Here is a 112,667-nt window from a genome sequence, read left to right on the forward strand (position 1 = left end):
TCAGAACCCCAAAGAGGGCGGTACCCAGAGGAATCTGGAAAATACCCCGCAGGGGCGGGGAGTGGGGCGTGTCCGTATCAGGCCGCTGCAGGCGAACAGACGGGCGCATTGCGGGCAGACAACCGTGCACGGTTCCAGAGGCCGAAGCGCGCCCCCGCCCGGGCCGAGCTGCGGGCCCCCACCCACCCTACGCACACCCCCGCGTACACCCCCGCGTCTCGGGGCCTCGGTGTCCCGGCGGGGGCGGGGCGTCAGCGGCTGGGGGCGGGGCCGGGCGGGGGTGCACGGCTGCGGCGGCGGGAGGTGCGAGCCCTTCCGTCCCCTGGTTGGATCTGGGCTGAACAAGGGGCGGTGTCTTGCGGCGGTTCTGCGGGCCGGCATTGGGCGCTGGACATGGAGGGCGTGGTTTTGTGAAGTCAGTTCCGGTCGGTGTAAAACCCCCGGGGCGGCGGCGAACTGGCTTCAGATGCTTCTGGGTCGCGGTCGGGAGAGCTTCGGAGTCTGAGTGTGTGAGCTTGAGCGCCGAGCGCTAGAGCGACCCGGCGAGGGATGGCGGCCACCGGGACCGCGGCCGCCGCGGCCACGGGCAAACTCCTGGTCCTGCTGCTGCTCGGGCTCACGGCGCCCGCCGCGGCTCTGGCCGGCTACATTGAGGTGGGCACCGGGCGAGCGCTCGAGCCCTTTTTCCTGCGCCCGCGAGGGAGCGCGGCCTGCTGGCGGGCGGGCCGTGGGGTCCGGGCCGGGCGGGGAGCGCGTCGCGTGAGGGTGGTGGGGGTGGTCCGGCTCTGCAGTGGGTCTGGCGTGCCTCCCCCGCCCGCCCCTGCTTGGCGCAGCGCTTAGCGCTGGAGGTCGGGCTGCCTCCGGCGCCGCAGAGGCCAAATGAAAGGCATCGGGGTTGCGGGGGGCGGCGGGCCGCCTCGGCCGCCCCAGCCCCCATCCCGCCCGCGGCGGCGCCACATCCTCTGGGGACCCCGCGCGGCCCAGACGCCCACCCCGTCCTCCCCCGGGACCATGCGAGCCTCTGCCGTGCGCCCCGGGGCGGCCCGCAGCCCGAGACCCGGTGCAGCTGGGCTCGCTCCGGGGGCAGCTGTGCAGACCCTGGCCCCGGGCTGGGGCGGGCAGCGCGCTCCCCGCGGGGGGCCGGGGCTTCCCACCGTGGAGCGGCGGATGCGGCCTTTGTTGGCGAGGTGGGCCGAGCCGCGGGGATGCGGGCGTCCCGGCTCGGCGCCGGGGGGAGTGCCGCGGTGCGGGGCGAGCACCTCTTGGGCTGCACCGGAGAAGCTCCGCACCCCGCAGCGGGTGTGCCCTCTCCTTCCTGTGTGCCTCCCGCTCCAGATCCTGCGTGCTGGCATCGGGCCTTCGGGAGGAATTGTTAAATATAGCCGTTTGCCTGAGTCCAATAAACCAGGGGAAACCCCTCTCTGCTTCTGGTGTTGCTCCCTTTTGTGGTGGGTTTCAGCGAGCAGGGACGCGGTACCCGTGAATACGTTGTAAAAACTCTTGTCTAATCGTACTTTTTTGGTGTAAGTAGTTTTTCTGCACCTGATAACCCCGTGGCATCTCTGTGCCGGGAGGATGTTCGAGCGCCTGGGCTCCTGGGTGATTCGCTGGGGTCGGGCCGTGGGGACAGGCGGGGTTGCTGAGGTCCGTGGGTCCTGCAGGGTGGCCTGGACGTGGCCGCTTCACAGAAACCTTTCTGTTCCTAAGGGAGACGTGGGACTTTAATTTTACTTGCCTTCTCGAAATAGTGCTTGAACTGTCGGACTGGAATGTTTCGGGTGTGTAGTTTATTTCCCCTCTTCTCTATTTTGAAAATTACAATGGATTTCTGCGTGGTTGGCTAATTTCAGAGAGAAATGAGACTGGATTTGATTACCTAGGCATTGACTGAGAAGTTTCTAATAAAAACCCACAGTTAGAACGTGTTCTTCTGCAGAATGTGTAAATATTTCCACGATTAGAATAAATCTAATCAAGAACAAACTTCCGATGGAACGGTTTAAAACGTTTGTATTCATCCTGCTTAAAGCTTTGGTTCTTGGGGGGCCGGGGGGGGGAGAAGTTTTAAGTAGAAGTAGTTAATGTTTATATACGCATGCTTTTAGATTAGGATTATTTTCGTTTCCACACAGTGGTTAGTTGGATTTATATCTGTGGTCCGCAATATGGTGTCGCAGGGAAGCAAGCTAGATCATTGGGATGGGAGGGGAAGGAAGAAGATTTTGTATGGAACATAGAATTTAACTCTTAGGTCAGGATGTCAAAAGCCATTGTTCACATTCTTTTACCTCACTTCCCAAAGGTATGAGTAACTTCAGGCACTAGTGAATTCACAAAAAAGGGTCCATCAAAAAAGGGTCCATCAGTTTTAAAGTACATCTTCCTTTCAGGTTTAAATGGAATATTAATACTTGATGCCTGCAGAGAAAGAGAAATGAACAATATCAGAATTAGCTGTTGTGGATTAAATTTGATTATTACCCACATCATTGTTCAATCGGAAAGTCTGGCTAGACAGAAAGTAGGAATTAGACATTTCCCTAAAATGGTTTTTGAATGCTGTGTTATGAAACTTCTCTTCTTTGGAACTGTATTTTTGCCCATACTTGCTAAATTATCTTTCAAATGATTTTTCCTTTTGTCCAAGAGGCAGAATTTCCTTCATAAGTATATAATTTGATTTAGTTTATTTGCTTTCAGGCAAAGGACTGCCTAAGCCTTGATTTAGATGAGAATGGCCTAAATCAGGATTCGCTTTGGGATGGTCCTTATTGAGATTAGCCAGAAGGATTCTAGCCAAATCCCTGATCAAATTGCTTGGCACAGAATTATTGATTGGCAAATCTTGAGTGTTGCTTGGTGTTGACTGAATTAATCTCTTACACCTGTTTAAGAGAAAAAAAGTCTCTGTACTCAGGGTCACTTCCTCTGTTAAATCTGAGACAAGTTCAGTCGTGGGCCTGCTCCCATGTGGGATTCTCAGACGGTATTTGTGCTGAAATTCTGCACTCTGTACAGTGGACATTGAGGCTTCTGAGAGCCAGTTCATTCCACCACATTTTAAAATGAGTGGGCCCTTTGATAGTCAATTTTCAGGAAACTCAACGTATGACATCTGAGGCAGAGGATCAAGAAGCTTTGTGCTGATATTTCTGATTGGTGGTGGAGGGGATGTCACATTATGACCTGGACAGATACCAATGCCTCTGATAGGAACATCAGCCTGTTAACCTCATAATCATGTTAAAATCGTTTGATAAATGTGATGAGCTGAGTTTTGGCAAATCAGGTCCTCCTTTCGCGGGCGTTTGTTTCATCCTCTAAAGCTGGGCTGTCCCACAGTGTAGCCACTTGCAGTGTGGCTGTTGTGATTGAGGAGTGAACTTTCCATTTTATTTAATTTTAGCTAATTTATATTTAAAAACAAATACTCTATTCGGTGATTGGAAAACATTTAACTGTGTTTGAAAGAACTTGGTATGAGTCTGTTTTTTAAACTATTTGATACATTTTATGAAATCTAAACGCAGATCCAGTATTTCTTGTGAAAATTCAGCATCTGAATTGAGGTGTACTGTAGGTGTAAAACGCACACCAAATTTTGAAGACTTAGTATGAAAAAACTTGTAAAATAACTCATTTATAATTTTCATATTGCTTGTATTGAAATGCTAATATTTTACACATTGGCTAAGTAAAACATATTAAAATTAGTTTCACCTGTTTCTTCTAATTTTAATGTGTCTTCTAGAAAATACAACATATGTAACTCATATCTACTGGACAATACTAATTTAATTTCTTGCTTAAGGTTGGTGCTGTGTGAGTGTTTTTATGAGCACAATTTTTAAATGCATTGCTATTTTTTCCCCCGATAAAGTCTTGCTTAAAGTTGGTCCAGTATGACCTTAAGAACAATTTTGAATATTTTTCTTTTACTTTTTTCAATTAGAATTTTTATTTAGAAATAATTTCAAGGTTACAAAAAATTATAAAAATTGTACGAACAGCTCTTATACCCTTTACCCAGATTCATCAATTTAACATTCCTCCTATTCAGCATTTGCTTTTTCATTCATTTTGTTATTACGTAGTTTTTGCTGAACCGTTTTGAGAGCAGGTTGCATACATCATGTCCCCCTACCCCTGAAAACTTCAGTGAGTATTTCCTAAGAACCAAGGAAGTTGTCTTACATAAGCTTAGTACAGTTATCAGCTTAAAGAAATTTAACTTTGATACAATACTTTGATCAAGTCTGCTGTCTGTATTCCATTTTGCCAGTTGAACCAATAATGTCCCTCATAGCATTTGAAAACATGTTTTTTTTGTTTGTTAAAGAGCTTTAGAATTCTTGGCAATAATATGTGAAGGGTTAATTTTTTTCCAAATATAAAAATCATATTTTTAACTTATCTGATATTGTTTCAACTCTGGAAAATCAAAACTTAAAAACCTTTCAGGATTCCTTAATTATATTTCTCTTACTGAATTCTTGGGCTTTTGCATTTTTTTAAAAAATAAGAAAAATTATATAGGGAGTGCATATTCATTGTAAAAATTTTAAATGCATTTGAACAATAAGAAATGAAAAATAATCTGAGATTGTGTTGTCCAGGGAACTCTCACTGTAAACGTTTTGGTGTGGTGTGTATCCTCCTAGAGCTCTCAGGTACATACATTTTATCAAAGTGACACACAAATTGCGTATTGAAGCTGGTACCTAACAATTAGTATTTTGAATTGTTCTAAAATGAACTACTGAAAGAAAATAGTTTTCTGTGTGATAAAAAGTAGGGATAAATTTTTGTACAGTAACTGTAAAGTCTGTGGAGGGTGGCCATTTGAGAATTCGAAATCACCCCTAATCCAATTTTCATGAGTTGTTTTTTTAGTGAGATAAACTAGATTACCTTGACTCTTAATTAAATTTCGTATAGTGTACCTTGATTTATGTCCTAGGATGGAAAGTGAACCATGTAGGCGCATTCAAATACAAACAAGTTCCAGTTCTTTGTATCAGGGACAACTAATAACTACTTTATTGCTGAGAGAAATTTTCTTACATAAGCATCATGAAGGCTTTTTTTAATGAAACTTTTTGAAACATAACTATAATCTATTTTTAAAATACAACTTTTCATTTGTTATTCATCCCACTAGTGTTTATTGAACACTGCTACCAGGTTCTGTGTTAGATGCTAAACAGTGCAGTAATAAAAGCAACTATGCGTAGGGCCTTTTCCTCTGCAGTGCACTTGCATGATGTGGTTTCCAGGCCCTACCCCCAGAGATTCTCATTGAGGATGTCTGGGATTCTCATTGTCACAGGCTCCCCAGGGGATTTTTATGTGCAGGTAGAGAGAAACAAACTCCAGCAAACAAAAAGCCAACAGAACTCATTGGGGGACATTATCTTATGTAAGCCCCCCAAAGTCTGGTGAAGTAGGTATTCGTATCCATACCTAAAACGGGAGTCAGGTGAGGCGGAGGGTTCAAGGCAGTGCAGCAGGGCCAGGGTGAAAATTGGTCTGTCGTATTCTGAGTCTGTTGCTTGCTCTTTCTTCTATATCAGGGTGTTTTGGTTGCAGATTTCTTTTTACTCCGGTCTGCCTGTTTTCTCCACTATCAAAAAACCTGATGTGAATATTTTCTTTAAAAGAAACTAATTTCATAGATGTTGTAATATTATCATGAATCAATATATGCCAAACTGTTAACAGTGGTTATCTTTGAAGGATGTAATTACAGGGGACTTTGCCTTTTTATATTTTCCATAGGTTTTTAAAAACGTCTAATGCTTTTTAATATAATATGCAAGTTCTCTCTTTTCTTTTTTTGGCTGCGTTGGGTCTTTGTTGCTGCGCCCGGGCTTTCTCTAGTTGCGGCGAGCAGGGGGCTACTCTTTGCGGTGCGCCGGCATCTCATTGCGGTGGCTTCTCTTGTTGCGGAGCATGGGCTCTAGGCGCGCGGGCTTCAGTAGTTGCGGCACGTGGGCTCAGTAATTGTGGCTCGCGGGCTCTAGGCGCAGGCTCAGTAGTTGTGGCGCACGGGACTTAGTGGCTCCGCGGCATGTGGGGTCTTCCCGCATCAGGGCTCGAACCCGTGTCCCCTGCATTGGTAGGCGGATTCTTAACCACTGCGCCACCAGGGAAGTCCCTATCTTTGTATCTGATAACAAATTTTAAGGAAAGAAACGGTGACCACTTGTGGGGAATCTTACCAAAATCAGTGTATGGGATTATTGGAAGAGAAAAGGTTACTGGCACCAGATTTATGATCATTGGCCTAGTTGGTAGACAAACTATTAGGAAGAGGCTGACACAGTAACCAATTTGACTGGAATAAGGTTGTGGTCCAGAAAAAAGTCAATCAGCATTTAGAGTGGGGCACCTGTGGTGTGGGTTAATGGAACAGCTCAGCACAACCTTTCTACTCTGCCTTCCTCAGCCTCACGCCTCCTGTGGCTGCAGAATGGCTGTTGCAGTTTCAGAGCACGTACTTTGATTTGATAACATCCAGAGGATTGTGGGGCTTTCTCAGAGCGCATCAGCACAAGACCCCTCAAGTCTTACTGTACAGAATTATATCAGGTGCTTCCAGCCACACCAGTCATGGGTGGGGAGGGGATGGTCGCGCTGTGATAGGCTTAGACTGCACACTGGGTTCTGTTGGAAAAGAGGGCTGTGGACGTTGGGTAGATAGCAACCCAACGTCTGCTACCAGGGCATTATCTGTTCGGGAGGTTATATAGCTAGGCTGGCTGGAAAGAAAAAGAATGAATGTATTCTTACCTAAATGATCTGTGAGTTAAAAGTTTGCCGGTGAAATTGAGACCTCCAAGGAACCTCTCAGGTGATGTATCGGGATCTCGGCACGTCCTTTTGAGGGATATTGCCATCCAGAACAGAAAGGCAGGAATGGAGGAGTATGTGAACATTTGTAAGGGAGGTAATCAGCCTAGAGAAGAAGAACACATGGGATTTAGTGTTGGTGAAGAATGTGAGCATTGTCAAATTTTTATATATTGGCTCTGGAAGGCTAAATAGATGACTTACCTAGGCTGAAGCAGAATTTTTACCTGGAGAAATGAGCCAGTAAGAGTGTGAAGAGTATAGGACACTTTAATTATGAATATGACCAACATAGTATAGTAAATATATACAAGATACTCATATCCACCACCCAGTTTTGTGAAATTTTAGCACTTTCTGTTTTTGCTTTAGCCTGTTTTTTTTTTTTTTTTAAAGAACTAAAACATCATCAGTAGAGAAATAAAACATTGTTAGGCCTCCTTTGAACTTTCCCCCATCCCATTAACCTTCCTTTCCAGAAGTAACGCTTACCTTGAGTTGGGAATTCAGCATTCCCACTCGTGTTTTCGTGTTGAGAGAGACCCCTTTCATCTCTCTGGATTCCGAAGAAACTTACCCAGGCTCTTAGAGTTGTAATAAATATTTATCAGTGCAGAGTGCTAATTGTTCGAGCATATTAGGATGATTTTAGAAGGTAACGATGCTAAGATATTTGAACTGAAAGTAAGGGTAGCCCTGTGCTCATGAAGGTGCCAAGCACTCAAGGCAACATTGCAGCCCTCTCCACCCACATCTCAAGCCTGGAATCTTTTTGAGCTTTTAAAAATTTAAATACACAAAGGAAAAAAAGTTATAGCTCAGTGTATTTTCGTAAAACATACTTGTGTGACCACTGCCAAGGTCAAGAAATAGAACATTCCCATCCCTCACTTCCCCCTCCCCCTTCCTCTCCCCCAACTACTATGGTGATTATGTCTTGCTTTTCTTTTTTATAGTTTTACCACCCAAGCGTTCATCCCTAAACGCTGTAGGTTAGTTTTTCCTGTTTTCTCGCTTTATATATATATATATATATATATATATATATATATATATATATATATATATATATATATATATATATATCTGGCTTCTTTCACTGAACATGTTTTTGAGGGTCATTTGGATTGATGAGCATAGCCGTGGTTCACTTGTTTACACAGCTGTATAGTATTCCAATGTATGAAGAAACCACAATTCGTTCCACTGTTGATGGACATTTGGAATGTTTCTGGTTTGAGGTTATTGAGATAATACTGTCCTCTCTGCTGCTTGCCTTTTTACGCTATTCTTAATGATGTCTTTAGAGGAAGTTCTTAAGTTTAATGTCTAATTTATCAGTTTTATTTTTTTTTAATTATGGTAGGTGCTTTTTGTGTCCCATGTGAGAAGTTTTCCCCGCCCTGAGGACATAGTTATTCGCCTGTTGCCTACTAGGGGCCTTTTGTTTTGCCTGTCACATTTGGAGCTACAGTTTACCTGGAACTGATTCTTGTGTAGATATGAAGTATTGGTCTTTTTATTATTATTATTTTTTCCGTATGGCTATCCAACTTGCACCATTTATTGTCAAGGTCTCCTTTCCCTTCTGTTCTCCCATGCCACCTTTGTTGTTAATTAATATCTCTGTATGGATGAGTCTATTTCTGGGCTCTCCTAATCCATTGATCTTTTCTGTATCCCTGTACCAAGTCCACACTGTCTTAATGACTGTGCTTTATAATAAGGTTTTTTTGTTTTTAAAATAATTTTATTTATTTATTTATTTATTTATATTTTTTGGCTGCGTTGGGTCCTCGTTGTTGCGTGCGGGCTTTCTCTAGTTGTGGCAAGCGGGGGCTACTCTTCGTTGAGGTGCACAGGCTTCTCATTGCAGTGGCTTCTCTTGTTGCAGAGCACAGGCTCTAACAGCGTGGGCTTCAGTAGTTATGGCACACGGGCTCAGTAGTTGTGGCTCTCAGGCTCTAGAGTGCAGGCTCAGTAGTTGTGGCACACGGGGTTAGTTGCTCCGTGGCATGTGGGATCTTCCCGGACCAGGGCTTGAACCCGTGTCCTGGAATTGGCAGGCGGATTCTTAACCACTGTGCCATCAGGGAGGTCCCTATAATAAGGTTTTATAAGTACTAGAGCAAGCCCTTCTGCCTTGGTTGTCTTCAGTAATGTCTTGGCTATTCTTTAACCCTTTTCTTTCCATTTACATTTGCCACATTTAGCCAAAAACACTTGTTGGAATTTAGATTCGATTGTATTGAGTCTGTAGTTGAATTGGGAAAAATAGACATTTTTCCAATACTGAGTCTTCCAACCCAGAAACATGGCATATACCTTTATTTAGGTCCTCTCTAATTACCCTCAGTGTTTTATAGCTTTTTGCATAGAGATCTTGTACATTTTATATTGGATTTATTTATATAGATATTTGATTTTTTAAAATGCTATTGTAAATGGCATCTTAAAGTTGTCATTTTGTTGTGGTTGTTGAAGTTGATATTTTCAAATTGATCATGTATTCAGCGGTCTTGCTAAGCTTGTGTACTAATTCTAATAATTTATCTGTAATTTTGAAAATTTCTGAGTATATTCTGTGAATTGTGACAGTTTTATTTCTTTCCTTTTATTTTAAAAAACGAGATATAATTGAATATAACATTATGTAAGTTTACGGTGTACAGTGTTCTGATTTGATACATTTTTATATTGCAGTATGTTTATCATTGTACCATTGCTGCTAATACCTCTATCAAACATAATTATAATTTCTTTTTGGTGGTGAGAGCTATTAAGATCTAGTCCTTTAGCAACTTTGAAGTTTATAAAACAGAATTGTTGACTGTAATCACTGTGCTGAATGTTAGATCTCCAGAGTTAATCTGCTGTTTACAAATTTGTACCATTAAACAACATGAAAGTTTTGATATATAATATTTGCATTATCATTCAAGTAAAAAAATAGATTTTTCCATTGTGGTTTAATTTTTTTACCCACAGGTAATTTAGAAGTACACTTCTTAATTTCCAAAGATATGGAGATTATCTGGTTGTCTTTTTGCTGTTTATTTCTAAGTTAACTGCATTGTGGTCAGAGAATTAGTCTGTATGGTTTCGGTTTTTTGAAATTTGTTGAGACTTGCTTCATGACCTAGTTTATGATAGAATTTTTGTTGTGTGCATAGAGAAAATGTTTATTCTGTAGTTGTTACTTCCAGTGTTTTATATGTATTCTGATCATGCTGTTTTCATGTTCAGATCTTTATTCTTATGATCTTTTAAATCTTCTTTTTTTCTTTTATTGAGAAAGGTATGTTAAAAATCTCCGACTGTGATTTTGGGAATGTTGTTTTTCTCCTTGTCATTCTGACAATTTTTGCTTTGCTTATTTTGAGGCTGTTATTAGGTGCATACAGATTTTAAATTGCTATCTATTCCTGAAGAACTGGACTTCTCAGAGTTATAGTTTCCCTTGTTATCTCCAGTAAGGTTTTTGCCTTTATCAATACTTTGTCTACTATTTACATCTTTGTGTTTTAGATGTGTTTATGGTTCTTTTTTCTTTTGTTAACTTAGGAGACAGTGTTTGTCTTTTACTGGAATATTTAGTCCATTTACATTTAATGTGATTGCTAAAGTATTTGGGTTTTCATCTTATTTAGTGTTTTTTGTTTGCTCTGCTGGTTCTTATGTTTCTTTTTTTTCTTTTTTTTAAATTGAAGTGTAATTGGCACATAACATTATATTAGTTTCAGGTGCACAACATAATGATTTGATATTTGTATGTGTTGTGAAATGATCACCACAGTAAGAGTAGTTAATATCCATCACCACAGATGGTTACTTATTTTCATGTGTGTGTGATGAGAACTTTTTTTTTTTTCTGTATGCGGGCCTCTCACTGTTGTGGCCTCTCCTGTTGCAGAGCACGGGCTCTGGACGCACAGGCTCAAAGGCCATGGCTCACGGGCCCAGCTGCTCCGCGGCATGTGGGATCTTCCCAGATCGGGGCACGAACCCGCATCCCCTGCATTGGCAGGCGGACTCTCGACCACTGCGCCACCAGGGAAGCCCGAGAACTTTTAAGGTTAACTCTCTTAGCAACTTTAAAATATACAATACAGTGTTATTAATTATAGTCACCATGCTGTACATTACATCCCCAGGACTTATTTATATTATAACTAGAAGTTTGTACCTTCTGACCACCTTCACATATTTTGCCCGCCCTCCACCCCTCAACCCCCACTTCCTACCTCTGACAATGAGTGATGTTTTCTCTATATCTACGAGTTCAGTGTTTTTAGAGTCCACATATAAGTGAGATTATACAGTATTTATCTTCCTCCGTCTGACTTATTTCACTTAGTGTAATCCCCTCAAGGGGATTATGTTGTTGTTGCAAATGCTAGGATATCCTTTTTCATAGCTAAATAATATTCGTGTGTGTGTGTGTCTGTTGTGTGTGTGTGTACACCATATTTTTTTTATTCATTCACTTATTAATGGACATTTAGGTTGCTCTGTTTATTCCCTTATTTAACTCCTTTGGAGGTGGTTATTATTTTACTTCTCTCTCCTATTACTTTGGAACATATTTGTATAATCTTTTGTTTTCCCTTTAGTGGTTACTTTAGACATTTCAATATCTTTCACTTAATCAGTGTCTTATATTAATTGATATTTTTGCCCTCCTCCTGCTCAGTAGAAGGTTATTAGAATACTTTAACTCTATTTAACCCCTCTCAACATTTTTGCCATTGTTGTTATGTATGTTAATTTCATTTAAACCCCAGAAGACCTCATACAAACCATGTTTTATAAAGTCAAATGAATTTAGATCAGTGATTATGAACTTTGGAGGCACACTGGTATCATCTGGGGGAACATTTACAAAACACAGATTGTCTGCGCTCCAATTCAGACAGATTTCATCAGGGTCTCTTGAGGGAGGGTGTCAAATTAGTGTTTCTTAAAAACTCCTCCGGTGATTCAAAGATGCAGTGAGTTTGAAAGCCTCTGATTTAGATTTACATGTTCTCTTTGTTATTCTTCCTGCCTTTTGTATCTCCGACCTTCGTTTTGGGATAATTTTTTGTCTTCCAAGACACACTTTAGAATTTTCTTAAGGTTGGCTGGTGACATATATTCTTTCACCAAATACCTGTCTTAGTGTCTTTCTTGCAAGATAGGTTCATTGGGAATAGAATTTCTTTCATTGTTTTAAAGATCTTATTCTTTATTCTATTCCTGGTCAATATCTTGGTGTTCAATATTATCAATAGCTTATTGGAATTAACTGTCAGATTGTTGTTCCTTTGAAGATAATGTGTCCCTTATCTCTGACTACTTAGTAGATTTTCTCTTTGAATCTGATTTTCAGCAATTTTACTATGTACCTAGGTTTGGATTTTTAAAAAATGTATAGTCCCTTGGCATCCTTGGGGGATTGGTTCCAAGACACCCCTACCCCAAGTACCAAAATCTGTGATGCTCAAGTCTGTTATGTAAAATGGTTCTAGTATTTGCATGTAACCGTCAAATATCCTCCTGTATACTTGCAGTCATCTCTAGATTACTTAAAATACCTAATGCAATGTAAATGCTATGTAAATAGTTATAAATATAATGTAAATGCTATGTAAATAGTTGTAAATATAATGTAAATGCTATGTAAATAGTTGGCCCATGGCAAATTTGAGTTTTGCTATTATGAATTTTCTGAAATTTTTTTCCCCTGAGTAGTTTCAATACATGGATACACAGTCTGAGGATATGGAAGGCTGACTGTCTTCGGCTTGTAGAGCTCCTTGAATCTGTGATTTGATGTCTTTCATCAGTTTTAGACAATTATCAGCCATTATCTAAGGATTTAAGTATTTAAATATTGCTTCTGCCTATTTCTCTTTTCTCTGGGACTCCAAAAACAAACATCGTAGACACTGTTACTCTGTCCTGTGTTTTTCCATGCCTCATTTGATAGCTTTTCTTTTGACCCATCTTTCGGCTTACTAATGATTTCTCCAGCTATATTTAGTCTACCATGAAGTCCCATCCATTGAGTTCTTAATTTTAGTTGTTGTGATTTTCAGTTTTATAATTTAAAAAATTTTTTTTTAATTGTTCCTAGATCAGAGATGAAATTCTCAATTTTTGTCTTTTGTGTCTTTGAACATGAAAAGTATACTTGGAGTCTCTATCTGGTAATTCCTGTGTTTGGGGTCCCTGTGGATCTTTTCCTGTTGTCTGTTTCTGCTGGTTATTTATTCATGTTATCTTGTTTCCTTGTTTGTCAAGTTATTTTTGATTATGAGCCATACGTTTTATTTACACAAATGCTTATAGATTAATTTAAGGCCTAGGCTAATGTTATGCTCCAGAGAATGTTTGATTTGCTTCTACCTGGAGTTTGATGAACTAGAGATCCAGGATCTCTCATTTCACGGATTGAGAGGATTGGAAGTTGAGCTGCAGTCTCTGTGAAGTCCTGTCAATTCTGGATTACCCTTCTAGGTTCAGCCTGCATTGGGGTATCAACTCCAAACCACTAGTGTATTTCCAAGTATGTTTCCTTTCTCCTCTCCCTCCTGCCCTGGACTCCAGTCCCTTTCCCGTTGGTCCTTACAGGCTGTTAAAAGCACTGCTCAGCTATTCCCTTTAGGATCTTTCATCATCCCCCGAGGAAAAAAGCCCTGTGAGCTATATTCATCTCCTTGGACTTTCATCCTCCTCTGGTTACCGACCTAGGAAATCTTCACTGTCTTTTTAGGTCCCTACTGCCTTTAACTAAATGCTTTTTAAAAAATATTTACTTATGTGGCTGCGCTGAGTCTTGGTTGCCGCACGTGGGATCTTTGTTGCCGAGTGTGGGATCTTCATTGTGACATGTGGGATCTTTAGTTGCAGCACGCGGGATCTCGTTCCCTGACCAGGGATCGAACTCAGGCCCCCTGCATTGGGAGCTCAGAGTCTTAACCACTGGACCACTAGGGAAGTCTCTAACTAAGTGCTTCTGAAAAATATTGTATGTTGCTTTTCTAGCTGTCCTCATCAGGAGGGTTGGTCTGAATTACCTAGTTGACCATAGTTGGAAATTAATTCCCTTGAAATTAGATATCTACTGGGAGTTTATAGAGAGAACCTGTGTTACTTTAGGTATTGGGGAAGAAGAATAGACAAGCAGGAATAGAGTGGCAGATTCTGGTGGTGGTGGGAGTGATAATAACAGTGATAGTTATATTGATGGTGCATGTACTCACTGAAACCTTTGAACTACCTTCTGGGACACATACTGTGGTTATCCCTGTTTTACAGACATAGGAACCAAGGTGTGAACAGATAAAGTAACTTGACCAAGGTCACAGTCAGTAAGTGATGAACTGGCTCTCAAGTTTGTGCTAACTGGTAGAACAGATGGCCTGGTCAGAGGCCTGGAGAAGGGATATCTCAGGTCAGCATGGGGCCACCAAAGGTTTATGGAAAGTTACCAAACAGTCAACATTTGGGCAAAAATTTGCAATAGGTGATTCTTAGTAATCAGAAAGTAAAGAGAAAACTCTTCTGAGGTTATTTCTCCATCTTCCTCCACTACCAAACCAGTATCAGGTCATGGAATTTAGATTTACAGTCATTGTACGTTATGACTTGAGTGTGTATCATCTCAGGAACCTATTTGCTACTTCTTACAGCCTTTCATTAAAGACTGAGATTCTAAATTGATTTTTTACAGATGATTATTATGGTGACTCTTAGTGTGTATCCTGTGTTAAAAAATATATATATATATATGGTCATTGTGAAAAATCTGGAAAACACAGGTAAAGCTAAAAAAACAAACAAAACAAAACAAAAAAAAAACCAGAAAGAAATTAACTGTAATTTACCATCCAGGTAAGTAACTTTAAAATTTTCCTGGTCTGTGTTCTGGACATCTTTGTTTTTTGAAAGGATGGATTCCCCCTTACATGTTTATAAGCTGTTTTTCTGCCTTTGGACATATTGAAAAACTTTCCAAGCCATTAAAATATTTTACAGCATCACTTTTAATTGAATCACCGTTCATGGTTTGGGGCATTTGAACTCCCTGCATTTTTAAATATGCAATATCCACCACTTTTAGTTGCCTTCCACACTCTGAGTTTGGAGTACTTAAGCTGATGCACAAATATTTTGAGTTATTGCATGAGAATGCTGCCTGCCAGCCAGTGGTTGGATGTTTGCAGCAGTATTGGAACCATAATTTGAATATTTTATTGCGTTTTGCCTTTATTTTATTGTTGAGTAGCACATGGTTTGATGGAGTTGGTGCTTATTTGGTGCTTTTGAGATCTAGAGTCTTTGAACTTAGATGAACACACAATGGGCTCAGTTATGTAGAAAGAACTAAGGAATATTTATAAAATGATAGAGTTAAGTTTTTTTTCCATTTTCCCAAGATTAAATGATTATTTAAAAAGTGTGCCACACTATATAGAAATCAACATTCTCTCCCATAATTTTGAGCATCTGGGACTATAGAAATGTCACTGTCCCTGCCCCACATCTTCAAATTAACATTCTTAGGTCACAACAATAAGTGTTCTCATAGGGGACCTTCCGGGAAAGCAAGCTATTTCCTCCGCTCATATTTCCCTCTTTTTGTAGCATGCACCAGTAATCTATCCAAGAAGAATATATTGGGGAGTAGGGAGGGCATCCACCAGCAAGCCCACGGTTGTTGACAGCCATAAGATTAGAGACAAGCACAAAGGGGTACGTCAACATACTGGCAAAAAATCCTGTGGCAGCTTGGGAATAACTCTTCATTTTCATTCATGGTGGAAACCCCACCTTCCAGTGCATAAGTGTTGACAAGGTAGGCCAGTGAGTTACAGAGCCACAAAGAAATGCTGTCACCTAGGAGGTGAGGAAAAAGACCCGCAAAAAATCCTAGGATGGCTTCTTCCTGATAGATAGTTGCTAGGAAGCCACAAAGTCCACAGTACTTGGATTCTCTGCCAATGAATTGTACCATAGATCTCAGAGTGATCACATGGAAGGGATGTGTGATGAGAGTAGCAGCAGAACGAGCCATCACCTCTCGAGTTGTCTCCTTGATAACTCGATCAAAGGAAGACGAAACTTCTTTCTGTACATTTCCAGATCCTGACTCCTCAGTATTGTCACACTCCTGGTAATGCTGTAAAACTTTATCACGGACCACAGTTCCAAGGACCCCTGAACACAGTCTTGGAGTTAAGCCTGTGAACAACCCACGCTTCCCACTGATGCTCGCAATGTGCTGAGCATAATGAGAGGCCAGGAAGCTGACAAAATTGCTGCCCCAAAATATTTCATTCTGTTGTTGGTGGAAGAGGCTCATATCCCACCTGGATGAACACCTTCATGTACATGAGCGGCTGGGACAGGATGGTGAGACTGGAGCCCGGGAGCACCTGACTGGCTGCGTCCTTCACGATGGCATCCATGGACGGACAGATGGAGCCACCAAGTGACGAAGCTGGTCCCGGATCACGTGCCAGGACCGCTGGCTTCACTGGCCCGCCCGCCCGCGGTGCGCCTAGAATTAAGTTTTTAAGGATAATTTTTTCCTAAAACACTGGAAGTAGTTGAGATTTGTATAAATTATTAGCTTTCTAGTGACAGAACCGCCCCCCCCCAATAACATGCATATCTTTGAACTTGCCCATCTTTTCAGGATTTTATGTAAAAACAAGAGTCTTCTAATTCTGTCATTTATTTGTTTCTTTATAATTTACATTTCTAATTTTTCTTTAATGCAAACAGTATGCAGTAGATACCTCTTTTTATCCTTTTAGCTGTATCTCAGATTGACATTTAAAAGAACCTTTGGATGTAACTTGTTACAGAGTTGAAGACTTTCCCTGGTAACTGGTTCATTTGAAGTTCTTCATGGTCATCACTCTTGGCAGACATTTATTAAATTACTGTCTGCAGGCCACTGCATAGGACACGTAGCACACAGCTGAGGGCGACATATATTGGGTTGTGGCCAAAACGTTCATTTGGATGTTTCTGTAAGATGGTTCTGGCAGTGCTTGGTTGTCTTTAACTTCATGTGAAACAGTTCTGTTAGATTGTATTGTGACAGCTGTCGTGTGAGTAGGCTTTTTTTTTTTTTTCTGCGGTACGCGGGCCTCTCACTGCTGTGGCCTCTCCCGTTGCGGAGCACAGGCTCCGGACGCGCAGGCCCAGCGGCCATGGCTCATGGGCCCAGCCGCTCCGCGGCATGTGGGATCCTCCCGGACCGGGGCACGAACCCGCGTCCCCTGCCTCGGCAGGCGGACTCTCAACCACTGCGCCACCAGGGAGGCCCTGATAATTTTTTTAAAAATGCATCCTCATGGGCTTCCCTGATAATTTTTTAAAAAATGCATCCTCATGGGCTTCCCTGATAATTTTTTTAAAAATGCATCCTCATGGGCTTCCCTGGTGACGCAGTGGTTGAGAGTCCCCGTGCCAATGCAGGGGACGCAGGTTCGTGCTCTGGTCCGGGAAGATCCCACATGCCGCGGAGCGGCTGGGCCCGTGAGCCATGGCCGCTGGGCCTGCGCGTCCGGAGCCTGTGCTCCGCAACGGGAGAGGCCACAACAGTGAGAGGCCCGCGTACCGCAAAAAAAAAAAAAAAAAAAAAAAAAGAAAAAACATTTTCAGCATATTATGCTTTATTATTTCAAGAAAACTAAAAACAACTGAACTGCACAAAAGGATTTGTGCAGTGTATGGAGAAAGTGCTTTGACTGATGGAACGTGTCAAAAGCGGTTTGCGAAGTTTCGTGCTGGAGATTTCTCGCTGGACGTTACTCCACGGTCAGGTAGCCCAGTTGAAGTTGATAGCGATCAAACAGAGACATTAATTGAGAACAATCAGTGTTATACCACTCAGGATATAGCCGACATACTCAAAATATCCAAATCGAGCATTGAAAATCATTTGCACTAGTTTGGTTATGTTCATCGCTTTGATGTTTGGGTTCCATGTAAGTTGAGAAAAAAAGCCTCTTGACAGTATTTCTGCATATGATTCTCTACTTAAACATAATGAAAATGTTCCGTTTTTAAAACAAATTGTGATGGGTGATGAAAAGTGGATACTGTACAATAACGTGGAATGGAAGAGATCGTGGGGCAAGTGAAATGAGCCACCACCAACCACACCAAAGGCCAGTCTTCATCCAAAGAAGGTGATGTTGTATATGTGGTGGGATTGGAAAGGAGTTCTCTATTATGAGCTCCTTCCGGAAAACCAAACGATTAATTCCAACCAGTACTGCTCCCAGTTAGACCCACTGAAAGTAGCACTCGACCAAAAGCATCCGGAATTAGTCAACAGAAAACGCATAATCTTTCGTCAGAATAACGCAAGACTGCATGTTTCTTTGATGACCAGGTAAAAACAGTTACAGCTTGGCTGGGATGTTCTGATTCATCTGCCGTATTCACCGGACATTGCACCTTTGGATTTCCATTTATTTCAGTCTTTACAAAATTCTCTTAATGGAAAACATTTCAACTCCCTGGAAGACTAAAAGGCACCTGGGACAGTTCTTCGCTCAAAAAGATAAAACGTTTTGGCGTATGGACACCAAGGGGGGAAAGCTGGCGGGGTGGGGGGGCTGCTGGTGGTGGTGGGATGAATTGGGAGGTTGGGATGGACATATATACACTAATGTATAAAATAGGTAACTAATAACCTGCTGTATAAAAAAATAAAATTCACCAAAAAAAGATTAAAAGTTTTGGGAAGATGAAATTAGGAAGTTGCCTGAAAAATGGCAGAAGGTAGTGGAATAAAATGGTGAATATATGCCGCGGAGCAACTAAGCCCGTGTGCCACAACTACTGAGCCCACATGCTGCAACCACTGAAGCCCACGTGCCTAGAGCCCATGCTCCGCAACAAGAGAAGCCACCACAATGAGAAGCCCACGCACTGCAACGAAGAGTAGCCCCCCGATCACCACAACTAGAGAAAAGCCCGTGCAGCAACGAAAACCCAATGCAGACAAAAATAAATAAATTAAAAAAAGAAACGGTGAATATGTTTTTCAGCAAAGTTCTTGGTGAAATGAAAAATGTCTTATTTTTACTTAAACACCCAAGGAACTTTTTGGCTTCTTTTGTTTATCATCCTAAGATGATAAACAAAAGAAGCATTTTAGGTGGTTGGGAAAATGATAGTCAACACTTCTCCAGTCTTTTAAAAACAGATTATTTTAATCTAGCTTATCTTTTTTAAAGAACCTACTTATAGGGTTTACTTCCAGGTATTTTTATATTGTCAGCCATTAAGTTCCTGCTTTCAGTTCTTTTGGGTATGTACTGGAAAGTGGAATTGCTGGATCATATGGTAATTCTATGTTTAACCTTTTGAGAACTGCCAGCCTCTTTTCCACAGTGGCTGCACCATTTTACATTCCCACCATCAGTGGCGAGGGTTCCAATTTCCACAGTTGCTGCACCATTTTACATTCCCACCATCAGTGGCGAGGGTTCCAATTTCCACACATCTTGGCCAACACTTGTTTCCTTTATTTTTTATTTTTTTGGATATGGTAGCAGCAGCAGGCCCCCTTGATTTGTCAGAGATTCTAGTCTCCCCAAGGGAGGCTGAGTGTGGGTTGTCATTTTGTCTTATACCCCTGTCTGTTCTCTGTCATCTAGAGGCACAGAGTTTTCAATGCTTCTTGAAAAGAGGAGAAAGTTGGCTTGAAATCACCTCTTGCAATAACGATTTATTACTCATTTTCAAGTGAATTGCAAACCACATTTCATAGCAGAACCTTCGCTGATTGGCTGATTGGACTCTGCCATGCCCCTCCCCCCTTTTGAAGAGGATTTCTGCTTAATGCTGTATGAATGTTTTTCCTTAGAGCAACTCTTTTTTTCTTCCCTCTCTGTCCCCCTCTCTCTCCCTCCCCCTCCGTGTCTCTCTCTGTCTCTGTCTCTGTCTCTCATAGCAACTCTTTAAGAAAAATGATTACTTGAGGCTTGATTAACTGCCTCAGGATCTACATTAATAAAATATCCTGCTGGGCTGTTGTTTTGGAAGATTAATCTTGTGAATTGATACAAGTCATTGAGACTGAGTGTTGGTTAGTGTTGTTTTTAAACAATGGAAATAGGACAGATTAAAATCAGATTAAAATGTTTTAAGTATTGATTTTGAAAGATTAAATACAAAGCACCGACTCAAAGCTGATAAGCTCCCAGCCAAGCTGAGCCATTACGTGTGTGTGGGTGTGTGATGAGTGAAGAAGCAAACTTGTCACAGGATGTGGGGAGTTAAGGCAGATTATAAATCCAGCACCAGTCCCTGGACGATTGGGTCCTCACTAAAATATCCCCATGGTGATCTGATACTAGGCGAGCAGCAGCTATGCCTGTCTCTGAAAAGCTATAGAAAATAAAATAGAACATGGACTCTGAGTCGATTTGAGGTAATGATATCTGTTGCAGTAAACATTAAGAAGGTAATGTTTTAGCTGTACCACTTCTAGCATTCTTTTTACTTGGTAATTTGTGAAGAGAAATTTCCTTTGGATATCACATCAGTATTGGAACATTTTGGAGCTTTATGGGAGAAAATGTTTGGAAGAAAGCAAAGAGACAGAGAAGTGATCAGAGAGGTAACATGTCCTATACAAATATAGGACCTCGATTACATCATTTTATACCAGCATAGGTAGGGTTCATTGTTGGCCAAGTAAAATAGTACCATGTTAAATATGACTGAGACTAAGGTGTGGCTCCTGTGATGTTATGTGAGGGTTACTATTAGTCTTATGTACGTTTGGAAATATTTGAAACCCGTTTTTTCCATAGGGCCAAAGAATTCACTTTAGCCTAATATGAACACTTGTTTTCATCCTGGCATCAGGCGTTAGAAGTGAGTTGCAAAAATTCTTCCATTGAGCTACTTAATAGCTGTTCCCAAGGAAGGTGAAGGGGGATCATTCTAATAGGCCAGCACGGATTGCCCAAATTTGGCTTGGGTACTAAGTTACCGGATAGTGTTATACTTAAATAGCTGCTTGGCCTGCCAGTTTTTGAAAGCTTCATGGTGAACTAGTTCTGATGACTTTGTAAGACTACTACTACTATAGAGTTTGGGAATCTTTCCTTTTATATTAGGATTATTCTGTTCTTGTGATGTCTCCCTTACCAGCCCGAGCCTCCATGTGGGTGAGAACTTGTGACTCTTCAGTTTGTTGTCTCTGGATCCTGCTCTAATAAGGCCTTTGCAAATGTGTATTGGCTCAAAGTCCTGTGTGGTGTGAGTACCATATCATATATACTCTATCTGTTCTGGCCTTTTTTTTTTTTTTTTTTGGTCTTTGGAAGACCTTTGGGTTTTGTTCTGTGGTTGTCAGAAGCCTGAGAGAGTGTCTTTCTGTTTTTGTTTCTGTTTTGTCTGTTTGTTAATGTCTCAGTCAGGCTTCTTTTACTATTTGTAGGATCTAAAGAGTTGGGGGATGGAGGCGGGTTGTCATCCTCCCCCACCCTCCAGCAGTTGGATAAAATAAGAACTTGGGCTCTTGGCACTGCTTTACCCACTTACATAACCCATACCAAATCCTTTTTAAGAAGAAGCGTCTCAAGGTCCTTTTTCCTGTCTGATTCCCGTTCGTTATTTTACTTGTAACCACTTGTCTCTTTTGCATGAGCCTGGCCTCTTTAGAGAAGCTTTTTTCTCTTTAGAGAAGCTTACCCATTTAGCCATCCAAGGACCCCATTCTTGGAAATGCCAGAAACTCTTGCTAGCCTTCATAACGGAAGAAAGGAAACTGCAGTTAAACAGAATCTACAGGTAAATGAAAAAAAGTCGTTCTGGTCATGTCTTCCCCTAGCACAGTGTTAGCTGAACACTTAACACAGTGCTGTCCAATAGAAATAAAGGCGAGCCACATATGAAATGTAACTTTTTCTAGTTGACATTTTTTTAAAAAGCAAAAATAGGTGAAATGAGCTTTAACAATATAGTCTATTTAACTCAGTGTATCTTGAGATATTATCATTTCAACATGTATAATCTCCTGGATGAATGCAGAGGCTTCCTAAGTGGCCTCCTTGTCTCCACCTAATCTTGCCAAATCACACCCTCTCCCCTTCTAAAATATGCCTAGCAGGGTCGTTCTGGTGCTGGCTCTGGAGGAGAACCCTGGCCCAGTTTCCTTGGGGAAACGGTTTTGGAGACTTAGCCGTCCACTCCCCGCAGCCCCGCGCCTACCCCTGCCGCAGCGCTTCTCAGATGCCAGCGCCGTCTCCACTTCCTTACGTCTTGTGCATAATGTAAGTGTTACACTGTAGGTCTGGGCTTCGCTCGGTCTGGATCCGGCCTCTAAGACGGTGAGCTCCCCAGATACTTAGACTGAGTCTTATTCGCTTACCCAGCGTATTCATTTGCTAGGCTGGCCATGGCAAAGTACTGCAGACTGCGTGGCTTAAGCAGTTGAAATTTATTGTCTCACTGTTCCTGGAGGCTGGAAGTTTAAGGTCTACGTGCTGCTGGGTTATGCTCCCTCTGAAGGTCTGAGGGAGGGTCTGTCCCAAGCTTCTCTTAGCTTCTGATAGTTCTTGGCTTTGGGCAGCATAACTCCCATCTTCACACGGCTTTCTCCCTGTGTATGTGTGTCGTCTCTTACATTTTTCCTCCTTTTATAGGGGTGCCATTCAGGTGGGATTAGAGGCCACCCCACTCTAGTGTGACCTGATCTTAATTACTGATACCTGCAACAACCTTATTTCTAAATAAGGTTGCATTTGGAGGTGATAGGGGTTAGGACTTAAACATGAATTTAAGGGGGGCACAGTTCAGCTCATAACTCCCAGTGACTAGCATATTGACTGTAACATAACTGTAAAATGATCAAATGAAATAACCTGAGGAAAGGATCAGAATTTTTTTTTTTTTTTTTTTTTGCGTTACGCGGGCCTCTTACTGTTGTGGCCTCTCCCATTGCGGAGCACAGGCTCCGAACGCGCAGGTGCGGCCGTGGCTCACGGGCCCAGCCGCTCTGCGGCATGTGGGATCTTCCTGGACTGGGGCACGAACCCGTGTCCCCTGCATCGGCAGGCGGACTCTCAACCACTGCGCCACCAGGGAAGCCCAGAATTTTATTTTCTTAAAGGCATTATGTTTAAATAATCAAGATAGAAGCTCTCAATTTTATTAATACTTCTCATCTCTAGTTCTCAAATATATTCATAGTTAGTGGCTTTTGAATTGTTGCACCTCAAGAGATGCAGGTAGAGGGACTTCCGTGACGGTTCAGTGGCCAGGACTCTGCACTCCCAATGCAGGGGGCCCAGGTTTGATCCCTGGTCAGGGAACTAGATCCCACATGCTGCAACGAAGAGTTTGCATGCTGCAACTAAGACCCGGCGCAGCCAAATAAATAAATAAATATTTTTTAAAAAGAGAGAGAGATGCAGGTGCAGGGTTCTAGCTCTGACTCTGTCCTGGTGAGAGAATGAATAGACCAACAAGGACAGAGAACAGGAGAGAAGAAAAGATGTCCATGCAGACTTGATGATGGACCTAGTGACAGAGCCAGCAGACCAGAGAAGCTGGGACCTAAATGCAGGGACACCCGCTAAAAGCAAGCTGATGTGCAGAGCAGACCTTGAATGAGGGATGGAAGCATCAGGATGAGGCTAATGGCAGGGAGGGGTTGAAACTAAGCATGAGTCATCAGGCCCTGAATAGCGCACCTCACCCCACCTCGCCGCACCTCAGGAGGAAACTTCAGGTTCCTCAGGACACCAGGCCCAGCAGAACATGAGGCACTGACAGGGGAAAGGCTCCCTTCCTAGGCCCCGCAGACCCGCAGCAGCCAGGCTCGGGGGCCCCAGTCAGGGAGGGAGCTGAAGGGTCCCTCTCTGGACAAGCTCTGTCCCTGTACAGCACGGTCCCTTTCCTAAACGCTGAGTTAGATGACTTAGGGTCGCCAGCCCCTTCAGGAACACCTTGAACAAGAACAAAACAGATGGGGGAACAGCAGCTTAAAGACCGTGCAGGGAACAGGCAGGTAACTTCGGTAGGCTCTTGATATTTACCTCAGAGAGGAGAGGTGGTTTCCTCTGTGAAATAATAGTTTGCAATAAAAAAAAAAGCCTTTCCGAGAACAAGGAAGAGTTCTTGGTGGTTAGAAATGTGATACCAGACATTTAAAAATCTGGTTAGAAGTCGTTCTGAAAGGGAACAAAAGGAATCTAGAAAGGAAGAGGTAAGAAAGGAAGAAGATCAATATAGGAGGTAAGATGCGGCTGGTAAGAATTTCAGAAAGAGGAGAGAGGAAACCCAGGACTGAGTGTTGCCACGATGATGTGGCCCACTGAGCGCTCGGGCAAGTGAATGACAAACACTCAGACCCAGGCCTATTCGAATTGAATCTCAGGATACCGAAGATTGGTAAGATTTCACTTCCGTGTAGGAAACAACCAGACCTGTACAGAGGACGAGGGGCCACACTGGCTTTAGATGTACCAGCAGCAGTGCTGGAAGCTAGATGGCCTCAGCTCCGTACCTTAAACTGAGGGGACACTGCGTCCAGGTTACAGTTTAGTGCTTGTCCAAATTGCCAGCAAAGTGTGTGCGTCAGATAAAAGTCTCACGTGTGAAAGTTTTCGGGAGGCTGTGGGAAGCGGGGAGCCACTGACACAGGCGGTTGAGTCACGAAGGGGCGGAGCACTGAGTTGGGAACAGGAGAAAAGGGGGAGGAGTTTTCAGGACGGCTGTGATCAGTCCCAGGAGTGGCGACTGTGCGCAGGCCTGGAGAGTCATCAGCGCAGTTGAAGCGGGAAGACGGTGCCTTGTCTTCAAGAAGAGGGATCAGAGCCATCCAGTCTTCTCTGCAGATCTTCCTGGCAGGCTGAGTGCCAGCGGTCAGTACAGGCAGGTGAAGGAAGAGATGGCCTTGCAGAGGCCGAGGGAGGAAAATAGAAGCCTAAGGATGGAGCTGGAACTATATAGTACCTTTTAGTGTCGTAATCATGTAAATAGGAGTATTGATTGGACCAGCGGAGCAAGGGGAAGAAGGTGGGTGAACATAGGGTCTGGTGGTTTAAGAATTCAATCCTTTAGAATAGGAAGTCGATCGATGATGTCCGGACTGAAAAGGTATGGAAGTAAAGCTTGTCATTTAGAAACGTTGAGGCATAAATAGTGGGAGAAAAGGCTGGAAGGGCCGCCTTGGGCTGGAGGACTCTGCGAGGAGCCTGGTGTTCGGTGGCTTTTCAGGCTGGGCACGTGGACTCAAGTGGCAAAAGATAAAAAATGGAAACTTGCCATGCTGCCTGAGTTGTTTTCATTTTACTTGTCATTCATTACAGATGTACTTACGTGGAGGCTAGCACAGCGTTAATCATTTAGAAATCGCTGCTGAGCGGTATCTGCTTACTTCTTACTAATTTAACTAAATATGTTGGAGAGAAAACAAGAGCACAGCCTTCAGCCAGTCAGACAGTCACCTCCTTGGGTGTGAATGATTACCTACTAGGTAGTTGGTGCTGTTTCCAGGCGCCGAGGCCCCCCACCCCCCCACAAACACAGCCCCATCCCCCGGCAACCTGCATCCTGTCGGAGGGAGATGTGCAGTGCTGGTGAATGAGCAGGTGAATTCCCATTGCTGGAGGGGAAAACAAAACACCGGCAGGGTGGGGCCTGTCCTTGGGAGGGGCCCCCAGAGATGCACATTCGAGCTGGGTCCTGAAAGGTGAGACATGACAGCTCAGGGAAGAGCAGGAGCAGATGTTCGAGGTGCAGAGCCTTGAGGCAGGAGAGACCCTGGCTTGTGCCCAGGAGGGTGGCAGATGGGTTGATGGAGGGAGTGGGGAGGAAGCAGGGGTCGTCAAGAGTTGGAATCTCTTGGAACACGAGAGTGAGTGATGTGTTCTGCCTTGAGATGATTCAAAATGCTGTGGTCGGAGCGGGTCTCGGAGGGCAGGGTGGACATAGCTCCCCAGGGGCCCACCTGACCAGTGGAACAGAAGTGCTCCTGGGCTTTCCCCTCTGGGGGGCGTTCACACACACGTTTACATCCTTTTTATTTATTCTTTTTACTTGGGCGTAGCTTTTCCTGCTCTCCTTTATGCATTTATTTAGTAGTTAGGTGGCTGGTACCCAGGAAGGCTAATTAACGGCAGAGACAGCAAGCAGTAAGCATGCTGACTGGCAGCTCATACTCGCTTTATTCCTTTATTTTTTTAAATTGCTGATAATTACAATAATGTGCATGGGCATGGGTCCCAGACAGGAAGCATGGTTGTCTGCAGGCAGATCTGGTGCGAGCTGATAATACAGTATTTACTTTTACATTTAAATGCTGCATAAATCATGGCAAAGATGCCTTTCTGACTTGATTTGAACTTGGAGAGGGTGGAGCTCTTTCATATTTGTGTTATTTTCATAGCTGTTTTGATGGACATTAGAAGTTAGTGTGATTTGTTACATCAAGATTGGTGTGTGAATATTGCTTGACCTAGTAAACAGTGAAATGTTTAGCAGAATAGCATATGGAAATAGCTGATTTTGTATTTTTAAACGTGCATTTCCTCTCCCTGCCCTGTGAATGTCATCCTGGCAAATTGTCTTATTTTCCATTTATAAAGAAAGAAAGATATGGGTTATTCACGGAGGAATTTCTGCCCTTTCTTGCCATTCAGCGTCACAGAACCTTAGAAATACAGTGCTAACTCTTTGGTTTTCATGGAATAGTAAAGCTAAGAAAAACATTTTAGATAGATAAAGCTGTCAGCTCTTAATATTATGGAAGGAGCATTTTTAAAAAACAGACTCCCATTTATGACTGCTGCCAACCTATGAAAAACATTTTAAAGCAAAGGTAAAAAAGAAGAGAACCTTAGAATTCAGGACAGTCACTTCTCAAGAGAGGACAGTTAGCAGCTCAGCACCTTCTGCATTCACGTGCGCACATGCTCTCTGGACCTTTCTTACTTGCCTAAGACCTGTTGTTACAGACCTTACCAGGCAAGTAAGGTGTTAGGGAACCCCTGCTTTAAATTTAAAACACCAGTAAAAACTGTCCTAAATATTAAAACATGGATGTTTGCAGCTGCATGGATTTTTCTTATCTTTTCCCAGGTAGTGTATTAAAGGAAAAAAGATCCAGTGAAATCAGTTCAGATGTCTGACATTGGCCGTTGATGTTTGTGGTTGTAACATCTTTCAGTCAGAGCATTTCAGCCAAAGCTGACATGTTAGATAGTTTCCCAACTTAACCTTGGTAAAAATCACTAAGTTGAGTGTTTATTTTAGTGAAATATTTCTATCTGAAGAATAGAATTTTTTGAAAGAGGTGTGATTTATTGTTTCAAGTGCATGAAATATTTGAAATATGCCCCCAAATTACCTAATTTTTAATGACTGACTTAATGCCTTGAAAATAAACAAAATATTATAGAGCATCAAATCAGCCAGAAGTAAGCTTATAACTTCTGAGAATGTTGCCAGGTTTGTGCTTGGATATTCAACAGAAAACTCCCCATCATTTGTAGTATTTCTGTCATCTGTGAATCAATAAGAATGACTTAGAATGAACATATTTAATGACTAAGATTTAAGCATTTGTACTTCTGGGTGTTTGTTACTTGAAATCATTTCAGCCTTTTAAGGTTTAGGAAACATGCCTACACACACCCCCGCCAACCCTGTCTAGGCTGTTTATGTAGCAGGCTCTTGGTTGCTGCCTGAGTAATACTGGCCAACGAGTGCCGAGGGGAAGACCAAGTTCATACCATGGAGATCCTCTGATGTTAATATTCATGCTCCATCCTCCTGGCTTTCTGACCTTCGCAGGTAGCAGCCTTCAAAGCATGACATATTACTGCTTTTGTTTGGAATCATGCAGATTTTTATTCAGCGAGGAAGCTGTCTTTGTTTGCAAACCACATTTCTCATGCATCAGGAGCTTTAGGAAAGTAGACTTCTGTCTGCCGTAGTGTGAGCCAAAGCTAATATTGTGGGTGTCATTTATTGTAATACCTAACATTTGGGTAACGCCATATTTATGTTGCCCAAAAGTGAAAACTGGGGTCAGGAGAGAAACTAAATAACCTCCATGAGGCTACTTAGATTGTAAGTCAAGGGAATATCCCTCAAGAAAACAGATTTGGAGAAATAACGTAGTGCTTTTTTGATCACAGCAGTGTCTCCATAGAAAACACAGGTTCATTTAGACCTCACTTTCATTTGGCTGGAAGCTGGACCAGAACTAGGAAGCCAGCAACCGCCCCCCCCCCCGTGATTTTCTTTTAAAGCAGTATTAAATTGTCATGTAAACATTTGGTGACTGAATTCCCTCAAAATAAAATGTGGAGTGTGAATGCAGCCCTCTTCAGGTGTGTCCAGACTTCAAAGGTAGAGAGGGAATGTGCAGCCTTCACCCCATTTCATGGGTTTGGGGAGGATGCCTGGTCACGTGGTGTGCCCATGACTGAAGCCCTGGTTCTTGTAGCCAGAGAAAATGAGACCTTCAGGAGCCAGCCGCTGCTTACGATGCTAACGTTTGAGTCGGGTGTTACGCTTACTGCTACGTGCATTCTCTTAATTTAATCCCACAACAGCCCTGAGAGGAATAGTACGTCAGTAGCCCTGTTTTACAGATAAAGAAACTTAAAGCCTGATACTAATAGCCACCAACACTTGAAGAACTCCTGTGTAACAAGCACTGTTTCAAGCACTTTACGTGTGTTAAACTCATTTAAACCTCAAAACAGCACTATGGTGTGTAGTTACTATTGTCCTTATTTTGTAGACAGGAGACTGAGGTCCAGAGAGGTTAGGGAACCTGCCCAACGTGGCACAGCCTGTCAGTGGTGGGGCTGGAACACGGTCACGGTTTGTCCACCTCGTACAGCCCGTGCTCTTCACCATCACATCACGTACTTCCTCCAGGGTCAGGAGTGGAGGGAGAAGGTGATGGCTGGCCGAGCCAGGTCCCTAGGACCTCTGTTCCCGAGGAGGTCAGTTTCGTGGAATTCCCATAACAAGCAATTGGAAAGAAACACAGGAGCCTGTAAAGAACTTGTTCACTTGAGAATTTTAGATCCATAAACACTGTTCTGTCTTTTTTTTTTTTTTTTTTTACTTGAAAGTGTTTTATGTATTTCAGTAACTTCCTTTGTAAAAGACTCTTAGCTCTCATCTTAGAGACATGTACAGAAAGACAGACCTCTCTTAAATCTTGGTGCTTGGATCCTTACCAGTGTAATCCAGATGGACAAATTACCACGTTCCTATAAAAAGCCTTGGAGACACTCTAAACCATTTTCAGTCTTGGAAATGATACATCATTTATACTTTAATATTTGCAGCTCTAATAAAAGCAGGGATTATTTGTATAAATTACTGCCTATGAAAATGATACCTAACAGCTGGCATACATCAGTGGAAGAATAATGGCTGGAAGAATAATGGCCTTTTACATTCAGAGTTTTTCTGCCTCACCCTAATTCACAAGCTTCTAATTAGAATTAAGTTCAAATGTTAATAACAAAAAAAAAGCCGAGGATTTTCAGTTGGCGCAACATAAACTGTCACTTTTAAGAACAGGTTTCTCAGTTTGCTGTTCAAGCTGGAAAATGCTTAACAAGAATCCTGATATTTTATTAAATAGTGTGTTGAAATGTTTGAAGCTTGGAGCTTTTTTTTTTTTTTTTTTTTTTTGGCTGCAATGGGTCTTCGTTGCTGCGCGCGGGATTTCTCTAGTTGCGGCGAGCGGGGGCTACTCTTCGTGGCAGTGTGCGGGCTTCTCATCGCGGTGGCTTCTTTGGTTGCGGAGCATGGGCTCTAGGTGCGCGGGCTTCAGTAGATGCAGCATGCGGGCTCAGTAGTTGCAGCTCACGAGCCCCCTAGAGCACACAAGCTTCAGTAGTTGCGGTGCATGGACTCAATAGTTGTGGCTCATGGGCTCTAGAGCGCAGGCTCAGTAGGTGTGGTGCGTGGGCTTAGTTGCCCCGCGGCATGTGGGATCTTCCCGGACCAGGGCTCAAACCCGTGTCCCCTGCATCGGCAGGCGGATTCTTAACCACTGTGCCACCAGGGAAGTCCTTGGAGCTTTTTTAAATTGAAAGCTTCGCTCTGTACTGCTGAGGAAGATGCACTAGGGACTTCAAACTACAGTCACCCTTTGGACAGTAACGGAAGTGGAGTTTCTCATACGTGAGGTTCTGGGCAGAACTGTAATAGTCCTCCCATTGGAGATAAATCAAATGTAATATATATACGCGTGGGGTTTTACTACATTAGGGTATGTTCAGAATCAGTAGTTACGTTTTTCAGGTATTGGGCCCGCTCTGATCATACTTGCTCGTTGCCCTACCAAAGAGCGTGTCTTCTCTTTGCAGATGGAAACCATGTAGTCACAGTCGAAACTCAGGCAAGCGATGAACAGGATTTAAAAAAATCAAAACTGTTTTATTTTCAACTAATTTTAGAGTTTTTAAAAAGTTGCAAAAATAGTAGAGGGAGTTCCCCTGTATCCTTAGACTGCGCCTCTCTTAGTATTAACATCTGACACAACCCTCATGCAGTGATCAAAACTGGGAGGTTGACATCGGTACAGCAGTGTTAACTGATGCACAGGCCTTATTCAGATACTGCTCCAGTTTTCCCACCAGTGTCCTTTTCCTGTTGCAGGATCCTGTCTGGGCTCCCAGGTTGCATCTGTTTTTTCTCCATAGCCTCCAGTCTGAGACAGTCCCTCGGTGTGTCTTTCCTCATCTGTCCTCTTACACGAATGATGGCTGGTGAGGTTGACGGCAGTGTCTCCACTGTGAAGTAATTTGGCTTCCCTTTTGTAGTTAATATATTGGGGCGATAACCTTGAAACTATGGATTTTTTAAACTTTGTTTGATTAAGTAAATCTTAGGTGCAGGTTTGTGGGCACAGACCTAAGTCATTTTAATTTAGGAATCATGAAGTACCATTCAGAACTTAAACAAACAAATGAATACAGGATCTTCACATCCATGAATAGATTGTCATTTCACTGGAATAGATTGTCATTTCACTGGCTTCTTCATTTAAAAAAGGAGGGTCGGGGCTTCCCTGGTGGCGCAGTGGTTGAGAGTCCGCCTGCCGATGCGGGGGACACGTGTTCGTGCCCCGGTTCGGGAAGATCCCACATGCCGCGGAGCGGCTGGGCCCGTGAGCCATGGCCACTGAGCCTGTGTGTCCGGAGCCTGTGCTCCGCGGCGGGAGAGGCCACAGCAGTGAGAGGCCCGCGTATGGCATAAATAAATAGATAGATAGATAGGAGGGTCTTTGAGTAAGAGTCTGTGTCTTGATGTCACTCCTGAGCCGGTGGTGCGTAGGTGCTACACGTACGGGGGCTGGAGCTGTGCTGCCTTGCTTCTCAGGGGTACATGGACCACAGGAGCACTTCCTGTCTCAGGAAACAGACTCCCTCAGGAACAGAATAAAGCCCTCCTCTTTGGAGGATGCTCCCTCCATGGCAGGCATTTTCACAGAGCCCGGAGCCACATTGGAATCTGGGGCAGTAGCTTTAGTGAGGAAGGAAGTAATGGATTACCTCTTTGCTTTGGATTGGGAGGCTTTGTGAAGGGAGGTGGGGCTGAGGTGGGCCCAGGAGTTGCTTCTCTTGAGGTGATGATTAAAGGCCCTGTTTGAAGTTACATTCAGATTTATGTTTGTTTCTATTTATTTATTGCTTTAAAGCCATTTCAGTTTTCAACCAAGTTACTAGAAGCACTTTTTACCAAGTTGAATTCGCATCCTTGAGTAGCTGAGTCAAATTAATCAAATGGAATTTCTTCATAAGAATGAATTATTAAGTAAAATGGAAGTGCTGGGCTAGGAAAGCAGTTGATGCAATTTGTTTTCAAAGCCTTAAAAATGCTGCAGTGTGCATAGATCAAGGGCTGGCCGCAGTGCCCAAGCGTGGGGCGTTAATTTTCTTTGGTAGAGGATTTCAGGTTCACGGGATATCAGAAGTGCTGACTTGGCAACGAAATCCCATTTGTAACATGTTAGGTTAGGAAACAGATTGATTTATACGTTGATGTAATGGGTCAAGGCACAGTGTGCGCCTCAGAAAATGGAGAGTACATTAAATAATACAGGAAAAAGCGATCCTGTTATACTCTAGGTGAGGTTGGGGTATGTTTGATTAGTTGATCCCTAGACGTGGTCCGCAGAGGCTTTTTATATTCCAGATGATACCTTCTTGAGAGTCTCTGATGACCACAAGGATTAATCTTTGTGAACTCAAAAATGAATCACGGCAGTGTATGAGCTGTCTGGACTGATTCCAGTTACCCTCCTTTCCCTTGGTGGTAACATGGGAGGAGCTGTGGCTGCCAAGCTGCCTCTTCCTGCTGCTTTAACCTCTGGTATTTTAGATCCTCTTTAGGGAAGGCACTGTTGACCATCTCCGCACAAAGATCAAATGCACTTACCCACCGATGTATTGACCTCAGTGGTTGACCCGTAAACTGAGCATTCGTACAGTTGGAACTCTGGTGGCCTTTCAGCCAGCAGCCACGGCGAGCCACACATGGACTGTCATCTTCAATGGGATGAGCGACTGCTTGCACAGTTTTGGCCGTGGCCCCGGCTGTGGCCTGGGTGAGCTCATGTAATTGACGGATGCTGTTTCTTACCTTTATTCATCTTTGGAATTAAAGAGACAAATGCCCCCCTCCCCCGCCCCTGTACTTCCGAAAGATTAGATACCACCCTGACATCCTATTTAATGTTAAAATATACCAGACCATAGAGAGAATTTAGAAAGGATTGCTCAGCGTCTTTCGCGTTTAACTGTGGTAGTTCATTTATAGCAGGTTTGGGAAATACTTTCCTTCTAACCTGTAGATTTGGCTTTCTTGCTTACATATTTATCATGTCTTCCTGGATTTTCTTTGTTCGTCTCTGTCTGAGCTTTTGAAGAGTAGGAAGGAAGGAATTTGCTGGAACACTGGTTTCGGAGCACAGAGCATCCCTGGAGTTTGCTTGCCTTTGTCTCCGTATGTACCACTTGTGTACTGTGTGCCCATTTCCCTCCGTATCATAACCCAAGTTTCTAGCCTTAATCCTTAGATATGCCTCCCAGAAGAAGAATGGCCAGTAGAAGAGGCAATTTCGTGCACATCTCCAGCTCAGTGTGAGAATTAAGTGCCTTTGTCGTGTGCATCTTCATACCTTTTAATGATCTGTTTGAATTAAACGCCATTAAGGTACTACCTATACCTTCTTTCCACAGATACCTTTAAATGTTTTTTCTTTCTTTGGGGGAGACAGGACTTCACACCAGTCTGTAGCTTCACATGCAGTTATTGTGGACGCACAGGATCTGTGTATTCTGTTTTAATAGATGATTATTCATCACAGTGGGGTGACAGTCTGTTCTACTTAATAACGTTGCTGACTGTTCTCCTTGTTGGATTTAACTGAGGTGTTTTTCAACCCTGATTGATCTTGGCGACATTTTAGATCCAGATTAGCTTTCTCCCAGCTATCCAGCAAGTGTTCATGCTTCCTTCTCTCACGCTATGGGAAAGCAGGCTAATTTTAATAAGCTTCTAAGCAAAACATGTAGGTGGTAAATTTGCCCTAGAAGAAGATCGGGATGTATTTTAGAATCAAACGTAGGCTCCTCATTGGAAGGCCCATTCGTGTCTGTGTAACCAGTCCATCAGCACAAATACAGGAGACTTGCCTGGAAAGCACACAGTTTCCATATATTTTAAAAGTCAGGGAATTCCCTGGCGGTCCAGTGGTTAGGACTCTGTGCTTTCACTGCCAGAGGCGTGGGTTTGATCCCCGGTCGGGGAACTAAGATCCTACAAGCTGCAGGGTACGGCAAAAAAAAGTCAAATCTACTTTTTCTTGTTAATAGGAAAACCATTTAATACTAATGCTCTTTGCTCTTTTTGTAAAGATCATAATAGGCCAGATAGTCTAACCCGACCCCTCAAGTTTTAACATTTTAAAAAGATGTTTAATTTTTGTTTTGAAAGAACTTACCCATTAGGAGAGACCACAGAACTTTATTGTGAATGTAGCCATCAATATTGGTATATCTTTAGATGCAGGGATGCCTGTGTTTTTTCTGGTGCACGAGACTTTGTAAGAGCCTTACTGTCATCATATGTAAATGTTTTTTCTCACCTGTAATTTGTGAGCTATTGATGGCTACTAATAGTTGATTTTTTTCCTAACAGGAGATAAAATTGTTCATGAAATCCCTTTTAGTGTTCTCTTTCCATGCACGACGCCGTTGCTCATTGAGTTATGCAAGCCATGCTGCCTCTTGGTCACCCCCCAGCCATCGTCACCCAGTCTTGCCTGCAGTGCTGTCTGCCGGCGCTGCCTTACCCAAGTACTGTCATCTCTCCAGCTCCCTGAGCCATCCCCCTGCTTACAGAGAACATCAGAGCTGCATTTGAAAAATATTAACTCTGTACTTTGAACCCTCAGCACTCCATCCTTTCTTGGTCTATAGACCATCCAGTCTTGACCATGTGTGCCACCCACCCTTCCCTTAGACCCTCCACAGACTCACAGTCTACATTCTCCCCCAACGGGGATGGCCAAAGCTACTCCAGGGTCACAGTCCAGGAAGCTTCCCCATCACCTCCTACCCAAGCCTAAGTCACATTCCCTTTTTGTTTTGTATGCTCCTTCAGCTCTGTGTTCTTTTTCTTCGTAAGACATCTGGGAATCTTTTTGTGTGAGAATTGACTCCTGCGGTAGACCATAAGCCCCAAGAGGGCAGGGGCCGTAACCTTTTGCTCAGCCTTGTGTCCTGAGCATTTGGCACGTTGCTGTGCAAAAATAGTAGTTGCTCAATAAAATTTTGCCATGTAAGTGAATTGAGTAAACTTGCTGGAACTCTCGCCGTTCTATACTTTTGTGCTTTGGTGTATTAAGGAACGGAAAGTGGGTTTGCTTGTATTAGAGGGGACTGCAGATGGATCATGGGTTCCCAAGTCAGAAGTATCTAGATGGGGAGTGGTGGTCACAGTTCCCACGCACATTTCTCTCTGATTATGTATGTCCAAAGGTCGTGTTTTATTCCGGCTTAGTTCCTGGGAAAAGGCTTTGTTTATGAAGAAAGAATAGTAAGTAATGAAGATGTTTTAAAAGGTCGGTTCTACTGTCGCAGACCGCTGAGTGACTCTCCCTCCGTGCCAGCCCCCTGGGAGCGAACCTGGAATTTATTTTCCCTTCAACAGGCCCTCGCAGCCAACGCCGGAACAGGGTTTGCTGTTGCTGAGCCTCAGATTGCAATGTTTTGTGGAAAGCTAAACATGCACGTGAACATCCAGACTGGGAAATGGGAACCTGACCCAACAGGCACTCAGAGCTGCTTCGGAACAAAAGAAGAAGTTCTCCAGTACTGTCAGGAGGTAAGCATGCTGCCAGAAACGTAAACGTTTCTGGGTCACGTTTGAACCTGTTTACTTTAGAAATAGGCGCTCTGTCCTGCCGTTCTGACCTAAGACCAAGCTGGTAACGATGGGGGCGGCAGGCTTTTGTTCCAAGTGTGCACTTGGCCTGGGTGTGCTGGGAGCCCCCGTCCTTTCTGGATGGAATACCGCAGAAGCTTGGCAGGGCCTTAGAAGTGCAGCCTGGTTCCCTTGGCTTCCCACGTGTTATGGGAAGTTGTGAAACAAGCCCAGTGTCACGTGTGTGCTTGTGTTTTGCACTTGCTGGTAGAAGCCACCAGTATCATAAGGGATCATCTCATGTCTGATTCAACAGACGTTTTGGGTCAACGCTTGACGTAGAAAAGGATATGAAATGTTTTCATTTCTTACCAGAACTAGCCTTTGGGGTCAGGGTTGGAATATTATTCTATAATTTCATTAACACACACTTCCGTAGACTTGCCTCTTAAATGTTTTAGTTCTTGAACTCAGCTATTTACACAGACCCTACAAGTGGACTTGATACCTAATAGACTTGTTTGGGGCTGAACGCTTGCTGCTTGTGTAGGTCTTTTTTCAAAGAGAATGTGTTAGAAGTGGTCCAGAATCTACCTGTCAAAAGAAAGCTAACAGTTACAGTATCTCTCTGCTTGATTAGTTCCGTTGGAACCAGGCAGCAGAGGGGACTTGAGATTTACGTAGGACGATGGGGAAGCTGAGCACACAGACACTCGTCCTGGCTCACCAGCGAGTGTTCATCTTTTATGGACAAAGCCAGTTTACTGTGTGTGTTTCCTCTTCCCTTGCAGATGTATCCAGAACTACAGATCACAAATGTGATGGAGGCAAACCAGCCAGTCAGCGTGGACAACTGGTGCCGGAGAGACAAGAAGCAGTGCAAGACTCACATCGTGATCCCCTTCAAGTGTCTCGGTGAGCGTCCTGGAGCACCTCTGGGTCACTTCTCAGGAATGCGGGGTCCCCAGTTTTACATTTCATCTTCTCCTGGCTCACAGTGAGATGTCGTCATCTGTTAAGAAGCCAAGGGCTGCAGGAATTTATTGGGGGACTGTCTCTTTTGAATACTCACGGCTTTCTGGTGTCGATAAGTGACTTGTCTTTGATGGTCACTAACTCCACCTCTCCCATCATGGGCGTCCTCTGTTTTTTCAGGATGAGCCTTTTCCACACCCCTGAGTGAGCGTGCTGCCCTCAGAGTGGTCCAGCTTCGTTCACACTGAGAGTTTGAAATTACTGTTGATAGTCCTGGTATCAGTAGTACCGAAGCAGCCGAGGGGTGGTCTTTTGTTCCCCTTACTTTGCCCTACACACATTTTGCAAGCACCGAAATCCTGTTTTGTTAGCCAGACCAAACCTGTGGCAGTTTTCAGAAGCTGAGGAAGTGAGTCGTAGCTGCCTGTAGACAGTCAGGGATGTGTCGGCCAGGCCCTGTGCCACCTACCTTACCGAAGGGTCAGCTGATAAGGGTGTTTATGACTCTGTGTGTTTCTGTTAGCAGTCAGACCTAACTCAAGTGCAGCCATAACATTTTATTATCCAGAAGTAGAGTCGCTGCTCCAGATGCTCTTTTAGTGATCATTGACACATCTGAGTTACGTTTGCGTGTCTGTTGCCTGGCTGACTCAGGAACAGATTTGGTCGTAGAAACTTAAAAGGGCAAAACGATCAATCTTAGATGATCCGTGATAGGACTGACATAGATAGAGCACTAACGTAGCCTGGCTAGTTCTGCGGATGTGTTTAATTTTAACCATTAACTTAACCTGTTCCCCTCCCTCCTTCATTAAAACCCTTCTGGGACTTCCCTGGTGGTGCAGTGGTTAAGAATCCGCCTGCCAATGCAGGGGACACGGGTTCGAGCCCTGGTCTGGGAAGATCCCACATGCCACGGAGCAACTAAGCCCGTGCGCCACAACCACTGAGCCTGCGCTCTAGAGCCCGCGAGCCACAGCTACTGAAGCCCGCGGGCCTAGAGCCTGTGCTCCGCAACAAGGGAAGCCACTGCAATGAGAAGCCTGCACACCACAATGAAGAGTAGCCCCCGCTCGCCGCAACTAGAGAAAGCCCGCGTGCAGCAACGAAGACCCCATGCAGCCAAAAATAAATAAATAACTAAATTTATTTAAAAACAACAACAAAAACCCTTTCCTAACATGGAACGCATTGCTTTCTCATTCTCACAGGTAGCACAGTAACAGGAAGAGGCAGCGGCTGAATAACAGTATTTACCATAGCAGTTACTTTGTTTTAGAAGTATTGAGTACGGGGAAAGGAGAACAGGTGTGTGCTTAGCACCATTTACTTAAAACTGAGCCCCATGCCGTAGTGTGAGGCTTGTGAATGGTTTTGTGTGGTGTGGTTTAAAGATGTTCTTTCATTCCCTTTGGCTGTAAGAAACCTCTGAGTATGCGGTTTCATTCATTCTCTGTAAAATTCTCAAACTTAACGGAGTACCCTTGAATATTTGTACATGAAAGATAGTACCTAGCAATCATTTTCTTCCTTTTGCACTGTCATTACCAGGGGCTTTGTGGCCTGGTCTTCCCCATCCTGCATGTTCTTTGTCACTTGTTGGCTCCACTACCCACCCAGGACTCTGAGCTGGAGATCTGAGAGACCTGTATCTCCCCACACCCAGCCAGTTCTCAAGGCAGCCTGATTTTTACCTCTTAAGTATGGCTTATAACCATGGTTCCCAAACTGTGCACAAAGGCACCCCAGGGCACTGGGGATATTTTTGATTTTCAAGGAAAGCAATGTCAGACATTGTGAACTAGCTGGAGGCGTTCACAGTTTCAGCATCAGCTCATCCCGTTCCTTTCGATGACCTCATGTCTTTGTGGGGCTGCTTCTTAGTGGTTTCTGTGAGGAAAAGCCAGCATTGCACCGGAATTGCTGAAGAAATGGGGGTGATGGTGCTGAGTTTACTGCCGTGCGGGAGAAGTTGTGCAGTGCCCAGCAGGCACAAGGTGTCAGACACAGGTGCTTTTTACTAAGTTGTCGCCCTGACTACTTAATTTTTCAGCACCCTTTTGGCCTGGGGGGTGCTGTGAAAAAATCCCTGGGACACCCAGAGTACTGTGACTGGGGAAACTTTGGGAACCTCTGGCTGGTCCGTCCGAGTCCCCTGCTCTAGCTCAGTCTTTTATCATTTCCTGCCTGGTCTGTGAGAACCGCTTCTGCACGTTTCTCAGTTCTGTTCAGTCCATTGCCCTCCCTGATCCAAAGTGAAGACTGAACTGTCTGTCCTGCACATAAAACCCTTCAGTAGCTCTTCTTCACCTAAAAGACCAGGTGTAAGCGCCCTTAGCACAGTTTGGAAACTGCATGGTGTGGCCCTTGCTTAGCTCTGCTCTGTGCTCCCTGCCCCCGCCCCGTCCTCCCCGCCCCTGCTCCCCTCCCCTTCTCCGTCCTCCTGGCCCCTGCTCCGCCCTCCCCGCCCCTTCTCCGTCCTCCCCGCCCCTGCCCCGTCCTCCCCACCCCTGCTCCATGCTCCCACCACAGCACGTCCACCTCGTGGCTCCTGCCATGTGCAGTCCAGCTCCCACTGGAGTGACTTTATGTACTCACTTTGCTTGGCGAGTTCTCCTTTTCACACTCATCTCAGGGACACCTCCTTTAAAGGAAGCCTTTCCTGCTGCTCTAATTTCTGTCTTGACGTCCGGGTTTCTCAGCTCCTCTTTGTTGCCGCCGGTGCCCCATTACCCTGCACGATGCCGGTCTGTTGATGTGTCTTTCTCCAGCTACACTCTGAGCACCTTGGGAGGAAGGACACGGCTTTAGTCTTCTCTGTCCCCGCAGTCAAGACGGTGCCTGGAACTAGGATGCTGTCTGTTGACTACAAGACCACTACCATAGCTGTTGCACAGCGAACATGTTCTTTTCTAAATGTTACAGTTGGAGTTTTTCAGTGCCAGAGAACCAGACGATGCATGCTATTGTCCTTAACTAGATGCATAAAACAATTTGACCATAAACCATTCAATACCTTCTTTGCATTGTGGTCACTGAATAATGCATAATACAGTCTTCAGTGTTACTAAATTCAGACAGTTATTGTGTTTACAGCAGCATCCATTTGGACAACTTCTTTACCAGGAAGGAGAGCTACCTGTTGGTATTTTTAAATAAATAAAACAGTTGCCTGAGCCTAAGCTAGTAGGGGACCAGGTGACTGGAGTTTACGGGAGGTTAGGAAAAAAGTACTGCCAATTCCTTGTCATCATTTGAGAAGCAGAAGATTGTAATGTCTCTCTGTCCCCGTCCCCACCCCTTTAGAGTCCCCAGGCACTGGTTAATTATCAGCACCACTTTCTTTTTACCATAGGCTCCTTAGAAAGCCTTTTGGTTCTAGTCTTTCAGGGTTACTTTTGCCTTTTTAACTTAAAAATAATACGGGACTTGCCTGGCGGTCTGGTGGCTAAGTTGCCGTGCTTCCATTGCAGTGGGCGTGGGTTCGATCCCTGGTCAGGAAACTAAGATCCTGCATGCCATGCGGCATGGCCAAAAATAGGAAAAAAAAAAAAAACAGTTTTAAAATAATTTCAAGTTTACAGAATGGTTGCAAAAATAGTACAAAGAGCTTCCATTAAATCCTTTCCTCAGATTTCAGATTTTCCAACTGTTAACATTTGACTAATATGGTAAAATTAATCTTACCACTTGTATCTCCCCGCAGGTTTTGTGTTTTTTTAAATCATTTAAGTTGCAGGCATGGTATCCTTTTATCCCTTAATACTTCCGTGTATATTTTTTTATAAACAAGGACATTCTGCTATATAACTATAGTACAGCCGTCAAAATCAGGAAATTATCATTGATATAACATCTAATCTACAGACCCTGTTCAAGTTTCACCTGTTGTTCCAACAACACCAGGATCTAATTCATTGTTTCAACGTTGCATTTAGTTCTCTCTGTAGTCTTTCCTTGTCTTTCTTAACTTTGGTTTTTAGAGTACAGGCCAGTGACTTTGTAGAATGCAATTTGGGTCTGTCTTAGGATCCTTTTGATTTGTGTGTTTTTGAGGGCACTGTCACGAAGTGTTCTTCTCTCTGAATCATCTTAGGAATTGCATGATGTCTCTTTGTTTCATGACCGGTGATAACTTTTATCACCTGGCTAAGATGGTGTCTGCATTCATTTATTCATTTCATTATGGACTCACTGTCCAGATTTGTCCAGTGGGACCCCCTTCATGCTGACTCCTGTGTCTTTTTGCTATGTCCCTATTATTCTTTGAAAGCTTCCTTACTTTCTGGTACAAAAAGATGCTCCAGGCTCATCCTGTGTTCCCTACCCTACCCCTGGAGTCAGCCATTTCTCCAAGAAGAAATGGTTTGATTTAGTGGGGAATGGTACTTAGAAACCAAAATCTGGGTATTAGGTGTGCCTACTGCTATTATGCTGTTATTGCTTCTAGGCCCACTCAGCAGACAGACCTATGAAATACATTTATAGACACATATTCATGCACATATAAATCTATATTTCTATACGTGTGGATATTAAAAGCAGTGAGCTCATATTGATACCTCCAATTCCATTATCCTCAGTATATTTACTTATTTGCTCAATATTCCCTGTAAATAATCAGTCTCTCTGCTTTTTAAAAACAGATTTGTTGAGATATATTTCACATACTATAATTCATCCATTTTAAAGCGTACTGTTGAATGGTTTATAGTATATTCACTGAGTTACACAACCATACACAATTCTTTTAACATACAAACTACTAAAAATTAATCCAGTAAAAAGCAAGCATGCTATATATTTTATTCACCAGAAATAACCACAGTGAGTCCTTTTATACGTGTTAAGGTGAATACCACGTGTTGCAGTAAAGAGATGGTCATAGTGTGATTAGCTTCAGCCCTGAAACTCCCTTTAAGATATTACTGCCCAGCAAACCCAAAGCACAGGCAGGCCAAAGGGCAAGGAGGTGGGAAAACAGGCTATATCTAATTGGTCGGGTACCCATATTAATTGGTTTGGTTGTTCCAGGGGTGTTATGGATGTTCTCAGACACTGTTTTTTGTTTGCCATTTGTTTTGCTAGCTTTAGGGGAAGGACATGTCTTGATTAGCACTCTTGAAGGCTGTTTGAGAATGAATTTAGGTAACGGGTAGTGTTGGCATCAGGCCTGGTGTCTCGCTGTCTGTAGACATCTGTGCACCCGTCACTCAGTTCTGCCCTATTTTGAGAGCGTGCTTGACCACCCACCAGTGTGACTCTTTTCACTGATATTCAGTATATTTGGTGAGAAGTTATACTTCAACCTTGCCTCTCAAAATGAATCTTATATCTTACGTTATTACGAATTGCCTGTTATCCATAAGATTTTATCTAAATAATTAGGATGATCTGAGTGGGATAGAGTTGGTGAACTGTGAAGAAGCAAAGCTGCTGGTATTTGGGGGGAAGGAGTTAGTCGTCTCTGACATTTATATATAGACTGGCTCCTGCATCAAAAGAAGAGAGCTTTGTGAGCCCATGACTGTTTCTGTTGTTGGTGATTTCTGGAAGGAGATTTGGATGGGAGTATTACTGTGGTGAAGACTGCCAGGAAGGGTCTTGTTCTCAGAAGCTTTGAGGCGGGGTCCAGAGTGAGCTTGGAGCTTACTTGTCCACTGCAGGTGTCTGTCCGCAAGTCGTCTTCTGCCTTTGAATTCCTGACAGCCCGTCAGCAGTTCACCCTGTTCCCACTGTGGACCCTTGTGCAAGGTGTATGTTTCTGTTCATGACGATTGTTCAGGCTCTTTAACTTTTCAGAGCCCTGTTTACCTCCAAGACATCTGCTAAGGGTGGCTACCAGACCTCTCAAAAACTCACATTGTATGGTCAGGTTAATTTTCTTGGTTTTCTCTCATTACAGCAGGCTTTCTCCCTGCTGCTTACAGCTTCCAAGGGCCCCGTATATGACATGGTCTTCCTGTTTGCAACCAGAGAGTACTTTTTTTTTTGGCTGCACTGTGTGGCTTGTGGGATTTTATTTCCCTGACCATGGATGGAACCTGGGCCCTCGGCAGTGAGAGCACAGAGTCCTAACCACTGGACCGCCAGGGAAGTCCCAACCGCAGAGTACTTTTGCAGTAGGTTTATTTATACATATGAGTGTTGGTATCGAGGGGCTTCCCCAAGTGGGTGAGCAGCCTTTGTTACTTTGAAAGGAATTTTATCAACTCTGAAAAAGCTCTAAGGACCTGATGGCTGCCATGGCCCTGCTGGTGGGAGGTGGTATGAAAGAAAAATAGTATCACAGGGAATGAGTGGAGACTGAAGATAAATCATAAATGCAGCTTAAATGAAAGCCTATAGTTTAGATTTTGCTAAATTGCCATGTTCATTGACCAACTTATTGCCTTGAATAGCAAAAACAATATAGGTTTCCAGTGACTTAGGGAATTGTGGGCACTGTCTATTGTACTCCAACAGGTTAAATTGAGAATTGTAACAACCTTAGATAAACTTTTAAAGTGAGACCAAACCATCTTCAGTGTTTTTCTGTAAAACAGAGTAATACTGATTTGCTTATGTCAGTCTTTTTCCTAGAAGTTTCTGATAATTATTTGTATCAAAGGCAAAAAGTAGCAGTGAAATGACAGAACTGATGCTGGGATTGAAATGTGTTCCTCTTTTAATTTACGTGTTTAAAAAGTTTTTGTTTTTGTTTTAAATAAAAGAAATTGGGAAGAAGGAAAGCAAAAACAATCCTTTCCAGTTTCTGCGCTCCATTAACCATATTAACATTTTGGTGTATAGACAAGACTTTTTTTCTTTGGATACACATGGAAATGTGTGTGCTTTTAAATGCTTTTTTTTTTTTTTCCGAAATTGGATCATGCTAAATATGCTTTCCTGTTTAGTGCTTTTTAAAAAAGTTAACATTTATTGAACATCTATTATGTACCACTCTTAGGGATGCATACATCTTTTGAGTCTGTCTTTTTAGACAAATTTAGCCTTAAGGAGTTAACCAGGCTTAAGGAGAGGTTAGGGATATCGGGTGTGTTTATTCCTTTGTTTATTTGTTTAATGATTGTTAAAATTGTTAAACCGTCATGGAAATGGAAATGTTTCCGTGTTATATACAGATATTTAACCATGTTTCTTACAACCCCATGGTATTCCATCAAGTACCATTATTTAACTAATTCCCTATTGAGGAACATTTAGGTTGGTTCCGTTTTTGGTTTTGTTTTTTTTAAAATAAATTTATTTATTTTATTTTTGGCTGTGTTGAGTCTTCGTTGCTGCAAGCAGCCTTTCTCTAGTTGTGGCGAGTGGGCTTCTCATTGTGGTGGCTTCTCTTGTTGCGGAGCATGGGCTCTAGACGCACAGGCTTCAGTAGTTGTGGTTCGCGGGCTCTAGAGCGCAGGCTCAGTAGTTGTAGCGCACGGGCTTAGTTGCTCCGCGGCATGTGGGATCTTCCTGGGCCAGGGCTCGAATCCATGTCCACTGCATTGGCAGATGGATTCTTAACCACTGTGCCACCAGGGAAGCCCTGGTTCCGGCTTTTTGATATTAACAATTCTGTAATGAATATCTTTGTTCACTTTCTTAATTACTTCCTAAGAGTACGGTTTTAGAATTGGAATTGTTGAATCAAGGAGTGCTATTCTGTTTTAAATCAGTGGCGTTAGTTCTTTTCTGGTTTTCAGAGGTCAGACAGATCAATTAATCATGATTCCATAGCAGAAGATGGATGGCGTTTAATCTTACAGTTTAGCATGGAGTTAATTATTAAATTTCTTGCATTAAAATTTAAAAAATTTTAAACTTAATTTCATTTTGAGATATTTCAAGCATACTGAAAAGATAAAACATAATATGATGGTCACTCATGTACTCACTGTCCTGATTTAAGTTCTTCCCCGTTTTGCCATATTTGCTTTTTTTTTGGGGGGGGGGCTGCGTTGGATCTTTGTTGCTGCTGCGTGCGGGCTTGCCATATTTGCTTAATCTCCATCTTATGTTTTAATTAAGGGATTAACTGTCCCAGAGTCCCATCCTTACATCTCTTCCCTCCCTCCCTCCCTACCCTTGGAGGTCACTGCTACCCCACTGTCAGAGTGTATCATTCCCATGCCTGTTTTTATACTTTTGCTACATACGAATGTATCTATAAACAATTTGTTTTTGTGTTTTAAAACTGACATTAATGGTGTCATACTGCACTTGACCTTTTATAACTTGCTTTTTTACTTTATATCATTTTAGGGTTTATCTAAGGTGTAATATAAGCAGATTTAGTTAATGCATTTTTAACTAAGATGAAATGATATGTCGTACTCCACTATATTTTTAAAACCCAGTTTGGCTATTGTTTCTATAGAATATATATAGTAGTGAAATTGCTGTCTAAACTTTTTCTCTGATGTTGCCGTTGTACATATAAAATTGAGGTTTTACAAATTAAAGGATATGAATTGTTGCCTAACTGTAGATTTCTTGATAACTGTGGTTGTATAGTTAAGTATAAAACTAGTTACTTGGGACTTGAAACTAACAGCATTAACATCCGTAATTAGAGTTAATACTTAAATAATTCTTCGTGCTTACTGTGTACCAGCTTCTGCTCTAAGCTTTTCCCGTGTTGTACATATTACATCTGGCCTCACAGCAGCAAGATAAAGAAACTGAGGCCCAGAAAGTTTGAGTAACTCGCCCAAGACCTCTCTGCTGGTAGCAGTGGTGCCGAGATTAAACACTGGCACTTAGCCCTGTACACACTGCCTCTTAAGTGTACTCTTTTGTTGCTTTTTTGGTCATAAATTAACAAACGTAGGGAGTTCCCTGGTGGCCTAGTGGTTAAGATGATGGGCTTTCACTGCCGAGGCCCGGGTTCAATCCCTGGTTGGGGAACTGAGATCCCTTAAGCCAGGAGGTGCAGACAAAACAAAAACACAAAATATATATATATAAAGATTGCTTAGTCCATACAGTCACCATCAACGGTGTGAGCTGGTGGTTGGCTGTCAGAATTTCAGTGATTTCTAGTTAGACTGAGTATCGGGGTGCTTCTCCTGTTGGAGGCGAATCCTAGTTTACCCCTGGGCTTTGCTTTTTAAGCTTCGATTTTAAGCCTGGTTGATGAGTAAAGCTTGTTTCTATCTCCCCAGAGCCTTTGGGGCCCTCGAGGGCAGCACCGTGTCTAACTAACCATTGTGCTCCTGCATTAGTGTCAAATTGAGCTATCTGGTCCCCAAAGCCCCTGTGCTAATGGCAGAGTGAAACCTCACTGCCCTGCGGAAGGCTGTTTTGATGTGTGGTGGCTGCCTGTGATGGCGGGAGCACATCTCCCCCTCACAGCAGATCAGGGACTGCCCTTTGCCTCCACATGGGCAGCGGAAGGACAGACTTCTCAGGCCCAGAGACCGAGGCCTGAGCTGTGATGAGGCTGGGGAGTGGGTCTGCATATAGACTTCCCGCTAGTTCAAGTCTTAAGACCTTTTTTTTTTTTTTTTTTTGGCCACCGTGCCACTTGGCTTGAGGGATCTTAGTTCCCCGACCAGGGATTGAACCCAGGCCCCGGCAGTGAAAGCCCCGAGTCCTAACCACTGGACTGCCAGGGAATTCCCCCTAAGACCTTTCTTAGGCCAGATTACTTTCTTATTAGACTTTTCCTTTTTCTTTTTTTTTTTTAAACCTCAGAGGTTAGCCTGCCTGTTTCCTTTTCCCTCCCCTACCTATTGCGTCTCTCCTGAGCTAAGTACCACCTTGGTTTTCTTGCACTCGGACCCTTGGTAGAGCATGTTGGTGATGCATCAGAAGCGCCTGGGATGCTTGTTCAGTGCAGATCACTGAGTCCCAAATTAGACCTATTGAACCAGGTTCTCTGGGTGATGAGCCAGTGATTACATTTTTAGCTTTTTATTATGGAAGTTACAAACATATCCAAACACAGAGAAGATAATCGCATTAACCCTCACATGCTGTGTAACGAACAGTTCATGAGCCACTCACCATCTGTGGCCAATCAGACCTACCCCTCGTTATTTGGAAACAAATCACAGATTCCGGTTTTTTTTCCTGTAAATACTTCAGCATGTATTTCTAAGAGATAAGGACTCTATTTTCTAAGCAGCTATGTGTATTTTTCCCCCAGCTTTTTATTTTTGAAAGGTTTCAGACCTATAAAAAATGCAGTAGTGAATACTCTATACCTGTTACCTAGGTTTCCCAGTTTTGCCTTATCCATCTCACTGTGTGTGTCTTACTTATTTTTCATTGTTAGGCCATTTGAAAGTGAGTTGGGACATTAAGATAGTTCACCTCCAAGTAGTTTTCAGCTTGTTTTTCTTAAGAGCAAGGGCATTCTCCTGTATGACTGTGATACAGCGATCACACATGGGACAATTGTCCTAAATGTTCAAATAATGTCCTTTACAGCTTCCTTTTAAAAAGGAGGGCCTCCCTGGTGGCGCAGTGGTTGAGAGTCCGCCTGCCGATGCAGGGGACACGGGTTCGTGCCCCGGTCTGGGAAGATCCCATATGCCGCGGAGCGGCTGGGCCCGTGAGCCATGGCCGCTGAGCCTGCGCGTCCGGAGCCTGTGCTCCGCAACGGGAGAGGCCACAGCAGTGAGCGGCCCGCGTACCGCAAAAAGAAACAAATAAAATAAAAAGGATCATACATTATATTTAATCTAGGCAGTTCCTCAGCTTTTTCCTTTGAGTCTTTTATTTATTTGATACCACTTTATTTTTTGGCGGCGTGCAGGATCTTAGATCCCTGACCAGGGATTGAACCCGCGCCCCCTGCACTGGAAGCGCAAGAGTCTTAACCACTGGATCACAGGGAGGCCCCTGAATAGTTTATGACAATTCTGTCTTTTAAGAGTCTAGGTCATTTGTTTAGCACTGTCTCTGAATTTGAGTTTGTCATATTGTTTTGTATGATTAGAGTCAAATGACATATTTTGGCAGAAAGACTGTGTAGGTGATCTGTTCTCAGAGCATCACTGAAGTCAGCTTGTCCGTTATTGCTCGCCCAGTTAAAGTAGTGTCCGCCAGCCCTTCCCACTGCAAAGACACGTCTTCCCCTTCATAATTAACCCTCCACTGATGATTTGTACCTGGATCAGTTATCGCAGTGGTGGTTTGTCTTAGAGCTAGGTATCTGTAGGTCCACAAAGGGCTAAAGTAAGATTCACCTGTTCTTTAGGAGAACACCCAGTCTTAGTTTCCTGGGCGTTTTGTTATTAGAACTGATGTGGGCAGAAATAGAAGTAAGAGGCTAGGAATGTTGTCCATGTGAAGCCAGAGGTGGTGGGGAGTAGCTGTGTGTGTTTGAGGTCACGCATGGGAGTTGTCTTCCCGTTTCTCCCGTAGGGTGCTGTAGCCCTGCACCAGAAGTTAAGGGATTGAGGTCAGGAAGGAGTGAGGAGGTCCTGGGCTTTGCGGTTGTAACAGAGTGTTGAGCTCTTGTGGCTGCTGGCCTGGAGCTGAAACGTCCAGTTGGCTTTGGAAGATGAGGTGCACATCAGCTTATATGCATTAGAGACTGCTCCTGTCTGCACGTGTCTGTGTGACCGTCACGGTAACCTGCAGTCAGGGTTGTTTCCACCTTGAATCATGATCAGATTTGCTTCTGACAAAGCTTCTCTTTTCCAGTGGGCGAGTTTGTAAGTGATGTTCTGCTAGTTCCAGAGAAGTGCCAGTTTTTCCACAAGGAGCGGATGGAAGTGTGCGAGAATCACCCGCACTGGCACACTGTGGTCAGAGAGGTAAAGGAGTGGATGGAAAAAGTCGAGGGTTGTTTTTTAGGAAAGTGGTATTTTTTCTCGACACCTTACCATAATTTTAAATTAATTTTCTCTCTCTTTATCTCATCAAAGTTTACAATTACTTGTATCTTTTAAATTAAAACTATTTGGGAGAAGAACAGATATTTTTGTAAGGAAGTACAGTATTAACAGTTCAGCCCCTGAAGTCAAGGACATGAAAAAGGTCATTAAGTAAGGATTCTGCCGGCAGGGCCCCCAGCAAGGCCGCCCAAACCCTAAGGCGTGTGTGGGAATAGCCAGTTTTAGAAAATCTGTGTCTGGACAAGCATGCTGACAGGCTTAGATATCATTTCATTCTGCCCGTGGGGAGAATGACCCTTTCTTAGCTTGTCCTCTGAGTTAAGTTGGTTTTCCAGCCAGTTGCCTTTCTTTTGTCTAGTTCTGAAGTAATTCTGAATTCCTCACCAATTAGGAGTGTATGTTACCATTGACCACCATTAACCAGAGTCGATAATTACTAAAAGAAACCTTCTTTCCTTAATTTTATTCCAACTTTGGGCTTTCATTGGTTTTAGCCCAGATGATGTTTCCCCATTGCAAATTAAGCAAAATTTGTAACTCTTAAAATAGCAGGGTCGCAACTTTTTGGCCAAAAATTTATGTGTCCGTGAGAAAGGGTAACGTTGTGATTTGGTAAGGGTTTCTTTTGGATAAAGCTAGGGATCGGGGGTCTTTGACCACACTTGCTGTGTTCTGATGTTGGTCTGTGGGTTTCCCTCAGGCCTGCCTGACTCAGGGAATGACCTTGTACAGCTATGGCATGCTGCTCCCCTGTGGGGTGGACCAGTTCCACGGCACCGAGTATGTGTGCTGCCCTCAGACAAAGATTGTTGAATCTGCTGTGTCAAAAGAAGAGGAGGAGGAGGAGGATGAAGAGGAGGATGAAGAGGAGGATGAAGAGGAGGATGAAGAGGAGGACTACGATATTTATAAAAGGTAACCTCCTGTCCGGAGCCTGCGGATGGCCCTGGCTGCCGGTCCCTGGCTTCCGGGTGAAGCGGGCATTGCCCGTTCCTGCCAGAGCTGGGCCAGCACATCTCACTTGGGCCGTGGCTGAGCCCAGGCACGCCAGTGGCCTTCAGCTGCGTGTCATCCCGGCCACGTGCCTTTCTGCAGGTTAGCCCAGTCCCTGCTGCCTGGCGGTCCCCTTCTGCCGAGGTGGCCGGGCTGAGGGCTTTAGCGGCACAGCTCGCCATGGGCTGAGCTTATTTCCTGCCTCTGTCTTTGTGTTTCAGAACAGGGAAGGGACTCATTGTTGTGCTCTGTGCATAGCAACTGGTATTAACCTTCCTTTTTTATTGTGACCTTTAGTGAATTTCCTACCGAAGCAGATTTGGAAGACTTCACAGAAGCAGCTGTGGACGAGGATGAGGAGGAAGTGGTGGAAGATCGCAATTACTACTACAACACCTTCAAGGGAGATGACCGCAACGAGGAGAGCCCGACCGAGCCCAGCAGCGATGGGACCGCTGCAGAGAAGGAGGTCTCGCACGGCGTCAGAGGTAACCCCACGGAGAGCCGCCGCGGCTGTAAAATCCACCTGGCAGTTATTTACTTAGAATTTGTTAATATTCTTTAATTTGCCTAGAGACTGCTTTCCTCACAGGTAAGTCACAGGAGGGTGGCTTCATGCCCCGAAGGTGAGGTCAGCTCTGGGCACTGCAGGGTCTGGCAGTTGACAGATTTTAATCAGGAAACTAAGCTTTGCATTGTAAGGACTTAACTAGAGAATCAGAGAGACCACTGTGGTCTGCCCTCGGGCAGGATTCTTCCACATTCAGCCGGAAATGTTCTCTCCTGAGGGGGATCCCCTTCCTCAGTAACTGCTAAAGCCCCGACCTTGCGGAGTGGAAGTCACTGCCTTGGTTCCTTTCCTGAGTGTGTTCCCATCTGTAGGCTGCGCTGTTTGTCCATCAGAAAGAGGTTTGCAGCTGGGAGGGTGGAATTTGATGACCTACTGGTAAGGGATCAGGGCCAGCAGAGTTTTCATTTCACCATTAAAAAAAAAAAAAAGTTGCGACAGTTCTAGACCATTTTATGTGCAGCCTCCTGCTGATAGTATATTCGAAACCAATTAAGATCTGAAGAATTATTCAGGGTTCAACCAGGAGCAGGTGACTTAATGAGTCTAGAAGTTTGTGATTCACCCTGGAGAGCATAAAACGTACACTCGTCCTTTCCAGGGGCCTAAGTAGTGTTTACGATGGTTACCGCCACTGAAACAGCCTCTGCACCTGCACTGTCTCCTTCTGCCCTTGACACCCCCGAGATGGCCAAGCCAGGCAGCTGTCCCCACTTCACAGATTAGAAGCGTGAGGCTCCTCCGTGTCAGCCCTGCCCCGCTCTAGACTCTGGACAGTGCAGAAAGCACCAGTCCATATTCTCAGGGCCTAAGGGTCTCTCTTGCATCAGGAAGGAAAACGACCACACCCTCAGGGTTGGCTGGCAGGAGTTGGCAACTTCGTTGGCCTGGGCGCCAGGTGCTGCCCCATCTTGGCCTTCACTGACGTTAAGCGTCGCCTGGTCCTTCTCCCCTTGCTGGCCTGTAGCTTTGTGAACCTCTGGAGCTGCTGCCCGGAGCCTGCTGACATTCTGACCGTTTCCACACAGCTGTCTGCTCCCAGGAGGCGCTGACGGGGCCCTGCCGGGCCGTGATGCCCCGGTGGTACTTCGACCTCTCCAAGGGGAAGTGCGTGCGCTTTATATATGGCGGCTGCGGCGGCAACAGGAACAATTTTGAGTCTGAGGAGTATTGTATGGCTGTGTGTAAAGTGATGAGTAAGTCCCGCCGCCCTGGCTGTGCAGCTCCATCCCGTCCAGCGTTCTGTCCCCCGGTGTCCTCGTGACCGCGTCTGTGTGGTGCTCCCTGCCCACTCGGTGTTCGCTGTTGGTCGTCTGCTCTTCTCTCTGTGCTTTCTAGATCTAGCTTTGCTTTCCTGTCGGCAGTTGTCAGCTCAGTTTTCCGTGTCCTGTGCTCGCCGTGGGCCCGTGGAGGTGGAGGTGGTGGTGGAGGTGATGGTGGTGGAGGAGGAGGTGATGGTGATGGTGGAGGTGGAGGAGGTGATGGTGATGGTGGTGGTGGAGGTGATGATGGTGGAGGAGGTGATGGTGGTGGAGATGATGGTGATGGAGGTGATGGTGGAGGAGGTGGAGGTGATGGTGGTGGTGGAGGTGATGGTGGTGGAGGTGATGGTGGAGGTGGTGGAGGTGATGATGGTGATGGTGGAGGTGATAGAGGTGATGGAGGTGGTGACAGCGGTGATAATGGCAGCAGTGATGGCGGAGGAGGTGGCGCTCCCTCCCTGCCACAGGGGAGAGCCCGGGGCCTGCCCTTGCTCCTCCGGAGCCTCCGTGTTGGTTGGGTTGGGAAGGCGGCCCTGCCCTCCTCGGTCGAGGCTGAAACGCACGAAGGACAAGCAGACGGGTCGTGAGTTCTGCACATCTTGTGTCCAGGCTTTTATTTCTCAGTCTTGTCTTGAGCGACCCTGTGCCGAGCCCCCATGATGCACACTAGCTAAGGGGGTCACCCGCTCTCCAAAGAGGTGACAATAAGGACACTTCAGGGAGCCGAGAACATTGAACATCTGCTATATGCACTCCAGGGAGCGTGCTCTGCAGCCAAGTGGTAGTGACTCCGTTTCCCCAGTATTCTGGCAGCACTGGATCAGGCCGAGCTTCAGGAGTTTTAGTTTACGTGTTCTTTGGTCACAAAGAAATTCAGCGTTCAGTTGAGTCAGGTTTACTTCGATGTCGGTAGGTTGCCTTTCTTCATGGTTCCCCCGTTTCCTGTTTAAGACCCTCTTTCTCGTCTGGAGCACTTCTGACCCGTGTGTAGGAAAACCCTCTGGCTAGGCAGACCCTTCTTCATCCTGATTCTGGAATTCATTAGAATAATGAGCTGTGCTGCCATTCCTGGTATTTGCTCTAAAGATTTTTGGCTGTAGCTTCTGACGGTTTTTCGTTCATATACCATCTTGTTCCCTCTTTCCTTCCCCAACCAAAAGACTTTTTAAATCCTAATATGATATGGTTTACTTTTAGTGCTTCCACTCCAGCTGCTGCTTTGTGAACTTTTTATTTGAAATGATTGAAAAGATGAGAAAACAAATGAGCCCTTAGGGAACGTTGGTGGCAGAAACTTTTTTATTTAGGAAAGATGGAGACAGAAATTATTGTGATACTTCCTGCTTTGTAAAACTTCTTAAACTAAGGGGCAACAAAACGCTGTTTGGGGTCAAAGCCTGAGGAATCTGGGTCGTTAAAGATCTCTCTGAATATGGAGGTGCAGTCTTTACCCAGAGGATCAGGTGGACAGTGTCGTAAGACACTGGGTACTGGCAGATTGCTGGAGCGTGAACAGTTGCGAAGCCTGCAAGATCATGCTTCCTGACAGGTCATGTGCCTGGGGCCCGGCTGGAGGCCTTCGGAGCCTAGAAGCGTCACTGCTCCTGTGGGCAAGTTTGCTTCTCTCCTTGAAGGGGACTGAGGCCTGCGCATTTCTGGCTTCCTGAGCTGGTGGCTTGCACACAGAGGGATGTGGTTCGAGGTTCGAGCCCATTGTGTCTTCAGAACCAAACCTCCAGACCTGCTGCCCCTTTGCCCTCGTGTTCTTGCGGGGGGGTGGGGGGGGGTGGGGCGGAGGCAGCTTGCGCTTGTATTACCTTCATCCGGCCCGGGGATATGAACCAAAGGCTCTGTCTCCAACACGTAAGCCTTTAAGCTGCAGACATGTGCTGCCAATGACGACGTGTTTGTTGGAACCAGTGGGCTTCAGTGCTTCAAAATTCTCCTGGCTGAGCTTTTGGGTATTGTGGAGAATGTGGTTTCTGAAGCTAGCTGTACATATTCTGATTTAGTTATAGTCTGAAAATTGGCTGTTGAGATCCTATTTAAATAAATGTAGGAGACAGATGTTCTTGACAAGACTTAAGCTATAGTTTCTAGGGTTAAAACTCAGTAAAAGAGGGTGAATGAAGACACCCCGATGTAAGGACTGCGGAGTGGCTGACTTACTTGTGGTCACACTCATCAGTTACACAGCTGGTCTCATGTTGTGTTAAAATTATGCAGTTCTGGAAACGGGGAGAATTTGTTTTTGAATTAAAATTCGTTGAACTTGGCCTTGGCTCTCAAGTGTGTCCCGATGGAGCAAGCTGTGTGAGCAGGTTGCCTGACATTCCTCCTTGGCCTGGGAAGTGTCCCCAGTGAGTTGGGGTAATGAGAGTTTCCACAGGTATTTCTTAAGAGGTAGACCTGTCATCTCAACCCTTCCTGGGTTAGGATAAGCTCCTTTGTGCAGATGCACGTCTGCCTGGGGCTGGTTGGAACTCAGGAACTTAGACTAGTGCGGAGTGTTTGTTCCCTGGGTGGTGGCCTGGTGGGGCCAGTGAGTGCCATGGATAGAAAAGCCCAAAGCATCTTCCCATTCATGGTAAGCCCTTGTCCAATACATTGCCCCTGCTGTGGGGCTGGGGCTGAAAGACCTCCAGTGGAACTGAAAACTAAGCAGCTGGAGCTGAAGCGTTTGGACTTTCTCTGCCCAGTCTGTGTGCAAAGAACATTCAGTTGAATCAGTTGCCCAAAGTGAGTTGTGACATAAAAATAGCCAGAGAAAAAGAGGAGACCTGAGCCCTGCAGTGCCTTTGCACGTCTGACTTCAGCCCTGTCTCTGGTCAGATGCTCTCAATAGGGTAGTTCTTGTTTAGGTTTTAAGGTTTCAAGAACTGAGGGAAGGTATAGAAGTGGTTTCCTTTTCTGCCCCTGAAGTCCTAAATAGATGCCTCACTGGTCCTGAAGGTACGGGGGGAGTGCGGACAGGCCTGGTGGCTGGATATTGGGTAAGGAAGATGGAGTGGAGTCCCAGCAGATGGGCGCACCCTGCCCTTGAGTGCGGTGCTGGACACGCCGGTCCCGTGTGCAGGCCCAGCCAGGCTTTGTTCCCTGAGCATCGTGCGACTTCAGCGTGGGGCTGACCCCTGGAGAGAACCCTCTGGTCACTTTGTTTCAGTTCCCCCAACTCCACTGCCAACCAATGATGTCGACGTGTATTTCGAGACCTCTGCAGATGACAATGAGCACGCGCGCTTCCAGAAGGCCAAGGAGCAGCTGGAAATCCGGCACCGAAACCGGATGGACAGGGTAAACCTCGGGCTCCCTTATCTTCGTGCTGTCAGGCATCAGCTAACTTGGGGCTCGTGGTTGAAGCAAAGGGGCGCCACCTCCCCAGGTTGTTGCGCTAACCGGGTTAGGACAGGTGAGGTGTGAGGGTGCAAGCTGGTCTGCCTTCTGGGCGAAGCTAGTGTCCGTTCCGCCGCCCCCCCCCCCCCCCCCCGCTATCTCCATGATGATGGAATTATCCTCTGAGTGCTTATCTGTCCCAGACTCTGCCGAGGAGCACTTCCTGTAAACATCATGTTCTGCTGCTTTTTCTTTGCCGTGAACTAGCTTTTTAAGTTTTTTTATTTTGAAGAAGGAAACTTTATATCAATACTGTAAGTAGAAAGCTAGTATCATTTACCATTAGAACAAGGTAACTAGAAAAATATATTGGATCAAAGCGAACAGTGTTAAAACATTCCAGCTAGCTACTGTTGCCTGCGTAGTTTCAGGGATGCTTTTTTTCCTTCAAGGAGTTATAAGTGCCAGAGCGACAGAGCACCAGAGGGCAACTTTCTCCTAGACTTACTTGGAAAGGTTGGAAAAAAAATTGAAAAGGGAATTTTTTGCTAGGTCTGGGTACCACCTAAAATCCCACACGTCCCCTGTGGTGGGCTTGTATGCTGGGAAATGCTTGCTTCTCTGTTTTATCCACATCAGTTCTGAGAAGCAGGTAGAAGAGCTGATGCCCTGCATCTTCTGAAGCAGCAGTTCTGGGACAAACCCTGAGCTCATGAGTTTGTGGGATGTGATTTCCGTGTGCGCTTTTCCACATTACATTCAGGGCTTGGCAGTGTTTTTAGAAAATGGGGGAATTGTTTCAGAGATGATTCTGGTTATAGTGGCTTTGACCTTTGTTCCAGGTGAAGAAGGAATGGGAAGAGGCTGAACTTCAAGCCAAGAACCTCCCCAAAGCAGAGAGGCAGACTCTCATTCAGGTGAGACGTGTCCTCCAGAGAGGGGCTCCCAGGCTGACCCTTTGGAGTACGGTCGGAGCCAGAGTCCCCACAAGTTAGAGTTTGACACCCCCTTTTGGTTGAGCGCTTATGTTACGAGGACATTTTCACTGGCCTGCTTTGTTTTTCACCTACCAACTGGCGTTCTCTAGAATTGCTCACCTACGGTGGAGGGAAACCAGAGCTCGGAGGAGAGCACACCTCACTCGTGCCTGGAAGTGACCGTAGCTCGGCTGTGTTTATTCTGCTTTCCTGGCAGAAGTCCTCGGGCATCTTCCTTCGTAGGCTGTGCCTTGTTTTCCGGCAGTACTGCAATACCGAATGCTTTTTTTTCTTCTTTCTTTTTTTCTTTTTTTGCGGACTTATTGAAAAGTCAAAAGGCAGAAAATAAATCTCTATCAGTTTCCCTTTAACTTTGGATTTAAGAATGTAATCAGACTCACAGCAGCTGCCTCCCTTTGACTAGAGGAGGTTGTTGACAGGAATTTACAGGACGATTTGGGATTCATAAAACTAGTTACATCTTAAGTCAGCTTGTGTTTATGTTTAGCTGAAATCTCTCTTCTCATGATGTTGATATTTTATCGGCTCACCTTTTTTTATCAGTAACCTAGAAAATCCGCGAATGTTAATTTCCACACAGCCAGTGCACCCTGTGCAGGGAGCTTTAGCTCAGCAGCCTTAAACCTGCCCGCAGACCTGGCCAGGCACCCCGCAGGGAGCTCGCCCTTCAGGACTTGGTGTGAATGGCTCGGCCTCACCTGCCACAGGACAGGACTGTGGTTTGGGGGCACCTTGCTGCAGTGTGGGAAGGACGGCCTTCCTTTCCTCGCGGTGCACACAGAGAGGCCAGGCCTGGGCTTGCGTGCTAGGGATTTCAGTTAGGGAGGTGCTGAGGAGCCCGTCCCATGCCCAGACATACATGCTCTCGTTAGATGGGGAAGTACAGTCGGCCCTTGAACCACAGTGGTTTGAATTGCGTGGGTCCCCTTACACGCAGATTGTTTTCAATGGTAAAGGCCACAGCACCGCACATGGGCGGTTGTCTGAATCCGTGGATGCGGAAACACGTGTACAGAGGCCCGACTGTAAGTTACACTGGGATCTTGGACCGCGGAGAGGATCGGTGCCCTTAACCCCTGCGATGTTCAAGGGTCACCTGTAAGTGTCCAGACGGAAGTCAGAGGAGGTGTTCTACGACCTCACCCCACTCCACACGACTCTGTGCCGCTTGCAGGGGCGCTGGGCGCAGAGAGGCACAGAGTGGGGTCTGACGCCGTGTGCGTTAGATGCCCGCAGGTGCGTGAACTCGATGTGGTTCCTGCTTTATGGTTTAGCATTTCCAAGCCATGGTGAAGGCGCTGGAGAAGGAGGCAGCCAGCGAGAAGCAGCAGCTGGTGGAGACGCACCTGGCGCGGGTGGAGGCCATGCTCAACGACCGCCGCCGGGTGGCGCTGGAGAACTACCTGGCGGCCCTGCAGTCCGACCCTCCGCGGGTGAGAATCGCTGAAGCAGCGAGTGTAGAACCGGTGCGAGCTCACATCGCGCTTGAGGGCCCGTGGGCCGCCTGTGGTGTAGACACGGCTTCCGCTGGAAAAGCAGAACCTCGGGGTGTTGGTTGGTAGTTCCCCAGTTATTGCATTTTTATAGTAGCCTTACTTTCAAAGAATAAAAACATGTCTTCCATGGACAAAGGCTTTTGAACCACTTCTATTCTAAATAAGTTAATTTATATCACAGCTCTTATCTGCCAGTGGTGTCCAACTTTATCCCTTAGCTCTAACTTGCCTTGCTCTGGGGGATGGAGAGGATCGAAAAGGAGGGTATTTGTAGCCTCCTTAAGCAAGTAAAGTCTTCTGGGTGACACAGGTCACCCTGTGCTTGTAATTAGGGTGGCAGGCGCCGAGCTCAGGAAAGGGGACAGACAGATGGGAGGAGGATGGTGGGCTAGAGGTTTTGGAAAATGCTGTCTGTTGAGGAGGCACTATAACTGTGGAACTTAGCTTTTGCTACTTAGAAGGGTAGCTTCTTGTTCCTTGGTAACTGAAAGCTCTTAAAGGTACAGCTTTCATTCCTGGGCCTCGCTGAGGCTGACTTTCTTAGTGAGTTTTTAAAGCTTCGTTTTCCTGCCTGTTTTCAGTTCCCTAGTCTCTGGACGTGAAAACCACTGTTCTCTCTTGTAGCCCCATCGCATTCTCCAAGCCTTGCGGCGCTACGTCCGCGCTGAGAACAAAGACCGCCTCCACACCATCCGTCATTACCAGCATGTGCTGGCTGTCGACCCTGAAAAGGCGGCCCAGATGAAGTCCCAGGTACACCAGACAGAGGAGAGACCACTCTGAACGGTGGTCAGGCAGCACAGATGGTCGTGCTTGTTGTTGTTAGTCCTCAGGAAATCATTTTGGATTTCCAAAGACAGTAGGTACAAGAGTTGGTTTTTGCAAAGGTACTATTTAAAAAATATCTTTTCCATACTTTTTAATATTAAGTATGTCCTACTTAAACTGTTCTTGAAGGTTTAGGAATGCATGATTATATTGAAGAAATCATTTGTATATCAGTTTATTTCTGGCTGAGGGTCCCACCAGAATTAATATTTGAAATCTCTTTCTAGGCAGATACATCAAGCACATCTTAAAAATTGGTCTCTTTTGTACAGTATAGTTTTTGTGTTTAGACACTTTACGTCCCTGGGTTTTGTCCCCTGCTGCGTCCTACTGGTCTTTGCAGTCATCTATAGAGGTTTGTTTCTGGACCTACTTTTCTAATTTCTGTTTTGACCATGTATTAACTTGAGTTTTACTGTCTTGTATTCGTAGAAATGAACTTGCCTCCAAGACCGCTAGCTTCCTTTAAAACAGTCTGCCTGTTAGTTTTCCTAGAGGGCCTTGTGATGCCATAACTGATCTGACTCTATTTCCTCCCATATTTTAAACCCAGCCCTGTGCTGCTTGTGGGGACCCAGCGTGCACAGGCTGGGAACCTGTCCCCTCCTGCCTCCTGTTGCCCCTGTGGTGTGATTTTAGGGGAACTTCGCAGAAGCCCTGGGGGGGCTCCCCTACGGCCCCATCTGCTGCCCAGTTCTGCTCCAGCATCTCACCACACATAGTTGAATCCTGTGTGCCCTTGAGCAGCTCACAGTTGTGTGGCATTAATTATGTTAACTGTGGAGATGGAGAAGAATTGTCCTTAATAATACAGAGCCCACATTAGCAGCTGGGTGTTCAGGGAATGAAAGAACTCAGTGTCCTAAAGCGTGGGAAGGGCATGGGTCTGGGCACCCCCGGGGCCTCTGCTGGGGGTCTGGAGCTAAGGCTCTGTTTGAAGCTGGATGGAGTAGAAGAGAAGGAGGAGAGGCCGGGAAGCTCAGGTGGGAAAAGCTTCCATCCTGACGGGGGTTAGAATTTTTCAGGTCTACCCGATTTTTTTTTTTTTTTTTTAAACGTAGGTCTTCCCTGGCGGTCCAGTGATTAAGACTCCACACTTCAGTGCAGGAGGCACAGGTTCAATACTGGTCGAGGGACTGAGATCTCACAGGCCGCATGGCACGGCCAAAAAATAAATAAATAAAGTTAAAATTAAAAAATGTAATCTTTTTTCAATTTTTTTTTTTTGTAGAAAATCTAGACTATTATGTAGTATTTTATAGAAAAAACAGCCTGTTTTGTATGGTGAGAAGAGAAGGAAAGGTGAGCCCTCGGTCAGTGTGTTCAATTAACCTGTGAGCCAGGATCAGGGTACCACCTGAGTGCCCTGGGAGGCGGAGCATCTTTACCACGTGATGTTTACTGTCTGCTCGGAGCCCGTAATGGTGGGGCAGCTTGGCCGCTGGATTACGCTAGCCTTTGGCCTGTTCCCTGTCCTGTTATGTAAACTCTAGAAAATACGTTGAGCCTCTTAGAACGTGTGCACTCGGTTTGAGGCGTGAGTGATGAGCTGCTGCTTCCCGCCCCACACTGCAGCTCCAGGCGGCCCTCAAAGACCCCGGCGCCCAGCATCCCACCCTGCGGTCTAGTCCTCGTGGGTGTAGGAACCGTCCTCTGCCAGGCTCCTTAATTCCTCTGACATGTGGCAGTGTCACCACTGCTGAGACTGGGGGGCTCACCGTTCCGTTTCCACTTGCATTTTTGTCTCCAAAGCACTCACTCTGGTGCTTTCCCATCAGTTTACTTGATTGAAAGCATGGCAAGTATAAAATTAAATTGCTTTCACCTTTGCTTTAACAGGTCAGCGAGACATCAATCTACAGTAAAAGCGTCTTTCCATTTAACTTTTTTTCATTTTGACCCTTCATGTTAATGGCTTCAAGCCCACATAATTAATCCATTGGCTCAGAGCGCCCTCTTTAGGAAGAGCTCGGTGGCTGCAGGTGTAGCCTGGTGGGATTAGCCTTCCTGAGGAGCTTCTGTGACGTACAGCCACGTGCTTCACAGTGTCATGGGGTGGATGTAGTCCAAATCTCCTTTCATTTCCACCCTGAAAGCCTCTCAAATTCAGTGACAAAAAAATTTATTTTAATAAAATTCAGTGACCCCTTTAATGACGTTTTTTCTTTTTTTTTTGGATGAACAACCTTGGAACTTCTGCATTCAGAAAAGGCAGTGAGCTATGTAAGACAGATGGTAGATATGCCTTCCTTATCACCCCATAAAAATCAGGTTTATTTATACTTCAGTGTGCAGTTTTGAAGGAAGAGCTAATTTAGTTAAATAGGAATAAACTAGTTCTGATGCTCTCAACTGTGATAATCATTTCAAGCAACTGCTTCGCTAAGCAAAATCCATGAATGGTCCCACCCCTCAAATCTACTTTCTAACCAATGATTTCATTCCCTTGTTACCTCATCTTGTCTGACCAGTGGTAAAAATTGACCAACTCATTTCCTCTTTCACTCAGAAGGACCTTACTGAGTGTCTGGCATTGTACAAATTTGGGTTCTTTTTTTATAGTACAGTTAGCAAGTGCCTCCTGTGAAAACCAAATCAGTACTTGGCTAAGGAAGTTTTAAAAATTTTCCCTTAACTTGGAGCACTCTCTGGATAAATCCTTAGATCACCGAGAGGTAATACACACATTCTTGTACTACGGTGGCCAGTAGACACGGGGAGGATTCATACTGCCCCCCTGACCAGCTGCTTTGCTGGACTCTGTAGAGAACATAGGTCTTTGCAGAAGAGTGTGGGTGTCAGGCTGGCCTGGCTGTTCTGGTGACAAGGCCTCTCCCCCATCCTGTGCTTGCAGGTGATGACACATCTCCACGTGATTGAAGAAAGAAGGAACCAGAGCCTTTCTCTGCTCTACAAAGTACCTTACGTGGCCCAAGAAATCCAAGAGGAAATTGGTGGGTGCTGACTGTTTGCATCAAGGTCAGGCGGGGCTTGTGCTCAGGAGTGATGGCGGTGCCAGAGGAGAGAAACAGGACAAGCGAGGCCACGAAGCCAGGCATTAGCGTGCCATGGGCTCAGAAGTCTGGGGCTCACGTGGCAGGACCAAGCCCTGGCTGGGAGCCACAGAGCCTTGAGTTTCATTGACCTTCACTCTGTTACCGGAAGAAAAATCTAGGGTGTGAATTTGCAAGGGACTGAGCGAGTGTCCCGTTACCCTTTCCCCCTTAATTGCTGGCGTATTTTAAGGCATCTGTTTATTCACGTTCTCACTCCTCCTCCCTCTTCTGGTCTTTCTCTTCTTCATTTATCCAACAAACGTTTGTTGTGTCTACTGTGTGGCACAGAGTAAAATGTGCACCAGTAGACAGACCTCCTGGAGGTCACATTTTAGGAGGAGGGAACGGTCAGGAAAACGAGTGTCCGTGGGGATGGGTGCTGTGCCAGAGGTGAAACGGGGGTGGGACGGGGAGGGTGCCTGGTGGTCAGGCTCCCTTGGGGGAAACCTGAGGTCTGAATGATAAGGAGGCGCCCTCCACACAGCGACCCCAGGGGGGAAACACTGAGCACAGGAAGCGACCACTGCAGAGACTGACGTTTGAATAGAGAGATTTTAGCAAAATCAAGGAGTTTGGATTTTATTCTAGGATAATTGAAAGCCCTTCGAGGGTTTTAAACCAGCAGGTGACTAGATCTGGAATATGTTTTTAAAAAATGTGAACTTTAAAAAACAATTACTAGACTGCTATGTTGAGAGTTGATGAAAATTGGAAACCACCCAGGAAGCAGTTGTAAAAATCCAAGAGAGAGGGGATGGCTGAGTGCACAGAGATGGGAATGGAGGAGATGGAGATGTGAGTGGTTCTGAGGACGTGTTTCAGAGGAAGGGTGAGCAGGATGCGCTGACGGGCTGGATGGGGCAGGGGGTTGAGAGAAAGAAAAGCATTGGCTCAGCTCCAGTTTCCCTGTGAGCAGCTGAGTGGGTGGTGAGGCTACATTTTGCTCAGGTGCTGCATTCTCTTTACCTGTTAAAATAGAAATTGCCCTCGGACATTAAGTGGAGGTGTGAAGTAGGCTACCAGGTGGATGAGCCAGAGGTCGGGGATGCAGGTGCAAGATACAGGTTTGGGACTCACGATCCGTGGATGGTATTTAAAACTGTGCCGTAGGAGGAAACCACTTACCCAGAGGGAGTTGATCGAGGAGAGAGGGGGCCCAGGATGCAGCCATGGGGTTCCCAGCGCCAAGGTTCTGCAGTCAGCAGAGTCAGGGGGCACACCCTCAGGAGAGAGGAGGGGGTCGTGCGTGGCCTGTGTCATGAGCTGGTGAGACGCCCCTTTAGGCAGAGCTCGCATCCCACCCATAATGACACGAATTAGCCCCATGCAGGCTATCCTGTGCCTAGAAACCAAATCCTTCTGAAAAGCTGGCTCCTGCGTGTCTGTCTTTGTCAGATGAGCTGCTTCAAGAACAGCGAGCAGACATGGACCAGTTCACCGCCTCCATCTCAGAGACCCCCGTGGACGTGCGGGTGAGCTCGGAGGAGAGCGACGAGGTCCTGCCGTTCCACCCGCTCCATCCCTTCCCATCCCTGCCTGAGAACGAAGGTGCGTGTGCGGTAACAGCCCAGCTTGGCAGCGGGGGCCAGGGGGCGGGGAAGAATGCAGTTAGAAAATTGAAGTCAGATCTGGGACGGGCTTGTGCTAGGGAGACTGTGTTCCTGGTGCAGGTCGAGCAGGGGAGGGGCCGGGATTCACCGAGCACCTGCCGCGTGCAGGCACCGAGTGGGGAGCCTTCAGTAACGTCGGGAGGTTTGTCCCATTTTATGGACAGTTTGCCTAAAGCCCACTGTTTGTCCTGGTCCCATCAGCTGCCTCCAGTGTGTGAGGCCTTCCACGTGGAAGCCCCTTTGCAGCTTAAATAGCACTTCCGTGTTCTAGGCTGTCATTATCTTTTCCGAACAGTCTGGTGAGGTAGGTGACGGGGGCTGCAGAGGTGACCTGACCCACTCGAGCGCGAGGCGGGCTGAGAAGCTGTCTCTCTGCCTCCTCCTGCGCAGGCGTGCTTTCTTCCATCCCCTGCCGGTTCTCGACGTCTGTAGGGATCTCCCAGAGCTCTGGGTCTGGGGGCTTTCCTGGTGGCGCAGTGGTTAAGAATCTGCCTGCCAGTGCAGGGGACACAGGTTTGAGCCCTAGTCCGGGAAGATCCCACATGCCGCGGAGCAACTAAGCCCGTGCGCCACTTCTACTGAGCCTGCGCTCGAGAGCCCGCGAGCCACAGCTACTGAGCCCATGCACTGCAACTACTGAAGCCTGCGCACCTGGAGCCCGTGCTCTGCAACAAGAGAAGCCACCGCAATGAGAAGCCCGCGCACCGCAAAGAAGAGTAGCCCCTGCTCGCTGCAACTAGAGAAATCCCGTGCGCAGCAACAAAGACCCAACGCAGCCAAAAACAAAAAAAAAGCTGTGGGTCTGCACCAGAAATAAACAAGCTGCTGAGCCCAGGCCCTGAGAGCAGGCTGTGGAATCAGTTCCTATTTATTTGCCTGCTGCTGTTGTGGCTGATGGTGGTGATGATAAAAATAGTGGCCACCGCTGTAGAGTCCTCCTCATACGCCAGCCTCGGCTAAGCACTGTGCGTGGATGCTCTCGTTTGTATTGTAATCCTCAAAATAACCCTCTGAGGTAGGGACTGGGAGCGTTCCCCATTTGGGGATCCAAGGTTTAAAGAGGTTCAGTGTCTGCCCAGGGTCACGTAGCTCGTAGGTGGAGAGTAAGGGTTTGAGCCTGAGCTGATGTGGTCCTGAGTCCTGGGCACATCCAGTGGTGCTGCTACGGAGGCCCGAGGAAGGGGGCGTCCAGCTTGGCCTCCAGACCCGAACACAAGTGCCTTCCTTCTAAACCAGCTCTCAGAGGTGCCGCCTCAGTACAGTTGACCCTGTGGTCGTGAAAGGGAATCCGAGGAAGGAGCCAGATACATAACGAGGTGCCAGTGCGCTCCCTAAGCTGCTCTTCCAGACCCCACCCGTGGGGCTGCAGGGTGGCCCCGCCTCCTCAGCTTGCTGGGATGGGGGCGCGTCGTGCTCGGACATTTGTGAACCAGGGCCTTGTCTCCTCAGAAAACCACAGCCAGTGCTAACTTGTGTTTTTGTTGCTTTCTAAGAAAGGTAACTTGGGGCTAAGCTAAATAACTTGGGACTCTCACAGAAGTTCCCCCCAAAGACCCAAGACCGCCTGCCGTCTCTCCCTTCCTCCCAGTCACGTGCTGTAGCTCTTCCCGCCGTTTGCTTGTGGGGCAGCTCAGGCCCAGTTTGTGAGGAAGAATATGCTTTTGTTCACAGTATAGGGAAAGTCAAGTCAAAGGTAGGAATTTTGAAAGAAGGGATTTTTTTCTTAATCTCCTCTTGTGCTGTTTTGTTTTTGTTGCTTTCCTTTCTGCTAGACACTCAGCCGGAAGTGTATCAGCCAGTGAAAACAGGTTGGTTTTGTCAAAGATGTACCCCCTAAGACCTTCATTCCTTTCACTTGCCCGGAAGTTTCACGCTCCGTTCCATTCCACCACCTGATGTTTTCCGCCTCATGCCTTCAGACATGGCTGTGGGAGGACCAGAGGAGCCTGACTCCCGGCACCCAGAACCCAGTGTCCGTGGGTTTGCTTACCCGGTGGCCATCCTGAGCTGCCCTTCTGGATGTCCAGAGAGTGCAGAGGAACACAGAGTAACCAAAGTAGAGCCTTCATAAATCCTTTTAAGCTGGGTAGACCTTAAAAGTATATCCAGCTTAAACAGGTTGGTTGCAAATTCCTAGGGTAAATAAAAACATGCTTATGGTCGGGTGGAGAGTCGTTTTATTTTACCTCTTTTTCTCTGCTGCTCCCACATACATCTTTTCCCTTTCTTCTTAGCTGTCCTCTGCCTTTTGTCCATGCCCGAGTGTCTGTTTCCAGCTGTCTCATGTCCCCCGAGATGTAGCGCCCCTCAGAACATAGTAGAAGCTGATGGATGAAACAGGTTGAGACAAGTGAACTCTTGCTGTAACGGGTCTCCACTTTTCAGCTGAAGTTAGCTGCGTGTGAGCACAGGCTGAAGGCTTGCACACTTGATCTTGTTTAACCACTGAACACACTGGAGGTAGAGTTATTAGCTCTCTTTGCCAGATAAGGCAGTTGGAGCAGCCTCAGAGTTCAGTCATGAGCTTAGGAACTGGAGGAACCAGAATCTGAACTCAGCTTCCTCCGTCTTCACAGACCGCAGTATAGCTGCCGCATTTCCGGGGCGGGGGGAGCGGGGGCCAGTCCAGCCTCCAGGGTCATCGTGAACAAGGGCACACGTTCTCGGACTGACCGGGCTGCCTCGTGCCGTGCCTGGCTGAGGGTTTGGCAGTCGTGTGTGTGCTGCTTCTCAGGACACGAGGTTGTGAGCTGCCTGCAGAAGTCACTCGTGTGCACGTGCTTTGTTTTATTCTACTTGGGTATGCCTCTTCATCGCTGTGTGGACGTTCCTCTGGGCGGCACCTCTTGGATATGATTAGGTGAAGTTGAATTTTCTGAAAGATTAACTTGTCCTTATGCTTCAACTGTTATTCGTTGGAATAGTTTAAACATTAACGTTTGGTCTGTTAAATTCCCTTGTTTATTCATTCTATAAAACCAAAGTGCTTTGGGTCGGTGTTCAAGAAACATGAGGGTCGTACCACCAAACAAAGTGTCAGGAGAGTCTGAGCACTGGTAGTAGGACTTTAAATTGGTTGGTTCAGTGCCACATTATTTTTTAGATAGGATCCTGCCCTAGGGCCTTTGAAATTCTAAGGAGGAGGAGAGAGAGAGATGGAAGGAGTGCAGAGCTCGAATTTATTAGGCTTGGTCCCGAGCATGCTGCTGAGAGAGAGCCCTCTTTCTCAAATAGCTGAAACGCAGTGTTGCCGTTTCATTGACATTTTGGGACTACAAAAGCCGGCCCTGGTTTAACTCGCCCTAGAATCCAGTTGTGAAACTCTTCTTTAACATGAAAGCTCTGGAGAAAAGGCCGCCTCGTTTCTGGCTGCATCCTAATGAGTTAAGCGTTAGCTGGCCTGGGGGTTCAGCAGCTGCAGTACGTTACTAGCGGCTCTGGGTCCAGAACGAGTCTGGCCGTGAGCTGGAGAGCTTTGCTGCGGCTGGGTCTCTGGCAGCCTGGGACAGCGGTGCTTTGCAAATAAATACCCGTGTCGGCATCTTACTCACTTACGGGTGGTCACCTTAGAGTGCCGAGTATGCCGCCAGGTTGATCTATTTATAAAAGGCTCGAAGCACGGGCGTCTAGGTAGCACTGTATATAATATTATTAACATGGCACTGGCGGGAGAGCTAGAAGTCACGTGCTTTGGGACTAAAAATAGAGAAGATTGCACCTCGCTTTTCCTCTCCCTGGGTTTGTGCTGCGCCTGTAAACGCCGTCGTCAGGAGTGCCGCGCACAGGTGATGCAACATCTGACCTTGACAAGAGACTGTTGCCATTCTTGCTCTGTTTATGGAAAGGTACCATCCAGCCTGGTGTTCGGATTCCCCCCATGTAGGGAATGCTTCCTTCCTGTTCATTCTGTCATAACCACTGAGGATGTGACTGTCCGATAAGCCCCGGGAGGGTGACATCCTAGTGAGAGACACAGAAGAAAATCAATAATTACAAACAGTGGCTCTAAGTACTATAACCTGGGAATGTCTCCCAAAAAGAGCCGCAGCTTGAAGGACAAATAGGAAGGATATAAGGTCAGGGAGGGTATTTCAGGCAGAAAGAACTGCCTGTGGCATAAAAGATGGTGCTTGAGGCAGGCACGCAGGTTCGCTGCTGCTGTGACAGTTCTTCCACTCAGAGAAGTGTCAGAGGAGTGAGTTGAGGGGTCGTGGGTGCTTGGTAATATCACAGGGTGGGTCACGGGTTTTTTGATGCTGGAATGCCTTTGGATCCAGCTTCTATTTATAGTACGAAAGGTGTCCTCTCCTGAAGGCTTGCAGAGTGAGCACAGTGCGCTCTCCTTCTCCATGACACCCATTGGTCCCGCGTCACTCACCCCTGTGGAGCACAGCGCATCCTCCCAAATGGGAGCAAGTACCATATCGAGAAAGGGGAGGGGGCATGTGGTGAGGGCTCCCTGGCCCTCCGGAGGGAGTTGGCTGCTTCTGTGAGGTTGGCGCGAGGTCAGCCTATCCCAGGAAACTCAGGTGCGCTCTGTCCACACAGGCTCTGCACTGGGAGAGCAGGAAGGAAGACTGATCGGGGCCGAGGAGAAAGTGATTAACAGTAAGAAGAAAGTGGATGAAAACATGGTGAGCCGTTTCTCCCTGCTCTGTGCCCGTGTTAACTCTGAAAATAATTAGAGTGCGTCGCATTGCTTTAGATGCTTCCCAGATGGACCTCCACGTGTCCGTTTCCATAGGCTGGCAGATGGGCAGGCTCTGACTGCTCCCACAGATGCGCTGTATTGTTTAGCGTCTGGGTGTGAATAGAGGATTATTTTTCAGCAGTAGCTCATCTCTTGCTATACCGTGGAAAATATATCTGCAACTAAAGGTATGAATAAAATATGAGGGGCCATTTCAAATGAGTAGAGATTTAATAACTTGAAAATGGAATAGAGTTGAATTTGGTTCTTACACTGCCTGAGGTTTATACCACCTATTAATTATTCATCTAGCATTTTTATCACTTACATTCCTGGATTATCTTTAACTGAATTTGATATTTAAACGTGGCTGCTTGGTAATCTGTGCTGAAACATCTCCACAAGGGTTACCTAAAGGAAAACGCAGGTGACAACCCTTAAAAGACCAACTGCCGTACAGTAGTTTTGCACCCGCACCTGCTCCTTTGTTCAGGAGTTTGGCGAGCGGACTTAGGTGAATGGCGCAGAGCTGATGGGTTAGTGGGTGTCCATCAGGCGCCTGCTTCCCTCCACCAAATGGTAAATGGAGGGGACGAGAAGCAGTTACACACTAAAATTGCCCTCCCTCCCAGTTGGTGACATTCTCACCGCGCCCCCCCCCCCCCGTTTCAGGTCATTGACGAGACCCTGGACGTGAAGGAAATGATTCTCAACGCCGAGAGAGTCGGAGGCCTCGAGGAGGGGCCGGTATGTGTCCCGCTCCAAAACCTGATGGCAGGTCCCACACCAGCCTTGGCCATTTTCTCTCCCTCCTGGGAGCACCTTGTGCTATCTTAAGCTATCAAAGGTCCCTCGTCCCCCATGTCCCCTGTGCTTTCGGATAAGAAAGCTCAAGTTCGAATCTCCATGGAGATTGCAAAAGGTGGGGACTCCCCCGACCTGGACGACCACCTGGATGGCAGGGTCCAGGCGCCCCCTTGGGGTTTTGGAGGCGCGACTGAAGGCTCACGGCCTCCCCCGCTGCTTGTCGTCTCTCACACCTTGTCGCACGTCTGTTTCGTTACGTTAGGAATCCGTGGGACCCCTGCGGGAGGACTTCAGTCTGAGCAGCAGCGCCCTCATCGGTCTGCTGGTCATTGCGGTGGCCATCGCCACGGTCATCGTCATCAGCCTGGTGATGCTGAGGAAGAGGCAGTATGGCACCATCAGCCATGGGATCGTGGAGGTGAGCCGTCGGGGGGCTGCAGAATTCGAGCGTCTTGACAGGCCACGCGTCAGTCAGAGGACTCTCTGGAGTATTAGGTCACGTCTCGGAAGTCAGCCTCGGCTGAGTCAGGTTGATCCTGTCGCAAGAGCCGCTGCCAACTCTTAACATTAATTTGGGCTTCGACCGTGAATGCGAGGAAAGCATAGGAGCATTTTGTGCTGCACAGGGTGAAAACGGTTTTCTCAGATTGTTTCCTTAGTGTTTCCTTTTTTTTCAGGTGCGTTATAGATGTTTGAGAATGAAGGACTGCTAATACTGTTTCTTTCTTTCTTTGTTATTAGTTTGCTCTTTTTTGACATGTTTTATAAGGAGAAAACCAGGTATATGGCAGTTCAGGCAACAATGGCAGTGTGAGTGAATTGATTCCTAAAAACATGAAATAGGAATAGACACTCTTCTTTTTCAATGGGGAGAAAAGCAACAGTAAATTCGGAAAGAGCCAGACCAGGCTGCTTCTCTTCCATCTTCTGCTCATTTGTGATTAGAACTGCTTACTTAGCACTTGTTTTTGGTGAGTGGTGGGAATGTCCACAGTGTCTTGATTCTAGAAAATGAATACAATAAAGAATAGAATCTGCTGGGGGAAATGAATGCACATGCGTGTGTCTTAGTTATCTGGCTTCACCTCCTGCTGCACACTGGCCTAGCTGTAGGGTTCCAGGGCTGGAGGGGACCTGAGGTCATCTGGTCCTGCTCCTTGGCCCTCGCCGAGGCTGCCCCGCAGAGAAGCGGCAGAGCTGAGACTTGTCACTGTGGTGCTGGGAGATTCAGCTCACTGTTTTCTCCAGCTTGGACTGGAGAAAGCGTGGACTCCAGCTTTCAGCAGCCTAGCCTCTCTGACCCTCTTCTTTTCTCTTTCCTCCTCCTGGGTCCTCACCGCCTGCTCTTGTTGGGTCCACCCCGTGGTCCCCGGGGATCGTACAGCTCAGGTCTGCTGATGCCCTGGGAAGTTCTCTTGGGCTCACGCAGTAACCCCCATCTTTCTTCCTGCAGGTCGACCCAATGCTCACCCCAGAAGAGCGTCACCTGAACAAGATGCAGAATCATGGTTACGAAAACCCAACCTACAAATACCTGGAGCAGATGCAGATTTAAGCAGGTGAAGCACGACACCCAGCTGGAGTGGGGGGGTGAGGCGGGCAGCAGACGTCCAGAGGTTTGTATCTACGACTGACCGACAGCTACTTCAGAGGATTTCATCTTACACTCAGACCTCCTGGATCATTAAGACTATAAAGTACTACTGTAGAATCACAATTTCCATTCTTTTTAAATGGGTGAAAAAATGTTAATATAACAATATATGATATATAAACCTTAAAAGAAGTGAAAAAATTATCTATTACAGATATTTGACTGATGTAGTTTTCTTTTTTAAATTAATCAGGAGTCCCACTTCTATCGTATTGTCTCACACATGCTCTCTGTAGAAATGGAAAATGTTGATTTTCAATGATAGACTGTACATGCTACATGCAGGCCGTTTGTTCCGGCCGCATTGTGTAAATCAGCTGTTTACGGCTCACTGTCCTGGTTTTTATTTTTTAAAAAAGGAGAGGCAGTATTCCTCATTTAAAGCTTTAAATGAGCTTTCAGAAAGTTGCTGAGAAACTAACTGAAATAAGGAGTCGTAATTGATCCTTAAAATACATCATGGCCCCCCTCTCAAAATTCCTTTGAAGGACCAGTTTCTTGGAAGTCTGGTGCGCCCACCACTGGGTACCTGGGTGTCTCCACACAAGTCCTGTCACCAAGGAGGCGCTCAAAGCAAGCATTTGAGTTCCAGCTTCTTTCAGCGAGCCTCGTGTGTACAGATTAGGGCCACTACTGCGTTCCTTCTGAATCCAGTTCTTCCACAGAAATTAGCCTGTAGTTTGTACATGACGTTCTTCCACTGTCCGCCGTTGAGTCACCGTAGCTTTTGACCGCTCACTTCTCTCCCGAGTAATGTCCAGATGTGCTGTTTTCCTCTTTGGGCATTTCCCACCCCCTCCGAAGGCACTGGTCTCCACCATCCCCACCGTTCACTGAGAGAAGACAGCAGGAGGAGGTGGCCGGCATCCTGGGGAGGATGCGGGAGGTTTGCTTTTCTCTGGAAGGTGGATGCTCCAGGCTGTACACAGAATGATCTGTAGACCCCATGGAAAGCTTTGAAGATTTTGTTTCCTTCCCATGAGTCTTTGTGATGCTTGTATAGTTGATGTTGACGCTCACAGCTGCTTCTTTTCCTTTTTTTTTTTTTTTTTTTTTAATTCTGAAGGTTCTGGTAACCTGTGGTGTATTTTTTTTCTATTTCCCTGTGACTGTTTCTTTTTCTTCTTCCTCCCCTTTACCCCATCCATGTCTCTTCCCACTATGCACAGGTAAACTTCACCTACAAACTCTTTAATCTGCTCTGTGGAGAATGTACAGAGTTTAAACACATCAATAAATACTTTAACTTCCACCAGGACTCCTTGTTTTATTGGCCTGGCATTACTCGCGGTGATGATGGCTTTAACCCTCCTGCCCTGGACAGTGGTGCTTCCTTCCCTGGAGGGTCTCTCACTGCACAGCAGAGGCAGGAATTGGTACAGGAAGCTGGACTCTTGGGCTTGAATTCTGTTTTTCATTTAAAAAATAAGAGGGAAAGTGCTTCAGCCTCAAAGCTGGTGGCTTTTATTGATCTCAGAGAACTGGTCTTTCATTATTTCTTTAATGATTTCCTCCACTGTGTTTTCTGTTTTCTAAAATTGTAATTGGCTAAACGTCGGACCTCCCTGATTGCTCCTTTTTCTTTAGTTTTAGTCTGTAATCTGGGTGATTGCTCTGCTTACCTTCAGCCTTTCTAGTGAATTTTGTAATTATATTTTTAAATTCCATAAGAGCTGCTTGCTTTATCTTTCTCTTTTTTGTGTGTGTGTGTGTCCACCGAATGGCATGCAGGATCTTAGTTTTCTGACCACGGATCGAACATGTTCCCCCCTGCAGTGGAAGTGTGCAGTCCTAACCACTGGACCACTGGGGAAGTCCCTGCTTGCTTTACCTTAATATTTCATATAACATTTCTTCTTTTTATGATGCCAAATCCATCTGAGTTTGTACATCAGGAATTTTTAAAGTTTTCTTCCTTCTCTAAATTAACTGTTTCCTTTTGAGCTATCGACGTCCTATAAATTCCTATAAACATGTAGTGATCATTTGATCAAATTTGAGAATGAATTACATGATTAGCTAAAAGAAATAAAATAAGTCAGAAAGTTAAGAATTTGGTGCAGCGAAATACAATTAATGTTTATTAATATGAGACTTTTCTTCCTGATTCTGGAAACAGTGAGTGGAGCTTGTGGCTGAATTTTTAGAGAAAGGTTTGCAGCCTCCATTTCTGAGTTTCTTAAATAAACTGCCACTGGTAGGCACTGTTTTTCTCGTTGATGGAGGCTTGTTTACCCCACGCCTGCTTTCAGCACTTCGTGCCTGGGGGTGGTTTTCACTGGTGATCTAACATCCGGCTACTTGTATGAGTAAATTCAGGGGCTAATCTCAAGAGTCCTCACTCTAGCTTACTGTGACGCTGATTTACAGTATATGGTGCAGTTAAGAGTCCCTTGCATATACATGCATACCTGTGTATAAGTGTACATGTATGTGCATATAGGGAATGTGCATTTTATGAGCCTCTGGCGAGGAAGCACCTTGGGACAAACCAGTTGAACAGGCTGGTTCTCTGTAGCGATCAGCACATCCCCATCTGCCCCTCCCTCCTGCACTGGCCTCACAACTTGCTGCCAGAAAGGTCGCGAAAAGGACGAAATTTCATTTTTTTGAAGCCAGTTTCTGCCAGTGTTCTAAAGAGTGTTTTCACTTGACCCTCTGCAATACCAGCTGGAAAATGTGGGTCTACATTCATTACGATTCAGTTCCAAACCTAACAGACCAGCTTTTTGTATGTTAGCGCCTGCCATCTGCTAGCTGCTTTGTACACAGCACCTCATTTAATTATCTGAACTTCAGAGCATGGCTGTTATTTTACAGAAAGCTGAGGTCCTCCGCCTGGTGAGGGATGAAGCAGAGACCCAAGCCCAACTGTCACTGTCCATCCCCTTGCTCCGTGTATGTCGGCCCTGGGAGACGGCCCAGGAGTCACTTCATAAGTGGCGCCTGTCAACCAGGACTCATCCAACTGGCCAACTCTTAGGACTGGTGTCCATTACCCACACCACTGTCAGTGGTGGGCCTCGGAGATGCCTGGGGCTGGTGACATAGCAGTGGGTTCCTTTACCCCGGTGGGGTCAGTACAAAGGGAGCTGAGGGTAGATCCGAACATCCTGGTGATTAGGTTGACCTGTCGCCCTTACCCTGGATTGATGGAGAGCTCTAGCTCTGTATCTGTAGATCTATAGACGCTATATGCAGATGTAAGTTTTTTAATTTTGAAAGGAAACGCATGTAAGGCAGGGACTGCAGGGCAGGCCTCACCTAGACCAGCTCCACCCTGCTCCCTGGCGGCACCTTCCCCGCACGGGGTCCTGAGAGAAACTCGTTCATCCCCTAGTTTCTGCCATGACTCAGCCTTGCCCTCTGGGGAACGTGGCCCTGCCCCCCTTGCTGGCAGCCTGCGGTGCCGCAGCTCCCTGCGGACTTCGGCGTGAGGTCATCCGACCTCCTGTCTGCTCAGTTACAAATCGGAACCTGGCAATCGAGGTCTGAGCCAGCCCAGGTGTCCTAGTAATCTCTGGTTTCAGTTGCCATGACGCTGATTCTCTGATTGAGGAGACACACTGGGACATGATGAGTCTCTAAGTTAATCTGGACAGTCCCCAGGGTCCCCTCCAGAGGAACGCACAGTCTGACGTGACTTGTTCGAAGTGGACACGGGCCAGATGGATGGAAGGAACCAGAAGGCCCTGTGGCACCCGCCCCCTGCCCCCCACCATTTCACAGCTGAAACAGCCACCAGCTCACATGTTCCTCAGCACAGAGCCAAAGTCTGGGACGTGCAGTGCTTTTCTGGGACAAAGGGTGAAGTGGTCCTTGTAAAACGGAGTCGGTGCCTTGCCTTGTTACCTAGAGTGAATAAGGGGAAAGGGTGTCTCTCCTGCCCTCTGTGGGCACTGGGTCTAGCAGGCCTTCACAATCGCAGTCTGCTGTGCTTTTCCTCAGGGAGTGGCCCAGGTATCCAGGGAAGGGGACAGGACCTAAGCAAATAAACAGCGTTTTTCTAGAATCCTTGAAATGGCTGGGGCAGGACTTCTTGAGGAATCTCGAGGCGTTCTCAGGCCAACTTCACCCAGGTCTGATTGAACTTAAAATGCTGGAGTCGGTGGCTCTTTCTGATTGGAGCAGCAACCTCCACGAGTAAAACCTTTTAAATTTGTGCCCTCTATAGAGAGTCATTTAAAAGCCGTATGCATGTACTATCATAAATGGAAATTTGGGAAGCATAAGAAAGATGACAGTTTTTTTCCAAATTTTACTTACTAAAGGTACAAAGCCTTTTGGGTCCAGTGAAATGTTACTCGTTTTAGTGCAAGCAAAGTGATTGCTGTCATTCTCTAACTAAAGTCCATAGTTCCTTCCGATTTCCTTAGTTTTTACCCAGTGTCCTTTTTCTGTCCCAGGATATCACGTATTTAGGTGTGCCTCTTTAGACTCCTCGACTGTAGAGCCTCCTCAGACTTACCCTGTTTTTGATGACGTTGAAGGTTTTGAGGCATACTGGTCAGTCCTCTACCAGGATTGGTTGGGTGTTCTCATGATAAGACCCTGGGATTATGTGTTACTGGGGAGGAAGACCACAGCCAAGTGCCGTGTTCATCACAGCATATCAAGGGGACAAGCTGTCACCATGATTGTCACTGTCCTTGTCGTCCTTGATAACCTGCCTGTGGTGTGTTTGTCAGTTTCTCCCCTGTGAAGTTTCTCTCCTCTCTCCTCTCTGGCAGGACATTGCTATGTGCCTAAGGAGTGGAGAGTTATGTTCCCTCACACCTTCTTATTTTTAAATTGTGTTCTAACACTTTGCAACTCAGCAATCAGAAAGCCAGGTTCTAAGGTCTGCTTGTTCCATTGTATTTCATGGCTATCAAAGCTGAAAGAGTTCTTGACTGTGGTGATGGTTTCAGGGGTGTGTAAGTCTGACGTGTGTCAAACTTATCAGATTGTACCTTTCTAATATGTGCAGTTTATTGTATGTCAATTATACCTCAATAAAGTTGTTTTTTTTTTTTTAAGCCGGAAGAGAAATTGCAAAAAACAGGCTGGAATGGGATAAGTCATACTAGACTGTGCCTGTTAACAGCACGATACTAAATTTCCAATCCTATCTACCAATTCTATTTCCGAGCTTAAGTATACAGATAGGTCTTTCAGATGAGGCATCACTTTTGACAGCAGAATTTACTACTAATGGAAACCTTTCCAGACATTGGTTTTCAAATTTCTCCATAGCATAGGTTTCTTTAGAAAAAGCAAGTTGAAAAGGTGTTTTTAGCTTAAAAAACAAACAGGGAACAGCATAACATCATTAAAGTTCAACAACTCTGATTACTTTGTCACAGATGAATCTCTCTGTGAGGTACAAAATGGTTTCTTGGTCACTTCCAATCTTATTTTAAAATACTGTGAAAGGGGCTTCCCTGGTGGCGCAGTGGTTGAGAGTCCGCCTGCCGATGCAGGGGACACGGGTTCGTGCCCCGGTCCGGGAGGATCCCACATGCCGCAGAGCGGCTGGACCCGTGAGCTATGGCTGCTGAGCCTGCGCGTCCGGAGCCTGTGCTCCGCAACGGGAGAGGGCACAGCAGTGAGAGGCCCGCATACCGCAAAAAAAAAAAAAGACCCGGTACAGCCAAAATAAATAAATATTAAAAACAAACAAACCAAAAAAGAAGCTCGGGCTTCTGCTCTTGGGTTTCTTCACTTACAATTTAGGAATAAAAGCACTGACCTCACATGTCATGGGTTTAGTGTCAGGACATGTGGTTACACTTCTTCCTCTGTCACACGCATGGTGTGCACTCAGTAAGCTGACGTGACACAATGTCAGGGGAAGGGTCTTGGCCTGCATCACCTCCTCCTAGTCTGCAGTAAACGCACAGCATGTGCTTTGCATTCAAATGACAGCACTGAGTGCCTTCTACGTGCAAGGAATTCACAGCTCCATGATTTAAAAGAGGATGCTCCAGGAGCCTGGGAGATGATATGAGACACTCCTTTTGTAGCAGGGCAGCAGGTTTTAGTGCCATGAATGCCTCTCCTTTATGTTACTTTGGATCCAGCTTACTTTCCATCATCTACACTAATTGAAGGGTATCGTGTCATTGGTGACTGTGGTACCAAGGTAGTACCTACAAAGTTCTGTAGGTGACTTTGTCACAATACGCAGAAAATTATTTTCTGATATCTTCTATTTAGCTTTGGAATGCTTCATATGATGGGAGGGGCAGATTTATTTTCTATTTATTCAAGGGATAGTGCCAGCCAGTGTGCTAGGCTCTGAGGTCTCAAAGGTGCATAAGACATTGACAGAAATGCAAAGAAAAGGTGATAAATTCCACAGTAGAAGTATAAACAGACCTAGTTCTGGTTTAGAGGGAAGCACATGACAGTCACATGATTTCTTCAATAAGCCCTAGAGCTTCCACAACCTCATGGAGGAAGTAGTGTATCAATGTGGATAGGCTAGACTTGCTGCAATAACAAACAAACCTCGACTCTCAGTGGCTTAACATCCCAAAAGCTTACTTCTCATTGATGCTACATATCAAATGCACATCAGCAGAAGTCTCTGCTCACTGCAGCCACCTAGGGCTGCAGGGTAATAGGGGTCTTGTCTTTATCTCAGCATGTGCTTTCAGGATCATCTAGCCAGGGAGAGAAGGCATGGGGATTGTGCATTGCGTCTTCATGCTCCTACCTGGAAGAGGTGTGTATCATTTGCCATTTGCCATTTCCCTGCCCACAGTTAGCCATAGGGCTGCACCTAACTTGAATCCCAGCCTGTGCCCAGAAGGCAGAGAGCTGGAAATACTCCGGTGAAGAACATGAATGACTAGTGTTGTGCAAGTGACTTTGTCCCGATGTGCAGAGATGCTTGTGAAGGAGAAGGGCTTCCCAGCGGGTGAGAAGCTTTAGGAAAGGTGCAAATGTGGGGAAGTCTGGCTGCAGAAAAGGGGTCCTAGTAGGATTGCCGGGAGGCAAGTTTGCAAAGGAAGACGGGTCACCCTGTGAGAGCCAGGCAAGGAAGTTGGATTTGATCCAGGAGACACTGCGGGTTTTACAGGAGCTGTGGTTTAGGATGAGTAACCTGATTGCCTGTGCCGGAGAGGTCAGAGGGTAGCAAACTGGAGGCAGAAGATCCAGTTGCTGATTATTATTATTTTTTCTAAACGCACCACTTTACTTTCATTGTAAGGCAGCCAGACATTACAAACCTTGAGCACGTGGCAGTCACATGGTTTCTTCAATAAGCCCTAGAGCTTCCACAACTCTCCTGGGGCCTACAGCCCAACCTGAGGAGTCTAACGTTAATGCTTTCTCCACAGACACACGTTCCTTTGAGGTTTTTTTTTTTTAATAAATTTATTTACTTTTATTTATTTATTTTTGGCTGCTCTGGGTCTTCGTTGCTGCGCGCGGGCTTTCTCTAGTTGTGGTGAGCGGGGGCTAATCTTGGTTGTGGTGCGCAGGCTTCTCATCGCGGTGGCTTCTCTTTGCGGAGCATGGGCTCTAGGCGCGCGGGCTTCAGTAGTCGTGGCATGTGGGCTCAGTAGTTGTGGTGCGCGGGCTTCATTGCTCCGTGGCATGTGGGATCTTCCCAGACCAGGGCTCGAACCTGTGTCCCCTGCATTGGCAGGCGGATTCTTAACCACTGCGCCACCAGGGAAGCCCTGATGTTTGGGTTGTTGAACACAAGCTCACCGGATCATTTGTCTTCAACACAGTCCATCTCTGTTCCTAAAAGTATTCACTGTGCTTCCTTCTCGATGAACATGCCGACACCATCTTGGACAACCTCCTCGTCAGAGTTTCCCTGTCTTCGTATATTCTAGCAGGTAGCAAAGGCCATTACAGCCCTTGGTTTGGACACCAACTTTCACACCTACGTGTTTAGGCTTATCTTTCAGGAGTTGTTCTATCTTGTTTACTGCTGAAGGGATCAGGGTGAGGGTGGCCCGGATGGGCTGCAGCTTCCTCTGGCTCACAGCGTGGACAGTGGCCTGGACTAACAAAGCCAACATCCTCGCTGCCCTGGCGCCCCGGTGCCTCGGGCCAGAGCTTGGCCACCTCAGCCTCTCTCCGTGGACAGGGTGGGCACATTCTCCATTTGCTTCTTATACTAATCCAGGCAAAGGGTGATAAGAGCTTGAAATGGGGTCTTCTGCATGGGGAGGAAAGAGAGGTGGTACACATCAGCTACCAAAGAGAAAGAGTTGCTCAGGTCTGGAACGAATTAGGTATGAGATGCAAGGGGGCTGCAGAGTCAAAGGCGATTCCACGGTTTTGAGCCTAGGAGAACAGTATTATAAATGGAGAAAACAGTGCAAGGTGGCAAGTCTGGGAAGGAAGTTCAGGGCTTGCTGATTGCAAAGCAGGGGTTTTTGTTTACTCTTGTTTCCCAGCACCCAGAACAGTGCTTAGCATATAATATGTGCTCGATAATATTTGTTGACTCTGTCACGCCAGTAGAACACAAGTGGAGAAGTTCCCAAGCAATTGTGAATGCCGAAGTGGCACTCCTTCATGATGCCAATGCTAGGAAGGCAGATTTACTGACTTGGAGCCACAAGATGAGTTGCCAAGAAAGTGTAGAGAAAAAAAGGAGGAGGCTGAAGAGAGAGCTTTGGGAACCTTGACGTTTAGGGGCCAGAAAGTGGGACCGGAATCCAGGGACGGGATCAATCGGTATCGGATGCTGCAAATGGGTGAGGGAGGCTGGGGACAGGTAAGAGGGCACTGGGTTGAGGAACTCAGGGGCAGCTGGACTCAGCCACAGCGCGGCCCTCCTAGCAGCAGAAGAGGCAGCTGCTGGTCTGGAGCGAGAGGAGAGCAGTGGCCGGAGCTGGAGGCTGAGCCAGGGGCGGTTCTGGGTTTTGTTTGGCTTTGGAGGGGTTATAACTGAGACCTGGATGTGGAGCAAGGTGGGGAGAAATTGAAGATGCAGGGGGGAGGGAGGGAAAGAAACCAAGGTGGGCCTCTAGGAGGCGGCAGGGAGGTCGTCTTCCAGCGGAAAGGGCCACTTCTACTCGAGGAGGAGGGCAAGGGGGAGGGGATTAAGTTTCGCAGTTGTTCGGTCCTTCCCGCCCGCCTGTTCCGTGCGGAGGCACAGTGCGGACCGGACCGAGGGCCACCCCCAGTCAAGTCGCCACTAGCTCTTACACTACCTTTAGGCGGTGGCCTCGCTTTCCCGCTTCGCGAGGGGAGGAGGCGGTCCCGAGCCCGGCGGGATGGGGGTGGGGAAGGGGAAGGGGAGGGGAGGGAAGAGGAGGGGAGGGGAGAGGAGGGAGAGGGAAAGGGGAGGGGAGGGGAGAGGAGGGGAGGGGAGGGAGGAGGAGGGAAGAGGGAGGGGAGAGGAGGGAAGGGGAGGGGAGGGGGAGGGCGGGGGAGGGGAGGGCGCGGGCCCGGGAAGGTGCGGCGGCGTGGAGGGCGGGGCGGCCCGGGAGCCACACCCTGAAACTACCTGTGCGCAACAGGAAGGGCCTGGCAGAGCCTCGGCGGCCGGAGCGCTGGGCCTGAGACCGGAACCAGGCCCGCCCCGCGCCCCGGCCCCGCGGCGATGGCCTGAGCCATACGGCCTCCGGGACCATGAAGAGCGAACGGGCGCGCAGGGGCACAGGCGGCTCCGGGGGCCTCGGCGCGGGACTCAAGTACACCTCGCGGCCGGAGGTGGGCGAGCGCGGGCGGCGCGGGCGCCTTCGGGGCGGGACGCGCGGGGGGCCGCGGCCGGGGTGCTGGGGGGGCCGGGGACCGGCGGGCCCGGGGGCTGGGGGCCGGGCGTCCCAGGGGGCCGGCAGCACCGGCTTCTCTCGGCCAAGGGAGCCGCTACGCTGCCGGTTTGTGGCCGCGGCGCCGACCCGACAGGTGGAATTTCCTGCTCGGCGGGCTGCCGGCAGGACCTTCGGTTCCAGCCTCGCGGCGCCCGCCCCGGTTCCGGCGGTCCCGCGGTGCCCTGTCCTGGCCCTCCTGCCCCTCGGGCCTTTCCCTGGCCTGGAAGGGGGCTCATCTCGGTCCCTGAAGAACTCCGCGCTGTCCGTGCACATCGGGAAAGGAAGCAGCGGCGCAGGCTCTGAGGGGTGGTTTGGGCCGGGGAAGGGATGTTTCCAGGGGGCTTTGGAGTCCTAGCGTCCTTGGCCTCTGCAGGAATTTGTTTTTGTCTTGCTGGTCAGAAGGCAATGGAGGACCTGTGCAGAGGGTAACTGGGAGACCAGAGCTTCGGTTGCCATGGAGCCTGGAGCTTAGGACTCCAAGGTGGGGCTTGCTTGGGCTTCTCCGAGGGGGGGGGGGATGGAGCCCTTTGGGAAGGTGACTCTATGGGACAGGATGTGAGAACCTGCGTCTTGAGCTTTTTGGAGACTGAAGCAGGAAGCTCTCGTTTGCAGAAAGTACAAGGACGTCTTAAAAGATCTTAAAAACAAACATTAAGTCTTACCGTAGAGAGGCGGGAATGGGTTGTTAGCTGCTTTATTGATGGCCACACCTAGGTGGCAGTGCCCAGGCAAAACTAGCAGCCAGGCCTCCACCTCTCTGCCAGCGGGGACCCCGGTGTCCTGGAGTGGGCGCTGCGAGGCAGGGGCTGTTTCAGGAGGGAGCAGTGGATGGTCTGCCTCTCCCTTTCTCCCAGGATCCTGGGGTCAGTAAGCTCCTCTCCTACCCCGCACTGCAGCCGTTGCTCCCATGCCAGGCCAGATTTTGGAGGTCTCTCAAATCAGTCCCTTTCTCCAAGTGGCATCCTGACTGAGGGAGCTTGCAGAAGACCAGATTCTGGGGCTGCCATGGTTTCCTGAACCACAAATAGCAACTGAGTCTAGGCACTCTTGTTTTCTCCACTTTTCCACCCCCTTTGCGGAAGGAAGTGTGGACTCAGCAGCCAGTCTGGAGGCTGGGGTCTGTGTTCCCACTGAGTGTCTGCCCTGCTGGAGGTGGATGCAGCTGGGTGGCCAGCTTCTGTGGTTTCTATTTCCTTTCCGTAATTGCCGTGTTTGTGAATCCCTGATAATTGCCTATTGGGGCTCTCGACTCCTGCCTCCTCAGCAGAGGGCCTGCTGTTTGGTGTTTGTTATTTTAGGACTGTTTTTCTTCCCTCCCTCCACCTCACTTGGTTCTTTCTCACTTCCCTTCCTGGGACTGTCTCCTGCTGACACTGGGAGAGCTGGGTCTTCCTGGATTCGCCTCTCACCGCCCACGCTCCACACTGTCCTCTGAGCTCCCACGGAGCTCCCACCCGTCAGCCCTCGCTTCCTTCCCCCTTGGTCCCTGCTCATTTCTCACCTGCCGTGAAGCTCATCCATTCCCCTCTGGGCTCTTCCTTCCACTCTGTTTCTGCCATTTTCCCCTGCATGGGTCACTCTGCCTTTTCTCCTGCCAAGCTCAATTGAACCCACTCTGTACCTCGTCCTGAGCTGGGCTCTCAAAGACAAATAAGATATGTTTGTTTCCCTTAAGGAGCTTACCCTCTTGAGAGCCACGCTAAGAGCTGTGTGTGAACATTAGACGTGATCACTGTCCCGAAGGAAGTAACCTGCTGTGCCCAAAGCTCCTTTCTGTCTCTCCAGGAAGTCTTCAAATGTGCCTCTCCACTCCGTGCTTTCCCAGAGCTCTCAGCCCCTGGATCACCCTGCAGTGTTTGCAGTCAGGGTCTGCAGACTCTCCCTTGACTTGTCTTCTGACTGGGAGGGACAGCTGCTGTCCCTGGGTTTGTCCTCGGCATTAGCAGAGCCTGGCTGGGTCCTGCTGGGCCTCACAGGGGCACTGCTGCTTTTGAGTTCCTTGCTCCTGGCCTCTTCCATCCCTGCATGGCTGGAGAAGGATTCTGTTTGATGGTGCTTGTACCTGGCTGCCTCCTTCCCAAGGCTGATGACTCTGGCCCCTGCCCCACTTCCACCTGTTCCTATTTAGTGGGAAGTGGCCACCTGTGTGTTCCCCATCGTCTCCGGAGCCCTGATGTACGTGTTGTGTCTGGGGACTGTGTGAGCCCTGCCTGCGTGAGAGCAGGGGCACAGATGCCAGTTCTTGTGGCTGTTAGTGAGAAGTGGGGAGCCTGCCTCGCCAGGTGTCCTGGCCCCTGCTGAACCTTTGGTGGTGGCTAGGAAGCTGCTTTGAAAGAGCTCTTGGTTTCTCCTCAAGTCAGCATTGCCCTGGGTAAGACTAAGTATCTCCTTGGCAAGCAGAGACCAGGATTGAGAAATCAGATGTCGTGGGATCAAAATCAGAGGTCGTAGGGGCCAGGCTGTGCAGCTCTGGCTATTCAGGGTCTCATCTCTTTGTTAATTGGTCAAACGTTCACTCATCCACATAATAGCTATTTATTAGGTGCCCGTTGGTGGAGCATGTGCCAGGTGCTGGGTAATAGCCCCGAGAAGGAGCCCAGTCACACAGTCCCTGCCTTCAGGGAGTTGAATTCTGCATGACAAGGACTGGGTTCTGGAGAAGCCTGCGGGCCACTTAGGAGGGATGTCTAACCCAGGCTCGAAGGGCCAGGGTGGCCGAATTGTGGCCAGAGCCGTCTGTGATGTAGTGACAGGAGTCTCCAACATGGAGCCAAGACCTGGTGCTGCCGCTTTCCCGCCAGGTGATCTCAGAGATGTTACCTGATCTCTCTATGCCTCAGTTTCTGTAGCTATAAAATGGGGATGATATATATGTTACAGGTTTTTTTGCAAAGATTAAAGGGGATACTTTACATGAAAGCCCTTTATAAGTTGCAGCCTGGTGTACAAATCACACAGTTTGAATTTCTGAGTTGGAAAAGCCTCAAGACAAACTGTAAGGTGATGTCAAATCAGCTGGATGCATGGGAAGAGGCTGAGAACCCAGGTTGTCAGGATGCTAACTGCGCAGATATGCGGCCTACCTGTTGAACACAGGGAATGCCTTCGAGGGGTGCTGGGGAATAGCATCCCAGCCATGGAAACCCTCTTCAGTTTTCATTTCTCTCCCTTACTTGGCTTCTATGAGGAAGGTCCTCCTGTGAAAGGGAAATGGATGCTAAGACCGGCTATACATCCCTTTCTCCCTCCTACCACACAAAGCAGAACTTCAAGCACTTCTTCCTTTCTCGGTTCTTTGAGCCTGTGCTGGCCTCTCCGGAAGGGGACGGCCCCGTGCTGGGAGGTGTGTGCAGGGGTGAGGAGAGAGCAGGGGCGCTGGTAAGCAGTGGGAACTAAGACTGAGACCTGGGTGCTGTGAATGGACAGGAAGCCTGTGGGCCTTATAACACCCTTCCCTCCACCTCATTTAGGACACGGGAAAACTGAGGGTAAGAGAAGACAACAGTAGCTTGACAGCTGCCCAAGGAGGAAGCCCACGTCGCCTGCTACCCCTGGGAATCACTCAGGTGTGTGTGTCCAGAGCCGGCTCCTTGGTGAGGGCGCATCTCATCACAGGCTTCCCAACCTGGACCTCTCACTGCTGGCTGTGGCCTGTGGCCGCTGTGGTTCTGGAGTCCCCTGCTGCCAGCTCGTTCTCTGGCCTGTGGTTCTGCCCAGGCTGTTGGCTCCTGTCTCTCCTAAGAGAGAAAGTCTGTTCTTGGAAGAGGAGTGAGGGTGTGACAAGCCCCCAAGGAGCCCAGGTCCCAAAGATGTGGCTTCTGACCTTGCACACTGGCTACTACTGGAGTGTTTAGAATACTGATAATCATCGCTGAGTTTATTGAGCATGTACCATGTATTGGTATTGTACCTCTTAGAGTAAGAATATTATTATTACCCTTTTATAGGTGAGGAAAGTGTAGCACAGAGAGGCTAAGTAACTTGCCTAAGGTCGCAGAGGGAAACAGTGAGATCAGGATTTGAACTCAGGCAGTCTGGCTTTACTATATTCTACTTGGACTGCTGCAGTGCAAGGCAGGGCTGGCAGCCCAGTGGGCTGAGGAAGGGAAGAATTACTAAGGGTAAGAGTTGGTTTGATTTCGTAAGAAAATGGATTTTCTCTACTTGGGATTTTCTGAAATGCCTGGGGCTTAGCACATTTATAATAACCACTTGGTAGTATAGAAATGGGAAATGGGAACTTCCAAGATTCTCATGGAATTCTCACCCTGGCTGGCAGAGGTGAGAAGGGTATTTGGGGTTTGCTCAGAGCTCATGGGCAGTAATTGCCCTTTTTTCTTTGCTAAGAACTTTTTTCTCTTTTTTAAAAAAATATTTATTTATTTATGTATTTGGCTGCACCGGGTCTTAGTTGTGGCGCACGGGATCTTTAGCTGCAGCATGTGGGATCTATTTACCTGACCAGGGCCCCCTGCATTGGGAGCACGGAGTCTTAACCACTGAGCCACCAGGGAAGTCCCACTAAGAACTCTTTCAGAAGCAGATTCCTATGAAAAGTCTGTCTTGGAATCTCATATTTTCAGAATTTGCTTATTCTGTCCAGGCTTAGCAACAGAACCTTTAGAACCCTTGTGATAGTTGGCTAACCGGTCAGAATCTTGGGTCCTTTGTCTCTCTGAATTGGTGGTGATGATGGTGAAAAGATGGAGAAGAATATGATGACAATCATTGCTACCCATCACTAAGTATGAGGACTTCAATTTATTCTCTTTCTTTATCCTCACAGCAACTATCCGCGAAAAACGCCTAGTTTACAGATGACAACACTGAGATTCAGAGGGCTTGCATAATGGCCCAAAGGCAGAGGCACAGCAAGAGTTCAAACCTAGATCTGTGCAGCTTCAAAGCTTATAGCCTTAACCGCAAAGCCATTGTACAGTTGTATTCCAAAGACAGGGTGATTGATGCACATCCCCAGCAAAATCCTAGAACACATCGTTCAACAGAGTACTGAGAACCAGGTGCCAACACGAATCCACTAAAGACCTCTCACACCAAACTCATCTAGTTTCTCCTCTTGATGAGGTTACTCACCTGATAGACCAGGAGACCGGCTGGAGATGGGATTTCAACAGGCTTTGAAAAATGTAGCTTTGTTTTCACTACACACACAATTAAAAATCATAATGGGACTCATCAGGTTGTTTACGTTTTGCATGACTCTTTCCAGTCTTTGCCACATGCATGGGTTTTATTTAGTGTGTTGCTGTACATGTACTGTTCATGTTCTGGAAGGCATATCAGCCTCCTATCTGCTGGTCACACTGGAGGGCCAGGGGCTGGAGGAGAGTCTGGTCTGGAGGGTGGTGTCTGACTGAGCAGCTGGGCCTACGAGGGTCCCCTCGTGCATCCAGGTCCTTTGGGGCGGTGGCCTCGGGGCTGCCCCTGATTCCCTCCTGTGTCATTTCTTTTTTTTCTTTTTTTATAAATTAATTTTATTTATTTATATTTGGCTGCATTGGGTCTTCGTTGCTGTGCGGGGCTTTCTCTAGTTGCAGCGAGCAGGGGAGGCTCTTCGTAGCGGTGCGCAGGCTCTAGGTATGTGGGCTTCAATAGTTGTGGCACGTGGGTTCAGTAGTTGTGGCTCGCGGGCTCTAGAGCACAGGCTCAGCAGTTGTGGCACACGGACTTAGTTGCTCCGCGGCAAGTGGGATCTTCCCGGACCAGGGCATGAACCCATGTCCCCTGCATTGGCAGGCGGATTCTTAACCACTGCACCACCAGGGAAGCCCTGAGTCATTTCTTATCTAGTAACAACTCTGATGAAGTCTTGGAGGTTTGCTTCTCAGCTCTGTCGATGACACCCTAGTGGGAGGGAAAGGCCAATACCTCGGATGACTTAATCATGAGTCGGAAGGACCTGGGCTGCCTGCAGGAGAGACTGCTGAGAATAGCACTGTGTCCGGCTGCCTTAAGGGTGAGAGCACCACCCTGACAGCAGACGCAAAACCTCCACCCTCCCACAGCTGGGACGTGAGGGGCCTGAGGAGTGACCAGGGCACCGCAGCAGATCCAGAAGTCTGAGCTGACGAAGCCAGGCATGTAATGTGGCTCCCTAAAATGTAAAGTCAAAAATTTTCCCCCTCCCCGATATTTTTATTTGTTTATTTTTTTTGGCTGCACCCACGAGGCATGCAGGATCTTAGTTCCTGGACCAGGGATTGAACCCGGGCCCTCAGCAATGAAAACGCAGAGTCCTAACCACTGGACCGCCAGGGAATTCCCTAGAGAGGCATTTTAATAACTTGGTATTGCCTATGCATATTTTCTAAAAAAAGTTGCTTTCTTTTTTCTGATTATTAAAGTTAGGAAAGGACTTTTTAAAGTTAAGCAATACAGAAATACACACGGTGAAATTCCTCTGAAATTCTCTTCCCCAGGTTTTATAACCCCTATAAATAGTTTGGTTTCTATTATCCCACAGTCTTCTATGCATGAACTAATACTTATGTGGATATTAATATGTATGCATACACGTATTCTTCCCCAAATGGAATCATGATGTCCTTCCTATTCTGCAGCTAAAGACATGGTTGTAATGAATTAATTCATCACACGTTTATTACAAATCTGAACCCATGCTAAGATTGTGGAGCAAGACACAGCCCCCTCTCCGCTCCCCCGTCCTTAAGGAGCAGATGGTTGACTTTGAGAGACTGAGAGACTGGGATGTGGGTATGTTTGGGGTGATAGGGAAACTGGAGGCTGTCACCCCACTAAAATGGTGGGGCAGGGGCTTTCCTTGGGAGCATCTCAGAGGAGACATCTAAGCTGAGTCTGGAAAGGTGGGAAATGCCCAACAATTTGACTTTTTTTTTTTCATTTAACATTGTATTTTAGAGAGTTTTTCCATGTTCCTACTCTTTGAAAAACCGCTCTTGCTGTGTAAACTTTCATCAGGTGGATCTGTCATTCTGTATTATTATTATTTTATTTGTATTATTTGTGTGTGCTAATTGACTGTGTCATTGGACAATTAATGGAAACAGAGTGATGGAGATAAGGGAGGAAATTGACAAACAGCCCTCACGGGGACCTTGCTGGTCAGGCCCCGTTTGGATTATGCTGTTGAATTCTGGGTTCCATGTCTTAACGGGAATATTGCTGCTGTGCAGATGGCCAGCGGTTCAGAAAACACTTTGAACCGTTGAGTTGAGCATTTTAGCCAGAGAAAGAGCAGACCCAGAAGAGTATTCCAGGAGCCGCCCTGAGCTGGAGGAATTAGGCTGGTTCTATCGCAGTGCTAATGTGCAGGGCTATTGTGATGCCCTCGGGGGAAGGGAGAACTTTGTAACGCTGGCCCTAACCGAAAATACTCTTTGCCCCACAAAGGGTGGCCCTGGGAGGACGGGAGATGCAATGACGTCTAAGCTGTTTCGGCTGTAAGAATCCGATTCCAAGGACACAGTTCTTTCCTCTCTCCCGTCCTTTGACTTCTGTGCACAGGTTGTAATGGTGGACTGGGGCCTCCAGGCGCCCTCCCCTGGCGAGGGGCTTTCTTGTTTGCATATTCAGTGCTTTCTCCCAAACAGCTAGATTTGTAGCTGAGTGAACATTCCTGGGAGCTACTGAAAAGGTGGAAGAGGCGTTTCTGAATGTAGTCAATTCCTGGAGGCTGGTGTGCTTGGGGTGTTTCCACTAACTTCTGCAGATCCCTGGGTCCAGCAAGGCAGCTGTTAAAAAAGGCTAAAAGGTACTGTGGAATACTACTCAGCAATAAAAAGGAGCAAAGCATTGATGCATGATGCTCCAGGGAATCTTGCTGAGTGAAAAAAGCCAGCAATCCTAAAAGATTCTATACTGGATGATCCATTTATATAACATTTTAAAAAATCTTTATTTATGTATTTATTTTTGGCTGCGTTGGGTCTTCAAGGCTGCACGCGGGCTTTCTCTGGTTGCAGTGAGCGGGGGCTACTCTTCATTGCTGTGCGCGGGCTTCTCATTGAGGCGGCTTCTCTTGTTGCGGAGCACGGGCTCTAGAGCGCAGGCTCAGTAGTTGTGGAGCGCGGGCTTAGTTGCTCTGCGGCATGTGGGATCTTCCTGGACGAGGGATTATCTAACATTTTTGAAAGGACAGTTTTAGGCTAGTGGCTGTGGGGGCAGAAGGGAAGTGGGAGGGATCCTTGCGTTGCAACTGTTCAGAATCTTGACACTTGGTAGTTACAGGAACAAACACCAGTGATTAAATCGTATGGAACTTAATAGTTACACACAAAAGAGTACAAGTAACATGGGAACTCTGAATCAGATCTGTGGGTTATATTAATACTGTGGGGTTACAATGTAGTCTTACGAAATGTTACCACTGAGAGAAACTGGGCAAAGTGTACAAGGGATCTTGGTATTATTTCTTACAACTGCATTTGGATTTACAGTGATCTCAACAAAAATGTCAATAGTTAGAAAAAGCACTAGCCCATGAAATCGGAATGTGGGCTCTGTGAAAAGTCAAGAAGAAGGATGGAAAGGAGTTACATGGTGCTGCCTTTATCTCTGTCTTGTTTAGTTTCTTTCTTGTTTAGTTTCCTGTTTCTTAGTTTCTCTTGTTTCTGGTTCCTTGTTTAGTTTCTTTCTGGTTTAGCTTCCGGGGGAACCTGCCTGGTTGTGCCCCTGCGGGCAGATACTTCTGCTCCCGGTCAGGTGACTGGGGCAGGAGAAAGGTGGGCGTGGCTGCCCCAGGAAGACGGTCTCTGGCCAGAAAGGACAGGGCAGGTGCAAAGTTTGTGGGATCAAAGAGACTGGCTGGGTTTGGGGGTGCTGCTCTGTTACACAGTCTTGGAGCCCATCTGAGATGGAATTCTCTGGTTGGAATTACAAAAGAGGTTGTGCCCTGGGGGAGCATTTAACTGAGGACTGGGAGAGGGTGAGACCGGGAGGGCCTAAACTTACATGCCTTGGCATCAGTATCGGGTACAGCAGGTGGCCGGGCTGGCTGACACCAGAGAGCTTGGGGGGCTATCAGCAGATCCCTGGGGTGTGGACTGAGCATTCTCTCCCCTTCTAGGGGTGGACACAGGTCTGGAAAGTTGCCTGGGTCCTGGCACCTGCCTTGGGTAGGCTACCTAATTCTGGCTAGGAAGAGAGAAGTCCTTCAGCCCATCAATCAGTCAGGTCCTAAGCCTGGGCAAGGTCAAGGGAAGAGGGTACGGGGTAGAGAAGCAGTACAAAGAGGAAAGTGGGGCAGCCTGACCTCCTAGGACTGCCTGTCTGCCCTCTGTGGCTGGGGGGTATCATTGATGCCAAGGGTCTGAGGGAGGTGAGGTCCCAGGGAGAAAGACTGTGGACCAAGGTGGTCCTTGGATGCTTCCTGGAGGGGCCCTGGGCTGTGTCCTCAGGGACAGGAGCAGAGCCTTTCAGAGTGGCAGGATGGTGCCAGCCTCCTGCTTCCTTACAGCTTTGGGGGCCTCCTGGCTGGGGTCAAGGTTAGCACCCCCAGACCAGTGTTGAAGGGGTGGAAATCCACCAACTCCAACCCCTCATAAAAGAAAGAAGAGTCTGGTATCCACGGAGTCTGGTTGCAGGTGGTGTGGTGCCAGTGCCACAGTGGTATGGGCAGGGTGGAGGGGCCCTGGGCAGTGCCAGGAATCGGGAGGGGACACAGACATGAAACCCGCAGGAGCTTGACGCTGGCTGGCAGAGAACCACCGGGTCCCGGGCCGACAGTGCCCGCGGTTGGCTGAGTCAGGCCCCTGGGACTTTCCGTCCCGCTCTGACCAGGTGTGCAGAGTTTTGGGTTATTTTCTTTCCTTCGGTGGGAGCTATTGGCTCTGGGTCAGCTTTCTGTTCTCCTTGGACTCACGGATCTGCAGGTGATTCTGGCTCCTCCTTAGGGCCCCACAGCCTCACCCATTTTCCGGCAGGTCCTTCTTCAGGCGGGGCAGCTGAGGACAGTGACGAGGTTGAAGGGGAAGGGTGAGAGGGTCAAGCAACAAGAAGGCAGAGGGTTTGGGGAGTCCATCACCAGCTGACCGGCCTTGGCTGGCAGTGTGTGTCTGCAGAAGTCTGCTGGCAGCCTCCGGGACTTCTGGATGGTGCTTATAACCTATCGTGGGAAGGTCCTGGGCGCAGAAGCCAAGCCCAGCCCCTTGCGCAGGTACCTTGCATCCCAGGCGGTTGCTTAAAATAGGCTGACTGAAACTGACACGACCCAGCTGGCTCCTCTCACTGTGGCAGGCGGTGGGTGAGCCGGGCCAGCAGCCTCCTGGGAATGGTAGGCGACAGTGTATTCTCACAGGCTAGTTCCCAAGAATGACCTGGGACACAGGTTAGACTTGCAGACCCCAGGGCTCTGATCCTGCGTTGGAATCTCCTGGGAGAGGGGCTGGGGAATCTGGATGCTGAGCAAGCACTGTGCTGCTGCTTTTTTTTTTATTATTATTAATTTATTTTTGCTGTGTTGGGTCTTCGTTTCTGTGCGAGGGCTTTCTCTAGCTGTGGCAAGCGGGGGCCACTCTTCATCGCGGTGCGCAGGCCTCTCACCGTCGCAGCCTCTCCCGTTGCGGAGCACAGGCTCCAGATGCGCAGCCTCAGCAGTTGTGGCTCATGGGCCCAGTTGCTCCACGGCATGTGGGATCTTCCCGGACCGGGGCTCAAACCTGTGTCCCCTGCATCGGCAGGCGGACTCTCAACCACTGCGCCATCAGGGAAGCCCCGCTGTGCTTCTTTTATTTATTTTTTATCGTTATTTTTCATGGCTAGGCAAGTCTGGAGTATGCTGGAGTGGTACCATCAATGGGAGCTTCCTGTTTCTTGAGAATCTGGCTTCTTTTGGGATCAGATGCCCCGGGCTGGTGAGTGGGTGGATTCCGACATGGGTTTCTTTTCCCTTCTCCTTTGTTGCTTCGATCATCCTGTGATGAGCAAATCAAGTGTCCTTTCTGTGCTCATCATTTTGCTGGGCCAGGACTGCGGTGGCCACAGGATAGGTGAAGTCCCCACCCTTGGGAGCCTGCATATTGGCTGCACACTGCCCACAGCCTCTTGAATTTTTTTGTGGGTGCTGACTCTACTGGAGAGAGTCCATCTAAGTACAGGGTCCCTTCATAGACAGCAGCTGGAAGAAGGGGCCTTTCTCCAGTTTCATCCCTGGTATCTCAGTGCTACGCGTTGTACTGTTCTCAGCATCTCCCGGGATGACAGATACAGTGCTAAGTTTTGGAATCCACTCCTTGCTCTGTCGTCTCCGGTGGCCTTGAGCCCATGCTGAGTTTCTGGGGACTCTGGCCAGGATCTGATTCGAACTGGCATCGGGGAGTGGCCACGAGAGTCATGCTGGCTTTGTCTTTCCTCTTGAAAAGAAAAGCATCTTCGAAGTGCCATGGAATTGGCCCTCACCTTGGAAAACCATTGCAGGTGCTGAGACTGTGCTTTCTTGCTTGAACCATCTCAGGGATATTTTATGGTCCTCGTGACCACGGTGGCGGGATGACATCATCATGGAATTGAAATCCGTCCCAGCTGGTGGTGGGTACACCGAGTCACGGAACCGGTGAGCGAAGACCGCCTGCCACCAGTCCACGGCAGAGTTGGGAGTGGCACGTGAAGCCAGCCACCCTTGTCTTCGTCTCAGGTCGGTGTCTCCAGCCAGTGACGTCACCTCTGCCCCTTGACCTTGATCCTCAGCTGCAGAAGCACATCACCAGACATCACGTGGGAGCCTTTCGTGGCCCCTCCCAGGACTCTCGGCCACCTCTTCAGTCTTCAGCTTCATCCCCTGCCTTCCCGGCAAATCACACCCAACCTTGGCCAAATGACGAACAGTCTTTAAAAAGAGAGCCTGGCATGAAGATTTATTTCTTCTCCGTCTGCTTTGACTGAAATCTTGTGCAGATTTTTAGATCGTTAGTATTGTTTTTGCTATTTATAAACGTGAACACTTACCAGTAGCTTTTCTCCCACGAGGACCGCACTGAGCTGCCAGTGCCACCTTCCGGCTTTGGATCTGCTGGTCCCTGGAGCCAGTGGGAAAGCGGGCCCTGGTGAGCAAGTGGCCGGTGCCAGGCCATCAGTGTGCGCTTGGAGAACCAGGTAAAGGGTCCTCGCCAGCGTGAGGATTCTGTGGTTGACTTGGACACAGTTTTGCTTGCTAAGCATTTAGCTTTCAGCCCTGGTGAGTTTCGTACTTAACAGGAGTAGGGTGACCACAAAGGTCTTTCCTATAGCATCAAATAAAATATGCCTTTTCGGGCTTCCCTGGTGGCGCAGTGGTTGAGAGTCCGCCTGCTGATGCAGGGGACGCGGGTTCGTGCCCCGGTCCGGGAAGATCCCACACGCTGTGGAGCGGCTGGACCCGTGAGCCATGGCCGCTAAGCCTGTGCGTCCGGAGCCTGTGCTCCGCAACGGGAGAGGCCACAGCAGTGAGAGGCCCGCGTACCACACACACACAAAAAAAGCCTTTTCCTTTTTACCTTCTATAAATTAGTTTTTTGGACAACCACTGACCTTGGGGAGGATATGCATCATTTGCAGTAGTGTGCTTAAACCAGCAGAAAATAAGATATTTTCCAGGGCTTATATGTCTCCCCTTCTGGATTTTTGGACGGTACTCCCTCTATCCCTCCAGGAAGTTGGGTGGGGATGGTGATCTGATTTGCCCCTGCACCCCGCACCTTGGGCTCTCCCCCTTTGTCCCTTTGGGGCTTCACTCTGTGTGCACCCCTGATGCCTGTCTGTCCTCCAGGAAGTCATCCCTTGCTCTCTTGTCTGAGCTGGCCTTGAGCCAAGATCTAACTCAAGCTGGCTGGGGACAAGAGGCCATGAGAGTTGCATGGCCTCTGTTTGTGGTAGGCCAGCACCTGCTTTACCACACTGTGTTTTGTATGTGCACCTGTAAATGTGCTTACTTTTACGAAAGACAGGACAGGCAGAGGCAGGCACCAGCATCCTCCCTCTTCTGTTGGCTCTGCAGTCTGTAGAGAGATGGTTATGTGTGGGGAGAAGGTTATGTTTTCAGTTAAGCCCGAACGGATGGGAGCTCCCTGCCACTTGCTCCCGGGGGCCACCCAATCCCGTGCATCCGTGAAACCCCGACGAGGGTTGGTGCGGCTTGTCCCGCTTTGCTGCGGCTTGTCCCGCTTTGCTGCTTTACTGGCTTCACTCCCTTTGTGACTTTGGACAGGTCACTCCCTGTCTCTCAGCCTCAGTTTCCTTATCAGTGAAAGGACTGGGTTAGGCAAGATGACCTTTAATATGCCTGAAAATGGAGCCAAGAGTAGGGTAATAAATGGAAGTCGTCTAGTTACTGATTAAACAGCATCTCTGGGCTGAGTGGAGCCTGGTATTCACAGTGCAGGGACGACCAGGGCCCTGCCTATGAGCCAGCGCCACGGCTGACGACTTGCTCCACGGCCAGGCTGGGGTGGCCCTTGGGCTCCGCTGTCCATGCTGTTGGCCACCTTCCCCTTCCCAAGGAGTTTGCTTTCCCATATCCCAGAATACTTGCTCCCTGAGTTCTGGAAGCCGACCACAGGGAGGTAAAAAATCAGGATCAAATCTGGAGCTGCCACCCAGTGACTGTGTGATCTTGCAGGGTCACCATTTCTCCCTACCTTTCTGTAGAACGGCAGTGAGGGCACCAGTCATGCATGATTCCAGGATTGTTGTGAGGCTTGGGTAAGAAAACAGTTGTGAAATTACCCTGGACATTGAAAATAAACATATTAAACTATTGTGTTACATTTCTTCCAACACATATAAACATAGACACACAGGGACTTGAGAGTCTGCCTGCCAGTGCAGGGTACACGGGTTCGAGCCCTGGTCCGGGAAGATCCCACATGCTGTGGAGCAGCTAAGCCCGTGCGCCACAACTACTGAGCCTGCGCTCTAGAGCCTACGAGTCACGACTGCTGAGCCCGTGCGCCACAACTACTGAAGCCCGTGCGCCTAGAGCCTGTGCTCCGCAACAAGAGAAGCCACTGCAGTGAGAAGCCTGTGCACACCTGAACGAAGAGTGGCCCCAAGCCTGCGCGCAGCAACAAAGACCCAACACAGCAAAAAATAAAATCAATAAAATTAAAAAAAACAATAATCATAAATGAATAAAAGGGCACAGCCCCTCCCTGGGTTTAGGGCAACAGATAGAGTGTGTGCCGGAGGGCGGAAATTTGCCTACCTGTCATCGCATGCTGCAGACACCTCACCTGCCCGCCCGTACTCATGCCCCCCTCTTCCTGGAGACCCCCTGCCATCCTGTTCGTTGGAAGCTTTGTTTGTTTTTCATGCTCTTGGGTCTGAGCCTGGGTGTGGATTCCAGTAGAGACCTGGCCTTCTCAGCTCACCTTGGGGTCCTGGACTGGGAGACTTCAGGCTCAGAGCAGAGTGACTTGTCCTGCAGTGGCACGGCAGAGCTGCCCAGTTTACTGACTTTTTACTTTTGGCCGGTTAAACATTGGTGGAGCCAGGGTTAGGGTTGGGGCGTGCAGCGCAGCTTGCCCGAGGCAATCCTGGCCCTGCGCTGGGCCCTCGGTCCCCACATCTGGGCATCCTCCTGCGTCAAATACGATTCATGTAGCTGACAGCCTCAATGACTGGGTTCAGATGGGCTGTTTGTTTCCCTTTTATTTAAACTCACAATTCTTAAGCAGCACGTGCCTGGGGCTGCATGGAGGCGAGGCCACTGCTCCTTCCTCCTGGCTTTTCCTTCCTGATGGACCTGACAGAGCGGAAAGGTTCTGCGCGAGCCGGGCTGGGAGGCTGCTGAGGCCGGGGGTTCTGACCGGCGGTGCGCTGATTTCTCTGTTCAGAACATGAATGGCTTTGAGGAAGGCGTGGAGTTCCTGCCGGCCAACAACACCAGGACGGTGGAGAAGGGCGGCCCGCGGCGGTGGGTGGCGCTGGTAGCCGTGCTGGCTGGCCTCCTGCTGCTGTCCCTCATGGCGGGGCTCCTGGTGTGGCACTTTCAGTGTGAGTGGACCCTCCTCCAGGGGCCCACCCAGGGCCGCCTGCTGTGAGCGGGAGGGCTCCTCCCACGGGGAGGTGATGGGGCTCAGGGTCTGCCGCCCCCGGGGTGGCTGAGGGCAGCTGTGACGGTGGGGGGACAGGAGGGCGTGTGTCCCTTGCTCTGACCACCGTCCTTCACTGTTCTCTCACAGACCGGAACGTGCGGGTCCAGAAGGTCTTCAATGGCTACCTGAGGATCACGAACGAGAACTTTCTGGATGCCTATGAGAACTCCAGCTCCACTGAGTTTGTAAACCTGGCCAAGAAGGTGAAGGAAGCGGTGAGTCCCATCCCTGGACGGAGCCCAGGCCCTGCTGTCGGCTCTGGCACGCGCACCCTCGCCCAGCAGAAAGGAGGCTCCTCTCTGCTCCCAGATGCCTGGGCTGGTGTGTGATGTGGGCTCCCGGGCACCTGGGAAGGGGCCCCAGGTCCCAGGAGGGAGGGAGTGGCCTGGGTGCGGGGCTGGGGTCATGGGCGCTCTCTGGACCCCCATCAGCCTCCTCTCCTTCCCTCAGCTGAAGCTCTTATACAGCGGGATCCCTGTCCTGGGCCCCTACTACAGGAAGTCAGCTGTGACCGCCTTCAGGTGGGTGCCGGAAGGCCGGCGGAAAGGCGCTGCTGTGGTGCAGCGTCTGGGCCCTGCGGAGTGATGAGGCCACGAGGCCCTGCCTAGAGAGCCAAGGCCTCAGTCCTTGTCCTGACTTTATCTCCAAAGTACTTTTGCTTTTGCTAGTCTGATTGAATCCTTATGGATGCTGTGTGGCAGGTGGCATTGTCAGCCCCTTTCAAGTTCAGGAAACAGGCTCAAGAAGCTGTGACTCAATGTGCCCAGGCTAGAGGTAGAACCCAGACTCCATTCCAGGTTTTTTCCCACTCCTGAGCCTGAGCTGCACTGCCCCCTGCAACACAGCACATCTGGTTGGGCGTGAGGCTGTGAGAGGAAAAGGCCCAGGCCTCTGGCTCGAGGGGTCAGCAGGTGGGTGGGCGTACAGGAGCCTGGGGGCCGGCCCGGCCTGGAAAAGGTCTCTTGGTGAGGCCCCTCGGGAGGCTCTTAATCCTGCCCCATCTTCAGCGGGCACCTGGGAGGGCGTGGGCCCGGCACCTCAGGCTCGCCCCTCTCTCCCCAGCGAGGGCAGCACCATTGCCTACTACTGGTCGGAGTTCAGCATCCCCCAGCACCTGGTGCAGGAGGCCGATCAGGCCATGGCGCAGGAGCACGTGGTCACGCTGCCGCCCCGAGCCCGCGCCGTGAGCTCCTTCGTGCTGACCTCAGTGGTGGCCTTCCGTGAGTGCAGGGGCGCCGGGGTGGGCATTTGTCTGGTCTGGGACATCCCAGGGCCAGTGCCCAGGACAGGAGACTGCCAGCTGGCCGGCACCTCCCTTTAGGGCAGTAAGGAAGCAGGAATAAGGAAATAGACACACCAGTAAACGCTTTATTCTCCCTCTTGCTCTTCAGCCACTGACCCCAGAACAGTACAGAACACCCAGGACAGTAAGTATCCGCCCTCCTCCCAAAGGAGGAGCGGGGGGATGTGGCCGGATGCCCCTTCAGTCGAGGGGTCCCCCAGAGTCACACAGTGGTGGTGGCCAGCACATGCCTCTGCCTCTCCCGGGCCATGAGAAGCCCCCTTCCCAATCTCTCCCGGGTCCAGAGCAGCCTGGGACACCTCAGAGGGGCCAGGCCTGGCTGCCTGTCCACCTCAGGCGGGGGTCCTGGTTGCTCGCCTCGTGGCCCTGCCCAGTTCTGCCCCATATCCTCTTGCCCCACACAGACAGCTGCAGCTTTGCCCTGCACGCCCGTGGCAGCGAGCCGACCCGCTTCACCACGCCCGGCTTCCCCGACAGCCCTTACCCGTCTCACGCCCGCTGCCAGTGGACCCTGCGGGGGGACGCTGACTCCACACTGAGCCTCACCTTCCGCAGCTTCGACGTCGCGACCTGTGACGAACGTGGCAGTGACCTGGTCACTGTGTATGACACCCTGAGCCCCGTGGAACCCCGGGCCCTGGTGCAGTGAGTGTCCCGGGCGAGTGGAGGTGGGCAGCGGGAGCCTGGCGGCTGCCCGTGGCAGGCTGGGCCTCCGGAATGACTGCAGTGGAGGCTGGAGGTTCAGGCCGCTGCCGACTTGCAGGCAGCAGAGAGCAGGCGTGGCGTGGTCCCTGCAGGGGGGCATCTCAGAGGTGACTGTCAGCCTTGGCAGGGATGCTGGAGGCCCACGGGTCCCTAGATCCTGGGTACTCCTTCACCTGTCTTTTACCTGCCGGAGTGGAGGTGCCACCTGCTGTTGTATCTCTCTTTCCTTCCTTCCTTCCTTCCTTTCTTTTTTTCTCTCCTTCTCTCTTTCTTTCCACGAGACTTGTGGGATCTTAGTTCCCCGAGCAGGGATTGAACCCAGGCCATGGCAGTGGATGTGCCAAGTCCTAACCCCTGGACCGCCAGGGAATTCCTCCACCTGCTGTTGTAAATGAAGGTCTCGTTGTTACTCAGCGATAGTGAGGTCAACAGTTGTAAAGATAGTTTGTTACAGTTCCCGAGAGGAGGGGCCACCCAGGGCCATATGGGGAAGCACCAGGGTCATCAGGAGGCAGAGGGGGCTGGAGGAAAACGTGGGCCAGAGCCTTTGCTGTAGATTCTCCAGGAAAGGCAAGGCAAGGCAAGGCAGCGCAGGGTAGCACCTTCGGACCGGCTGGTTTGAATAACTCCAGCGGGCTCTGGGCCCTAGGGCTGTCTCCAGTCGTCTGGTACCTGGGTGATCAGGGCAGGTGGAGAGTGGCCTGGAGCAGGGGACCTCCACAGAGAAGGTGTTGGGGTGTGGGCTCTGGATTAGTTAGTCTGCATGTGAAAGTCTCACCCTAGTCTATACTGTCTCCAGGGATTGGCTAGCCCTGGTGGGTGGGGCTGCCTTTCCAGGTCAGCAAGCCCCAGGTTATCAAAGCATCGGGGTTATAGTAAATAAAAAGGCATAGATAGCAGGTACACACTACTATATATAAAATAGATAAACAAGGAGCTCCTGTAGAGCACAGAGAACTATATTCAATATCTTGTAATAACCTACAGTGGAAAAAATCTGAAAGAGAATATATCTACATATAACTGAATCACTTTGCTGTACACCTGAAACATTGTAAATCAACTGTACTTCAATTAAGAAAAGGCATACTGCACCTGCTGAGGGTGCCGAGGTGAATCGGAGGCTGCCGGTGGGGGTGGCCTGCCTTCACTTGGCTTCCCCTGCCGCTCCCGACTCAGTGGACCAGAGCCTCTCGCTGCTGCCTGTGGAAATGAGCCGGGCAGACGTTTCACAACTAATAAGGGGCTAAACTTCAGGCCCAAACCAGGAGGGAGCCATCTGCTGCTACAGCTTCACAGCCAGGACTTCGGTCTAAACACCCTTTTCATGCAGGCTTTCTTTCTCTTTCTGTAACTGATTGTACAACAAACCAATACCTGGTCCTGGGCGGCAGAGTGGAGAACAGACAAGCACGAAGAGGACAGATGCCACTCATAGTCTTACTATCTGGAAATAATCACTGTTAAATGTGTGTTGCACATACTTATAGAATTTTTTGCTATGTGTAGGTTTGCATATTTATTTAAACAAAGGATTATGTGGCACACTTGGTTTTGTTATGTGCTTTGTAAAGATGACGTATGTTATGATGATCTTCCCAGGTGAGTAGTGTGTCTCTGTCACCGGTAATGGCTGCAGGCTGTGGCGTTGGTTAGCGCACATGACATGCTCTTTGGCCCTGAGGCCTCTGGCGCCTGAGTGCTGAGTCTGAATTTCAGGCTTGCCACATTTTTTTCTTTTTTCTTTTTTCTTTTTCTTTTTTTTTTTTTTTTTTGGCTACACCACACAGCATGTGGGATCCTAGTTCCCCAACCAGGGATTGAACCCATGTCCCCTGCATTGGAAGCACAGAGTCTTAACCCCTGGACCACCAGGGAAGTCCCCTGACACTTCCCTGGTGGTCCAGTGAAGTGGACCACCATTTTTTTTTGAGGGGGGGAGATTTCTTTTCTCCATTTCTTTCTTTATTGACTCATTTAGATTAAAAAATTTTTTAACTTTATTTTAATTTTATTTTTAAATTTTATATTGGAGTATAGTTGATTTACAATGTTGTGTTAGTTTCAGGTGTACAGCAAAGTGATTCAGTCATACATATACTTATATCTATTCTTTTTCAGATTGTTCTCCCATATAGGTTATTTCAGAGTATTGAGTAGAGTTCTCTGTGCTATACAGTAGGTCCTTGTTGATCATCTATTTCATACAGAGTAGTGTGTATATGTCAATCCCAACCTCTTAATATATCCCTCCCCCCACTTCCCCCTTTGGTAGCCATAAGTTTGTTTTCTGTGTATGTGAGTCTGTTTCTGTTTTGTAAGTAAGTTCATTTGTATCATTTTTTTTTAGATTCCACATATAGGTGATATCGTATGATATTTGTCTTTCTCTGTCTTTCTTCACTTAGTATGATAATCTCTAGGTCGATCCATGTTGCTGCAAATGGCATTATTTCATTCCTTTTTATGGCTGAGTAATATCCCATTGTTTATATGTACCACATCTTCTTTATCCATTTATCTGTTGATGGACACTTAGGTTGTTTCCATCTCTGGGCTATTGTAAATAGAGCTGCAATGAACATTGTGGTACATGTCTCTTTTTGAATTATGGTTTTCTCAGGGTATATGCCCAGTAGTGGGATTGCTGGGTCATATGGTAGTTCTATTTGTAGTTTTTTAAGGAACCTCCATACTGTCCTCCATAGCGGCTGTACCAATTCACATTCCCACCAGCAGTGCAAGAGTGTTCCCTTTTCTCCACAACCTCTCCAGCATTTATTGTTTCTAGATTTTTTGATGATGGCCATTCTGACTGGTGTGAGGTGATACCTCACTGTAGTTTTGATTTGCATTTCTCTAATGATTATCGATGTTGAGCATCCTTTCATATGCTTTTTGGCCATCTGTGTCTTCTTTGGAGAAATGTCTATTTAGATCTTCTGCCCATTTTTGGATTGGGTTGTTTGGTTTTTTTGATATTGAGCTGCATGAGCTGTTTGTATTTATATATTTCGGAGATTAATCCCTTGTTGGCCGCTTCGTTGGCAAATATTTTCTCCCATTCTATGGGTTGTCTTTTCATCTAGTCCGGCCACTTATTAACCGTGCAATCTTGGGTAAGTTACTTCACCTGTTTTGCCTCTGTTTCCTTATCTGTAAAATGGGGATAATAGTATTTAATGGTTGGTGTGACGAATACCTGAGTCAGTGGATGCAGAAGCACTAAGGACAGTGCCTGGCGTGTCCCTGGTACGTGCTGGTAGTTGATGCAGTTACTACTGATGTCGCTGCTATTATTTGGTCCATAGTGTGGTTAACGAGTCCTCTATTGTTAGGCACTCAGTGTTCCTGAGTTCTTGCTGTTATAAACATGGACGGTCTTTTGAGGAGGTCCTTACTCGGGCGGCTGGTTGCCCGTGTGGGGAGGGCGTTGGGACCCCACCCTCGGCCCCTCTGCTGGGCTCTGTGCTCTTGTAACGCCCCCCCCTTCTGCCCCGCAGGCTGTGTGGCACATACCCTCCCTCCTACAACCTGACCTTCCTCTCCTCCCAGAACGTCCTGCTCGTCACGCTGGTGACCAGCACCGAGCGCCGACACCCCGGCTTCGAGGCCACGGTCTTCCAGCTGCCTCGGATGAGCAGTAAGGGGCAGCCCAGGAGGGGACAAGGCTCAGGACCACATTTGACGCTCAGGCTCTCCTGGTCGTGGAGTGTCTGGTGCCCAGGCAGGAGCTTGAGGGAGGCCGGCCAGCTCCTCAGGGCTCTCGGCCCGCCTGGGTCCTTGGTCCTCACGCCCGCCCCCCTCCCCTTCCTTTCAGGCTGTGGAGGCTACTTGCATGCAGCCCAGGGCACATTTAGCAGCCCCTACTATCCAGGCCACTACCCGCCCAACATCAACTGCACCTGGATCATCGAGGTAGGCGCTGTGATGGGGGGTGCGGAGGCGGCTAGAGAAGGGGGGGACAAGGGACAGGGAAGGGGAGGGAGGGGGAGGAATGCTCCAGGGCGGCAGGAGAGAGCACGGTGAGTGCCTCCGGCCTCCCCTGAGGTGCAGGTATGGAGGCCGCGGGTGGGGCAGGTTCGGGCAGCATCCAGCAGACCCGGGCTCACACCTGCCTCCTGGCCGGCGCCTGACATGACGGAGGGACCTGGGCCCGGGACTTCCCTCTCGGGCCGTGGCTCGCTCTGGGCAACGTGAGAACAGGGGCGCCGGCCTCTTAGAGGAGCTGTTGGGACGAGGCCGAAGGCTGAGTGACACTCAGAGGACGCGCTTGCTGGACGGCAGGAGACAGGCGTCTTGCCGACGGGGCCCCTCACGCCGTCCAGTCGGTGATGGGGGAGGACTTTCCAGCCTTCTTTAGTTATGTCATAGTGTGTCTCGCTGTTTGCAAGTCTGGAAGGTCTTCCCAGCATGGAGCCCGGGTCCTTACTGCCCCCGTGGGCCGGAGGGAAGAGCCCGGCAGCCATGCTCCCGCCGTGGTCCTGGCCCCGTGGCCGCCACGGGCCACCCTGGACTTGGGAAGGAGCGAAGCCGCACAGAGGGTCAGCAGCGTCTCTCTCCCCAGGTGCCCGACAACCAAAACGTGAAGGTGCACTTCAAAGCCTTCTTCTTGCTGGAGCCCAACGTCCCCCTGGGCTCCTGCTCCAAGGACTACGTGGAGATCAACGGGGAGAGGTGGGTGTTGGGGGAGGGGGAGGGGGAGGAGGAGGGGGCCCGCCCCAGCCCTGGGGCGGGTCCTCTTCCTCCCGCTGAGCCCCCTGCCACCCCCAGGTACTGTGGAGAGAGGCCCCAGTTTGTCGTGAGCAGCGGCAGCAGCAAGATCACCGTCCACTTCCACTCGGACCAGTCCTACACGGACACCGGGTTCCTGGCCGAGTACCTGTCCTACGACGCCAGTGACCGTGAGTGACACGCTCGGGAGGCGGGGCCTGGCTGGAGGGCGGGCCCGCAACGCGCTCTGTTCTGTGTCTTACTAGCGCTGTGCTCTCCTGACTCCAGGCCACCGGAGCCGGTAGGATGCATTTTCAGTTGCTCTAGTAGCTTTCTGCAGAAAAAAAAAAGGCTACCTTAGATGCACTTGTGAAAAAAGGCCGACAGTGAACGCCGGCACACACCATGTCCTTTGGTCCCTGGGTGCGGCATCTCAGGCCGAGGACCCCCGGGTTCCTTTGGTCTATTGTCCCTTTGGTTCTGCATCACTTTGAGAATCTGTGCTTGTCTCTGTGTGTCTTTGAGCACCTGTAGGATTAACAGCATGCTTTTGAGACACATTAGAACATACTGGGGCATGAATCATCACACTAACTACTCCTAGCTTTGAAAATTCTGTGATCTCTAAGGAAGAGGTCTGGCAGTTTCTGTGACCTTTAATTTCACTGTCTGCTGTGAATACCAGTTCTTCCACGTCCATGGTGATTTTTTTGTTTCAACCCTGCATCATAGAATAACCTTTTGGAAGTCACCTTTACTGCACACAAACGTCCAAATTTAAGTTCAAATTCAACTACACGACTCACAGCCAGGAGTGTAATTAGATGAACAAACCGCTTTGACAAATGACTAAGCTACCTGGGCAGAGAAAGTGACAACGGCCTCCTCTCCATTTTGTCATCTGCCTGATGACATCAGTTGTCAGACACATTCCAATTTCAGAAACATCGGAATGTGGAAAATATCTTAGAATTAAGGAAAGCTGGTGATGCCGTGTGACACTAGGGTGGGACACGCACATCAGCCGTCTGCAGAGCCGCTGCCGCTCCGACTTGCCGACGGGGAGCCTGGCGCTCGGGGACGTGGCTGACCAAGGACACGGGGCAGTAGAACTGCATGCGCACCCGCCAGCCTCTCTCCACTCTGCCCGGGGCTTCCCGGGGTTCGGTCATGGGGGGCGGGAGGGACCTCGACTGGCCCTCCCCCGCTAGCTGTAGGAAGCCCCTTGTCACAGCTCAGCGGGCCTGGAGACCCCCAGCTGCAGCCTCGCTCCTCTGTGCTGGGGGCGGGGCTGGGGGTCATGGACTTGAGGCCTGCCCTGTCTCCCCGCAGCGTGCCCGGGCAGGTTCATGTGTAACACAGGGCGGTGTATCCAGGAGGAGCTGCGCTGTGACGGCTGGGCTGACTGCACCGACCACAGCGACGAGCTCCACTGCCGTGAGTCGGGGCTGCCAGACCCGGGCCTCCTCTGCCCTTGCTGTGCCCGGCTTCTGCCACCGACCCTGTGGCGGGACGGCCCGAGGTGGCGGGGGAGGTTGTTCCCGGCCCGGGGCGGACGACAGGCCGCCTTTCCTCGGGCTCCTGGGGGCCCCCTTTGGAGCAGGTGGTGCTGAGTCAGCGTCCACAGCCAGGCGGGACGTGGTCCCCAGGAGCGCGGTGCCCCAGCTCCCGGGAAGAGCGGGTGCTGAGTGAGCCTCGCCCCTCCAGAATGCAACGCCACCTACCAGTTCACGTGCACGGACAAGCTCTGCAAGCCCCTCTTCTGGGTCTGTGACTCCGTGAAGGACTGCGAGGACGGCAGTGACGAGCAGGGCTGCAGTGAGTGGGGTGGGGGTGGCGGCTGGGCTCCCCGCGGCCTCTGCTGACCCGCCAGCCCCTGCTGAGTCCTCGCGCTTCCCCAGGCTGCCCGCCGGAGACCTTCAGGTGTAACAACGGGAAGTGCCTCCCGCAGAGCCAGCGGTGTGACCGGAAGGACAACTGCGGGGATGGGTCCGATGAGGCCACGTGCGACCAGGGTGAGGCCAGGCCCCGCCCCCTTCCCTTGGGCGCTTGCCTGCCACACTCACGTGCAGCGGGTCCAGAGTTCAACACACACAGACCGCCCTGCACACTGAGTGTGAGAGAAAGGGTGTCGGCTGGGCACGGGTGTGGACGAGGGGGCAGGCCCGAGGGGGGCGGGAGGGGGATGGGCCATCAGCCTGGGCGCAGGAGGGAGATTGATTCCCCCCCCCCGCCCCGCGTCCGCCTCCGTGAACAGTGAGCACCGTCACCTGCACCAAACACACCTACCGCTGCCTCGACGGGCTCTGCCTGAGCAAGGGCAACCCCGAGTGTGACGGGAAGAAGGACTGTGTCGACGGCTCGGATGAGAAGGACTGTGGTGAGCAGGGCCGCCCCATACGGTTGTGCAGGTTGTTCACTGTGCAAGGCGCGTGCGGAGGTGGGCATTATGTCAGCGCTTCACTCACCCAGCTCTGCCCTGGTGAGAGGGTGTGTCTGCCTGGAGGAAAGGATAACTTTGCTGATTGGCACCCAGGCACTGCCTCACAGGCGGTTCTGGTCCTGGAGGCACGGCCCAGGGCAGCTAGTACGTCAGGGCCTCTGTGGCCCAGCTGGTGTCCTGGCCGCGGTGCTGGGCTTACCCCTGCTCTGTAGACCTGGCCATAGGGGCAAGTCCTGGCTTGCCTGTGCTGCCTGGAGGGGAGAGAGCACAGCTCCTGGAGCCCTCGGCAGGGATTTGTCCCCACCCCGCCCATACTTCAATTTGCAGCCTCTTGTGTATTTCAGAAGCGCTGGCCATAGGTTACATGTGAGCGGAGCTGCAGCTGTTCTGTGACTTCACGTCACCCATTGCTCTTCCCTCTGAGAGCTGTGTCCTTCAGCATGCAACAAGAAAATCTGGGCAAAGGACACCCAAATTAAATCTAAGCAAACCAGCAGATGTCTGAAGGCCCCTGTGCAGGAGCGGGGAGGTGGGGAGTGAGGGTTTTGAATTTGGGGGCAGGGAGAGGGGCCAGGTGGCTGCCCCGGCTGCTGCTCTGGTGGCGGGGCTGGTGCCCCGCTGTGACTCCCGTCTCTGCCCCTCCCAGACTGTGGGCTGAGGTCGTTCACCAGGCAGTCTCGGGTTGTCGGGGGTGAGAACGCGGACGAAGGGGAATGGCCCTGGCAGGTGAGCCTCCACGCCCTGGGCCAGGGCCACGTGTGTGGGGCTTCCCTCATCTCCCCCAGCTGGATGGTGTCCGCCGCCCACTGCTTCGTCGACCAAAGAGGATTCAGGTGCGTCACGGGCCGGAGCGGGGAGGCCTCGCGCTGGCCCTGAGTGGGGCGCCCCTCCATGTTCCCTGGGGTGGAAAGGCCCTGTGTCTGTGAGTCGTGCCCAGGTGAGGCAGGGCCGGGACCGGAGGGGTGGCAGACCCACCGGATGGGGCTTAATAACAAGTAATAAAAAAGAGTGTTCATGGGGAGCCCCTCTTGTGCAGCGGGATCTCAGTGCCTCTCCTAACAGCCCAGGCAGACGGGTCTGAACACGTCCCCGTGTTACAGAAATGGAGGATCAGAGAGGTAAGGACATTTGCCTGAGGTGGTACAGCTGTGAAGAGCCGGTGCGGTCAGCCTCTGCACGCTGGAGGCCCCTCGGGACCCTCTCGTTCACCGCCCGGCCCCGGCTTGCCAGGCCACCGTGGGCGAGTTATTCACCTTCCTAGGCCTCAGGCTCCTGGGTGCTGATGGCGACACTGTGATGTTTACGCTGAGAGGTGTGAGAAGGGAGCGCGGGGACGCACCTGAAGCGCTGAGCCCGTGCCTGGCGCACAGTAGGTGCTCAGCCCGTCGTAGCCTCAGGTCCACGGCAGACCCGAGCCCGGTGCAGGGAGGGGCACCAAGCATACCACTGGGCCATGCCGGCCTCTCAGGGCGGGTGGGCAGGGCCAGGCTTAGCAGGAGCATGTGGCCCAGCGCCAGGGCTCTTTGTGGCTTAGGTCCAGCCCGTCCAGGCTCTCTGGCCATTGGCTGTGGGAGGGGGACTGGGGGGACAGCTTGCTCCTGGAGACGCGGGCACAGGGGTCCCCCTCACCCAGGGCCTTCCTGCCGGGCGCCTGCCGCGGGCAGCTGCGTGGGAAGAGGACCCAGGGTGCCACGGTCGCCCCTTGGCCAAGAGAGAGCGGGACCACCGTGGACTTCCGGGACAGACAGGACCCATAGCGTGCCGTAGGCCTAAGGCCAGACACCGGGGCCGGTCAGACAGGTGCACGTGCTGGGGGTGATGTAACAGCAGAGGCCTGGGGGGAGTGGGGTCAGTGGTGGACCCCGGGCGCTGCTGGGCTGGTGAAGTGCAGCCTGGTCCAGCCTGCCCCTCTCTTCTCACTCTCACACTCCACTCCACTCTGGGCAGAAGCAATCTGCTTTCTTCTTGGGGTGATGGGAGCTTACTTCAGAATTTTTAGAATCAACTTATCATTTTGGAATGTGGACAAGTTGCAAAGATAGGACGCAATTTCCCCGTACCCTCGCCCAATTTCCCTTGATGTTATCATGCTGCTTTTGTCAGCATGGAGAAACTCACGGTCCCTTACTAGGAACTTGCCTCCGGGCTGCCTCGAGGCTCCCCTTGGGCTCCCCGCCAGGCTCCCTGGCACCAGTTTCACACCAGCATCCTTTCTGCTGCAGGAGTTCGTCCAGGTGCCCCCTTTGTGTCTGTTGTCCTGTCTCCCCAGTCTCCTCTGGGACGATTTCTCAGTCTTTGTGTGTTTTTTTGTGACCTGGACAGTCTGGAGGCCAGGGGCCCTGTAGAGTGCCCCCATCTGGATGCATCTGAGGTTGTTCTCGTGATTAGACTGGGGTCATGAGTGTTTGGAAGAAAGTCACGTTGTATCAGCAGGTAAATGATGTCAACGTGGCTTATCTCTGGTGATGCTCATCTCGGTCATCTGGTTAAGACGGTGATACCAGCTCTCTCCACTCGGAAGTGTTTCCGCCTTGTGTAATCTATTCTTTGAAAATGAGTCAGTGTGGAATTGCTTTGTAAGGAAGCTTTGCCCCTTCTCTCCCATTTTTTTTTTTTTTTTTTTTTGCGGTATGCGGGCCTCCCACTGCTGGGGCCCCTCCAGCTGCGGAGACGCGCAGGCCCAGTGGCCATGACTCACAGGCCCAGCCGCTCCACGGCACGTGGGATCCTCCCGGACTGGGGCACGAACCCGCGTCCCCTGCATCGGCAGGCGGACGTTCAACCACTGCGCCATCAGGGAAGCCCTCCCGTGTATTTATTTAATCATCTATTTACGTTTGTAGGGACTCGTGCATATATTTATATTTCGGGTTGTAATCCAATACCGTGTTGTTTACTGTCTCTAGATTGTTCCAGAGCCGACCACTGACAGCTCTCCAGGCTGGTGCCCGGCTCCCTAGGACATGCCCCCATTCTTTTGTTTTTCTGAGCCGCCTCCTTGCTTTTGGACACCACCTGGTGCTCTAGGCTCATCCTGCATTTTCCTGGTCCAGCCCCAGAACTCGGCATTCCCCGAGAAGAAACCAAGATGTGGGTGCTTTGCACCCACACCGCCGCCACCGTCCCCGTTCCTAGCCCGTCTCCAGGCTGAGCTGGGATGTGCGTGGGCTCTTTCTGAAGCACCTGCCCCTGGGCCCTGCCCTGCGTCTTCCTCTTGCCCTTGCTTCACGTTTTCATTTCTCATTTCCTTCTGCTTCATCTTCTCCTGCTCAGCAGTCTTACTTCTGCCCATTAATGCCCTCAACAGCCACTGCTACCATTGGCACCGGGAGAGAAAGCTGAATTAGACTTGGTCCCTGCACTTCCAGACGTCCCAGGGTAGGGGGACAAGTTGCGATACACACATGCACGTAGTAGGGGCTGTGCCAGAGCTGGGGGGAGGCTGCCGAGGGCCCAGCGTGTGGGTTAGAGCCCCCCTGAGTGCTGGGGAGGGTGGTTGCTAGGAGTGCCTTTATGGGCAGGGTGTCTGGTCTGCTCTTGAAACGGGAGGGTGTTTGTCACTGGACCAGGTGACTCAGACCTTCCAGACAAAGGGAGGGTTGTGAGCAGGGACAGGCGGGGATGAAGTGTGCCAGGACCTGGAGTGCAGGTACTTTGGACACATTTCTGAGTCAGCAAGCGATCCCAGGGTGTTACCGAGAGGTGGCATCTCGTGGTCAAGAGCATGGGCTGCTGGGTTCAGATGGTGGCCCAAGGCCACCTTGACTGGCTGTCTGGGGGATCAGATGACGTAACACGTCGGCCCCCAGAAGAGTGCTTGGCGTGGTCGGCTGTGTCGACCTCTGCCTTTTGCCTTAGGTCTTGACGGAATGGCCGGGGTTTATCTGCAGGTGTTTCTTTGCCGCCATCTAACCCTTCGCTGCTGAGTTGCCTCTTAACGCTTGAGCCTTCACCCTTCTTTCTGTGTTTGCTGTCCAGCTGATGTGCTGTGACGCAGCACAGGGATGTCACCAGTCGGCTCGACACGACCAGCTCTGGGGCTTTTTTTCTCCAAGAGGTCCTTCATGACCTTGTGGAGTTTTCACACTGTGTCTTTTCTTTTCCTGCTTCTTTTTCTCTTCTTTGTCGTCTGGAAGTTCCAGGCCCTCTCTGGTGACTGACGCTGGGGTCTTCTCCTCCGATTCCTTCTGCTTTCGGACACAGTACCCGTCGGTGGGCTCGAGCACACAGATCACTCCTAGGCTGTGCTTCCCTAGACGTTCACGTACCCCTTCTGAGCCATTTCCGAGTTAGGCGCAGCCATCGTGGCACATCTTCCCCAAGGACGGCAGGCGGCGTCTCCCAAGAACAGGGAAACCCTCCCACGTAACCACCATACGATTATCGCATCCGGAAACGATCGCACTGACGTAGCACCGTTAGCTGGTGTAGGGTCCGCATTTTGGATTCCTCCAGTTCTCCCAGTATTTATAGATTTTTAAAAAATGTAGGGTCGGGGCTTCCCTGGTGGCGCAGTGGTTGAGAGTCTGCCTGCTAATGCAGGGGACACGGGTTCGAGCCCTGGTCTGGGAGGATCCCACATGCCGCGGAGCAACTAAGCCTGTGAGCCACAACTACTGAGCCTGTGCGTCTGGAGTCTGTGCTCCGCAACAAGAGAGGCCACAATAGTGAGAGGCCCGCGCACTATGATGAAGAGTGGCCCCCACTTGCCACAACTAGAGAAAGCCCTCGCACAGAAACGAAGACCCAACACGGCCCAAAATAAATAAATAAATTAATTAAAAAAAAAATGTAGGGTCCAGTCAAGGGATATGCTTTGTTTTAGTCATTAGTTTTGACTCGTCTCTTTAAAATGTAGAACAGTCTCTCCCAGCCTTTTAATTTTTGTTCTTTAATGGCAGTACGTTTTTGAAAAGTCCAGGATGTTATTTTGCAGAATGTCTCTCAATCTGGATGTTCTTGGTTGTTGTTTCATGATTAGAGTTAGGTTAAATTTTTTTTTTTTCTGGTCAGGAAACACTGCATAGGTGATGTGTCCTCAGGAAGTACATAATACCCCATCAGTGGGGATGACTTGGAGACAAGTCTAATTACTTGGTTAGGGTGGTGTCTACCAGTACTTATCAAGGTACTTCCCCCGTTGGTTATGAATCTTGGGTGATGCTTTGAATCAGTGTGTAAATCTTTTTTAAAATATTTATTTATGTATTTATTTGGCTGCACCAGGTCTTAGTTGCGGTGTGTGGGATCTTCCTTGCCGCGTGCAGGATCTTCAGTAGCGGCATGTGGGGTCTTTTCTTTTAGTTGCTGCATACGGGATCTAGTTCCCTGACCAGGGATCGAACCCGGGCCCCCTGCATTGGGAGCGCAGAGTCTTAACCACTGGACCAGGAGGGAAGTCCCAGTGTGGATATCTTGTCACCCAGTGGTTTTTAGCATCTGTTGATAATTCTTGTGTGTATCGGTTATTGCTGTGGTAGGTGTGCAGTATGACTTATTGTGTCATTTCTTCTGTATTTATTAGCTGGTGTTTTTCTGGAAAGCATAGCTTTCCTTCTCTTCTTATAAATTATTTTGAGATTATTTTTTAGCTTCAGGATAGATTCTCCTCCGCTCCTTATATTGTTTATCATCCCCATAGTTTACTTTGGTGTCCAGATGATCCAGGTCTTGACTCGTGAAAGCCTTGTCCTACTGGCCCCGTCCTTGTGCAAGCTCTCACTCACTTCTGGTAAAACAAAATATTCCTGGTTCACTCTATGTGCTCCTTGCTCCAGACCTGAGACCAACCATTTCTCCAAGGAGCCTCGGTTCCTTTCCGTGGGGAAGGATAGTTAGAAGCCAAGTGCTGGCTGCCGTTGGGGACGCCATTGCTCTGAGGCCATCTTTCTGAACAGCCGTGAGCTTTTCCTGCTCTGATAACACCTCAGCAGCATGGGGTTCTTCTCTCCTCCGCCTGCGCCTGTTGGTGTCTCCCTTTTCCCACGTGGGAAACTGGGTCCCAGCAACACCAGGGTCTTGTCTTTTTACTGGTTCAGTCGTCCAATACAAAATAGTCAGAATTGCTGCACCATCCCGCTACCGACGACAAACCCGGTGAAGTTCCATCTACTTTTTAGCTCCTCTGGTACTTAAAGTATGTACCGCTGTGTCAGAGAAGTATCTGGATGGATGTGTTCCTTCCATGGAAGGGTAGATGAATGAGAAGGGAGATCTTTTTGCTAATGAGATAAGCGAGGGCAGCTGAGCATCGTCCTGGGGTGGGCGCGGGCTCGGGTCGAGGGGCACAGGGCACCGGGCCGAGGGCGCCGGCTCAGGCTTCCCTCTCCGCCCGTCCTCCGGCCCCCGGCAGGTACTCTGACCACAGCATGTGGACCGCCTTCCTGGGCCTGCACGACCAGAGCAAGCGCAGCGCCCCCGGGGTGCAGGAGCGCCGGCTGCAGCGCGTCATCTCGCATCCCTTCTTCAACGACTTCACCTTTGACTACGACATCGCGCTGCTGCAGCTGGAGCAGCCAGCCGAGTACAGCGCCACCGTGCGGCCCATCTGCCTGCCGGATGCCGCGCACGCCTTCCCCACCGGCAAGGCCATGTGGGTCACCGGCTGGGGCCACACGCAGGAGGGAGGTGAGCGGGGGTGGGGGTGAAGCCGGGGTGAGGGGCTGACAGCTCTGCCCGCAGCCCAGCCGCTGTGGGATGGGGGGCCTCGTGGCCGTCCTTCTGTCCCTCCCTTTCTCACACGCCTTCCCAGGGTGGGTATCGGATTCCTCACCCGACAGATGGTCAGCGCGGCCTGATCGCACTGCCCCGCTGCACAGCATCCCATCCTGGAGACGTGCCCTCAGGTTTTAGCCACGTGGGGGCCGCGGGCATCCGCGCTATTTCGGGGGCTCCGCTGGTCGCGCCTCGCCGCTGACCGCCGGCCGCCCCTCCCGCCCTGTCCCCCCCCCCTTCCGCTGCCTCCCAGGCACGGGGGCGCTGGTCCTGCAGAAGGGCGAGATCCGCGTCATCAACCAGACCACGTGCGAGCGCCTGCTGCCGCAGCAGATCACCGCGCGCATGCTGTGCGTGGGCTACCTCAGCGGCGGCGTGGACGCCTGCCAGGTGGGCCGGCGGGGCGGCCGGCGGGGCTGGGGGCGGGGCGGCGGGGCTCGGTGCCAAGGCCTGGTCTCCCCGCAGGGCGATTCCGGGGGCCCGCTGTCCAGCCCGGAGGCCGATGGGCGGATGTTCCAGGCCGGCGTGGTGAGCTGGGGCGACGGCTGTGCGCAGAGGGACAAGCCAGGCGTGTACACGAGGCTCTCCGTGTTTCGGGACTGGGTTAAACAGCAGACCGGGGTGTAGAGGCGAGGTGCCACCCCAGGTGCGCACGTGCGGGCTGAGGACGGGACTGCTGCCCGGACCCCCGGCTCGGCCCCCGGAACCCAGACTGGGACCTGATCCCCGAGCCTCTGGAGATGGCGACTCGCCCGCAGGCCTCTCAGCCACCCCCACACCCCCAGCTTCCCAAGCGCGGTCGGGGAGGGGAGGAGAGGACGCCTGGCAGTGCCGGGCCGGAGGTTTGAAGACACATCCTCTCGGCCCTGGCGCCACGCTGGGCCGGAGGCTCTTTTCCTTGGATACAGGGAAGGCCGGCTTCGTCTGCCTCGGATACAGGACCAGCCCTCGTTTGGACTTTGGGGCCCCTTGGGCGGGGCTGGTGGGGCACCACGGGCTCCCAGGGTCGCCCGCTTCAGGAAATCCAGGCCTGAGGGACCTGGAAGTCAGCCGGGTCCAAGGTTCGAATGTTTTGCCAGCTCCCAGGGTGGGGTTCAGTGTGTATATTTGTGTGTATGAGTAAAACACTTTATTTCTTTTTAGGTAATTTTTCTTTCTTACTGGAGTTGATGGGCTCCCCTAGCCGCAGCAGCAAGGAACTGGGTTTAAATTCCCCTCAGCACAGAGCCTGGAGTCAGGCTGAGAGTGGGGACCACCGTCACCACCCTGCGACGGTCCCCAGGCCAGCACGGGGCTGTTTCCTCCCTTACCTGAAGCCCCCCAGACAGGGCCTGGTGCCGGGACAGGAGGGGTGGGAGGGGTGCTGCTCCCCAGGATGGGGAAGGAGCTTTGTCCTGGCGGTTTCTGTCAGGTGGGGAGATGGTCACACGAATGTGGGTGTGGGTGTGTGTGTACACCTGTGCGCCTGCGCTTGCACACTCGGACACGGGAGTGTGCGTGAACTCACGGCTGTCTAGCGTGGGCTGAGTGGGTGGGTCCTGATGATGATGCCTCGCTTGAGGCTTCTCCCATGTCCAGTGCTGTCCTTCCTCCTTTGATGTTTACTTAGGAAATTACAGTATGCTCTCTCTTCTTGCTTGGGATGACTCGGACAGAGACGAGGATCTGGGGAGGGCTTAGGGAGTTCTTGAGAAGATGTTTGAGGGCCTTCCATATGCCAAGGCTCTGTACGAGCTGGGGCTGGGGGATAGCAGCAGACCCAGGAAGAGAAGTCAGATGGCCGTGTGAGGGAGGGTGGGTGGTCTTCGCTCATTGCTGTATCGCCAGCTCAGGCCTGGCTCTTAGAAGATGCTAACGCATATTTGTTGACTGAATGGTCTTCGCTCTCTATGTGTTTTAGAAACCAAAGGGAACAATCTGGGCAGACTTCCTGGAGGAGGTGAGCTGCCTCTTTCATTTTAGCCTGAGTGCCTTACCCTCTGGAAGGAGGGAGAAGTTTTGTCTTGACAGCTGTGCAAGCATCCACATTGGGTTTTCCTTACAGGGAAGGGAAAGGGTATCATTTTTGACGAGGTGTGGGGAGTAGGAGAATGAAGGTGCTGTCAGAAGACCCTGGGCAGATGGCGCCAAGTGTAAATAGCTGGTGTGTAGGGAGAGGCTTCACTTGTGGTCTGGTTCCCAAGGGGGAGAGCCCCTCAGGCAGCCAGGCCTGGCCTGTGCCTACCCACAGCACCTCTCTCCTATCGGCACCTGACATGGTCCAGAAGACCCCCTCCCCAGGTCAGAAACGCAGGCGGGGTCATGAGACGACTTCACTGTCTCCTAAAGACACAGGGGCTCCCTCTCCACAGCCCTCTGTCCCAGTTTATGGTGGTTTCCTCAGACTCACTGTTATCCTCCTGGGGCCCTTTGGGGTCACCCCGCTGTCTCAGGGGTCTCACTGGCGTGTCCAGGGTGGAACTGGGCAGGTCATCCAGGATAGCGTTCCCACAGCATGGCCCTGGGGCCAGGAGCATCCGCACCACCTGGGGCGTCGCAGAGACTCAATTGTC

General features: G+C 48.8%; 2 protein-coding genes and 1 pseudogene across 16 annotated transcripts; 2 read left to right on the top strand and 1 right to left on the bottom strand.

Annotated features, from left to right (window-relative positions):
• Nucleotides 1–451: 451 nt before the first annotated feature.
• Nucleotides 452–70,651, top strand: APLP2 (amyloid beta precursor like protein 2). 7 transcript variants are annotated; one of them, XM_082626511.1, is made up of 19 exons: nucleotides 452–654; nucleotides 35,080–35,253; nucleotides 36,084–36,207; nucleotides 47,911–48,023; nucleotides 48,805–49,019; nucleotides 49,395–49,585; nucleotides 50,694–50,861; nucleotides 54,091–54,221; nucleotides 55,103–55,177; nucleotides 56,533–56,691; nucleotides 57,379–57,507; nucleotides 60,437–60,536; nucleotides 62,034–62,186; nucleotides 64,021–64,056; nucleotides 66,797–66,882; nucleotides 67,611–67,685; nucleotides 68,008–68,163; nucleotides 69,199–69,304; nucleotides 69,888–70,651. In XM_082626511.1, exons 1-18 carry the CDS (start codon nucleotides 550–552, stop codon nucleotides 69,298–69,300), a joined length of 2,292 nt encoding a protein of 763 aa, XP_082482637.1. In that variant the 5' UTR covers nucleotides 452–549; the 3' UTR covers nucleotides 69,301–69,304; nucleotides 69,888–70,651. The 7 variants fall into 7 exon arrangements, with proteins under 7 accessions (XP_082482637.1, XP_082482638.1, XP_082482636.1 ...); XM_082626512.1 differs by having other exon boundaries at nucleotides 70,204–70,651; XM_082626510.1 differs by having other exon boundaries at nucleotides 69,199–70,651.
• Nucleotides 14,092–16,328, bottom strand: LOC309808469 (mitochondrial carrier homolog 2-like; annotated as a pseudogene). The gene has a single exon. The product of its transcript is annotated as a mitochondrial carrier homolog 2-like (transcript).
• Nucleotides 70,652–78,802: 8,151 nt separating the features above from the next.
• On the top strand, nucleotides 78,803–111,262 carry ST14 (ST14 transmembrane serine protease matriptase). 8 transcript variants are annotated; one of them, XR_014294722.1, is made up of 20 exons: nucleotides 78,803–79,068; nucleotides 82,640–82,735; nucleotides 93,977–94,136; nucleotides 94,325–94,452; nucleotides 94,688–94,758; nucleotides 95,300–95,457; nucleotides 95,629–95,664; nucleotides 95,945–96,185; nucleotides 99,749–99,888; nucleotides 100,066–100,163; nucleotides 100,813–100,922; nucleotides 101,019–101,149; nucleotides 102,291–102,395; nucleotides 102,666–102,776; nucleotides 102,860–102,973; nucleotides 103,216–103,338; nucleotides 104,048–104,234; nucleotides 104,438–104,519; nucleotides 104,663–104,770; nucleotides 105,035–105,199. XR_014294722.1 is itself a non-coding variant. In XM_082628380.1 (20 exons), exons 1-20 carry the CDS (start codon nucleotides 78,988–78,990, stop codon nucleotides 110,740–110,742), a joined length of 2,664 nt encoding a protein of 887 aa, XP_082484506.1. In that variant the 5' UTR covers nucleotides 78,804–78,987; the 3' UTR covers nucleotides 110,743–111,262. The 8 variants fall into 8 exon arrangements, 7 of the variants coding, with proteins under 7 accessions (XP_082484512.1, XP_082484510.1, XP_082484511.1 ...); XM_082628380.1 differs by lacking the exons at nucleotides 104,438–104,519; nucleotides 104,663–104,770; nucleotides 105,035–105,199 and adding exons at nucleotides 109,754–110,028; nucleotides 110,369–110,505; nucleotides 110,581–111,262 and having other exon boundaries at nucleotides 78,804–79,068; XM_082628381.1 differs by lacking the exons at nucleotides 104,438–104,519; nucleotides 104,663–104,770; nucleotides 105,035–105,199 and adding exons at nucleotides 109,754–110,028; nucleotides 110,369–110,505; nucleotides 110,581–111,262 and having other exon boundaries at nucleotides 78,804–79,068; nucleotides 95,945–96,143.
• Nucleotides 111,263–112,667: the final 1,405 nt, after the last annotated feature.

Source organism: Mesoplodon mirus (assembly GCF_964341445.2).
Source record: "Mesoplodon mirus genome assembly, chromosome: 7".
Lineage (NCBI taxonomy): Eukaryota > Metazoa > Chordata > Mammalia > Artiodactyla > Ziphiidae > Mesoplodon > Mesoplodon mirus.

Excerpts from the sequence above, each read along its gene's own strand:
- APLP2 (XM_082626510.1), top strand. The coding sequence starts at position 550 with ATGGCGGCCACCGGGACCGCGGCCGCCGCGGCCACGGGCAAACTCCTG. Across the intron at positions 60,537-62,033 it reads AGAAATCCAAGAGGAAATTG|ATGAGCTGCTTCAAGAACAG; the intron begins GTGGGTGCTGAC and ends TGTCTTTGTCAG. Across the intron at positions 67,686-68,007 it reads GAGGCCTCGAGGAGGGGCCG|GAATCCGTGGGACCCCTGCG; the intron begins GTATGTGTCCCG and ends TCGTTACGTTAG.
- ST14 (XM_082628380.1), top strand. The coding sequence starts at position 78,988 with ATGAAGAGCGAACGGGCGCGCAGGGGCACAGGCGGCTCCGGGGGCCTC. Across the intron at positions 94,759-95,299 it reads TCAGCTGTGACCGCCTTCAG|CGAGGGCAGCACCATTGCCT; the intron begins GTGGGTGCCGGA and ends CTCTCTCCCCAG. Across the intron at positions 102,777-102,859 it reads CAGTGACGAGCAGGGCTGCA|GCTGCCCGCCGGAGACCTTC; the intron begins GTGAGTGGGGTG and ends GCGCTTCCCCAG.